The 126,326-nt window shown below is 39.0% G+C and overlaps 4 protein-coding genes and 2 long non-coding RNA genes across 24 annotated transcripts; 3 read left to right on the forward strand and 3 right to left on the reverse strand.

Annotated features, from left to right (window-relative positions):
• Positions 1-3,344: 3,344 nt before the first annotated feature.
• On the reverse strand, positions 3,345-16,950 carry LOC127619113 (specifically androgen-regulated gene protein). 2 transcript variants are annotated; one of them, XM_052091873.1, is made up of 4 exons: positions 16,807-16,950; positions 8,748-8,920; positions 7,339-7,525; positions 3,345-7,171 (listed from the first exon to the last, which is right to left on the reverse strand). In XM_052091873.1, the coding sequence occupies exons 2-4, from the start codon at positions 8,850-8,852 to the stop codon at positions 5,427-5,429; spliced, it is 2,037 nt and encodes a 678-aa protein (XP_051947833.1). In that variant the 5' UTR covers positions 8,853-8,920; positions 16,807-16,950; the 3' UTR covers positions 3,345-5,426. The 2 variants fall into 2 exon arrangements, with proteins under 2 accessions (XP_051947833.1, XP_051947834.1); XM_052091874.1 differs by lacking the exon at positions 16,807-16,950 and adding an exon at positions 9,245-9,645.
• A 6,128-nt stretch (positions 16,951-23,078) lies between these two features.
• On the reverse strand, positions 23,079-26,533 carry LOC127619119 (uncharacterized). 2 transcript variants are annotated; one of them, XR_007967527.1, is made up of 4 exons: positions 26,466-26,533; positions 26,107-26,283; positions 24,762-24,972; positions 23,079-23,597 (listed from the first exon to the last, which is right to left on the reverse strand). It is a non-coding gene; the product is annotated as an uncharacterized LOC127619119 (long non-coding RNA). The 2 variants fall into 2 exon arrangements; XR_007967526.1 differs by having other exon boundaries at positions 26,107-26,509.
• Positions 26,534-33,643: 7,110 nt separating this feature from the next.
• LOC127619117 (uncharacterized) lies at positions 33,644-60,314 on the forward strand. 2 transcript variants are annotated; one of them, XM_052091881.1, is made up of 12 exons: positions 33,644-34,080; positions 36,843-36,991; positions 37,107-37,182; positions 38,321-38,430; positions 38,548-38,639; positions 38,742-38,894; positions 39,110-39,204; positions 41,969-42,117; positions 42,233-42,308; positions 42,689-42,798; positions 42,916-43,007; positions 56,868-60,314. In XM_052091881.1, exons 1-12 carry the CDS (start codon positions 33,925-33,927, stop codon positions 57,071-57,073), a joined length of 1,464 nt encoding a protein of 487 aa, XP_051947841.1. In that variant the 5' UTR covers positions 33,644-33,924; the 3' UTR covers positions 57,074-60,314. The 2 variants fall into 2 exon arrangements, with proteins under 2 accessions (XP_051947841.1, XP_051947840.1); XM_052091880.1 differs by lacking the exon at positions 56,868-60,314 and adding an exon at positions 43,110-44,554.
• Positions 60,315-63,112: 2,798 nt separating this feature from the next.
• LOC127618509 (uncharacterized) lies at positions 63,113-70,590 on the forward strand. Of its 15 annotated transcripts, none has more exons than XR_007967443.1 (4): positions 63,113-69,265; positions 69,299-69,364; positions 70,003-70,057; positions 70,135-70,590. It is a non-coding gene; the product is annotated as an uncharacterized LOC127618509 (long non-coding RNA). The 15 variants fall into 15 exon arrangements; XR_007967445.1 differs by having other exon boundaries at positions 63,113-69,078; positions 69,211-69,265; positions 70,003-70,590; XR_007967451.1 differs by having other exon boundaries at positions 63,113-68,726; positions 69,211-69,265; positions 70,003-70,590.
• A 1,412-nt stretch (positions 70,591-72,002) lies between these two features.
• On the reverse strand, positions 72,003-99,286 carry stk35 (serine/threonine kinase 35). Of its 2 annotated transcripts, none has more exons than XM_052090998.1 (3): positions 98,596-99,286; positions 94,426-95,168; positions 72,003-72,519 (listed from the first exon to the last, which is right to left on the reverse strand). In XM_052090998.1, exons 1-2 carry the CDS (start codon positions 99,116-99,118, stop codon positions 94,453-94,455), a joined length of 1,239 nt encoding a protein of 412 aa, XP_051946958.1. In that variant the 5' UTR covers positions 99,119-99,286; the 3' UTR covers positions 72,003-72,519; positions 94,426-94,452. The 2 variants fall into 2 exon arrangements, with proteins under 2 accessions (XP_051946958.1, XP_051946957.1); XM_052090997.1 differs by lacking the exon at positions 72,003-72,519 and adding an exon at positions 83,324-86,523.
• A 22,097-nt stretch (positions 99,287-121,383) lies between these two features.
• pdyn (prodynorphin) lies at positions 121,384-124,225 on the forward strand. The gene is made up of 3 exons (XM_052092132.1): positions 121,384-121,488; positions 121,707-121,844; positions 123,334-124,225. The coding sequence occupies exons 2-3, from the start codon at positions 121,719-121,721 to the stop codon at positions 123,967-123,969; spliced, it is 762 nt and encodes a 253-aa protein (XP_051948092.1). The 5' UTR covers positions 121,384-121,488; positions 121,707-121,718; the 3' UTR covers positions 123,970-124,225.
• Positions 124,226-126,326: the final 2,101 nt, after the last annotated feature.

Raw genomic sequence — 126,326 nt, forward strand, 5'->3', positions numbered from 1 at the left:
TTGTGGAGTTTTGGGTTCCTCGTCACAGTCACTTTTGTCTTGCTCACTGTAATAGATACTGTAAAAAGACTAGTATCACTACGTTATTTATACTGTATAATATATACACTCAGAGGAACAGCTGTACACCTACTACTAGATACTGGTGAGGAGCTTCAGTTAATGTTCACTTCAACCATCAGAATGGGGACAAAATGGGATATCAGTGATTTCAACAGTGGCATGATTTTTGGTGCCAGACGAGCTGGATTGAGTAGGTCTTTAACTGCTGATGTCCTTGGATTTACTGGTAGAGTTTACTCAGAATGGTGCCAAAAACAAAAAACACCCTGTGAGCGGCAGTTCTGCAGACGGGAATGCCTTGTTGATGAAAGAGGTCAACGGAGAATGGCCAGACTGGTTCATGCTGACAGAAAAGCTATGGTAACTCAGATAACCACTCTGTAGAAGACACGTTGGGAACTTATAAACTATATATAAATGAATATTAACATATGTTAATATGTTAGTATCTTGATACCGAAGTACCTGTACTTTTGTCATCTCTATAAGGGGACTTTACTAAAAACATTTGGGGCTTAAGCCCAAGTAGCCCACCCCTTGTTTGGAACAAGATGAGGGGGAGTAAATGATGACCCAATTAAAGAGACTGGATGATGTTGTCCTAAAGCAGCGCGGACCCCTAGAAAGAGACCATATGGGCCTCCTGCAGGTTAACTAATTACTACTCACTCGTTTAGCTGAAGCTTTTATCCAAAATGACTTCCAGTACACTAATTACAAGGACAAACCCCTTTGCAGTAAGTTAAATGACTTGCTCAAGGGCAAAGCTATGACAGTTCATCAATCCTAAGGAGGTTTGAACCTACCACCTCTTGGTTAACAGCACAGTTCTATAACCATTAGGTATATCACCCCAATCAAGGGCACATTGGTGTTATTGATGATCTGATTTACATGCCACACTGGGCCTGCTGCCTGATTAATAATGGCAATGGAATAGCATACTCATACTCATACCTATACTGTGGGTCAAGTATGACATTTCTCTGAATGCATGCAATACCTCAATACTACATTTGCCAAAAAATATCAGTATGCAAAGCATACTGCATGGAGTTCTGTATCCAACAACCTTCTATTTCTACAGCTGTGATTTTTCGCATCTTGGCTTTAATTCATTATTTGATCGGACTGCCAAAGTTTGAGACATTTTTACATAAGCTTAGATCAAAATGCAAAATAACAGTGTTTAGGAGTGGTGGTGGCGAAGTGGGCTAAAGAACATAAATGTTACTCAGAAGGTCACTGGTTCAATCCCCAGAGCCACCACCATTGTGACCTTGAACAAGGCACTTAACTCCAGGTTGCTCCAGGAGGATTGTCCCTGTAATAAGGGCACTGTAAGTCACTTTGGATAAAAGCGTCTGCCAAATGCATAAATGTAAATGTTATTCCCCATTCTGCAAAAAGGCACTGAATTAAGCTTGCATTGTGTTAAAGTCACGTGACAAACAAAAATGGCCAAGAAAGGTTACAATAATATAGCGTGCTACAGCCTACAGTTTCACTTACCATTTTGAATGAACAGCATACTACTCTTACGACTTCTACCATATACTATTTCTCCTGTACATAGATATGACTGAAATAGTAAAGAGCAGTATGGCAGCACGCTATTCAGAACTTCGCCTTTTTACGTTGCAAGTGAATGAATCTACAATCATCTATACAATGGACTTACAAAGGGGTCAATTTGAATCGTTTTCAATACTTTAGGCACCATCCAAGGTTACTTCACAGATGTTTCCACTAGAGGGCGTCCTGAATGCAGGAAACTGCAATTGGGTATTTTGCCTCCTTAGAAATCTCAGCCACAAGCCCGGATCCATCCAGCACATCCTTAGTGCTGGAAGTTTACAGAAATGTTGCCACGATCGCATGGGAACTTAAGGTGCCTTCCAATATCTCTAGCGGAGCACTCCCAAAACTGAATATTCTGCAATGATTTATTCACCCACATGATGTTACTCCCCACCCCAGTGGAACACTTTTGAATGGCACAAGGGTGAGTAAATAATGAGAGCATTTGTTTTTTTTAAGTGAACTATTTCTCTAAGTAATCAAATCCATTATTAAGTACGAGTTGAAGCTGTAAGAAACCAAAGCAATAAGAGAACTGTTGAAAATTCATATCTGTGGTCTGACATACCTTTTGATTTTTGATGAGTCAAAACATTTGTCATTGTGCAATCTGGTCTTAAAAGGAAAAGGCATCATTATTCACCCCCCTCGTGTTGTTTAAACAATGTATGACTTTCTTCTGTGTAACACAAAATTTGATATTAAGCAGAATGTTAACCTTAATCACCATTCCCTTTCATTGTAAGGGAAAAAACATGCAATGAACGGGAATAGTGACTAACATCTGTTTTTATGTTCCACAGAAGAAACTAATTCCAATGTGTTTGGAACAACGTGAGGCTTTAAAAAAAAAAAAAGCTTATGAGGGTGAGATATCCCCTTCTATACACTGTATTGTGTTGTGCTATAGTGTATCTATTGTGCAAGACTATTTGTCTATTCCGCTTATTGTCCAATTGGACGTTCCCTAATACTTTGTTTTAAAACAGACAACTACTATACAACCTCTAAATGCACCTGTTCAAATGCAAAATGATATTCTTTTAGTAACTAACAAAAGCAAGTCAGTGATCTGAAAACTCAATCTGACTGTCTGGCTCATTGTAAACAGACCAAGCATGTCATTAACCTCAGACCAGGTCTGACTAGTTCTGCCTCATCTGATATACACCGATGATGTTATGAAAGGAACTTTCAGAATGTCACCTCAGCAAGACTCTGTTGACAAGAAAAACATGGAATGGTGTTTGTGCGTCAGAGACAAGGACATCAAACACTGATTCAGAATGTTTCGTTTCACATGTGATTTTCGTGGATCTGCAGTAAATCCCATTATCATAGTAATATATTACAAAATATTCATATGTCAGTGGTTGATGCATAACATGTTCATAGACTATTGTTTTGTTATCAACATCATGTTGTTAGATTGACATTGATTTGAAGTATAATGGAAACTGTAAGGCCCTGTTGCTTTTGTCATTTCTTTTAAGTTTTTTCCACCATTTTTAATCACCTTTTGCCTTCATTAGTTCATTTTGAATGGTCCTGCAGAGAGGCAAATTATTTCTGACATATGATATTATAAAAGCATAATATTTCATGAAGTCTCAATGAATATGAGGTAGTAAAAGCTACTAATAATACAATATATTTGAATATAATATAATATAAAAAAACAGCAAAACTTGTAATTCGTAAAATGCTGTTTATTATCGAATGTCACACATCTAGGCATGCCAACTACCCATTTACCTCCCAAATCTAAAAGAGTGATTTTATCTTTACGTTCGTTTCTTTTTCCTCAGTATAGTCCAAATTTCTATTCTTTAAGAACCCCTCATAAATAATGCCACATTATTAAAATTGTAGAAGAGTAAAATTCTTGACTCATTATTCATCAATAGTCTGTTCATTTTCAAGATTAGCAGCTTTATTAAAAATGTTTATTTAATATGGTGTTTACAGCACCATTCAAAAATGATACACACCAGAGATGAGATTTGAGTGTTAAAGGGGCTGTAAGCGATTTTAGACCTAGAATTTCCACAAGCTGTCAAGATGAGCCGTTGGATTAGCCACGCTCACTTTTTTCCAAAATCCCATACTCCAAAGATACCAAATGAGCTTTAGTGAGACCGACACAAGCAAAAACGGTTGTCAAAAACAACAGCAGCAAAAGAGCGCACTTAACTGATAACTGGCATACCTGTCAACACTCTCATTTTTCCCGGGAGTCTCCCATATTTCACACCCATTTCCCGCCCCATAGTTCTAGCGGGAAGACCAGCAGGTGCACATCATCGCATCATTAGCTGGGTAACTCCTAGTCAATCGCACGTAAGCCAATGCTTTATAAGTCTGCTCACAACCTATCACATTGCTGTTTCGGTGTGCAACACTGCAACCTCCTCCACCCCACCACCACCAGTTGAGCCCTGTCCCGCAGGGGGGTAGGCTCCTCGCCCCTGCCTCCTATCTCCGGCAGGACATGATGGTTCCGGGTACAACTACCTCGGACTGCCGGACGGGGCCTATGCCAAAGAGAGAGACATCACCTCCCGTTTTACATCTATCAAATAAATGGCATCTCAAACTTCACTCAAGCCTGCATGTCTTCCCGATAGAACTTGTATGAAACGAATCCTACTCACACAATCGACACTTCCTAAAAATTCCAACCCATTTGTGACCTCAACCGGACAACCTACAGCCCAGTTGAGCTGTTGATATCTGCACTGGTAGTAGACGCGGGAAGTTGAATCAAGCATCACTGATAGATGGGAGAAGACTTAGGTAGTGCTCTGGCAAAAAAAACCTAAATATACATGTAAATATAACAACAGCTGAACGGAGGAATTTAATGTCATACCTCGAAGAAATATCGACAATGGCCACGCCTTTTGCAAAGTGTGTCGCACTAATTTTAATATCGGACACAGTGGGAAAAATGATGTTACTCAGCACATTAAATCACAACGTCACAATTTGTAAGTATTTAGCACAACCCCCCCAGAGGTCTCCCAGATTTTGTTACCCAAATGTTGACAGGTATGACAACTGGTCTGAGTAACATGGCATAAAAATGGCATTATGCCTCAATAATTAGCTGCAACTACAATACTATGAGAATGCGCAAAACGCTTTCCATGAAAAACAATCGCTTACAGCACACCTTTAACATTAACTGGCATTAAATTACTACATAAACTACTGGCAAGATTAAGAAAGGTCTATAACAACGCCTAAATAGCTATTTTGCGATTGGTCAACATTAACCAATAGCCTACATGACCGATGTGATGTCAACCAAAAATGAAAGACGATTCAGCGCTGGAGAACGTTATTACATTTTGTTTAAATATGATGAAGAAAGAATTTCTTTCTCATTTAAATAACATACATGGTTGAATTGTGCATAAGACCAGGGACATGCCTTCAGAAAGTGAATAAAGTCCATTTTGATTTCATTTTGATGCAATGATGTTTACATTAATTTCCTTACCTTTCTTACTAAAACAACTAGCTATGTTGTGATGATTATTTAAGCAGGTAGCATAGGGTGCAAATCAACCATCAAGATGAAACCAAAAGTGCCACTATTGCAGACGATCCAGAAATAAACTCCACTATAGCAGGTCCTTTCAATTATGTCTTAATGTCCATATTATGTCAAACCCAATTTAACATTCTGTTGTACAATGCTAACGATCCTTGTACCCAGAGTTGTGAATTCTGTACCCAGAAGTACAGAATTTAGAGAAAGGCAGATAGCAAAGTGTTTATTTCCTCAGTAATCCCAGTTTCTTCAAGGCATCTTGTCGGTTCTCGCCATTTTTACCATGTGGTGTAATCAGAACGCTTATTCCATTGGAGCGTGGCAACTTTTGGGAATTGTTACCTGGCTGTGAAGGCTGAACTGAAGCAGCATGAAGTGATTTGTTTGAATCATCAGCTGGATGGCCAATACCGAAGTCCTTTGCGCTTCCTGCAGAAGGAGGTTGACTTTGGTTCTTTCGTAACTGACCTGGCGAAAGCTCAACATTGGTTTTGTCTGGATTTGCTGCATGTAAGGTTGGTTTCATGGCGATGCTGTGCCGACCTACACCTGACTGCCGCTCAGTATTGGTCTTGTCTGTATTTGTTCCCTGTAGGGTCGGTTCAGCAATGATGCTGTTCCGACCTACACCTGATCGCCGCTCAATATTGGTCTTGTCTGAAGTTTTTGCCTGTGCGGTGGGTTCAATGACAATGCTGCTTAGACCGACACCTGATCGCTCCAGAGAAGCTGATTTGACCTCAAAGGGTATTGATGGTTGCTTCTTTATAGAACCTTCCCTACTTGCTGCGTCTATGAGTTTTGGCATGTCTATTTGTGACTGCACCACTCCTGGTATGGGACTTTCAGCTTGTCTAGAGTCCTGCACTGGTTCTGCCTTGGGTGCTCCCATGTAAATGCTTGGGTTATTGGAGGAAATTGGGGTATCTTTAGCTTTGAATGTTGGTAATCGATTAGAAGAGATATTGGGCACGGAAACGACTTCCTCACTCTTCAGCAGGCCTAATTTTCTTAATGCTTCCATTCGTGTCTTCTGTGGATCAAGCGGAGTACGGTCACTCTGTGGTAATAAAGAGTGTGCTGCACCTGTATCTTTGTGGCTTTTGAGAATGATATTAGACGGCAGTTTCTTGGGTTTGGGAGCCACAACTGGTGGGCTTTTGGGGTCACTGTACTCTTTTGGCACTCCAGGTACATGTTCTGAAGATGTTGAAGGTGTCATCGGTTTATCTGCGGAAGCATGTTGTCCTACCATTAACGGTGTCAAATGAGGCGCTTTCTTCATGGAGGCCTTCTTGCGCAAATTCTCAAGGTCATTGTGAAACAGTGGTCCTCTTGAGGTTTCTGGCTCAAAACTTTGGGATTTGCTCATCTCAGCAGGCTCATCTAGTCCAACACCAGGTTTTGGCTTTGTTTTTGGGAGTTCAGGAGTCCATTCTGGTGGCTCATCGAAAACGGGTGTTGGCAGTGGTGAATAATGTGTTGTGGCGCTCCTCTCTGCTGGTTCATCCGTGAAGTCTGACGGTGGTGGAATGAAACCCACCGGAATCTTTGAGGAAGCTTTCTGGGGCTTCTGTTGTGACTTGACATCCAAACTCTTTGGAGAACTCTCTTTCGAGTTTGAGTCACTGGGCAAATTTGTTCTAACTGGTGGTTCAGGTATGAAAGAAGGTGGCAAGTCAATCACATCACTCGATAATCCAATGCTTGGTTTAGCTGTAACTACGTTGGAAGAAGCAGTTCCTTCTGAAACTGCCTGTCCAGTTTGCTGATGGTAAGAGTGTGATCTGAACCCATCAGGTACATCAAGAATAGCCACAGGTTGTTCTTTGGGAGATGATTCAACAGGTCTACTGGTCAGTTTGTCATTACCACTGGCAAGGAGTAATGGAACTGGCACAAGGTACTTCTCAGATGGTTTGTGATCTCTTCCCATGACTTGGTTTGGGTCCTCATGGGCTAACAGCTCTGAAAGAGAACATTTATAAATCAATATACATTTTTTATTTTTCTTTAAAAGTACAAATCGGAGGGAAAATGACAACTATTATTTAACAAGGAGATCCTTGATGAATAGAGAGATACTTGCAAGTATAATACCATGTTTCAAAGACAGCGCTGGTATTACTGCTTACCCTCAGGTTTGCTGTGGTCGATGGAGGGTTGATTAATATTTTTTCCTGCCAGGTCATGAGATGAGCGATCAGGCTCATCGCTAGACAAACCGCTGTCATCTTCTACCTCCAGAGCCTCAATGGTCTCTTCTAGGTACATGAGGGTTGCTTTCTCCTCAGCGGAAAGGTGTCCAAAACTATCATCACTCTATCATACAAATAAAACATTGCTAAAGACCCTTCCAAATCTTTTGACATTTTTCAGATAGCTGCTGAACCACATGTTTCAAAATTTCATTTTTCCAACTCAGAGTGTATTTTTCCAATGTATTGTGGCTAGTGTTGGGGGAATGTTCATTTCTGAAATAACGTCTTAAATTATTAGGGTTTTGCTATCCTTTTTCTCACTGTAATTTGGCTGAAAGTAACACATTATCAAAATGATAATATAATCCAAATATTTTGATTATGGAACTTGTAAAGCATTCAACCAAACACTGGATAGAACCAGATAAATTTAAAGTGTAGAAATGCTCTGTTCTTGTTCTCGCTAAATACCATTTCCACCATTATACACAGAGGATCCTCATAGAACTTAAAATTGAAAGTGGTTTCTAAATGTTCAGATACCTTCCAGGGTAATTTATAACACAGTATTGTATAAATATAGTATTTGTCAACAGTTAAAAAATGCAATAATTAAAAATGTCTCTTTTACATATTTTTTATATGTGTTAAATGATGTTAGTAGGTATATAATGTTTAATGAAGTGTTACATAAAGTTCAACTTTAATTAGTGTTTAAGTTTTGTTCAATCAAGATAGTAAACATCACTACAACATGTTTCCTTGTTCCGCTTCTAAGCAGATAGTTGCATTGAGAAGACGTTAAACTGAGGTCCTGACTCTCTGTGGTCATTAAAAATCCCAGGACACTTCTCGTAAAGAGTAGGGGTGTAACCCCGGTGTCCTGGCCAGATTCCCCCCATTGGCCCCTATCTATCATGGCCTCGTTTTAATCTCCATCCCTGAATTGGCTACATCACTCTACTCTCTCCTCCCCACCAATAGCTGGTGTGTGGTGGGCGTTCTGGAGCACTATGGCTGCCGTCGCATCATCCCTATGCTATGTAAAGCGCTTTGAGTGCCTAGAAAAGTGCTATATAAATGTAAGGAAATTATTATTATTATTATTATTATAATCACAAATATCTGTTTTAGCAACTGCATGATGCAGAGAAGGCAATGTAATTTCTCACGTTTTCTTTTTTTTTTGTAATGGAAAGTTAACCTTCGTGTTACTGCACCCACAAAGCAGCCTGCCTTTATATAGAGTTTCTTTCATCATTCATATAGAGGATATCAGTAACATATTCTCATGTTTGACAAAAAGACAATAGTTGGTAAAGATGTTTAAGGCAAATACTTACAAAGCCAGAGTTGATGCTGACCATACTATCACGGCTACCAGCACTGTCCATACCGGTCACAGATTCCATGGCAATGCCCCCTGGCCAGGTGTCACTTTTTGGCATTGCACATTGGAAGAGCAAGGCACAGGACTTTAAAAGAGCCTCTTCTGATATTACAAAAGAGTGGCAATCTAAATACAAAATTAAATGCACAAGTTAAATAAGATCACAGTGTTGTATGAACTGAACATTTTGAATCAGTTTTCTAACAACATCTAGATATTCTGAAGAAAATGTATGTGGTGTTTTCCCATGCAAAACTTGCTAACACAACGCTAGGCTATTGTAGGTGGGTGCCAGATTGTTGCTATGTGGTTGCTGCAATGTTCAAGGGGGATACTAAGTGGTTGCGTACTGGCATCACCAGGTCAAAAAAAAAAACAATTTCTATTAAGAGAGATGCTCAATTTGGCCTTTATTAAAGTCTCTTTCGTCACAAAGGACTGAACATTTACCACATAGCTGGAGGTAAACTGCATCCACCCTGCAGATAACATCTCACGATCGCAAAAACATTATCTGTCCTTGATTGACTCGCCCTTTCAGGCAAGCTAATCAAAACAAAACACACATAATTACAGAAACACATGCACCTGAGATAGGCAACTCAAAGCCTACGCCCAGAGAACAAAATGTACCCAGATTGCAGAGGCATTTTTTGAAGATTTCAACAAATATTAACTCTTTCCCCGCCAGCGTTTTTAAAAAAAAGTTGCCAGCCACTGCCAGGGTTTTTGACGATTTTCGCTAAACTTTAATGGCCCGCAGAATATTTTCTTCCATGAATATATGAAGATGCTATATATCACAATAAAGATCTGGGCCTCTGCTTTTAGGCAAAAAAAACGATTATATTTTATCTTCATTTGTTCTTTTTTTATTGCGACTTGAACAGAGGTCGGTTTTGTCAAAAAACAACATTTCAGACAAAAAGCTGATAAAAAGGCATGTTTATGTCTGATATTTTGAGCTTCTCAATACTCCACTTCTTCATGTTTGAGACGATCGCAGTCTGTTTCTTTGATCAAAGAGTTGCGTACTCTTTCAAAACATGCGCAGGGGTCTTCCTTACCGTATAACACCTAAAACACGGAAACCCGGAAAATTCAGTGTTTGGCGGGGAAAGAGTTAATACTCTAAAAGCATTGTATTTCAGAGCAATGCAAACTGCTCAAGGTGAAATTTGAGCCTGTTTCCATTACGGTGTGCTTATGCATTCACCTGAATAAGATCCTTGAGAACAGTTGAGAAAGCACATCATGGCTCCCTTTCAAAACCTAGTGAGCTGCCACATACTCTCGACCCCAAGGCTGTTCCAAAAAGTAATTAGCCTGTTAATTATTTCGAAGACACCTTTTTGGGCCAAGGGTAAGGGAGCATCGCATGTATCCTTTGCTGAGAAAGCAATCCAATAATCTAGCCTATTGCGGCCAACTCAGTGAAAAACATTCCATCCAAGATGGCGTACAAAAGCAATGGAAATGTTTATTATATTAAACATGCAAGTATTGATAAAAAAAGTAGCTCAAACTCATTCAAATGGACTAATGTTCCCAATGTTAGTGAGTTAATGTGTATTTTTATGCTTATTAGAGTACCACAGCATTAACTTTGCAACATGCTAACATCAAACTCTTTCTAAATCAAATTGTGAATTAAGTTCCAGAGCAACATGATCACAGAAGAAATCGACATGTCACTTACGAATATTCATGTACCCTAAAATCGACCCCATTCTGCCAAATTACTGACATACCCACTTGACTTGACTTGACAATCGGCATCCAGCATTAGAAATTTGTGCATACATTCGAACAGGTTTACCTTTCTCTGTGATGCTACTGATTAGCAACCTCTGAGAACCTGGTTCTGATCCTGTGGGAACCAGGAAGTAATCAACGGTAAGTGCGATTCGGAGGTTGCATTTTTGCTAAAAAATTTAATTTGTGGAGTAAATTTTTACTCCACTGATGTTTAGGGTTGTGGTTTGGGTCAGGGTTTAGGATTAATAAAATATGCATTCCTGTTGACTGTTTTGACATCATTTACAACCTAAAATACAACTTGCTTTTGGTGCCCCTCTGAGCTCACACATGCCCATACATTCGAAAACACTTCCAGCTTTGGCCACCGGTTTTACATTTTGGTAAACACAGACCGAGTTTAGCTGAAAAACGTTTGACACATGCACACAACGACTGCTTTGTGATACTATTTTAGTACAGTCAATGCCAGGCGTTTGTGCAGACAACATGCACAGATGTGAATTGTCCATGTGTCTTAAAACTGGGCTGCATACAGACAATGCATATTGTTCTGATGCTAAAATCTGTGTCACGCGCACTGTGCTCGAGACGTAGCAGTGCACGGAAAACCCAAGTATACTGTGATAAATGGTCTGCACTTATGCAAGTGCGCTAGCCTGACATTAGGAGCACCTTGGGGTTCAATGTCTTGCCCAAGGGCATTTCGGCATGTGGAGTCATGTGGGCCGGGTATCGAACCGCCAACCCTGCAATTAGTGGCTGACCCGCTCTACCACCTGAGCCACACCTAGAGTGGCACAGCATTAACTAAGCAACATGCTAATGTCAAACTCAATTGCGAGTCGAGTCACCCAAGAGCTTCTTGTCGGAGCACTATTTGTATTACGTACAGAGTGGCTGCCTATGTACAGCGTTCCAAATCGGTTCCATCTCAGTAAGGATGCTGCCAATGTAGACAGCTCAATCAAATTTTATTTTATTTCTGCACAAAAATAACTACCTGAGAGGAGAACATGAAGTCAGCATACCCTCAAGAAATTGTACAAGTGTGAATTCCAGTCATTTTTAGCCAAAACGCTGAAAGGTTTTCAAGTTGTTCAGCATATTTCAGCCAATTCTGCCTTGTTGAGGTGAGATATGTGTGAAAGCACACACCTTGCTATGACAGAAACAACTAAATAGATGGGCGATGGCTTCAGCCAACACCTAAAAAGCTGAATTCACCCTGGAATGCCACTGTGCCTGCTCAGATCTGTACTTCTCATGCCGCAAATCCAGCTGCTTTTCTCCAAATGTATCCATGTCGGGGGGAAAAACACCTTGCCTTTTGGGTTTTCGGACATTTGTACAGCAGTTTGTTTAAGAGCTTTGTCCTGTGTATCTTTGACAATGATCTGAAGGCAAAGAAGTAAAATCAGATAGGTATTCATAAGACAATTGTGCTAAGTGAACCTTTCAAATAACCGGAAGAATTCAAGACATGCAACGTATTGTTGGGTTTGGCCTTGAGCCCACATACACTTTGTTTTCATATAAAACAAATAAAATGTCTTTGTGTTTTTTTTTTATTTGAGGGAGTGGCTGCTTAAAATAGAACTCTAAACGGAAAATTATAATAGTGCCAAAGAGGAACCTACAAATATTGGAGTGTTTTGTTTAAACTGGATTTAATGACAATGTTACTGTACAATAGAGAATATTGCATCAGCATTGGAAGTGAATGGCATACGCCAGAGAATGTGAAATTAAATACATTTACATTTATGCATTTGGCAGATGCTTTTATCCAAAGTGACTTACAGAGCCCTTGTTACAGGGACAATCCCACTGGAGCAACCTGGATTTAAGTGCCTTGCTCAAGGACACAATGGTGGTGGCTGTGGGGATCGAACCAGCAACCTTCTGATTACCCGTTTATTGCTTTAGGCCACTACGCCACCACCACTCCCAAATAAGGGTCAATGACGTAACATTCATGTCTAGGTCAAGATCTATTCATTTATTTAAAAAACTTCAATACACCTCTTCTATGATGAACATGCTTTCAATTTCTAAATTAAATTAAATTTGGATATATTTTTGTGGGGTTTAAAGGAATGTTCTGAGATTAATACAAGTTAAAATCAATCCACAGCAATTGTGGCAAAATGTTGATTACCACAAAACATAATTTTGTCTTACAACGAATGTGGCCAGACCATAAACGTGACAATACACACTGTTTTAAAAGTATAGCCACAAGACCTAACATTATACGATTTAACATGACTTAGCGTGATAAAGAGAGATATCCCGGCATTTACCAGATTACGGGGTTTATCCGAGTTACATCGGCATGACAACCAAATTCTAATTTACCAGATAAGCTTAATAAGCAATTATGTAACACTAAAACCATGTAAATGCATATAATCTTTACATTGTGCCGCTATACTTCAACATTATGCCACAAATTCAGACTAAGCTTAACCGGAATATTCCTTTTAAGTAGAAAATGTCTAGATGGTGTAACCAACGTAGTCTTATTAGGAATTCGTCCCAATACTACGGAGGCGAATTCGTACAACTTTATTCATATGACTTATCAACCAATCACATGAGCTTTACAAACCTGCATTCGGAACACGGAAGTCTTGCTTTCTTCCATATAACACATCAGGCCTTTTAACATTAATCATGGTTATGTATACGCTCAAGGTAGGGTAAAGTCCAAAGTATACTTCAGTCGGACACGAACGCTAGGTGTCTGGCGTACAGGACACGTGACACAAATTTCTTCATCAGCAGAGTGCTCGAGCTTTGAATGTATGTGGCCTGTTTTTTTTCCATGCATACTCTGAACGCGCAAAATACGCATGCTCCTTGAATTATCTGAGCTAATTAGTGGGCCAACAAGGTGACGATACTCACAGTTGAGCCAGTGCTGTCACGAAGAAGCACTAGAACAAGATTCTCTATTCACCGCTAAACAACAGGAGACAAATGTGGAAATAACAACAGTCGATGTCCACGTCAAGAGCGCGTGTGTGAGTAGGTCAGGAGATACCTGCATTTGTATAACTCGAGTCTGAAGGAATATAAAGACATCTTTATGGATCTAAACTCTTGAAGATAAATAGTCCAGTCTATCATAGCAGTCGTAGCACGAATGCACCAACAGTGTATGCACGTACAGTCAAATTATTATACTTCAAAAGGCTAGCGTTCCACTGTACACAGATGCTAAGGGTTGCTAGCTGATGCTAGCCAGACATCACTTCTGTCTTTTGACTTCAGAGGATGAACTGATGCCAACTCCAACTGAAAGACATTGGAAACTTCATATGCCACTGCCTGAACCTTGGACATAGGATGGACCACACCGAACAGCACCGAAATAACCTGCCAGTTGAACTGGGATGCACCTCATTGAACTCTGCCTGCATCATTTTTGTCTATTAATGGACTAAACTATTGAAATGGAAAACATAGACAATCATTTTAATTGCCAACAAAAGCCTTCATCAGCCAACTAACAAAGGACAATTCAACCCTAACCAAAACCTAACCCTACTAACCCTAAACCTAACCCAACTAACCCTAAATCTAAGCCTAACCTAACCCTACTAACCCAAAACCTAACCATACTAAACCTAACCCTAATAAACATAACCCTACTAACCCTAACCCTAATAAACATAACCCTACTAACCCAAAACCTAACCATACTAACCCTAAACCTAACCCAACTAACCCTAAATCTAAGCCTAACCTAACCCTACTAACCAAAAACCTAAACATACTAAACCTAACCCTAATAAACATAACCCTACTAACCCTAACCCTAATAAACATAACCCTACTAACCCTACTAAACATAACCCTACTAACCTTAATAAACATAACCCTACTAACCCTAACCCTAATAAACATAACCCTACTAACCCTAATAAACATAACCCTACTAACCCTAACCCTAATAAACATAACCCTACTAACCCTAATAAACATAACCCTACTAACCCTAACCCTAATAAACATAACCCTACTAACCCTAACCCTAATAAACATAACCCTACTAACCCTAACCCTAATAAACATAACCCTACTAACCCTACTAACCCTAACCCTAATAAACATTACCCTACTAACCCTAAACCTAACCCTAACCCTAACTCTAAGCCTAACCTAACCCTACTAACCCTAACCCTAATAAACCTAACCCTACTAACCCTAAACCTAACCCTACTCACCCTAATAACCCTACTCACCCTAACCCTACTCACCCTACTGAACTTAACACTAACCCTACTCACCATAACCCTTAACCTTACTCACCCTAACCCTACTTACCATAACCCTTAACCTTACTCACCCTAACCCTACTCACCATAAACCTTAACCCTACTGACCCTACTGAACCTAACCCTACTCACCCTACTGACCCTAACCTTAACTTCTGCAGTTAATCCAGGATGGACTTCAAAGACATTAGTCATTAATCTTAAAGTTCATAAAAATATATTTTTTCAACACTGGTCCTTAACGCTGACTTAATTTATAAAAAAAATATGACTTTCACTGCACACAATTAACTTATATTAGCATTATATTCATGCTGTTTAGCCAGAGGAGAACTGAACTGGCCCCCCACACGAGTCTGATTTCTCCCAAGGTTATATTTCTTCATTAACCAACATCTGATGAAGTTTTGTGTTCCCTGCCACAGTCGCCTTCAGCTTGCTCACTGGGGTTATAAATACAATGATTATTTAATTACTTATTTTTATACACAATTTACAGTCATATTTAACCAAACTACACAATGATGACTAAGACTTTACAGATATGACAGTTTCATTTTCTGTTAATGCATGATTTCCTGTAAAGCTGCTTTGAAACGATGAGTGTTGTGAAAAGCGCTATACAAATAAAAATGACTTGACTTGGTAGGTGTATAACTCAAAATTCAACACCTCGTACTATTGTGACGAATTATCATGAGATCGGGTTTGTGTAACCATCCTGAGATGCATAAAAAAAAAATATCTTTTTAAATACACTCTTTGCAAAAACAATTTTTCACTTGAAAAATATACTTGCAAACTATTTTTACCAAAATAACAAAAGTGTCAGAACAATTTGACTTTTTATTACATGGCTTACATTGGCTAATATTTGATTCTGATTGGTCAATAACTGCTATAACGACTGATAAACTGTGCAATTGAACACTGCCCCAGGCAACCAATTTCCTTCATAGCTATGCTAGTTTTATGTGTCTTTTATTACTCTGCACCCTCTACACCCCCCCTCATTCTGCCATAATGACCAACTAATCCCTCAATTACTTGGTTACACCACTTAACAAGTCACTAAATCAAAGTTGAAAATGGTATAGACATTTTTCGAAAATAAGTTTAATGTCACGTAAACTAGAAAAGAAATGTGAAATATTTGCCCTGTGACATGATGGTCCTAGCTGGCCAATCATTTACAGTGAATAAACACACACAGTCCAAGTCCACCTGCAAAGTACATATCCTCAGGAGCTCATCAGACCGCATAATTCGATATACTCTACTCACAACTCCATATCAAAATGACTATGTTTTGACTACATTTAAATTGATTATGGGTAGTTTACATAAAATACTGTTGGAAAGTTGACATGCCCTGCGGTGACATGCTATACGCAATCTAAAACTACTTCAAACGCCAATAATTTTATAATTACACATGCAGTTAACCTCTTTAAATGAAATTTCATGGAATACATTTATGTTTAATTTGAAGTACCATTCACAATGAACCAGTGAAGGTAAAAAGTGGCTAAAATGGTGAAAATCTGTCACAGAATCAACTATTCCCCTTATACCTTCTTTATACATTTGTACTTAAAATCCTGATTTTAAAAAAAGCTCATAAACATGATGTGCATCAACTACCCTTAAAGTAAAATAACATTTTTACCAAAAAACTTGTTAGTAAACAAATATGGGTGTTGTAAACTTTCAGCTTTTTTAAAAAAACAGGTTTGTGACCAAGGATTAAACTTAAGCTGTTGTACAATCCTAATGCTAATATATATATATATATATATATATATATATATATATTTTTTTTTAAATAAAACGTAGTTTGTTTAATTTTAGCGACGTTTTAATCTTTTATTGAATTATTAACGCATACATAAGTGCATATAAAACACTTTTACTCAACACTATAAGAGAGTAGAAAAAACAAAACATCAAAAGCCAGAAAAGTGTTACCTGTATTATTGCAGCACTAGATTCCAGTGAGTTCACCTGCGTGACTCCCAGCTGATGGAGTAAAACGGCGAGTGTGTCACGAGCTTCGCCGACGTAAAGCTGTAAGCCAATCAGAGCCCGCGTCACAAACAGAACCGCAGATGATTGGCTGGACGCCACAGGCGTCATCAAATGACAGTAAAGAGAGATCCATATCAGAGACTGAAGGGCAGAGACGGGCCACTTCAATTAAAATAAAGGGACGAAATTTGAACGGTCAACGGCAGCCACGCCTTAAAGGTAAAAAGAGCCAATCACATTTTAGATACAGACATCGCCTGTACCAGGGTTTTCATATTTTACCACTTATTTGGAAGAAGTTCTTTTTATCGTAATCTTGATCAAACGTTTAGGAGATTTCGGTGTTTTCCCATTCAAGTAGATAGGAGCTGCACTGGCTTGACTGGAAATAGCCCCACCCGAGAGCGTTCCAGTGATGGCCGACAGTGGACTGACTTGCAGGAGAATGGTTGGTTGTTTCTCGTTTCGAAGGCTGCGCGCTAGGTAGGACGTGTCCTTTGAAGGCTGCAGTATACCGAGCGTCCTCGTAGGACAAACGGAAACGGAACGTAACATGGTTTCTATGACAGCACGCCACTCTTTAACAAGCGCGAGCGCATTGAGTGAGAAGGGAACAAAGTCCCTCTATAAGGGAATCTATGAGGTGTATTTTAGGAGAGTTATAATGATGTAGAGAGAAAAGAAAATAGATTTTACAGGTGTCATTTTAATCTATAATTATTTATTTAAATTTTATATTACTATAATTATACATATAATATACTCTACACCCGTATACTGAGGTATTTCAACTTGGAAATTAACATTACATGCATTTGAACGTCATATTTCGAGAAAATTGGAGTCATTTATTTAGACAAATTATGTTAATTTCCGTTGAAGCATAGAATTGTAGGTTGTGAGTGTCCACAAAGGATACACCCAGGGATGGACTGGTAATCTGGCATACCGGGCATTTTCCCGGTGGGCCGACGCACTTTGGGGCCGATCGGGGTGGAGTGTCCATCGGGATAACCGAGCGGGCCGGTGGGTCGGACGTGAAATATCTGCTGAATGGGCCATGATAAGCTAAAATGAGCCACCGCGTTATGCATAACGGACAACAAAACAGCGCCGCGATATGCAGAAAAGGACAGCGAACCTTTGGCTGTTTCTCAATGTGCGTTCTTTTGTGTTCTTACGTTCTCGTGGACTCGTTCTACATCATCATCCAGTGCCGAACTTCGATTCCAGTCCTCAAGAACGCAATTACAGAGAATGCAGGAAATGACCCGGATGTATCCTTGAAATCGAGAATGCATCAGGCAAGCACTCGGAACTACGGTGGCAGACGAGGGACATTTATCGTTTCGTTTTTTTCTCCCCTCCATCCCCCCTGGAATCTACACCCCTGTACAACATACATAGAATGGTTGCCGATATACATAAATGAATATGATCAAAACAGCAAGCGCTAACAATTAGCTGTATTTAGAAAAGTGTCGTTCAATAATAAACTGTGCTTTCCTCCGCCATGTTGAAAGTTTAAGACTCCTCCCATCTCAGCAACTCTGGTATCATCTAGAATTCCGAGTTTCCCACTTGAACTCCCGAATTCGCGGTCATTCATGTGCTCGGAACTCGTAATTACGATTTGTCTGAGTCCACTTGAAGGACACATACGTCCTCCTATCCATCCGAGTTCGTTCTTTCAAGATAGCTTGGCAAGACTGGTCTTCATAGGAACACAAGTCCGTTCTCTGCGTTCTTACATGCGCCAGAGAAACTAGCACACAGACGTTTTGAACATTTTGTCTTTGAACTTCCGGTCTATATTAATGAGAAGTGGATTTACAGGTTTTAGAGTTGCCAAAAGTTATCATAAGTATTTTAATGTGTTCTGGCGATATCTTAATAACTGGAAGCAGTGGGAAGACATTTTGAAACAAGAGTACTCGATTCATAAATCTACAAGATTCACGCTGCGGATGTAATGATATGCCTCTGCGCTCACAAAACTCCAAGAGACAACAGTCATTAAAAATATCTCTGGCCATCTTCTCGTGTCATTCACCCATCATGTTATTCTTAAGGTGAGCAGAATTTTTGAGGAACTGTATTTACACACACACACACACACACACACACACACACACACACACACACACACACACACACACACACACACACACACACACACACACAACTACACACACACACACACCTACACCCACACACACACACTCACTCACTCACACGCACACTCTCTCTCACACACACACTCACACACACACTCACTCACACGCACACTCTCTCTCACACACACACTCACACACATACACACTCACTCTCACACACACTCTAACACACACACACACACTCACACACACATACACTCACTCACACGCACACTCTCTCACACACACACACTCACACACACACGCACTCTCACACACACTCTAACACACACACACACTCACACACACATACTCTCTCTCTCACACACACACACGCACGCACACACTCACACACACACACACACACACATACACTCTCACACACACACACACACACACACACACACACACACACACACACACACACACACACACACACACACACACACACACACACAAAGTGTGTAAGTTTTATTTTATATTCCATTTACAACCATTTTAATCATACTTAAGCTTTTTAAAAATGTGGGTTGCAAATAAATTTAAAAAGTACAAATGTAATTTAATTTAATTTTATGAACTTGCCGGAAACTTGCAACTTGCATATGAAATAATACACACTGTCACTGTTTTATAATGTCATTGCAACTACATATTTTACAGAAGTTGAAACCTAAAACATTAAGCAGAACTACACACATAACAATGAAATGCTTGTATCATGAATAAGTGCAGTGTGTCATAGCTGTCCGAATGTGATCTGCCAGGTACTCTACCTCCGTGGGTGTCAGAAAAATTGCAGACTCACACCATCAACTCTTAAAAGTCCCTTTCAAGGCAAGCCAGTCCACTCGATGGCCATCTTTGGGACGCTTCAGGGCAACTATTTTATATGGATATAAGCGGCATGAATGTACAGCTCCTATCTACTCGAATGGTGAAAGACCGAAATCTCCAATACAGTTGGTCAAGATTACGATCAAAAAACATATTTAGCAGTAAAATTCGACAACAATTGTATTATAAAATGTGCATCTTTACCTCGGATCACGCTAAAAGAATGCTATTTTTCATTCTGGTCCAGCTAATATGCATGCACAGTCTTGAGTTGACTGGCAGACAATTTCTGTGTCTGGCTCTTTTATCTGTAACTGCATATGATGAAGGATGCACTTATCTGCCGGCAAAATAGTACATTCTATTAGGTATGCATGTGAGTAGTGTGAATGCAATTTGGACATACTTCGTCCGGGGACGTTGGCGTCATCACATGACCCGAATATGATGTAATAACAACAACATCGAAAACTATCTGCTTTGGTTTTGTTAAACAAGCACCATGCATGAAAGAAGTTTGTTTCAAATCTTTGCAAATGTATAAAAAATAAAAAAATCACATGTACGTAAGTATTCACACCCTTTGCCATGAGACTCAAAATTGAGCTCAAGTGCATCCTGTTTCCACTGATCATCCTTGAGATGTTTCTACAACTTGATTGGAGTCCACCTGTGGCAAATTCAGTTGATTGGACCTGATTTGGAAAGGCACACACCTGTCTATATAAGGTCCCACAGTTTAACAGTGCATGTCAGAGCACAAACCAAGCCATGAAGTCCAAGGAATTGTCTGTAGACCTCTGAGACGGAATTGTATTAAGGCACAGATCTGGGGAAGGGTACAGAAAATGTCTGCAGCATTGAAGGTCCAAATGAGCACAGTGTCCTCTATCATCCGTAAATGGAAGAAGTTTGGAACCACCAGGACTCTTCCTAGAGCTGGCCGCCCGGCCAAACTGAGCGATTTGGGGAGAAGGGCCTTAGTCAGGGAGGTGACCAAGAACCCCGATGGTCACTCTGACAGAGCTCCAGTGTTTCTCTGTGGAGAGAGGAGAACCTTCCAGAAGAACAACCATCTCTGCAGCACTCCACCAATCAGGCCTGTATGGTAGAGTGGCCAGAAGTAAGCCATGCCTCAGTAAAAGGCACATAACAGCCTTGCTCACGGACACAATGGTGGTGGCTGTGGGGATTGAACCAACAACCTTTTGCTTAACAGTTTAGTGCTTTAGCCCACTACGCCACCACCACACCACTCTAATATTTCCAGGCATTGAACAAATGTGCTATCCTTTGAGGGCAATTGAAAATATGTCAGATATTTTGCAACTGCCCCTATTAGCAAAAGCACACAGAAGTCCAACTCTGAGATATCAGCTCATAGCTTTTTTTATTTTAACAGTGACATTCCATCTGGTCATTCATTGACTTAGTGACGCTTACCAATTTTATGGTATGCAATCAATGTAAACCTGCCTTGGGTAGGTTCTGGGTGCAGTCAGGTTATATTACTACTGAACATAGCCTGAGTAAAATAGCCTCTTAAAAATACAGGTTCCGATTAGACCTAACATTGTTTTACAGTCTGATGTAATAGGAGAACCTATTTAAGTTCCACATTTAAAAAAAAAATGTCTCTTGTAGTATGGAAAACCATCTATGTATTGTGTTTTAAAGAACCCAGAAACCAAAACGCAGACCTGAAGAACCTACACTGGTCAAAACATTATGACCACCTGCCTAATATGTTGTTGGTCCTCTGCGTGCCGCCAAATCAGTGCCTACCCGCCGAGGCGTGGACTCTTCAAGACCCCTGAAGGTGTCCTGTGGTATCTGGCACCAAGACATAGAAGCAGATCCTTCAAGTACTGTAAGTTGTAAGGTTGAACCGTGGTGTATCGGACATGTTGGTCCAGCACATCCCACAGATGCTCAATTGGGGAATTTGGAGTCCAGGGAAACACCTCAAACCATTCCTGAACAATGTGTGCAGAGTGGCAGGGCAATTTATCCTGCTGAAAGAGGCCACTGCCATCAGGGAATACCATTGCCATGAGGAGGTGTTTCTGGTTTACATCAATGTTTAGGTAGGTGACATATGTCAAATAGATGTCCACATGAATGGTCGGACACACTCCCTCCACCGGCTTGTCGTCTTCTCACAGTGCATCCTGGTGCCATCACTTCCCCAGGTAAACGGCACACACAAAAAACGGGACGCATCGGACCAGGCGACCTTCTTCCACTGCTCCAAGGTCCATTTCTGACACTCACATGCATGTTGTAGATGCTGTCAATGGTGGACACGGGTCATCATGGGCACTCTGACTGGTCTGTGGCTATACAGCCCCATATGCAGTAGGGTGCGATGCACTGTGTGTTGTAACACATTCCTATTTCCTACCGTAACCATCATTAAAATTATCTGTGACTTGTGCCACAGTAGATGTTATGTCGGTTCAGACCAGATGGGAGAGCCTTCATTTCCCTCGTTCATTGATGAGCCTTGGGCGCCCACCACCCTGTCACCCATTTGTGGTTTGTCCCTCCTCGATCACTGTCTGTAGGTACTCACCACTGCTGACCGGGAGCACCCCACAAGCCTTGCCATTTCAGAGATGCTCTGACCCAGTCGTCTGGCCATAACAATTTGGCCCTTGTCAAAATCGCTCAGGTCTTTACTCCTGCCCATTTCTCCTGCATTCAACACGTTGACTACGAGAACTGTTTGTTCGATTACCATCTAATCTAACCAGACCTTGTTAGGAGATGATCAACATTATTTGCTTCACCTGTGGGTGATCATAATGTTTTGGCTCATCCTGTATTATGACACATTAATTACTTCTTTTAAACTCCAAAATGACATAAATCCAACTCAAGAGCCCTGTTATTTTTAAGAGTCTGTCTCTGTTGTCAATGCTTACGTTTTGGATGTATTGGTCAATTATTTGTTTCTTATCAAAGTCAAATGTTTTAAAGCAACTTCACTCTCACTTTCATTACAAATGAAAAGGGAAAATCAAACACAATGAAGGGAGGTTCCTTTTAGAAGTCCTTTTGTACAATTGGACAACAAAACAAGAACTGGAAGCACTAATGGAAAAGATTGAAAACACAATGACGCAGAATCGAACCGTAAACGTGACGTAGAAATCTTCCTTTTTTTATTAACCAACATTCATGTGAATAACAAACCACATAAAAGCATGTGTTTTGACTGGGCTGCCCAAATGTACTGAAATAGTGTACGATTTGTGAGGTCCCTATTACTCATTGATCTTTCCCACTTTATGTGATTGACATGCTTTTGTCTGGCCCGTCGCAGCATAACTTCATCAAAGCCTAATTTATTGTTTGAAGAACAAAGGTTAGCCTGAATTAACCTCTCTGAATCCACATTAACCCATCACAGACATTTCATTTGTCGGATGCTGAAACGAGTGTTTTGAGAGTTTCCAGGGACTGGGCTGGTCTCTAACTATCAGAACCAACATCCTGAGTCAGGATCGCACAACTTGGCATAGATTAGAATTGCACTGCCAATCATTCTATTGCACTCAGTTTCTTTAGACATAAATGAGTATTTTAATATACAATAGTATTTTGGTATGTACACCAATATCAATTATGATGTTACTGGATTCTAGTTAAAAGGTCACATCAAACATCCCTGTTTTGGTTCATTTGAGAAATCAATTTATTTTCCTTCAATGTCCATGAGGCCGACAGTGACATCTAGAGGAAAGTGAAGAAAAGGAAAAAACTCAAAATTAGGCTCAGCATGAATATCACAGCATCTCTGTGGAAGTCTTTGTTTATTTGTTTGTTTCTCATTTATTTCTTTGTTACTGAAAGAAAACATATAGTTTGACTAAGTGATCCAATCAGTCATGTCCTCTATCAACATGCAAACGAACATAGCACTGATCAAATGCGTAATTTAAGATATATCAAAATATAATGCATTTAAAGTCAAAAATTTAATGACGTTAATGTGCAAATTTTACAATGTTAATTTCGATCTTTAATAACTTTATTCTCAGTTTAACGAGTTTATTCTCAATATTTTGTTTTTATTTTAAAAATATTTTTTATATTTTTATTTTCTTGAAATGTGAAGTTTTTCTTGAAACAGAACAACTTTATTCTCAAATCATGAGTTTATTCTCAAAATTTTATTTAATCTTTTGTCTTGAAATTTAACGAGTTTTTTTTCTTGAAATGCAACGACTTTATTCTATAATGAGTTCATTTTCAACATTTTATAATATTGAAATATAATGAGTTTAAAGTTGAAATTTAATTACTTTAATGTGCAAATGTTATTTTTCGATACTTAATTACTTTATTTCTCTAAATTTAACAAGTTTATTCTCAAGAAAAATATGCCTTTAATTTTTGAATTTTTTATTGAAACACCCGGGCCAATTTGGTTGCTTAGGAGACCTGACTGGAGTCACTCAGCACGCCCTGGATTCAAACTCACGACTCCAGGGGTGGTAGTCAGTGTCTTAAATTGCTGAGCTACCCTGGACCTTTTTTACATATTATTATTAATAATAATAATAATATAACAATTTATGTTTAACATTTATATGGTTGCATTGTAGGGGCTGTTACAGTGCCAAAATAAGTTCAGCTCTTAAAGTAAAGTAAAAAAAATAAAATAAAGAAAATTCTTGCACCATGACTCGCTTGAAATTTTAGCAAAATTTGATGTGGCCTAAAGTCTATAAAACACATTTGATTCATTTTCATTGTCAAGCCTCTGACCTTTCACCATGACGAATTATAATCAATGTGTCATTGTCAACGCAAGAGCCGAAATCTGTAGGTCATATCACCAAGCGTTTCACAAACGATATTTCAGAACTATTACATAAGCAACCAAAACATTACCTCATCAGCAGATTTTGTTTTGACCAGAGCATTCGATCAATTAGAGCCATTGCCAATTAATTCTGTGGTTGCTTTGGAAGCACATTGGAAATCCAGATGGCTTAAGAATGGAAAATCCAAATCATGACATCAGGGTGGGACCTGCTACAATCACAGAGGCTAAGATCACCCTTGACGACACATCTGGAACTGTTCTTGGACGTTTCTACACCTAAAACAAGAGCAGAGCCGTAGACAGTGAGAACATTCCAGTCTTTACAATAACATTCCAAATTGCACGTCTCTGGCATTCAAATGTATATACTAGAATAAAAGATGTGTTTTAATTACGTGAGCACTGTCATTTCAGGAGCATGTTTAGTGATTGACATGAAATGCACGTCTGCGAATGACATAGCAAAATGTAAAATCATTTATGGAATTATTTTATGATACACCTATATATAAGTATAATTTGTCATGTATAAAGGATGTTGGGTAAAGTACTCTCCACCCATGAGAAGCACTTTTATTAAATGACATCTTGGCATCCATAAATGGGGGATTCTTCAAAAAGGGGAACTTTTCTGTCCCGTAGGATGATTTTTAAAGATGTCAATTTTTTTCTCTCCAAAAAAAATAAAACAAAAACAACAACTATCATTCAAGTTGTAAGAGCTAGGTTATAATAGCTTATTTGTTTTTCCTATTTTTGAGATTGTTAAAAAATTAAATTTCAAACAGAATTTGTAAATGTTGGCCCCTACCCAGACTTTTAAACTTCCGATCTATAAAAGCTCTTAAAATCAGGAAAATTCAATTTTATTATTTGTAAATAAATAAAATATTTTTAAAAACGTTTTAATATACAGTTTAATGTATTTTCTATTTCTATTTTATTTTGAAATAAATATCATAATAATAGTAATTTATTATTAAATAACTATTTGTCTGGATGTAACTATGTTACTGGTACATACAGTGCAAAAACCTGGTAAAAAATCCAAAACAATAATAATTATATATAAATATTAAATCCCATTTTAATAGAATTAATCTTTAACAAAGTTACACTTTTAAATTAAAGTTTTATTCATTTAATTTTGTTAAAGATTATGCAATACATTTTGATGGAATTTTGTTATGAAATTGAAAACATACATTTGAAAAATAGGCCAAAATAACAACTTGGCACGTTGTACGTATCAAGGCATTTTCCTGGTGAACACTACTAAAACAATTTCTTTTTTGTTTTCATTTCACACAAATCCCACAAATGTCCTATGTCCTAAAACCACTGAAAGCATCACTGGAAATCACAGTCTGTTGAATGAAAAACATCTGGCCATTACCCTCAGACACTCACCCTACCCAGACTCCACCGGTCAATCTGCTCGACTTGCCATCCAGCCAGTTCCGGTTCACCGATCATCAGTCCATCCACTGTTTATTGTCAATAAACTGACCTGATCTTCACTTACCTGTTTGGGTCGTCTCTCATTTGTGAACCAGATCCTGACACGAAAGTGCAGTCTTGTACTATCTTAAAAAAAAGGTTAAATTCTAAGGCTACCAATATAAAAACCACATAGTTATATTATTATCAATACAAATTTAGACGACACATTAATATCCAAAACAGTCAGTAACTTTCTGGCATTTGAACCCCAAAATTTGGGTTGTAAGTTTGGACCTTTAACCACTAAAAACACAATTTTGAATTACAGGAAATCCATCACATGAAGAGTTTCCGAAAATCTTATCTGGTGTTTGAGATGAACTCCTATTGATTTGGTGAGGATGCGTATAAAAGAGTTAAGTGAAATAAATAAATAAAAAAAACAAATAGGTTCTAATCTAAAACAGATGAAAAAATACGTATTTTTGCATATCTTGCACAATACTATCATGTAAGTAACACATGTGCAGTGTTATGGTGTTTGGAGTTTGATGTGGAGTAGTCGGTTGCTATGCCTGAACATCTGGCTCCTGGATATGAAAATTGCAAAATGGAGCAGCAAAATGTACCACGCCTAACACAATCCCCTACAGCCTGAATGAAAACAAACCAGTTGAACACTAGAAGAATAGACTCTTCACATTCACTAAAGCAATGTAAACTTTGTAGTCTATAGAGAATTCGGGCTGTTAAGAAACAACCTAGCAAACATACTGAACACCCTAGCAACCACTAGTAACACCCAAAACAACCTATGAACCACCCAGAACACAATCACCCAAAATACCCTATCAATCACCCAAAACAACCTATGAACCACCCAGAACACAATCAACCAGAACACTCTAGCATCCACCCAGAACATCCTATTTATCACCCAGAACACCTTAGCAACCACCAGGAACACTCTATCAATCACCAGAACACCCTAGCAACCACCAGTAACTTTCTATCAATTACCTAGAACAACCTACGAACCACAGAGAACACAATCAAATATAAACCTAGCAACCACCCAGAACATAGTAGAAACCATGCAGTGCAGCCTAGCAACCATCCAGAACACCCTAAAAACCACCAGTAACACTCTATCAATCACCTAGAACAACCTATGAAATACCCAGAACGCAATCAACCAGAACACCCTAGCAACCAACAAGAACACAATCAACCAGAACACCCTAGAAACCCCCCAAAACATCCTCGTAATCACCCAGAACACCCTAGTAATCATTGGTAATACTCTATCAATAACCCAGAACACCCTAGTAAAACTTTATCAATAACCCAGAACAATCTATGAACCTGCCAGAACACAATCAACCAGAACACCCTAGCAACCATCCAGAAAGCCCTAGCAACCACCAGTAACACTCTATCAACCACTCAAAATAACCTATGAACCACTCAGAACACAGTCAACCAGAACACCCTAGCAACCACCTGGAACAGCTAGTAATCAACCAAAACACCCTTGCGATCTCCCATAACACTCTAGAAACCCCACAGAAAACCAAAGAAATAACCCCCAACACCCTATCAACTTCCCAGAACTGCCTCTAAATCACACAGAACACTACAGCAATCTCCCATTATTCACCCTAGCTACCCCACAGAAAACCATAGCAATGAAACACAACACCCTTGCACCTAGAATACCACCCAGAGTACCATAGCAACCACCAAGAACACAATCAGCCAGAACACCCTAGCAACCACACAGAACACCCTTGCGAGTACCCAGAACACCACTCAGAGTACCATAGCAACCACTAAGAACACAATCAGCTCAAACACCCTAGCAACCACCCAGAACACCCTAGCAACCACCCAGAAAACACTATCAATTGGAACACCCTCGCAACCACCCAGAACCGCCTAGCAACCATTCTGAATACCCTAGCAACACCACAGAACAACCTATCAATCACCCAGAACACCCTGGCAACCACACAGAAAACCAGAGCAATGACCCACAACACCCTAGCAACCACCTAGAAATCCATAGCACTCTCCCACAACCAGAGGTGGAAAGTAACGAATTACAACTACTCTCATTACAGTACTAATTTTAAGTATAAATAAATAAAACTTTAACTTGAGTTGATTAAGTATTCAACTTCGCTACAATTATTTTTCACCAGAATTACAAAGTACTAAAAAATGCATAATATTTCAGAAATTTTGGGAAGAAGAAATTTCTAAGCACTAAATCTGTTTATAAACTAAACATGCTGTGCTGACGGAAGCCCGCTGGGCACAGCATCATGAACACAGCAGCAGCTTGCAACAACTGCCGACAGTGCCTCTCTTCTCTAGCTTCTCCAAGATTTTCTGCCCTGTCACTATACAAGAACTGTAATACTGTGTAATTTTCTGCATATTTCATTTTATTCTGGAAAGGAGCCATTCATTCAGGTACAAGGAAACCGTCTCAACATGTTTAACCACTCATCAAACTTCAATTGTTTTCAAGGTAGGCAATGTTTTAACTGTGTCAAATATACAATGTAGTTTGACATATATGTGGGGATATCTTGTTTACTTGCTACTATATGTCTAAAACAAATTCTAAATACCTTTGAAAGATACAATGACATTTATGTCGGAAATTAATGGTGACTCAGGGCAAAAATGCCACTGAAATTGACAAAAATAGCCCAGAAATTCAAAACATGTTTTATTAATATTATCTGATATAGTTATATTTAAATACATTGCGATCTTCTTTTGACTATTCACTGAACATAATTATTTTCCCCACATCCGGTTCCTCGCACCATCACGTGCACAGATGGGCTCTCCACTTCTATCAATCCACATCAGTTCTGTATTGTACTCCCACGCTAAATTCCATAACCGTTTGCCCTTTTGTGCAAAGTGTGTAACACTCTCTCTCACACCGGTGTACTGTACTTCCTTACCCTGTGCTGCTGTTTATCCATCTGAAAAGCCTCACCGGTTAGAGTCCAAAAGTTCACAAGGTATGGATGTTATATAAAGAATATTTATTATGTAATATTAAATAATTATTTATTCTGTAGCAATACTTTTACTTAAGTAAAAACAATCAGTACTCTTTCCTCCTCTACCCATAACACCCTTGCAACCACCCAGAACACCCTAACATCCACCCACAACACACTGGCATCAACCAAGAACAACATATCAATCACCTAGAACACCCTAACAACCCCATAACACCTTAGCAACCACCCACAACACCTTAAAACCACCCAGAACACCCTAACAACCTCCCATAAAACCCTAACAACCACCCAGAACATCCTAGTAATCACCCAGAACACAATCAACCAGAACACCCTAGCAACCACCCAAAACCCCCTGGAAACCACATAGAACAATCTACCAATCATAAGAACATCCTAGCAACCACCCAAAACACCATAGCAATCACCCACAACACCCTAACAGCCTCACATAACACCCTAGCAACAACACAGAACACCATATGAATCACCCAGAACACCCGAACATCCACCCACAACACCCTGGCATCAACCAAGAACAACATATCAATCACTGAGAACACCCTAACAACCACCACCAATATGATAGCAATCATACAGAACACCCCATCAATCACCTAGAACACCCTAACAACCCCATAACACCTTAGCAAACACCCACAACACCTTAAAACCACTCAGAACACCCTAACAACCTCCCATAAAACCCTAACAATCATCCAGAACATCCTAGTAATCACCCAGAACACAATCAGCCAGAACACCCTAGCAACCACCAAAAAAACCCAGGCAACAACTTAGAACAACCTATCAATCATGAGAACATCCTAGCAACCACCCAGAACACCCTAACAACCCCACAGAACACCATAGCAATCACCCACAACACCCTAACAGCCTCCCATAACACCCTAGCAACAAACCAGAGCAACATATCAATCACCCAGAAAACCCTAGCAACTGCATAGCAATGTCTTGGAAACCACCTACAACACCCAAGCATCATGATATTTTCTTCAATAAGTGAAATAAATACATAAATAAATAGTTTTTACAATCTTTCCAAAAATTGTTATGGAGATCAGTGTGAGGCAAGCTTAAAATGTCCCATAGTTACAGGGCAAAGGGAATGGCTGAACTCAAACATGTTTAAATCATTCAGACTTTATCCTTCAAATCAAATAATCCTCTCTGTTACCAGCTCAGCTGTAATGAAGGCAAGAATTTTTGCTGGTGTCACATTTAATCAAACAGTTAACAGTTTGTTAACCTGCCGTTAGGCAGACATTTTCATGGAGCCTCCCATGTACAGGATAAGCGTTATGGTGAATCCTTTCTTGAGAGAGCCAAGCCTGGTACTGTATAGAGGAAATCATTTTTGTGACATGAGTACAGCACAGCTCCATGAAAAACAAGGGTAGATCGAATCAACTTACATCCACTGTTATCTCTGTCATTTCTCAACTAGATGTGTGTGCTATGACATGCCATACTGTATGACTAATACCCACTCATATCTCAAAGACTTAAAGTTTTAGTGTTGTTTATTCCGGAGGCACGTTTTTCTTGCATTCCAGTCAATTTCAAAACCCTTTCTTGAAACAAGATACATTTACTTGAGAAGCAAAGTAAGAATTGGTTTCAACAAGCTATCTTAAATTAAGGATATTTTTCTTACCCCACTGTGGCAAATTGTTTTTTCTTGTTTTAAGCATAAACTTCACAAACTATTTCTTTTTTGTTTTCATTTCACACAAATCACACAAATGTCCTTTTAATCCTATGTCCTAAAACCACTGAAAGCATCACTGGAAATCACAGATTGTTGAATAATTTGCTTTATATGGAAAAGCATCTGGCCATTACTGTCAGCCCCTCACCCGGCCCAGACCCCACCAAGCAATCCGCTCGATTTGCCATCCAGCCAGTTCCAGTTCACTGATCACCAGTCCATCCACTGTTTATGGTCAATAAACTGACCTGATCTTCACTTACCTGTTTGGGTCCTCTTTCATTTGTAACCAGATCTTGACACGAAAGTGCAGTTGTCCATGAACCATACTGAAATACTGTCTAAACAAAAGGTTAAATTCTAAGGCTACCAACATAAAACCCTATAGTGTTTTTTTTTTAACATGATTATATTATTTTACATGATTATATTTAAACCCAAAAACTTTCCGGTCTGTGGCTAAGCAGCCTTATACGCAGTAGTGTATGATGCACTGTGTGTTGTGACACATTCCTCCCTTAACTATCATTACAATTTTCTGTGACTTTTGCCATAGTAGAACTTCTGTCGGTTCGGACCAGACAGGATAGCCTTTGTTGCCCTCGAGCATCAGTGAGCATTAGGGCGCCCAACACCCTGTTGCCAGATTGTGGTTTGTCCCTCCTCAGAATGCTGTCAGTAGGTACTCACCACTGATGACTGGGAACACCCCACAAGCCTTGCCATTTCAGAGATGCTCTGACCCATTCGTCTGGCCATAACAAGTAGCTCAGATTTTTACCGCTGCCCATTTCTCCTGCATTCAACAAGTTTATGTCACGGGTATGAGAAGGAAGGCCTCGCAGGTGGCCACTGGACAAGGATCAGGTAGAGCAATGGTTGCTGGAGACTGGACAGTTTAGACAGCGGCCACTGGTGATGAGTCAGATAGAGCATTGGTGGCTGTTGAGATGGTAGATTGTACACCAGCAGCCTTCAAGGGAGCTGCAGCGCACACCGACCCCTTGTGGTGAACTGCAGTGGACTCTGACCCATCCAGAAACAATGCAGTGTGCTTGCACCATCCAGGAATGCTGCTGCGAGATCAGCCACTTCCTGGTGGTCAGCAGAGAACTGGACAGGTTTGTCGACGGCAGCGGGCTCCTCTGCCTCCTACATCGGCGAGATGCCCGAGAAGAGCCAGGGGAAGGACAGGGCATGGGCAGAGAGATGCGGTCAGGCTTGGAGTTCAATCACCTGAGCAGGACTTCCACCTCTGCAAACTGACAGAAGTGGTACACTAGGTCCCAATATGACCAAAAATCTCATCCAGCTACTCACCACTGAGCAGGTTGTCCAGGCCCGAAAGGAAGAGATGATTATGACGGGTCTCATCATACGACCACCTGTGGGGCTCATGGGCCAGCTCCCTGGCATAAATGCCAATTGGCCACCCATTCTGAAAGATTTTGCCCTGGGTGATGCCAAAAGAGACCAACATCTTCTGGACTGGAACTGGGTGGAGAAAATGCCCATCTTGCCTCCTCTGGGTCCAAGGTTGGCCAGATTGTTCTGTCACAGGTGTGAGAAGGGAAGGACCCAAATGCAGAGGTTTTATTACAAAATATAACAAAAAATAATAAACTCCCCCATGGGGGGAAAAACAGAAAACAGGATAAAACCGACCAAGGTATCAAGAACAGACAGGAACCAGTCAACAAGGAAAACCCAAAACAATCTGGCACAAGAGTGAACACGAGAGGAGCTTGTATAGGGAAGGGTAATAGGAGGCAGGTACTGCAGATTATGAGAATGGTGGATAAATGAGCTGTTGTCAGGGCAACAGAGCTAGAGTTCTCCACGTGGCACCCATGTGGCACCTGCAAGCACACACAAGAAACAAACAGGCAAAGGAGACTGTCATTATCCTACCACAGAATGAATAAACAAGACAAAAGTGCCAGGACCATGACAGTTGACTATGAGAACTGATTGTTCGCTTACCATCTGATCTACCCAGATTCTAGTACTCTGTACTAACATTAAAATACATACAATAAAATGTATTCATAGTGTAACAACATATTTTTCAGCAATATTCTTACAAAATTCACATTTTCTGCTATTGAGGTCGAGCAGCGGATAGGTGTAGGGTTAGGGGTAGGGTTATGTTTAGGGTAAGGGTTAAGTTTAGGTTTAGGGGTAAAGATAACAGTGTAACTACAGATGTAATTTAATGCTGGTACTTTAAATGTAAGTACAATGCAACAACACATATATTCATAATGAGAACAAGTACCAAGTAGTTTAAGACACCTAATATAAAGTGTGTCCTACAAATTAAAATAAAAGTGTGAAAAATATTTTAACAAGACTTTACTTTCTAGAAATCCACAGTGGTAAAAGTGCCCGATGTTGACAAAACACCCATAGTATTACAGATATTTATATACAATGCATAAATTTGCTTCTCAGGTAAATTTATCTTGTTTGGTGGATTTTTTTTATATTTTTACTCGAAAACAACAACAAAAATACTGATTAAGACATTTTTTGCAGTGTGTTGGATTGGGTCGGACAGCAGGCGATGAGTCAATGTCAAACTTTATAATGAGCTAAGCAAGTCATGTAATGTAAGGGAGTGAGCTGCTGGAGCATGTGTTTGTGTGCATGTGAGAGATTTGTAATATGACCTAAGGGTGGCTTGAAAGGGTGGGAGTTTCATTCTGGGGTGCTAAAAGGATCCTGCACATCTTGGGAAATTGAAGCAGCTTCTGAGACACTTTCTCAGTTTTTCTCTCCCTCTCTGTGTTTAACTTTCTCTCTCTGTCCTCAGGGAGATACTTGCATTAAATGCATTAAAAGGCCACTGACAAGACAAGACCTCTGGATAAGTAAGAGGACAAGACCACTGAGGAGAATCAGACAATTCAGGACTTTTATCTTTTATCTATCTACTTTTATCTTTTTATCCAACACTGGCTGCATATTTGTCCAGAGGAGGAGAGCTGTCACACAATCAGCATGCACCGGAATGTGGCCCTTCATTATGTCAGGCTTTGGGTTATTCTCAGTTTAGCGGACAGTCACCTGACTGAGGATCAGAAATCAACCATCGTGAACATGCACAACGAATTACGATCGAAGGTTCAGCCCAGCGCTGCCTTCATGCAGCGAGTGGTAAGAGATCCATGTGACTACGTATTTTATATACAATTGAAGCAAAGAATAGTTAAAGGAAAAGTTCACCCAAAAATTATGTAACCGTTTACTCATCGTCCCAAATAATCTGATGATACCTGAGCATTTTCAAGACGGTGCCACCAAGTGATCAGCTTTTTTGCTACTTTTCCAACACATGATCTTTACACCATACTGGACAACGGTTATGGCTTTTTTGTATTTTGTGTGTGTGTTTGTGGAAATATTACAGCTTTTTTCAATTGCTAACAAGCATTGTTCAATACTGAAGCCACATTTTCAAAACTCTTCACACATTCAGCGAAACAGAAGTCTATCCGGACCAAACTGTGAATCATTTTTCATTTCTTACAGATAAAATGCATTCAATGACCACATTTTTCAAAATCCACGAACACTTTTGTCATTCATACTACAGCAATTGTACACTGTACCCTTTGAGAGAAACAGTGAACGTGTAAAAGAACTCCGGTATCAGTACGTCCAGGTAAGATGTCTGTTCAGTAACCAATCAGGGTACATACACAGTTATGCATCATGTAAAACTGTCACTAATTTAGAGGGTAATGGAGATGGAAGCCAGCCGAACTCCACATACTTTTATCTTTGTGGATGAAGCTGGATTCAACCTGGCAAAAACACGGCGCAAGAGAAGAAATGTGATTAGACAAAGAGCAACCGTGGATGTCCCAGGCCAGAGAGGAGCTAAAACGTGTGCAGCACTGTCCAATGATGGTTCGCTGTTACACAAACCACTCATTGGCCCCTACAATCCAGAGAGGTTTTTTCTTTTCTGGATGACCTGCATAATGGACTTGTGCCAGCAGAGGATAGAAGGCGTGGGGCATCAAACTCCCCTACCTTCGTTGTTGTGTGGGATATTGTGGCCAGGATGTCAGTACTGTATTATTCCCGCCTCCATACTTTGCTTTCTTTAACCCCATAGAGGAGTATTTCTCTTCATGGAGGTAGAAAGTTTATGACCACCATCCACATGACCAGATAACTTGAAGAATGCCAGGGTTGGATTCGACATTCCAGAAGGCACTTTCCAAGATGAATTGCCAGAGAAGACATCGGATGTGATGTTGATGAGAACTTGTGGCCAAATGCAAGAGAGTGGGAGGACTAGAACCCTCACTGTACTTCACAATCAGTGATTAGACTACACATGTTGTTGATGTGTTGACTTTTTTTTTAATTATCATTACAGCACTAGAAAATAAAGTACTATGTACAAAGAAAACAAATTGCAGCATTTCTGGTTCATTCTTGTTACATACAGTATGCTTTAGTACAGTAAAAGGTGTTATTCTATAATGAAATGCTGATTTATGTGAACTTTAAAAATAAAAGTTAATCATTTATGTAATGCTCCCTGTTGTTAGTGTTTTTAGGTCAGTGTGATATGAATTAAATGTATGTTTTCTGAATGAGAATTGTTGCCAGTGTTATGGTGGAACAAGCTTATTTTGAGACCTATGTGAAGTGTTTTGTTTAGGGGCTTTTCCACTGCACGACTCAACTCGACTCTGCTCGCTTTTTGGGGGTTTTCCACTGTGGATAGTACCTGCTACCCTTTTTAGTACCACCTTGGTCGAGGTTCCAAGCGAGCCGAGCCGATACTAAATTTACATCAAAATCCTGCAGATCACTGATTGGTCAGGGAGAATCGTCACTACCAGCATCACTGGATTGCCGACACGCGACATCAACCCGCTAGTTTTAAAGTTAGCAACAGCGATAACAGTATCATTTGTTCACATGCCTTTCGAATTGTGGAAAAAGAAATGGCTGTGCGCAAAACCACGCCGTGGTCAATAAACAAGGTGCAGACGGTCCACTCGATAGCGATGAGCGAAACAATAAAGTCTCTCAGGAAGTGTCTCAGCTGTTGGCCACACGGCTACCACCGGACCTACCAACAGTGAAGGGAAAAGTGGAAGTGGTTCGACCAAATGGACACTCTCTAGACCGCTGAGCAATGGGAGGGAGAGTGCCCTGGACTGGCGTTGATCCATGATGGAGGATGGTACGTTTTGTTACCTTAACTCTATATTCTGCTTGAAAGCTTCACTTTATTTAGTTGATCAGCTACTGGAAGCTTCTAAAACAACCCGACCAATTTAACTGTTACACTTGTCAAACAACTGCTTTATGTAGCGCAGTAAGCTAGTAGTTAACAGCTAGCGGTTGTGTTATTGTTTTGGTCAGTTTGTGTCGTGTTTGAGATGATTTCACAGCAGTAGAAGCAGCACAACTGTGTTGTATAACTACTAGCCTATAATCCCACCCACGTTGAGGCGGCACTAAACTGCAGTGGAAATGCAAGCTCAGAAAAGTAAAGCTGAGTCGAGTTGAGTCGAACCGTAACGTGCCGTGGAAAAGTGCCATTTGTTTGAGTGAGATTTGGAGGTGAGATTACCTGTTTGGCCAAGATTCATGTTGGTCATGCAGACTGTATGAAGAGTTTTGGAAATGTGGCTTCAGTATTGAACAATGCTCGTTAGAAATTGACTGTAATAAACATTTCCAACATGATTGATGTGTTGTGTCTCAATTTAGTTGTGCTGCGTCTTCATTTATTGTGCTGTGGTTTTATTTCCATTGTGTTTCAACTTTTGTTTGCTTTGCTAATTTGGTTGTGTTGTGCATCCAAATCAAATTATTCTTCTGTCAAAAAAGTACCAACAACACAAGGAGGCCATTATTACAGCTGCTCTTCACTCTGTTTGATTAAGGTGTGGGACGAGGAACTACATTTGGTGGCGGAAACATATGCATCTAAATGTATCTGGAAGCACAACCCTGAACTTATAACCCTTTCTCTGGGAGAAAATCTCTTTGTCACCACTGGACCATTTAATGCAACCAAAGCAATGCTTGACTGGTATGACAATTGTCTTTATTAAAATATAAATGAGGATCATAGATGGAGGCTGATGATTTGAGATATCCAATAGCATTATACTGTAAGAATTTGAGACACATTTCTTTGCTTACAGGTTTGGAGAGCATGTGGATTATGGCTATGAAAATGATACCTGTCCTGAAAACAAAATGTGTGGCCATTACACTCAGGTAGGCAATTATATGCACTTTTTGTCACGGCATCACCGAAACTATTTCAGTTAAGTGTGTGTATGATTGTTTGTTATTATTTTTCAAAACTGCATGACTTTTACAGGGATCAACATTGAGGGAATTTCTATGGGCTAGATCCTCTTACAAAAACGAAGAGTTCTGACTAATTCACCGCTCATTATTTTCACATGTAAATGAGCTCTGCCACAAACTCTTCATTGTCGCCAAAGGTTTGCTGCAGGTTCACCACAACCTGTGAAGAGCTGCAAACCTTGTGAAAATAATGTGCGGCAAGTTTGCTACAAGTTTTTTTACAAAATAAAAAGTTACCAAATGAAGCAACAAAATCAACAATAAAAGAAAAACAGTGAAACCATGCAAGATTTTCTTTTTGATTGTTTTTTTTTTTTACATTTATTTACTTGTTGAATTTACTCAAATTAGCAAATAAATATGACATGGTTTTATATTGTAGGCAGGGCTGGCCCGTGGCCTAGGTAAAATGGGCAGTTGTTGACTAGTGCACAAAATGACAGAGAGGCTCTGCAGGAGAGTCGGATGTGCTCCCTCTCGTGAACACTGTGTGACCCTCTACTTATATATTGTGCACTAGTGCTACATGATTATATTATAATCGGATCCTTATCATATGTGCACAAAATGAGTGAAGAAATAACCAAATTATCAGGTGCACAAGGCAGAAAGTGGCATAAAGAAGAAAAGCAGAAAAAAAGAGCAATAAACATGGCTCGCAATACCCGGATGAGCGGTCTGATACGTGGATGTGCGGTTGTTCCTGAGAAATATCAGACCATTAGATGGCGCCATTGATCAACCAGAATTGAGTATTTATGTAATTATAATAATGTATAATAATAGTAATGAATAATCGATGTACTGTCCATTGCTGAACCTAATGGAAAACACTCTAGTGGTCTACTGTTGCTAAGGTATATTTACTGTCAGGTGAAAATATGCACTGTGAATAACTTTTAATCAATTTTGTGGGAACCGAAACATTGTTTGAACATGCTGTCAACACGGTCCATGTTATTTGTGTGGTCTTTTTTTGTGCAATAGGTCTGCCTCCGGTTTTTGTGGATGGTGATCATAGTTTTCTCTGTTGTTGTTCTAGATGGTGTGGGCAAACACCAATAAAGTTGGCTGTGCTACTTATTTATGTGACACTCTTGAGGGTCTGCCTTTTGAAAATAGCACTGTGCTTGTCTGCAATTACTCCCCCCAGTAAGTGTGTTTCAGTACTAAATATATTCAGTATTCAAGATTCAATAATGCATTAATATCTATCCATCCATCCATCCATCCGTCCATCCATCCATCCGTCCATCCGTCCATCCACAGAGGAAATGTTGAGGGACAAAGACCATATGAGTCTGGAGAACCTTGCTCAGAGTGTCCAGATAACTTACCATCATGTGAGGAGAACATCTGTGGTAATGCAGCCTTACATGATTCTATGAGTATCAAATCTACAAATATGTTAATCCATCTATATACAACAAATATTTGATCTTCAAACTCTCTCTGCCTCGCAGTGGTTGAAAACTTGTTTTCATCTGTGGAGCCATTGTCTGAGGACTCGACTATCGAACATTCGACTGTCTCACCTGAGGGTCCCCTCGCTAAAAAGGAGCACACCACTCTTCCTGAAGAACTCACAGAGGGACACAGGAGAATGAATGACGCAGGTTTGGAAAGATCTAGATCAGAGTTACAGAGCGCCTCTGCACCTCTGCTGCTGGTCGTCTGGCTGCTCTTATTTTGTGAGGGATTGGAATAAATGAAATCCCTCTGCACCTGATATTAAAAACACAGTGTTGTGACACACTTAAATCACATTTTAAAGGAGAAGTACACTTATGAGCCAAAACATTATGAATGTCTAATCTACCCACACCTAAAGGTCACCTGACTGAGGATCAGAAATCAACCATCGTGAACATGCACAACAAATTCCGATCGAAGGTTCAGCCCAGCGCTACCTTCATGCAGAGAGTGGTAAGAGATCCATGTGACTACGTATTTTATATACAATTGAAGCAAAGAATAGTTAAAGGAAAAGTTCACCCAAAAATTATTTAATCATTTATTCATCGTCCCAAATGATCTGATGATACCTGAGCATTTTCAAGACGGTGCCACCAAGTGATCAGCTTTTTTGCTACTTTTCCAACACGTGATCTTTACACCATACCGGACAACAGTTATTGCTTTTTTGTATTTTGTGTGTGTGTTTGTGGAAATATTACAGCTTTTTTCAATTGCTAACAAGCATTGTTCAATACTGAAGCCACATTTTCAAAACTCTTCACACATTCAGCGAAACAGAAGTCTATCCGGACCAAACTGTGAATCATTTTTCATTTCTTACAGACAAAATGCATTCAATGACCACATTTTTCAAAATCCACGAACACTTTTGTCATTCATACTACAGCAATTGTACACTGTACCCTTTGAGAGAAACAGTGAACGTGTAAAAGAACTCCGGTATCAGTACGTCCAGGTAAGATGTCTGTTCAGTAACCAATCAGGGTACATACACAGTTATGCATCATGTAAAACTGTCACTAATTTAGAGGGTAATGGAGATGGAAGCCAGCCGAACTCCACATACTTTTATCTTTGTGGATGAAGCTGGATTCAACCTGGCAAAAACACGGCGCAGGAGAAGAAATGTGATTAGACAAAGAGCAACCGTGGATGTCCCAGGCCAGAGAGGAGCTAAAACGTGTGCAGCACTGTCCAATGATGGTTTGCTGTTACACAAACCACTCATTGGCCCCTACAATCCAGAGAGGTTTTTTCTTTTCTGGATGACCTGCATAATGGACTTGTGCCAGCAGAGGATAGAAGGCGTGGGGCATCAAACTCCCCTACCTTCGTTGTTGTGTGGGATATTGTGGCCAGGATGTCAGTACTGTATTATTCCCGCCTCCATACTTCGCTTTCTTTAACCCCATAGAGGAGTATTTCTCTTCATGGAGGTAGAAAGTTTATGACCACCATCCACATGACCAGATAACTTGAAGAATGCCAGGGTTGGATTCGACATTCCAGAAGGCACTTTCCAAGATGACTTGCCAGAGAAGACATCGGATGTGATGTTGATGAGAACTTGTGGCCAAATGCAAGAGAGTGGGAGGACTAGAACCCTCACTGTACTTCACAATCAGTGATTAGACTACACATGTTGTTGATGTGTTGACTTTTTTTTTAATTATCATTACAGCACTAGAAAATAAAGTACTATATACAAAGAAAACAAATTGCAGCATTTCTGGTTCATTCTTGTTACATACAGTATGCTTTAGTACAGTAAAAAGGTGTTATTCTATAATGAAATGCTGATTTATGTGAACTTTAAAAATAAAAGTTAATCATTTATGTAATGCTCCCTGTTGTTAGTGTTTTTAGGTCAGTGTGATATGAATTAAATGTATGTTTTCTGAATGAGAATTGTTGCCAGTGTTATGGTGGAACAAGCTTATTTTGAGACCTATGTGAAGTGTTTTGTTTAGGGGCTTTTCCACTGCACGACTCAACTCGACTCTGCTCGCTTTTTGGGGGTTTTCCACTGTGGATAGTACCTGCTACCCTTTTTAGTACCACCTTGGTCGAGGTTCCAAGCTGAGCCGAGCCGATACTAAATTTACATCAAAATCCTGCAGATCACTGATTGGTCAGCGAGAATCGTCACTACCAGCATCACTGGATTGCCGACACGCGACATCAACCCGCTAGTTTTAAAGTTAGCAACAGCGATAACAGTATCATTTGTTCACATGCCTTTCGAATTGTGGAAAAGAAATGGCTGTGCGCAAAACCACGCCGTGGTCAATAAACAAGGTGCAGACGGTCCACTCGATAGCTGATGAGCTGAAACAATAAAGTATCTCAGGAAGTGTCTCAGCTGTTGGCCACACGGCTACCACCGGACCTACCAACAGTGAAGGGAAAAGTGGAAGTGGTTCGACCAAATGGACACTCTCTAGACCGCTGAGCAATGGGAGGGAGAGTGCCCTGGACTGGCGTTGATCCATGATGGAGGATGGTACGCTTTGTTACCTTAACTCTATATTCTGCTTGAAAGCTTCACTTTATTTAGTTGATCAGCTACTGGAAGCTTCTAAAACAACCCGACCAATTTAACTGTTACACTTGTCAAACAACTGCTTTATGTAGCGCAGTAAGCTAGTAGTTAACAGCTAGCGGTTGTGTTATTGTTTTGGTCAGTTTGTGTCGTGTTTGAGATGATTTCACAGCAGTAGAAGCAGCACAACTGTGTTGTATAACTACTAGCCTATAATCCCACCCACGTTGAGGCGGCACTAAACTGCAGTGGAAATGCAAGCTCAGAAAAGTAAAGCGAGTCGAGTTGAGTCGAACCGTAACGTGCCGTGGAAAAGTGCCATTTGTTTGAGTGAGATTTGGAGGTGAGATTACCTGTTTGGCCAAGATTCATGTTGGTCATGCAGACTGTATGAAGAGTTTTGGAAATGTGGCTTCAGTATTGAACAATGCTCGTTAGAAATTGACTGTAATAAACATTTCCAACATGATTGATGTGTTGTGTCTCAATTTAGTTGTGCTGCGTCTTCATTTATTGTGCTGTGGTTTTATTTCCATTGTGTTTCAACTTTTGTTTGCTTTGCTAATTTGGTTGTGTTGTGCATCCAAATCAAATTATTCTTCTGTCAAAAAAGTACCAACAACACAAGGAGGCCATTATTACAGCTGCTCTTCACTCTGTTTGATTAAGGTGTGGGACGAGGAACTACATTTGGTGGCGGAAACATATGCATCTAAATGTATCTGGAAGCACAACCCTGAACTTATAACCCTTTCTCTGGGAGAAAATCTCTTTGTCACCACTGGACCATTTAATGCAACCAAAGCAATGCTTGACTGGTATGACAATTGTCTTTATTAAAATATAAATGAGGATCATAGATGGAGGCTGATGTTTTGAGATATCCAATAGCATTATACTGTAAGAATTTAAGACACATTTCTTTGCTTACAGGTTTGGAGAGCATGTGGATTATGGCTATGAAAATGATACCTGTCCTGAAAACAAAATGTGTGGCCATTACACTCAGGTAGGCAATTATATGCACTTTTTGTGGATGTGCGGTTGTTCCTGAGAAATATCAGACCATTAGATGGCGCCATTGATCAACCAGAATTGAGTATTTATGTAATTATAATACTGTATAATAATAGTAATGAATAATCGATGTACTGTCCAGTGCTGAACCTAATGGAAAACACTCTAGTGGTCTACTGTTGCTAAGGTATATTTACTGTCAGGTGAAAATATGCACTGTGAATAACTTTTAATCAATTTTGTGGGAACTGAAACATTGTTTGAACATGCTGTCAACACGGTCCATGTTATTTGTGTGGTCTTTTTTTGTGCAATAGGTCTGCCTCCGGCTTTTGTGGATGGTGATCATAGTTTTCTCTGTTGTTGTTCTAGATGGTGTGGGCAAACACCAATAAAGTTGGCTGTGCTACTTATTTATGTGACACTCTTGAGGGTCTGCCTTTTGAAAATAGCACTGTGCTTGTCTGCAATTACTCCCCCCAGTAAGTGTGTTTCAGTACTAAATATATTCAGTATTCAAGATTCAATAATGCATTAATATCTATCCATCCATCCATCCATCCATCCATCCATCCATCCATCCATCCATCCATCTCCAGAGGAAATGTTGAGGGACAAAGACCATATGAGTCAGGAGAACCTTGCTCAGAGTGTCCAGATAACTTACCATCATGTGAGGAGAACATCTGTGGTAATGCAGCCTTACATAATTCTATGAGTATCAAATCTACAAATATGTTAATCCATCTATATACAACAAATATTTGATCTTCAAACTCTCTCTGCCTCGCAGTGAGTGAAAACTTGTTTTCATCTGTGGAGCCATTGTCTGAGGACTCAGAACATTCGACTGTCTCACCTGAGGGTCCCCTCGCTACAAAGGAACCCGCCACTCTTCCTGAAGAACTCACAGAGGGGCACAGGAGAATGAATGACGCAGGTTTGGAAAGATCTAGATCAGAGATACAGAGCGCCTCTGCACCTCTGCTGCTGGTCGTCTGGCTGCTCTTATTTTGTGAGGGATTGGAATAAATGAAATCCCTCTGCACCTGATATTCAAAACACAGTGTTGTGACACACTTAAATCACATTTTAAAGGAGAAGTACACTTATGAGCCAAAACATTATGACCACTCACAAGTGAAGCGAATGTCTAATCTAGCCACACCTAAAGGTCTGGGTCTCTTGCTAAATGTAATGGTGCCATATACCACAGGACACCTTCAGGGGTCTTGTAGAGTCCATGCTTTGCCAGGTCTGCGCTTTTTTGGCAGCATGCGGAGGACCAGTAACATACTAGGCGGGTGGTCATAATGTTTTGGCTATATATATATATGTATATATATATATATATATATAAACTGTATATAATCCCTCTGCACCTGACATTCAAAACTCAACGTTGTGACACACACTTAAACATGAGACAATCATACAAAGCTTCTTCAATGTTTATACCCAGTTTAAAGATTTTAAAGACACTATTGACTTCTACAAGGGTTTTTAAATAGGCTTAAAAGACAAATTAGAAAACAGATGGGCTCCTTAACAAGTTTTGGAGGTTTAGAGCCAATGGCAATGGATATTTTTGCCTCCAATAATACGTTCATGTGGTTAAGATTGTGTGTATTTGTGACATTGCTCATTAAAGACATTTGGAAGGTTTTTAAAGGGTGGGTGTTCTTCAGTGATGCACAACAGACCCTGAGATGAATTCATGTGTTTATGAAATTCAATTCTGTAAGGGTAATTATTTTTGCCTTATAATTTTCATGATTTGAATTTATACTGTTTGTGCATTTGATGCAGCAGCATAATGCTTATAGATTGATCATATTATAGCTTATAACTGAGTTAATTTGACATTTGTATAAAGCAAGATCAATTGTCTCTTTCAACAGTCTGATATACAGTATAATTACTTTATGTTTATTTTTCTATGTTTACTTTGTAAATGCCATTTATGTTGTGTTCACTGGCCTAAACATATGATTAAATGTCCACTGTTATCCTTATTTTATCTGTCAGAACATCTATGCAATTATGTTTTTTTATCATGTTTACACTTATGGTAGATCACTGATTGTTTATAACAATTGTGAATTCAACATACAATCACCACTAGATGGCAGTATGACGCAATTCAACTGTTTACGTCATTTACGTGGCTGGTTGAGCGTATCTGGGCAGTTTCCTGATAAAATGAACACTACCAAAACAATGACTTTTGCTCCCTTTCACACAAATGCCATTTTAATCCTAAATCTCTATAATCACTGGAAGCCTCACTGGACATAGACTGATACAGTTGCAAAAAAGAAAAGTATGTTTAATCAAATAATTTTTGGAATTATCTGGTTTTCTGCATAAATTGGTCATAAATAAAATGTGATCTCATTTACATCAAAGTCACTAGTATAGACAAGCACAGTGTGCTTAAGCTAACAACACACATACAATTATAATCTTTTATGTCTTTAATTGAACACATCTCATTAAGCAGTCACACTTTGTGGAAAAAGTAAGTGAACCCCAATATGCTAATGACATCAACACAAGCTATTTAGGGTCAGGAGTTGGCAAATGTTGCATCCAATTAATGAAACTAGATTGGAGGTACGGGTTAGAGATACTTTGACCAACAAAAAGCGCTCAAACATTTTGAGTTTGCTATTTACAAGATGCATCTGCTGATGTGGACCATTCACAAAAAAGACATATCAGAAGAGCTACGATCAATCGATTGCTGTTTTGCATAAGGCTGGAAAGGGTTACAGAGTTACCTAGAAGAGTTTAGATATTCAACTGTCCACTGTGAGACAAATGGTCTATAAATGGAGATGATTTAGTACTGTGGGTACTCTCCCTAGAAGTGGCTGTCCAGCCAAGATGACTCAAAAGGGCACATGCAGAATGATCAATGAAGTTAAATTGAACCCTAGAGTGACAGCTAAAGACTTTGGGATTGTTAGCATCTCTGTTCAAGAGTCTACTATACAGAAACATTAAACAGGCATGGTGTCCATGGCAGGACATCACGAAGGAAGCCGCTGCTTTCCAACAAAAACATTGCTGCATGCCTGAAGTTTCCCAAAAACCACTGCTACATGGATAAAATGTTGTGGACTGATAAAAATACGTTTACATTCTTGGGAAGAACATGCAGCACTACGTATGGCTTAAAAAGGGCACTTTATGAATCTGTAGCACCCCTGATGTCGTAGACGTAGCCAGAGTTTGTTTCTCCATGTTAAGCAAACAGACTCATGCACACATACCCATGCACACAGGCACACTCATCATGTTACTACAGAGACTATAATACTGTACAACATTTGGCATGACAAAAAATAGAGACAGGCATGAAGCCAATAATAACTAAACAAGGCAGTTTCGCTAGGCACGCAACATTTGTGCAGCCAAGACGGTGCTCGCTTCACGTTTTCATTGAGTCAAGTCACCCACATCACACTTGAAAATGTTAACCCCCGGTCATTTTAAACCCCTTTATCCTGTTTCATACTTTACCCTGGGTTAATAAGCAATCCTGGGTATTTGTGTTACAATGTTTCACACTGTACCTTCGTAAACCCCCGGTAAATGTTCTTATTTGCGGTGCTGATTTGGTCGATAACAAGGATTGGATGAATGCAGCTCTCGATGGACACTCAACCTGTCAATGGAGCTGGTTTTCTGTGGTAATGTTGCAAGCAAATCGTCTCTGTTCGTCTTTCGTCTTCTGAAATATGCCATGAAAACGTCTAGGTTACGTATGTAACCTCCATTAATGGACGGGGATACATAACCTAGACGTTCCCCGTCTGTCGGTCTCTCTTGAGCGCCCCTAGTGTCACTTGTTCGACACAACGTCGAGAGAGCGACAGACGGGGAACGTCTAGGTTACATATGTAACCGCCGTTCCCTGATGGAGGGAACGAGATGTTGTGTCGAAGAAGCGACACTAGGGGCGCTCAAGAGAGACCCCTAGTGTCGCTTCTTCGACAGACGGGGAACATAAAACACTGTCTTTTTGTCATGCCAGTTATCGCTTTTGTCATCACTGTTCGACACTTACTGGTTTCCCTCAGTGGAGAATGGAAACAGAGCATGAAAGATTCAGCGACATACAAAGTGTATGCATATTAATGAGGTAAGCACTGAGGAAATATATAATAATAATAATTCCTTTAATCCTACTCTTTACGAGAAGTGTCCTGGGATTTTTAATGACCACAGACAGGACCACATTCAGGACCTCGGTTTAACGTCTCATCTGAAAGACGTGATATGAAAGATATGGTTGGTTGTGTGTTGCTAAACAACTTTCTGAAATATTCTAACACCGCATCGTTTCACACAGTATAGCTTTGGCACCACAATGCTAAGTTATAACATTTATTAGGTTAAAAGATTATTTTGGAGTTTGAATTGGTCATCAAGAATGACCATTTATCAAAACAGTCCATATAAAATATTATTTTACGAGCACTCCTCATTGCTAAGTCTTCAAATTTATGCAGTGTAAGAATCTCGCATCATTGACATGAGAGGGATCCCTTCTAGACACGACCCTCTTGTGGTCCACTCAATGATTTCAGCTTGAACTGGTCCATAATAGCTGGATGAATTAGCTGTTAACCTTTTATATAGTCTAAAGCAGACTGCAACTCTTATAAGATAAAACAGCACCTATTTATTATTGATATGAAGTGTTGCTCTTTTACAGCATTTGTCCACCATTCACAAAATTCAACCATGCAAAATAATGTATTAGGATATGTTGGCCAAAAATTTGTATTTAAATTTTTATATATATATAATTTAATTATAGACTATTTGATGGCAGAGTTATTGTACAAAGCTAAAGTTCATGTAACAAGTTGAATTTGTATGTGTTGTACATTTATGCATTTGGCAGATAGTTTTTATCCAAAGCGACTTACAGTGCCCTTATTACAGGGACAATCCCCCCAGAGCAACCTGGAGTTAAGTGCTTGCTCAAGGACACAATGGTGGTGGCTGTGGGGATCAAACCAGCAACCTCTTGCTTACCAGTTCTGTGCTTTAGCCCAGTACGCCACCACCACTCCACTCTACGGCAATTTTCCCAAACCAGTTGGCAGATAGAGGCTAAGAAACTATTATTTCTTTAGATAGGGATCATTTGAGATAAAACTAAACTAAATTGAAAGGACAAATTGAAAAAGAAGTAGAAATAAAATCTACATTTACATTCAAAACAATAATAACAATAGTTGAAATGACTAACGCAGTTTTCACTATCTTTAGTCTGTGTTTGAGTGGAGGGGAAAATGCAACAAACGTTTAAATGTGTGTTGAAGGACAGTTTTGTCTTCATACACCTAAAGCGTATGCTTTCATTCTGAAACTAATCATAAAATATGAATATGAAATGCAACAGAGGTGTTTTTGTGGGGCAGCTGTGGCTCAGGTGGTAGAGTGGGTCGGCTGCCAATCGCAGAGTTGGTGGTTCGATACCAGGCCCACACGACTCCACATGCCAAAGTGTCCTTGGGCAAGACATTGAACCCCAAGTTGCTCCCAATGGCAGGCTAGTGCCTTGCATGGCAGCTCTGCCACTTTTGGTGTTTGTGTGATTGGGACACAGTGTAAAGCATTTTGGGAACCTCTAAGGTTAAAAACGTGCTATATAAGTGCAGACAATTTACCTTTTGAGTACGACTCGTCCTCTTTTGGACTCTATTGTTTGAAGTCTCTGACTCGTCTAAGGTGGACTCGAACCCAACACTAGTTTTTACAGTCTTTCCCTAAATTGTTATCAAGATAGCAAGGCAAGCTTAAAATGTACCATAGTTACAGGGCAAAGGGAACGGCTGAGCTCAAACATGTTTAAATCATTCAGACCTTATCCTTCAAATCAAATAATCCTCTCTGTTACCAGCTCGGCTGTAATGCAGGCTAGGAATGTTGCTGGCGTCACTTACAGTTATTGACAGTTTGTTTCGTGTAACCTGCCATTAGGCAGACCCTCTTTAGGAAGCATCCTGCAAACAGGATAAGCGTTAGGGTGAATCCACATTGGAGAGAGATGAGCCTGGTACTGTAGAGAGGAAATGAGTTTAGTAACATGAGTACAGCACAGCTCCATGAAAAACAAGGGTAGATCGAATCAACTTACATCCACTGTTATCTCTGTCATTTCTCAACTAGATGTGTGTGCTATGACATGCCATACTGTATGACTAATGCCCTCTCATATCTCAAAGACTTAAAGTTAAATGTTGCTTGTACCACACAAACCCACTTTCGTAATCAGCATTTTGCCTTGCTTTTCATCTACTTCGGGCACTTTGTCCCGTTGGTCGATTGTTATTAAAAACAGACAGATTTCAACTTTTTTCTCTTAAACGAATGTTGTTAAACGTTTATCTCATCAAACCTTTTGGTACTTTTCAAATGCCTTTTATTTATAGATTTTACTGTTTTGTAGAGCATATTCAAGAATGCTTAAAGCAAATGGGAAAGGTCAAATCTTCATTAAGGCCTAAAGAAGACATGGACTTTAAGCAATGCATCCAATAAGCTTTTCGTTGTGGTAATTGTTTCTCTACATTCCCCAGTTCCTCTGCAGGAACTTTCTACCATTTCTATTCCAGTGTTACAACAGTAGTTAACTGTTTTATGTTGCGATTATGCTAATGGGAACATCTAGCGATTGGCGAAGTAATGTCTTGTCTTCTAATCGCCGATTTGTGTTTACTAAGACTTTTACTTTATTGTTCACAGATGTAGCCACTCTTGAAAGTATTCCCCTAATATGAACCGACAGTATATTTATACTGTTCTTCAAACTGCTCTGAATCATCCAACATAAATGGTGACCACCTCCTCTTTTTTATAGGAAGAGGATGTTTCTATCTAAAGAATTTCGAAAGACAATGGTGCTCATTTTTATGACATTAGTACATCAGGGAAATTAATCATGTTCTGATTGATTTTCCATGGAAAATGAAATAAATTCCAATCTTGAGTTTATGGTAATACAGGGAATAGAGGACATTAGCAATTGGCTAGACATTTCCATAAGCATAATCATGAACTAAAACAGTTAAGTTGTATTGGAACAGAAAAGGTCAAAATGTCCTGAAGAAGGAATGTAGAGAAAACATTACCACAATGAGAAGCTTAATGGATGTATAGCTTGAAGTCCATGTCTCCATTAGACCTTAATGATGATTTTGACTTTTCCTCTTTTCTTTTAAGCATTCTTGAATATGTTCAAGCCCATACTCTAAAGCAAAATTAAATATTTTCTACTTGATTGTAGGTGGGTTGATTTATAAACATCATCATATACTTTTGGTTAAATATACTGTTAGAAATATAAATGTGTATGCTACTTAAGTGTTTCTGAATGTGGTCTAGTCTATGTGGAGAAAATGAAATGGGTTTATAACATATATGATTGCATTGACTTGCTTTTAATCCTGTTCGTTGAACTTTTTATTTGACTGTAGGTGGTGATATGGACTTATGAGCAGCACTAGCTGCCTGAAGTGACAGATTAACTCATATGTTAATGAAGAGCATGCTTGAGATGAAATATGAACCAAGTGATGCTTGAAGAAAACAATGAAAAATCAAGCACATATCATTATTGAGCAGAATATACACTGATGAGCCAAACCATTAAGACCACTCACAGGTTAACGTTGATTATCTTTAGGCGTCAAGGTCTGGGTAGATGTTAAGCAAACAAACAGTTCTCGTAGTCAACATGTTGCATGCAGGAGTAAAGACCTGAGAGCCAAATTGTTATGACCAGATCAGATGACTGCTTGTGGGATGCTCCCGGTCAGCAGTGGTGAGTACCTACAGACAGTGATCTGAGGAGGGACAAGTCACAAACCGGTGACAGGGTGTTGGGCGCCCAAGGCTCATCGATGCATGAGGGCAACAGAGGCTATGCCATTTGGTCCAAAATGTACAGAAGGTCTGCTCTGGCACAAGTCACCGAAAATGTTAATGATAGTTACGGCAGGAATGTGTCACAAAAAGCACCTACAATAGGCATGTGAACGTCAAACCTGGATGTTGGAGCCTGGTGCAATGAGTCCCGTTTTCTTTTACATCACATGGACGGCCGTGTATGTGTGAGCCGATTACCTGGGGAAGTGATGGCACCAGGACGACAATCCGGTGGAGGGAGTGTGATGCTCTGGGCACTGTTCTGCTGGGAAACCCATTCATGTGGACGTCAATTTGACACGTGCCTCCTACCTAAACATAGTTGCAGACCAGGTACACCCCTTAATGGCAATGGTATTCCCTGATGGCCGTGGCCTCTTTCAGCAGGATAATGCGCCCTGCCACACTGCACACATTGTTCGGGAATAGTTTGAGGAATGTAATGAATGTGAGGAATGCAATGAAGAGATCAAGTGAGTATTTAGGAATTATCCTTAGCAAGACAAAGGAGTCAGACATAATTTTTTTTTTAAAGTTTCAAATATAATTTCCATCAGCGTCTTTCCACCACAAAATTATTTTTAACACAAAACACAATTTGAGATTTTGTGGAAATGATACATTGGTAAATATATATATTTTTAAATCATGTGGAATATCTACATACACTTTTGAATTGACAAACTGGCCCCACTTTACATTAGGTGTCTTTATCTACTGTACTAACATTGAAATACATGCATTATAATGTATTTATTGTACAACTACTTATATTTCATTTTTCATTTTTAAGGATGTTTGGATATTTTTACTGGAAAACAACTAACTCAAAATAATGGTTAAGACATTTTTTTGCGTGTTGAATCTTGTTTTGTTGGATCAAGTCGGACAGCAGGCGATGAGTCAATGTCAAACTTCTAGCTGCTGGAGCATGTGTTTGTGTGCATGTGAGAGATTTGTAATATGACCTAAGGGCGGCTTGACGACAGGACAGAAAGGGTGGGCATTTCATTCTGGGGTGCTAAAACGGTCCTGCACTTTTTGGGAAACTAAAGCAGCGATTGAGACACATTCTCTATTATTTATTCTCCCCTTCTTTCTGCCTAACATTCTCTCTCTCTCTCTCTCTCTCTCTGTTTTGAGGGATACACTTTTACGTACTTTAAAAGACAACTGACAAGACAAGACCTCTGGATAAGTAAGAGGACAAGACCACTGAGGAGAATCAGACAATTGAGGACTTTTATCTAAACACTGGCTGCATATTTGGGAGGAGAGCTGTCACACAATCAGCATGCACCGGAATGTGGCCCTTCAGTGTGTCGGGCTTTGGGTTATTCTCAGTTTAGCGGACGGTCACCTGACTGAGGATCAGAAATCAACCATCGTGAACATGCACAACGAATTACGATCGAAGGTTCAGCCCAGCGCTGCCTTCATGCAGAGAGTGGTAAGAGATCCACGTGACTACGTATTTTATATACAATTGAAGCAAAGAATAGTTAGAACCATATAGTTAAAGGAAAAGTTATAAATATATATTTGGAGCTGGCGTTTTACATTCAACGAAAACAAAGGAAATTTAAGTTGTTATTCACCAAAAATCTTGGACATCAGTACAGCTCTTAAATCTCATTCATGTTTACTCACATCACGACCGGATTGACGTCAATCATGCTAAACTCCATCGGTTTAAAATGTATCATAATTTATCGTGAACAGCCAAGCTTGAATACGCAGAAACTTGAATGAGATTTGATGATTTTTACTGAACATCGACATTTAAGTCGGTTCCTCAAACTAAGCTATTATATGGCTAGGACTGATTTCTACCAAAAAATCGAATTGCGATTATTGAGATTTGAACTATTAATTGTTGTTTTTATTAGTTTAGTATTATTATTATTATTATTATTATTATGTAATATTTTCTTAACCTGCATGCGGCATGGATAAACAGACTTTTATTTTGGCGAGCGTATACCTCTGTTGAGTTCGCTTGTCAACTGATACTCGGTTGATTTGCGCTATGGCAGTGACAAGCAATAGAGACTCAGCTTGTGCATGTTTAAAGTGACTATGAGCGCGCACAAACTGCTATCAACACGCGCTTTTTATCCGTTTGCCATTTCTTTCCCTCTATAATGGTTCAGCAGTTATATATATATATATACACATACATATACAGAGAATTACTGTAAATGCTCTAAAAACTGTACACCTCAAAATTCATACATATTCATAATTTTATGTGATGACAACATCACTCGGGCAACAATAATATGGTTTGAGGCAGCCTGTTGAATACCATAGCTGTAGATTTAAACAGTAACTTTTAACGGCTAAGCATACATGTAGTTTCACAAATGTGCAGTTAGTGAATCTAGAGCACTGTAAAGTTGAATAAATAAATGGTGCAGACTAACTCAGCATATCTCAGCAACACTTTGTCCTATTGAAACGAAATTTGGTGTGCATCATTGCAACTATGATTTGAGTACTCATGCCAAGTTTGGTGACAGTGCCACACACTGGTCAAGAAATCCCCAAAATGTACCTTTTTGCTCACGACTTTTGAATAAATTGTCCGAAAATCGTGATAAAGCTCTGTTTGGATTCTTTTCTTTCTTTCGTATCTGTTAAATGCATTGACATATCAAATCAAAACTTGGTGTGCAGTATTAATATCCTGTTCTGATGGTACCTGAGCATTTTCAAGATGGTGCCGCCAAGTGATCAGCTAATGCACAGATTTGTTTTTGCTACTTCTCCAACAAATGTTGTCCAATTCTCAACAAATTTGACTCACATGATGTTTACACCATACCGGACAACAGTTATCACTTTTTTGTATTTGAAACCCTTTGGCGACATCATTTCCTCCACTATAGTGACTGGGTTAGGCTTAGCATGTTTCTTTAGCATCAACTAACAATGAAATCATCTAGCCTATTTTTACATTTAATAACAAAATTCCATTACATTATTGTGTGTAACGTTAAAAAAATAAAACGTAAAATATTTTTTACATAGAATTTTTTATTATTATTGTTATTATTATTATTTAAAGATTACTCAATTAAATTTGATGGAGTTGTTATCAAATTGAAATGCGTACAACATATATTTATTTAAAAAATCGCCTCAATCCGGGTGGTGGAGGACAAGTCTCAGTTGCCTCCGCTTCTGAGACCGTCAAGCCGCGCATCTTATCATGTGGCTCGTTGTGCATGACACCGCGGAGACTCACAGCATGTGGAGGCTCATGCTACTCTCCGTGATCCACGCACAACTCACCACACGCCCCATTGAGAGCGAGAACCACTTATCACGGCCATGAGGAGATTACCCCATGTTACTCCACCCTCCCTAGCAACTGGGCCAATTTGGTTGCTTAGGAGACCTGACTGGAGTCACTCAGCACACGCTGGATTCAAACTTGCGACTCCAGGGGTGGTAGTCATTTTCAATCCTTGCTGAGCTACTCAGGCCCCCAGTCTTACAAATTAAAATTTTGGGATAATCTATTTCTTCAAGACCAAATAAACATTGTAGGTCTAGAAGCCATAAGCTTTACTGAAAACAGAAAACAACTTTCCGAGGCACGTCTGTGTTACGTCTCAGTCTGATTTCTCATCTCTTGGGGACTGTGCTAATGTTTTTATCCTCAGCATTGGCCTAGAGTTCTGTGTTTGTGTATCGCATATAAATCTGTTGCCCCTCTTCAGTCTATATGAAGAATTCCTTTATGAGGTCATTACAGATAATTATCTGCCATCAATCACAGGAATTACTTTTCTGCTGCCTCATTACATCTGTAAACAACAATTATCCAATTAATACGTTGGTAATGGAGTCCTCGTTGCATTTTCATGGGCGCAATTAACTAGACTTTCTCAAAACACAAGGGAGCCTAAATAATACCGTAAATGTGATTAAAAGTACAACATGAAAACTTAACAGAAAAACAATTATATAGCACTCACCATGTGGCTGTGCATACAACATACCACAATTTTAGCATGTGAGTTAGTCGAATGTGATGCCATTTAACATTAAGTGCAGAACAAAGCTTGTATTATAAGACATAATATCATCCTTTATATGACATTGATTTTGATTCTGTGGGTGTGTGGATACAGAGAATTGAATTGCGCAATGTGTTCGTCTTGCTGAGGAATGTGAATGATATATGAGACCACTGGAGCACAGCACTGTGTGTGTGTGTGTGTGTGTGTGTGTGTGTGTGTGTGTGTGTGTGTGTGTGTGTGTGTGTTTAATAAAACCCCCATGTGGCCTTCCCGTCTAACTTTCTTGTGTATGCGTTGTGGGTAAAATGTGGGAAATGCCCTGGAATTTAATCCAAATACCAGTTGAACTGTTGCCAGATCTCACAAGAGAATTAAGCAACCTGGTCTGGAAGAACAAGCCCAAAATAAGCCACTTGCCTCAGCAAAATATGTGGACAAAAAAGCTATTAAATTATTTCTGTTGTGGTGGATCTATCAGCATAGAAATCATAAGCATACAGTTACTTATACAGTAACAGTTAAGTATAATGTTTATTACAGAGCTGCTTCTGAGTCAAAAACCGACAGCATTAAATTTGTATTAATGCAACATATCGAACAATAATACACTGAAGACTTGGAAACAACTGAGAAATGTACTTTTACCTCGAATAATGTTGTGGCAGGGCAGAGGGCGGGGCCGGGTTGTGATCATACACACCTGGTCCCGTATTAGGCTAATCAAGTCTCTGAGGTTTAAAGGCCGACTGCAGAGTATCGGGAGAGAGAGATCGTCAGCGGACATGTGATCTCTCTCTCCCGCACGCAGTCGGCCTTTAAACCTCAGAGGCTTGATTAGCCTAATACGGGACCGGGTGCGTAGGATCACGACCCGGCCCCGCCCTCCGCCCTGCCACAAATGTTTTCCTTGTATCTGGATTAGCAGTGCATGTACATGTAGTCTTTATACATAATTGTTAAAAAAGTCTTCATTCAGAGATACGACATTCACAATGGACAATTAGGCCAAGAAATTTGTGATGCAAATGTGATGCAAATGTTCCTTGTATGTTTTGTTTTGGTAAATGTTCATCAACATTTTCAACATGATCATCGAGTTGTGTCCTAATGTAGTTGTGCTGTAGTTTTTCTGTTGCTTTAAAAAAAAAATTTGCTTTGCTAATTTGGTTGTGTGTCCCTAGGCCCAAATCAAATTGTTCTTCTGTCCCAAATGTACCAACAACACAATACCGTTAATTACATCTGCTCTTGTCTCTGTTTGATTGAGGTGTGGGACGAGAATCTGCATTCTCAGGCGGAAGCATATGCATCAAAATGTACCTTGCGAACCAACCCGAAAAATAAAGAGCTTTATATTGGACAAAGTCTCTTTGTCAGCGATAAACCATTTAATGCAACTGAAACAATGCTGGAATGGTATGACAATTTTCTTAATATAAATGAGAATAGATGGATGCCAATGATTTGTGATATCCAGTATCATTATTACTCAGTAAGAAATTGCTTTCCAGAGATAACTTTTTCTCTTTTTCTTTTTTTACATACAGGTTTGGTGAGCGTGTGGATTATGACTATAAAAACAATGCCTGTTCTGAAAACCCAATGTGTCCCCTCTACACTCAGGTGAGCAATTGCCTGCATTGAACCTTAACTAAACGTACTATTTTTAAGAAATGTAATGTCTCTCTTTGGCGTAAGCCCCGTCTGGCGGTCCGAAGAAGTTGTACTCGGAACTGTCATATCCTGCTGGAGATAGGAGGTGGGGGTGAGGAGCCTACCCCCGTGCAGGACGGGACTCAACAGGTGGTGGTGGGGTGGTGGAGGTTTCCATGTTAGCACACTGAAACAGCAATGTGATTGTGAGCAGACTTATAAAGCAATGGCTTACATGTGATTGGCTAGGGGTTACCTAGCTAGTGGTGCGATGACGTACAGCTGCTAGTCTTCCCTCTAGAACTAAAATAGAATAAAATTGGGAATAAATAAATTAGGAAATAAATACATGTGGAAAAAATTAACGTTAAAATATGACAGAACCATAGAAGGCTCTAAAAGCCTAGGTGTCCTGCAGCTGCGAAAAGCTCATGGTCTGCCTCCGCTTTTGCGGATGGTGATGATAATTTTCTCTGTTGTTGTTCTAGATGGTGTGGGCAAACAGCAATAAAGTTGGCTGTGCTACTTATTTATGTGACACTGTTGAGGGTCTGGGTATTGAAAATAGCACTGTGCTTGTCTGCAATTACTCCCCCCAGTAAGTGTGTTTCAGTACTAAATATATTCAGTATTAAAGATTCAATAATGCATTAATATCTATCCATCCATCCATCCATCCGTCCATCCATCCATCCATCCATCCATCCATCCATCCATCTCCAGAGGAAATGTTAAGGGACAAAGACCATATGAGTCTGGAGAACCTTGCTCAGAGTGTCCAGATAACTTACCATCATGTGAGGAGAACATCTGTGGTAATGCAGCCTTACATGATTCTATGAGTATCAAATCTACAAATATGTTAATCCATCTATATACAACAAATATTTGATCTTCAAACTCTCTCTGCCTCGCAGTGAGTGAAAACTTGTTTTCATCTGTGGAGCCATTGCCTGAGGACTCGACTATCTCACCTGAGGAACCCACCACTCTTCCTGAAGAACTCACAGAGGGGCACAGGAGAATGAATGACACAGGATTGGAAAGATCTAGATCAGAGATACAGAGCGCCTCTGCACCTCTGCTGCTGGTCGTCTGGCTGCTGGCAGCTCTTATTTTGTAGAGTCCATGCCTCGGCTGGTCTGGCGGCATGCGGAGGACCAGCAACATACTAGGTGGGAGGTCATAATGTTTTGGCTCATCAGTGTGTGTGTGTGTGTGTGTGTGTGTGTGTGTGTGTGTGTGTATATATATATATATATATATATATATATATATATATATATATACATACTGTATATAATCCCTCTGCACCTGACATTCAAAACACAATGTTGTTGACACACACTTAAACATGAAACAATCATACAAAGCTTCTTCAATGTTTATTCCCAGTTTAAAGATGAAGTATGTATTTTCTGGACCACTTTCGTCACCAAATGGGAATAAAACAGACTGTTTTCAAAAAGGTTTCCCCAACACTTTCCCCATATACAATTGGACAAAGTTAGTTTTGCCCCAAACTCACTCCATTCAGCCATATTGTTATGTCGAGCTGGTTGAGATGCTCAAACAAATGATTAAAGAATTAAATGTTTTGACAGCATCAGAGAGACACTGTATTTGGGGAAGTAAACCTAAAAATGGTTTTAACTGCTGTATAGTTGACATTAAGCTAGTCACCTTTAATATGACTGCACTAATTTTTTTGTTTGAGATGACAAAATGCCAATAAGAAAAAATTATTGTATTATATGATTTGTTTTGTAACTGCATTTGCATAAGCAGCAAAACAACACTATTGACAAGGGTTTCAAAAAAACAAGGGTTTTTAAAAAGGCTTAAAAGACGAAATAGAAAACTGATGGGCTCCTTAACAAGTTTTGGAGGTTTTTGCCTCCAATAATACATTCATGTGGTTATGATTGCGTATATTAATTGACATTGCTCATTAAAGACATTTGGAAGGTTTTTAAAGGGTGGGTGTTCTTCAGTGATGCACAACAGACCCTGAGATGAATTCATCTGTTTATGAAATTCAGTTCTGTATTTTTGCCTTATTATTTTCATGACTTGAATTTATACTGTTTGTGCATTTGATGCAGCAGCATAATGCTTATAGATTGATCATATTATAGCTTATAACTGAGTTAATTTGACATTTGTATAAAGCAAGATCAATTGTCTCTTTCAACAGTCTGATATACAGTATAATTACTTTATGTTTATTTTTCTATGTTTACTTTGTAAATGCCATTTGTGTTCATGTGTTCATGTTGTGAAGGGAAAAACAGGAATGGAAAAGTGTAATCGAACTGGAATGTTTCCCCTCATATTCTCCAGGTTTATTTAAGGATTTATTAATTTGAATAACTGACCTGATAGTTTATATTTCATTTTTATTTCATGTACTTGTCCCTGTATTTGTCACTGGCCTAAATATATGATTAAATGTCCACTGTTATCCTTATTTTGTCTGTCAGAACATCTATGTAGGGTGACCTTACGTCCTCTTTTTCGGACCTTAAAAAAGCGTTCGGCCGGGATTTCTAAATTTGCGAAAATGTCCGGGATTCGACTTTAGTTGCATTATGATGTGCATCTGGTCTAATACTTAATTATGTGTGTATGCTTATTTGCATTGCTTTAACCCCTCTTTGTAAGTACCGCCTTCTTGCACACCAATTGGTCGATTATAAGAGGCTTGCAGCAACTATTGGCCAAATTCCAGTGTGTCAATCTCTCCGCGAATGTGTGAAGCGCTGTTGTGTTCGGCATCAAACTGTTGTTTGACAGTAGCAGCAAATGACAGCTAAGTCCTTGACATGGACCATATGCCCAAAATTTATGATAATGGCAAGATTCTGTGTGAATCTCATATTCAAATTAAAGATATCTTTGAGGCGATTTACAAATTGAAACTAAATAAATCTCCTGGAAATTATGGTCTGACCATAGATTTTTATTAGAAATATTCAAATGATCTTTCTCCATTTCTCCTCAGTTTCTTTAGAAAGTCTTCATAAGGGCACTCTCCCACCCTCTATGACTCAGGGCATTAAAAATTTGATCTCTAAACCTCAAACCTCAAAAGGACCATGCACAAGAAGAAAATTGGCGACCTATAAGCCTCCTAAGTACAGACTACAAAATATTAGCCATCATTTTTGCTAAAAAGTTTAAAAGTGTTCTAGATTATATAATTGATGAATATCAGTCAGGTTTCATGAGAGAAAGACTTATTTCAAACAATGTTAGTCTTATTATTGATACTTTAGATTACTCAGATTTGATCCCTGATGACAGTTTCTTGCTTTTTATAAAGCTTTTGATTCTGTTGAGTTCCCTTTTATTCTCAAGCCCTGAATATTTCTGGTTTTGGCCCCAATTTTATTAGTGCAATTCAAACTTTGTATAATAACATCAATGCTTCAATCAAATTACAACACGATACTACCCATAAGTTTAATTTAGTTTAATTAAGAGAGATATCTGTCAAGGCTGTACAATCTCACCATATCTTTTTCTGCTTCCGATGCAATTATTAGCCACCCACATTCATAATAGTCATTTGAAAGTTATCTCTGTGGCAATATTAATACACAACTCTATTTTTGAAAAATAAAGTTCAAGTTTTTTTAGCTTTAGACATACTTATTTTTTTTTCATCTACTTCTGGTTTAGATCTTAATATCCACAAATGTGAACTTTATTCGGTAAAACATTCCACTGATGTTAATATTTGTGACATCCCAGTCAAATCTGAAGTAAAATACTTAGGTATAATTAATTATATGTAAAGATCAGAAAAAGAGATCAGAACTTAAATGTGTACATCTTATTAAACTCCTGATTGCAGCATGATCTGTCCAAAGCAGATGGATTATCTTGGGTTATCTATCCCGCAGTGGCACTGGATGTACCTGTGGAGATTTGTGGAAAATTGGACAAAATTATAGTAGTTATTTGGAATTCTAAAACCCAGTTAATAAATAAAGTGTTATGATAGCTGATCGGGCTATGGGGGGGTTTGAGTTAGTGGACTTTTCCACTCGTCCTTTGGAATGTCATTCCAAATCATATTTTCAGTTCAGTTTAAACTATGACATCTCTAAAATACCTTTAACTTTATCTTGTTTTCATAAACAATAATATAACAATTATATAAATTATAGTGTTTCTCCACAAAGTTATTTTATCTGGAACAACAAAAATATTAGATATAAAAATATATTAAAACAAATATAAAAAATATATATATATTTTTTACGACAAACATTTTTGTTATTTCTAAGAAGATAACAACTTTGTAATCTCTATTAAAATTATACATAATTGCTACCCAGTACACTATAAACTTTTTTTGGGAGTATTTTGGTTTGATTTTTGGTGAATCTCTGAATTTAGACCCTTCTCATTTAAATGTTATAATTAATCTATTACTTTTTCTTGACAAATTTTACTTTCATAAGTGTACATTTTCAAAGCAAACTTATTTTCATGAAAGATATTCTAAAATAATTCTCTAAGGAATTCAAAAAATTCTATTGCATGAATTCTCTTTTAAGGTGTAATGATTATAAGCTTTGTCATAAAGTAATGTAACCCTCTTTGTTCATTGTTTTTTTTTTTTGTCTCTGTATTTGTAATTGTTATTTTAATATTGAAAAGAAATAAAAAAAATAAAATACAAAAAAAGACAGCTGAGTGGAAACAATGCCCAAACAAATGTGCAAATTTACAGAAGATTTGCATTAATAATTGCCACGCTTTCTTCCAGGTCGAGATCCGTGGGAAGCAGAATGTTTGACATGTAAAGCTGGCACTTATGTGTCAGTTGCTAATAAAGGTGCAAGTGATTTAGAAGCACACATTAGCTCTGCGAAGCATAAAGGGTCAGCAAAAGGTGAAAGTTCATCAGGTAAATTAACGGACTACTTTTTGCGACCAGGTAAAATTGTAATCACATTGCTTCGTTTTCCATGGCCATTCAAAATAATAGTCATAGTAAATGAAGCAGAATGACTCATGGCATCAAATATTTTATTTCAGTACATGAACATTCAAAAGAATGTCGGACATTTTTATTTATTTATATATATTCATGTTATTCTAATAGTGTCTTTTTCACTGTATTATAATTTGCATTCATAGTAAAACTGTTTTGAACCCTATTATTTCTCCCCACCCCAAGAGGTGTCCCCTTTTTGGAAAACCAGAATATGGTCACCCTAATCTATGCAATTATGTTTTTTATCATGTTTACACTTACGATAGATTACTGAGCGTTAATAACAATTATTGATCATTTCCATAATTTTATGTTCTATAAAATCGTCCGCTAAATGAATAAATGTCCATCAATAAACATTCACAAATAATTTTTGGTGCTTCTTACAACGATTTTGGATTGTGAACTCAACATGCAATCACCACTAGATGGCAGAATGACTCAATTCAACTGTTTTAGTATAAAATGGACTCAAATGTAAGTGTGAATTGTTTCTACAGAGTACATTTTTACATTTACATTTACATTTATTCATTTGGCAGACGCTTTTATCCAAAGAGACTTACAAAAGAGGAAGAACATCAGCGAATAATCTTAGGGAGACAGTGGTACAAAAAAGTGCCATATTACAAAGTTTCACTATCATCAGAATAGTATACAAAACAGATTTTGTACAGATCCACATTAAATCAAAAATTTAGCTTTGTGTTTGTGTGTGTTTGTGTGTGTGTGTGTGTGTGTCTGTGTGTGCCTTTAATACATATATATTAGCTGGTATTCCATCTATATGTAGGTTGAAAACAAAATACAAATGCTAATTTGTGTTTGTGTGATGTAACGGATCGAATGAACTCTTAACTCATATGGACTCTTAGCAAATTGAAAAGAAAGACAAGCATTAATCCTTGTGGCATGGGGGCGTGGTCATGTGTTGGTCTGCAGGAGAGAGAGAGCTGTAAGCCTCGTCACCTGGTTCACAACTATCCCTAACACCTCTTGTTATAGTGGTGCGGAGAGAGGGAAAGTCCAACACGGAGCGGCAATGTACTCGCCGGTTCTCCGATACACCGTATCTTGGCCTTCGGCCACTCCTCTAACCTCTTATGGACAACAGCCATGCCTCCCCAGACGGATCGGAGGCAGACCTCCGGCCCATGGCGGACAGAATACCCCGCTGCATTTTTGGTGGACGGTAGGGGTCTCCCCCGCCCCTGGCAGCGGTAACCGCTCCAGTAGGTTGATTGCGAGCCCCTTGCGAGCCGGTTGGAAGTTTTCCTAAAGGTTTGTCCAGGCGAACTTATACGATCCACCAAAACAAATATACAAACACCTTCTTTTGGCAATTTTTCCGAGACTTATTCCCATGCAAATGGCTCTTATGAACCGGTTCTTTTAAATCTATACCACATACAATGTGATAAGTATAGTCTGATTCCTGAACAAATTACTATTTTTGAGTGGATTCTTTTGAATCTAAACTGCACAGCATACAGAGCTTTCTACCAAATGAATCACTCTTCATAGCCGGGTTTTCTTCGTGAAGCCGCGATGGGAGAAATGTGCCTTGGGTTGTTCCTGGCAGGGTACTTGGACTAACAGCCTTTTTTTTTTGACGATGATGATAATGATACTATTTCTTCTTCCCTGATATAAGAACAATAAAATTATGCATTTCTTTTGGGATTTTCTGCTATTTTTTATCTTATTTACATTTCTAAATTTTACAATTAATTTGCATATAATAATAAGCAAATTAAAAAAATTACAAAATTCTGAACCTACATTTATATAAGTTGAAACATGAAGAAAATATGAGAGTATGACATAAATTGGAGGCCAATGGCTGCTATCAGGTGAACAAAATATAAATAACATGACTTGAAAATCATGTCATGCCATAAACAGCCAGTATATGACTGTAGCCACCTAATGTGTTCTCGGATGGCTTATGGTAACCTAATTATATATTTTATCACAAGATAGGCATTTGGATATGTATTTAGACATGATCAAACTATTATTTGTCAAAGTTTAGCATTACAAATTGATTTTAAGTGTCAGTTTTTGCATTAAATGTCATTTTGCTTGCAATCAAACCTGACCATGGTGTTACAAAGAGAAAACATGGAATAAGCCTTTATCTACCAATTATTTATTTCAAACATAACAATTTAATAACTCAAAATAAATGCATAATAATATCAAGAAAATGAACATCAAGAAACAGAAACTGCAATATTCAGAAAATTCAATTAGAGTACAAAATAGAAGAATCAAAGTAAACATTTTGCAATTTCAAACTTTCTAAAGTAAAAATGTATTTTGCACTGAGGATGTTTTAGAGTCTCACCATGTCATTTCTGTCTGTTTTTCTGCATTATGGCTGATTCATTGATTATAGTTGACAGATAAAAAAAAAAATGCAGTATTTTGGTCTTTCCCATTCATTTTTAATGGTCGGTCAATTTTGACCGCGAATACCAAAGGTGTTGCTTTTTTTAAGACTTATCGTAAAAAATAAAAAATAATATTATGTTCAGATGGCAAATAGAGGATAAGTCTTGTATTGCTCAGATAAAGGAAACCATTTTTATTAAATGAGGAAAATTATTATTTCGGTAAAAAATTACAGAATACCATAGGAGGGTTAATTAAAAGGTCTGTGCAAACAAATGTGCAAGGATCTGTTCTATTAAAACATGAATTGATCTCATAATTTGGTAACATGTCAGTCAGATTTTAGAAACAGAAATATCTGTAAAACACATGTTTTGAAATGTCTTAAATTATTTAGTATTATTTCAGACATTAATCATGTAAGAATTAAGACATAATTTTGTATAAATTCCTTTATCAATCTTTTCTCTTTTCACACACACACACACACACACACACACACACACACACACACACACACACACACACACACACATGTTGTGTTTCCATGTTTTATGGGGACTTTCCATAGACATAATGGTTTTTATACTGTACAAACTTTATATTCTATCCTCTAAACCTAACCCTACCCCTAAACCTAACCCTCACAGAAAACTTTCTGCATTTTTACATTTTCAAAAAACATAATTTAGTATGATTTATAAGCTGTTTTCCTCATGGGGACCGACAAAATGTCCCCACAAGGTCAAAAATTTCGGGTTTTACTATCCTTATGGAGACATTTGGTCCCCACAAAGTGATAAATACACGCTCTCACACACACACACACACACACACACACACACACATTGTTGAACTAAATAAACCAGTAGTTCCTCCACTGGTCTCTTCAGACCCAGATGTTCAGATTTATGGCCCTTGTCAAGTCTTGGCCTAAAATGGCCAGTCTATTCAATTTCACTGGGCCAAAGAGTTTTATTTCATCTCCGCAAAACAACACATCAGTCATGACCATAAGCCTGGTTCATAAGCTGACACAAACCCACACACATAACAAGCTCACTACATCGCATTTGTGGTATATAACACACTAGTAAATGAAGACGGAGAACTCGTCAAACCTGGAAATGTAACAAGAAATCAAGCAGAGCGATGTTAAAGCCAACAGAACGAGAAATGGCATTTAGGTGCATGTTCAGTAAAGTCATCTTTATTTTCAAAGCTCGAATGGTCATTCCTAGCCATTCAAAGACAAGATAACAGAAAAAGATAGAAAGGTCTATTTTCAAGAGAGCAAAATCGACTCGTTTCCACGCTTCATAGGTAGAATGAATTTCACTGTGATAAAGGTACGTTTCTAGTTTGAACATTATTTGCACGTCAGACCTTTGTTTTGGTGGACAAGAAAAACTAGCTTCATACAAAATGGCTCTCATTTGGTTTTCGACCATTACAAAATGAATAAAATGTTAAAATATTTGGATGAAGCCGCATTGAGAGCCTCATATCTCTGGGATTGTACCATATAGGGCTTTTAAAATTAAGATACAAAAAGGAAAGTTGGCTCTAAACCAGAATATAAAATGACATTAAGAAATCTTGAATACTTTGGGACTTATAGGCACTTCAACTTTGGAAAAAAAAGGTGGACAGGTAGACAAGTATCTATATCCACAGTAAAACGAATCCTATATCGACTGCTCAGCAAGGAAGAATCCACTGCTCCAAAACTGCCATAAAAAAGCCAGACTACAGTTTGCAATTGCACATGGGGACAAAGATCTTACTTTTTGAAGAAATGCCCTTCAAAGATGTCTTTCATCATCATTTAAGTAAATTTTTCAAAGAAAAGGGGGGCCTTTGGTTTAGTTGACATAGAATGACCCTTAAATAAAATGATTACAAAATAACACTTTCCGAAGTCTCCCAAGAACGCCTCATACCATTAGTTACAAGTAAGATGTCGCGCAGAGTAAATGGTCTGCACTTATATAGCGCCTTTTTAACCTAAGCAGTATTCAAAGCGCTTTACGTTGTGACCATTCAGACATCAATAATGGCAGAGCTGCCATGCAAGGAGCTAGCCTGCCATTGGGAGCAACTTGGGGTTCAGTGTCTTGCCCAAGGAGACTTCAGCATATGGAGTCATGTGGGCCGCAATTCGAACCACCAGCCCTGCGAATAGTGACCGACCCGCTGTACCACCTGAGCAACAGCCGCCCCTAAAGTGTGAATACATCAAACCCTTACAATCTAAACGAAACAGATCCATTGTGACGCCTCATGGTTATACAGTCACACACTTTGTATAAGACGACACCATTAAAAATGTTAGACATTAAGTGCAAAATTTGTCACTTTTGAAGCCCATCTTTGAAGACTTCGATTCAAATGTTGTAAAGGTCCACGTTTGATCAACGGTACAATCCAAACAGCTTTCGCTGAAGACAACTTGACTCCGTTATTTCTTTGAAAACCTTGTTCATAGCCATTGCTCTAATCTTATACAGTATCTTGAGTGATATTTCCCCAGGCTGACCCTGAGAAGTGTTTTAAGGGCGTGTGTCTTATAGTGATGCACGAAACTCTTGTGATTTGTTAATTCATGTTTTCGTGATACTCTTGACTCATCACCAAAGAAAGGAATTAGGAATGCAGTGGCTTTAATAACCACGCAAAATACGGCAAAGACACGAAGAGCATACGAAGGACACGTGAACACACATTCAGGGCCTCATTTCTAGATGTTTTTTGATCTTTTATAAATGAAGGTCTTAAGTATGACGTCATCTGTTACTCAAAACACATGTTTGTTTACAGCAAATCCTTCATTTTGAGTTGGGAACGTGCACATTCTCCAGAGTTTCACTTTTTGTGTTCCAGACAAAAATAACAGCATACTGGTTTGGAACGACATGAGGATGAGTAAATAATGACATCATTGTATTTTTTGCGGTGAGCTATTGCTTTAATAAGTGAGACACTAAGTAATCTTTTCAGCCATTCTCAGAAAAAAAGGATAAACATCTCACAATCCTGCATCTTATTTGAGAAATAAACAACATCACCCCACGGAGCGACTATGAGAGCTACAGCCCTCGAGGGCTGAAGATATCCATGTTTCATTTCCACAGACGGCGACAGATATTAAAGATATTATCGAGAGGTCTTAAACTACTCAAGACAAATGTTAACATTACTTTAGTGGAAAACAAATACACTTTATGGATCAGGCGATGGTGGCAACAGATACAAACATTTTATTCTGTCGTAAAAATGACCTTGTATTTTCTCCTCCGGTCGTTTCCACATAGAATTAACTCTAATCCGACATCATGGATTGAAACAGCAGCTGGGCTAAAACCAACCCAGTTTGGGTTATTTTAACACCACATTTTTTTGAATGTACATTAGGAGACAGGTACAAATTAGGTAGAAATCAGGTACAAATCAGATACAAATCAGGTACAAATCAGATACAAATCAGGTTGAAATCAGGGAGAGATCAGGTACAAATCAGGTACAAATCAGGTAGAGATCAGGTACAAATCAGATAGAGATCAGGTAGAGATCAGGTACAAATAAGGTACAAATCAGGTAGAGATCAGGTACAAATCAGGTAGAGATCAGGTACAAATCAGGTAGAAATCAGATACAAATCAGGTTGAAATAAGGTAGAGATCAGGTACAAATCAGATACAAATCAGGTAGAGATCAGGTACAAATCAGGTAGAGATCAGGTACAAATCAGGTAGAGATCAGGTACAAATCAGGTACAAATCAGATACAAATCAGGTAGAAATCAGGTACAAATCAGGTAGAGATCAGGTACAAACCAGGTAGATATCAGGTACAAATCAGGTAGAGATCAGGTACAAACCAGGTAGATATCAGGTACAAATCAGGTAGAGATCAGGTACAAATCAGGTAGAGATCAGGTACAAATCAGATACAAATCAGGTTGAAATCAGGTAGAGATCAGGTACAAATCAGGTTGAAATCAGGGAGAGATCAGGTACAAATCACGTAGAGATCAGGTACAAATCAGATAGAGATCAGGTACAAATCAGGTTGAAATCAGGTACAAATCAGGTAGAGATCAGGTACAAATCAGACACAAATCAAGTTGAAATCAGGTAGAGATCAGGTACAAATCAGGTAGAGATCAGGTAGAAATCAGGTAGAAATCAGGCACAAATCAGATACAAATCAGGTTGAAATAAGGTAGAGATCAGGTACAAATAAGATACAAATCAGGTTGAAATCAGGTTGAAATCAGGTAGAGATCAGGTACAAATCAGGTACAAATCAGGTAGAGATCAGGTACAAATCATGTACAAATCCGGTAGAGATCAGGTACAAATCAGGTACAAATCAGGTAGATATCAGGTACAAATCAGGTACAAATCCGGAAGAGATCAGTTAAAAATCAGGTACAAATCAGGTAGAGATCAGGTACAAATCAGATACAAATCAGGTAGAGATCAGGTACAAATCAGGTAGAGATCAAATAGAGATCTGGTAGAAATCAGGTAGAGATCAGATACAAATCAGGTAGAGATCAGGTAGAAATCAGGTACAAATCACGTACAAATCCGGTAGAGATCAGGTAAAAATCAGATACAAATCAGGTACAAATCCGGTAGAGATCAGGTACAAATCAGGTAGATATCAGGTACAAATCCAGTAGAGATCAGGTACAAATCAGATACAAATCAGGTAGAGATCAGGTACAAATTTGGTAGAAATCAGGTTGAAATCAGACACAAATCAGATACAAATCAGGTAGAGATCAGATACAAATTAGGTTGAAATCAGGTACAAATCAGGTAGAGATCAGGTAGATATCAGGAACAAATCAGGTAGAGATCAGGTACAAATAAGGTACAAATCAGTTAGAGATCAGGTACAAATCACGTACAAATCCGGTAGAGATCAGGTACAAATCAGATACAGATCAGGTAGATATCAGGTACAAATCAGGTACAAATCCGGTAGAGATCAGTTAAAAATCAGGTACAAATCAGGTAGAGATCAGGTACAAATCAGATACAAATCAGGTAGAAATCAAGTAGATATCAGGTACAAATCCGGTAGAGATCAGTTAAAAATCAGGTAGAGATCAGGTATAAATCGGACACAAATCAGACACAAATCAGGTACAAATAATTTACATTTATGCATTTGGCAGACGCTTTTATCCAAAGTGACTTACAGTGCACTTATTACAGGCACAATCCCCCCTGTAAGTTAAGTGCCTTGCTCAAGGGCCCAACAGTGGCATCTTAGTGGTGCTGGGGCTTGAACCCCCGACCTTCTGGTCAGTAACCCTGAGCCTCAACCACTGAGCCACCACTGCACAAATCAGGTAGAGATCAGGTAAAAATCAGGTAGAGATCAGGTACAAATCAGGTAGAGATCAGGTACAAACCAGGTAGAGATCAGGTACAAATCAGGTTGAAATCAGATAGAGATCAGGTACAAATCAGGTAGAGATCAGGTACAAATCAGACACAAATAATTTACATTTATGCATTTGGCAGACGCTTTTATCCAAAGCGACTTACAGTGCACTTATTACAGGCACAATCCCCCCTGTAAGTTAAGTGCCTTGCTCAAGGGCCCAACAGTGGCATCTTAGTGGTGCTGGGGCTTGAACCCCCGACCTTCTGGTCAGTAACCCTGAGCCTCAACCACTGAGCCACCACTGCACAAATCAGGTAGAGATCAGGTAAAAATCAGGTAGAGATCAGGTACAAATCAGGTAGAGATCAGGTACAAACCAGGTAGAGATCAGGTACAAATCAGATACAAATCAGGTAGAAATCAGGTAGAGATCAGGTACAAATCAGGTAGAGATCAGGTAAAAATCAGGTAGAGATCAGGTACAAACCAGGTAGAGATCAGGTACAAACCAGGTAGAGATCAGGTACAAATCAGATACAAATCAGGTACAAATCAGGTAGAGATCAGGTACAAATCAGGTAGAGATCAGGTACAAATCAGGTAGAGATCAGGTAGAGATCAGGTACAAATCAGGTAGAGATCAGGTACAAATCAGACACAGATCAGGTAGAAATCAGGTAGAGATCAGGTACAAATCAGGTAGAGATCATGTACAAACCAGGTAGATATCAGGTACAAATCAAGTAGAGATCAGGTACAAATCATGTTGAAATCAGGTAGAGATCAGGTACAAATCAGGTAGAGATCAGGTACAAATCAGAAACAAATCAGGTTGAAATCAGGGAGAGATCAGGTACAAATCAGGTAGAGATCAGGTACAAATCAGATAGAGATCAGGTACAAATCAGGTAGAGATCAGGTACAAATCAGGTAAAAATCAGGTAGAGATCAGGTACAAATCAGACACAAATAATTTACATTTATGCATTTGGCAGACGCTTTTATCCAAAGCGACTTACAGTGCACTTATTACAGGCACAATCCCCCCTGTAAGTTAAGTGCCTTGCTCAAGGTCCCAACAGTGGCATCTTAGTGGTGCTGGGGCTTGAACCCCCGACCTTCTAGTCAGTAACCCTGAGCCTCAACCACTGAGCCACCACTGCACAAATCAGGTAGAGATCAGGTAAAAATCAGGTAGAGATCAGGTACAAATCAGGTAGAGATCAGGTACAAACCAGGTAGAGATCAGGTACAAATCAGATACAAATCAGGTAGAAATCAGGTAGAGATCAGGTACAAATCAGGTAGAGATCAGGTACAAATCAGGTAGAGATCAGGTACAAATCAGATAGAGATCAGGTACAAATCAGGTAGAAATCAGGTAGAGATCAGGTACAAATCAGGTAGAGATCAGGTACAAATCAGGTAGAGATCAGATACAAATCAGGTAGAAATCAGGTACAAATCAGACACAAATCAGGTAGAAATCAGGTAGAGATCAGGTACAAATCAGGTAGAGATCATGTACAAACCAGGTAGATATCAGGTACAAATCAAGTAGAGATCAGGTACAAATCAGGTTGAAATCAGGTAGAGATCAGGTACAAATCAGGTAGAGATCAGGTACAAATCAGGTACAAATTAGATACAAATCAGGTACAAATCAGATACAAATCAGGTTGAAATCAGGGAGAGATCAGGTACAAATCAGGTAGAGATCAGGTACAAATCAGATAGAGATCAGGTACAAATCAGGTACAAATTAGGTAGAGATCAGGTACAAATCAGGTAGAAATCAGGTAGAAATCAGGTACAAATCAGATACAAATCAGGTTGAAATAAGGTAGAGATCAGGTACAAATCAGATACAAATCACGTACAAATCCGGTAGAGATCAGGTACAAATCACGTACAAATCCGGTAGATATCAGGTACAAATCCGGTAGAGATCAGGTACAAATCAGGTAGAGATCAGGTACAAATCAGGTAGAGATCAAATAGAGATCAGGTACAAATCAGGTAGAAATCAGGTACAAATCAGATACAAATCAGGTAGAGATCAGGTACAAATCAGGTACAAATCCGGTAGAGATCAGTTAAAAATCAGGTACAAATCAGGTAGAGATCAGGTACAAATCAGATACAAATCAGGTAGAGATCAGGTACAAATCAGGTACAAATCCGGTAGAGATCAGTTAAAAATCAGGTACAAATCAGGTTGAAATCAGACACAAATCAGATACAAATCAGGTAGAGATCAGATACAAATTAGGTTGAAATCAGGTACAAATCAGGTAGAGATCATGTAGAGATCAGGTACAAATCAGGTAGATATCAGGTACAAATCAGGTAGAGATCAGGTACAAATAAGATACAGATCAGGTACAAATCAGGTACAAATCAGGTAGAGATCAGGTACAAATCACGTACAAACCAGGTAGAGATCAGGTACAAACCAGGTAGAGATCAGGTACAAATCAGGTAGAGATCAGGTACAAATCAGGTACAAACCAGGTAGAGATCAGGTACAAATCCGGTAGAGATCAGTTAAAAATCAGGTACAAATCAGGTTGAAATCAGACACAAATCAGATACAAATCAGGTAGAGATCAGATACAAATTAGGTTGAAATCAGGTACAAATCAGGTAGAGATCATGTAGAGATCAGGTACAAATCAGGTAGATATCAGGTACAAATCAGGTAGATATCAGGTACAAATAAGGTAGAGATCAGGTACAAATAAGGTACAAATCAGGTACAGATCAGGTACAAATCAGGTACAAATCAGGTAGAGATCAGGTACAAATCACGTACAAACCAGGTAGAGATCAGGTACAAACCAGGTAGAGATCAGGTACAAATCAGGTAGAAATCAGGTACAAATCAGATACAAATCAGGTTGAAATCAGGTAGAGATCAGGTACAAATCAGATACAAATCAGGTAGAGCTCAGGTACAAATCAGACACAAATCAAGTTGAAATCAGGTAGAGATCAGGTACAAATCAGGTAGAGCTCAGGTACAAATCAGACACAAATCAAGTTGAAATCAGGTAGAGATCAGGTACAAATCAGGTAGAGATCAGGTACAAATCAGGTAGAGATCAGGTACAAATCACGTACAAACCAGGTAGAGATCAGGTACAAACCAGGTAGAGATCAGGTACAAACCAGGTAGAGATCAGGTACAAATCAGGTAGAAATCAGGTAGAAATCAGGTACAAATCAGATACAAATCAGGTTGAAATCAGGTAGAGATCAGGTACAAATCAGGTAGAGCTCAGGTACAAATCAGGTAGAAATGGCTCCTTCAGATAACAATTAAAGGTTACCACTTTTTATAGTGCAAATAGTTAATATGGGGCATGTTGTCACAAGTTAGTATTTTGTTGATGTTGAGTATTGCCTTACTTATAATGGTGGAATTAACTTCAAATGCCAATTCTGAAAAATGTTCACCGGAGTAAAAAGAGACAACTCTACCTGATTTTAAATAGTTTACAACTCATTATGTCAATGTTAAACCAAAGTGAACTTTGTCTAGAAAGATATATAGACTATATTTATGTTTCTGTGAGCAAACTGTTGAAGAAAACACAAAGTCCTACATAAAATCTTTGCCCTCTGGTCATTACAGTGTGTGTTGGTCATCTGAAGAAAAAGACGTCTCTTCAGGATGTCTACCGCTGAGTGCGCTTGTGTGTCTTTTTCGGTAGTTCACTGAGTCAGGGTCAAATCGTGCTCCACTTCTTTCACTGAAAGGCAAGTTGGAAAACAGATGACATGAAGTTCAGTTGCAAAAAGTTTTTTCTTCTTCCTCATTTGGTTTATATTCCTGGGACCCAGAAAATAAATTTTTGGCATTTTGTTCTGCATATATACATATTATATTATATTACACTTTTGGGTGCAAAAAAATAAATAAAATGTATGTAGAAAATAAAATGGTTTTTGTATTGTTTTTCTTTTTTTCTTTGTAAAACATGTTTTATTCATATTTAAATATATTATATCAAAAACACTTGGCAACTACAAAAAGGTGCAAAAGTAATTCTACAATATATATATATATACTATATACATCTGAAATGTTTCTCATGATCTTAAAAATCTTTTGATCTGAAGGCGTTTGCGTACATGTTTGAAATTTGTTTTGTAGACAAAAATATAATTGTGCCACCATATTAATTTATTTCATTAGAAAAAAATAATGTTTTTGATATTGATGACTTGGACTGAATAATTAAGAAAAGCAGCTAATAAGTGCCCAACATAGATGGGAACTCCTTCAATACTGTTTAAAAAGCATCCCAGAGTGATTCCTCAAGAAGGAATATATTACAAAAACATCTGGCGATAACACAAATACAGTTTTTGGCATCCACAAAGTGCAAGAGAAACTTTAAATAAATAATATGTACATAATTATATAATTTATTTATTAAAACTATAGTTTGCTAATATTAAATCTGTGGAGTGGTTAAAAAAGTTTTTTTTAGGTTGAAGTCATTAAAACGAATTTTTTAACCACTCCACAGATTTAAAATGAGCAAACTATAGTTTTGGCAAGTCGTTTAGGACATCTACTTTGTGCATAACACAAGTAATTTTTCCAACAATGGTTTACAGACAGTTTGTTTCACTTTTAATTGACTATCACAATTCCAGTGGATCAGAAGTTTACATACACTAAGTTAACTGTGCATTTAAGCAGCTTGGAAAATTCCAGAAAATGATGTCAAGCCTTTAGACAGTTAGCCAATTAGCTTCTGATAGGAGGTGTCCTGAATTGGAAGTGTACCTGTGGATGTATTTTAAGGTCTATCTTCAAACTCAGTCCCTCTTTGCTTGGCATCATGGGAAAATCAAACAAAATCAGCCAAGACATCAGAAAAACAATTGTGGATATCCACAGATCCGGTTCATCCTTAGGAGCAATTTCCAAACACCTGAAGGTGCCTTACTCATCTGTTCAAGCAAGAGTACGCAAGTATAAACCCCATGGGACCACGCAGACATCATACCGATCATGGAGGAGACGCATTCTGTCTGCTAGAGATGGGCTGGTTTGAGTATTTCTGGGATTTTCACACACAACAGTTTCTAGAATTGACTCAGAATGGAGCCAAAAACAAACAAAAAAAACATCCAGTGAGCGGCAGTTCTGCGGACGGAAAAACCTTGTTAATGAGAGTGGTCAACAGAGAATGGCCAGACTGGTTCAAACTCACAAAGTCTACAGTAACTCAGATAACCACTCTGTACAATTGTGCTGAGAAGAAAATATCAGAATGCTGTTCTGAGATGCGGGTTGGCGCTGTTGTGGTGGCACAAGGAGGACCTACACAATATTAGGCAGGTGGTTTTAATGTTGTGGCTGATCGGTGTGTGTGTGTATATATATATATGTACAGTACTGTGCAAAAGTCTTAGGCACATACGATGCATCACAAAAGCATTTGTCTTAAGATGGTTATTTATATCTTCAGCTTTAGTGTGTCAATAGGAAATATACATTTTAGACTCCCAAACATTCCTTTTACAAATAGAAAAGATTAGAATAGAAGAACAGGCAGCCCTGCAACAGATGGCATGTCCCCCACAGACCCCCCACTGAACATTGAGTGACAGAAGCAATTGAGACAGCCGAAACAGATAGAAGAACTGTACATGACCACATTCTCTCCTCCTACAGTGTCTGTAACATGCTCAAGTCCCTAACAGCGCTGAACACGGATGCTCTCATGACAGAGCAGAGAGGGATGGAGAGATGCCCTCTGTGATGACTCGAGTGGGTGGCAGTGTGTTCACAGCCGATGTGTGTTCGTGCCACTGGCACAAAAACCTGCGCAGAGTGGAAACAACTCCCACATCTGAACACAACACCTTGAAGGCGCTCCGTCATCATATAGCGTCAACCATGCCTCTGTCTCCTACAGTGATGATCAGTTTTGGGTAGGTTACTCTAAAAAAGTACGTAATTACATCTTCAACAGTGTAATTAGATTACTGTATTAATTACTGTCTGAAAAGTAATTGATTACTCATAACTAATTACTTTTGAAAACCCGTATCAACCTCGACCAGATGAAAAATACAAGGACAGACATGAAACTGTTCTTTTAATTATTTCAAATAAATCATATAAAAACAATTAATTATTCATGATCTGGCCACAGAATTTAAAGGGGCAGCGTTAAATTAGAAAACATACTTTTTAACATTAGATGTGTAGTGTAATTAAATTACTGAAAAATTAAGAGTAATCCCTTACTTTACTTTTCAAAATGAAAAAGTAGTTTAATTACAGTAATTCATTACTTGGTAATGCATTTTGCCCCCATAATAATGCTCTTGGTTTCTGATACAGAAGTTATAATAAAAGTTCTGCATAAGTGCGTCAATCCAAGCAACAACAAACAGTTGGCGCGCGAAGGGAAAGCTATTTTATGAGACACAAATATATCTGTGTTTATGAAAATAATTTGACAGCATGTTTTCATGAGATTTCTGATTATTCTGTCGTTTTAATGTCAAAACGTAAACAGTCAATACGTGACAATACAATCGCCTTGACCCCATTTAAAAGTAAACTCAAAAATGGCTCTGAAACGTTTGTCCCTTTGTGTGCAGATGCCACTTAATTGCTTGAATGTTGTTTTATCTAATGCAATGAAATTCCTGCGTTTATACATATACGTATATAGTGTCCCTTTAAAACCTCTGTACACTGAGCTTCTACAACATTGATTGAAAACAACTATTTAGTATTCTCATTTTCATTTATGCAGCATCACTTACCTCTGGGTCAAGGACAGATTAACCCCATCCAGGACCTGAAAGAAAACGATCAGAAGGGCCAGTCAATGGGATACCTTGACATGGATCCTGAGCTGTAAGGTCATCATCATTTACTGGGACAAACTGCTGTGCGTTCAATGCATTGAGATTACTTTAATTTTGTTTTCACCCCAAATGTAAGACTGTGTGAAAGTTGACAATTTTAGTTTTTAAAGTAAAACTGTCAAACAGTTACTTGCAAGTCTTTTGACCTTTATTTTGTGTGTGAACTGCTTTATAATGCTTACACTTCATCCATCACACACATAAACACACAGACAGACAGACAGACAGACAGACACACACACACACACACACACACACACACACACACACACACACACACACACACACAAACACACAAACAGACACACACACACACACACACACACACACACACATAAACACACAGACAGACAGACACACACACACAGACAGACAGACACACACACACACTCACACAGACACACAATCACATAAACACACACAGAGACACACACAAACATGCACACGGACACACACACACACACAGACAGACACACACACACACACACAAACACATAAACACAGACAGACACACACACACACATAAACACACAGACAGACACACACACTCACACAGACACACACACATAAACACACACACAAACACGCACACACACACATAAACACACACAGACACACACAGACAGACAGACAGACACACACAGACTGACACACACACTCACACAGACACACACACACATAAACACACACAGACACACACAGAAAAACACTATAAATAAATTGATCTTGCTTTATGGATTTTATTTATATTTTTACAGAAAAATAATATTTCAATTCTCATTAAGAATAAGATCTTTGCAGTACATCTTTGCTCTAATATCAAAGGTCTTACTAGAGAAAACCAAAGTGATGCTCCAGCGTGCATTTCCTCATAGATACATTGGTTGTAGCTTTACATTAATAGAAATTCCTCAATGATGTCATATCCACCTTTTCACCCACAACAGTGTGAACTCATATGAATCATCACATCATAAGAAAGTGTTTCACCGCTGTTCGAACGCTCCTCGGATCAAATCAATTATATGCAGAAATGTTTTCCAACTGAATAGTCAAAACAATAAATGAAACAAATGACAATAAAACGCAAAGTAATCTCTTCAGTAATCAAAATACTTTTTGAATGTAACTGTATTCTAATTAACATTGATTTAAATTGTAACTGTAGTGGAATACAGTTACTTATATTTTGTATTTTAAATATGTAATCCCGTTACATGTATTCCGTTACTCCCCAACCCTGAACATTATTTATGATTGTTTGCTTAGATATCAATCCTTTACCTTTACAAACATTTTCCTTTCGAAGCTCCTAGCATACTCCGCGCTTGAATAATTAATGAGATTGGTTTCATTGTTTGCCAGTTTTATACAAATTATTGATCTTGTTAACATGTTTGGTAACTTGTTTTATTAAGTCCAAAATGTCAACTCGTTCATGATCAAAGAATTTTCTTGATTGCGAAAAGTTGGTATGTTACATGTTTTTTTAGGGCACTTATTATTATGTGCACGTTTCTATAGGTGTAGGCATAGGCGGAAATCGCGGGGGGTCGGGGGGGTCAGGACCCCCCTATCTGAGGGTTGTCCCCCCTAAAATATCATTAAAATATGTGTATTGTAAATAATATAATGATATATTCTAAAATAATTGTTTATGAAATAAAATAATACAAATGCAAACGGGGCAACAACAAAAAAAAACTTTGGTGTCCCCTTCAAAAATTGCTCTTGAGAATTGTTATGTTTATTGTCCCCCCCAAAATTTTGATGCAATTTTCGCCCCTGGGTGTAGGCACTTTGCGTGAGCTATTAGAAGGACAACAATGACCAATCAATCAATCAATCATATATGATGTTCACTTTAACTAAGTCATTTGAAGTACCATTAAGTCAGATTGTTAAAAAAGTAACTAAATAAAATTAAGGAATATTGGGGCACTTACAGTACAATGGAAGCAAATGGATCCAATGTGTACATTAAAATAAACAGTTTCAAATGTATAGCCACAAGACATTAACATTATAACATGCTTTTAGTGTGTTAAAATCATTTACTAACCTTTTCTGTTCAAAGTTATATCCAATTTTACTACTTTGTTGCCACGACAACGCAATGCTATAAACCCTGTAATCCACTGTAAAGGGCGATTTAAACAACTTTAGAAATTGATGAATCGATTTGTCATTTCTTTACATTTATGCATTTGGCAGATGCTTTTATCCAAAGCGACTTACAGTGCACTTATTACAGGGACAATCCCCCCGGAGCAACCTGGAGTTAAGTGCCTTGCTCAAGGACACAATGGTGGTGGCTGTGGGGCTCAAACCAGCAACCTTCTGATTACAAGTTCAGCGCTTTAGCCCACTATGCCACCACCACTCCGATTTCTTTAAGGAATCCATTCGTAGGATGTTGCCTGAAGTTCTCCCAGAAAATATGGCCTCTATTTTATGTCCAAAATGTCCTGAATTCAGTGTTTGAAGATGCTCGATGAGTAGTGTACTAGCTAGGAACATTTTGGGGGCGAGGACTTGCTTGCATGGAGTCCTGTAGGGTTCATTTAGGGTTCAGATTCTCTGTATGTGTCATATATACTCGTATGACCTTCAAAACGTGTGTTGAAATTTAAAAGCATCATGCATTAGTCGCTGCATGAATCCCAACGTATCATATTAAATTATCTACACATCGGCGTACAAGTAAAAGTTCGACTTTTTAATGGATCCTAGTGTCAGATTCTTTTATTACATTGTTTACCCAGCCTTCGTCATGTGTGCCAGAGCGGGCTGACTCAGAACACTGTGTGAAAAGAGTGCAGACAATAAAGTTTCATCCATTAGTTTTTTACCTTTTCAGCTCTTCACACTTCTTCCGGTCCTCAAAGTCGGTTGTTTTGTGATCGCCACGGTGGCTCAATGCACGATGAGTTTGTAAGATCAAGACAGATGCACGCCACTGAAATGTGCGCCATGTTCTATAAAAAAATGAAAAGGGTCGGTGGACTAATGTTTCTATTGTCCACTTGAAGCCATGTCTGCCTATAAGGGAGATCAATACAGTTCCTTTTAGTTTCTGGACAGAATGTCCTTAATGCGTTAATGGAGACTTTGGTGAAAGGTGACTTTTTTCTCACTCTCTTCATCTCTTTCTGCTGCCACCTCATCCAAAACCTTTCATATCTCTGTCAGGTTCTGAACTCACAATGGGATGAAAATGAAACATCTAATACAAAAGTTATCCCAAGGTTTCCATGCAGTACTTATTGGACTCAATGAATGGCTGATTCACTCTTTGATGATTTCTCCTGCTCTTAGTAATGGTTCAGATGGACCTTTGGAATCTCGAATGAGCTCCAATTAATTTGATATTTACCCAAGGTAATGAAGACATGTCGGTTTACCATGGAGGTAATTTGGCTGAAAACAGGTGGTACTTCAAACTTGGGTTTCTCTGATGGTAGGAATATTCTTGATTATGGTGCTGCTTTTAACTTGTTAATCGCACTAAATTATTGCGTAATATCAGCAGCCCTAAAAACAAACATGTGACTCCATACTGCAAATACATTAGTCACGATGACCGTCTTTTGACAGTGCAGCACCTGTCAAAGTGTATGGAGTGTGTAGATGACATGATCGATGGCCCAAGGTTAGTAACAATGATATCTTTAACTACTTTGTGTTATTATGACAACTGCACAAGTTGAGTTTGAAACTCACTTTTACTCCAGCTAACACTTAAAATGGTAATTGTTCTCCGACTGAAGTTATTCCAGTGCTTGTAAAAGAGAAAACAGCGGCTATCAGAGTCATCGTGACATCGTCGCCACCACCAAAACAGTAGATAAATGAAAGACTTAACATAATGGAGGTACCTGTATTGTCATCGTTATTGGCGATGTTGGTCTTTACTACAGGGATGGACTACCGACCGGGCCAATGGGGCCAGTGCCCAGGGACCCTTGACTGCCCGGGGGGTTCCTGGGCTTTAAGGTTGAGCGATCCAGTTTGGCAATCCCCCCCCTCTCAAAATTTGAAAAACTTTGGAAACGTCAGTGTGAACAGAGAGCATTTCGATAACGAAAACACCATTTTCAAATGTATCCGGAATCTGAACGTAGCCTGAATAGTGTTCCTAATAAAGTGCCCGACATGGGCTTATGCTGTTGTACCCTATCCGCCTCAAGGTTCGACATGTCGTGCATTCTGAGGGGCTATTCTGCTCACTACAGTTGAACAGAGTCGTTATTTGAGTTACCGTAACCCTTCTGTCAGCTCAAACCAGTCAGGCCATTCTCCATTGACCTCTCTCATCAAGGTGTTTCCATCTGCAGAACTGCCACTCAATGGATGTTTTTGGCACCATTCGGAGTAAATTCTAGAGACTGTCAACAATCATGCCATGGCCTTAATCATGTCGCTCTTAAAAAAGCCAATAATTATGCTTTAACACTTCCTGTCCTTGTCGATTAGGGCACATTGAATGTTAAAAACCACAAAAAAGTCCCAGCTTCCTCCTTCGGCAGGCATGCAAAAGTGTTTACCTGCCTTAGTTCCTGCACATCCTCTACCAAACCACGGCCATTTGAACATTTCAGAGCATTTTAAAAGTTTCAGACTCAAAACAGACACTATTAGGCTACTATATGAAATAAAACTATAACTTTTCTGTCCTTAGTTGATTTTATTGAGAAGTTGTTGGTGTGAAAATCAATATCTGTGAAAACAGCCCACTGGGATATTACAATGGGCTATTAAAGGGGTTGTGTGTCACTCTTTTGGTGTTAAAATAATTTCTCGTACGTGTCCAGGATGTAGATGTGGCATATTTTTGTATACCTATGTTTAGAGATTATGACTTTTATACTTTGAGATATCTATCAACTCCTACTTCTTGTGTTAGTGGGTGAGGCAGTGTATATATTCATGTATAGTATGTGAGTAAACGGTCTGCACTTATATAGCGCCATTTTAACCTTAGCGGTATTCAAAGCACATCTCTTTCACCCATTCATACACACATTCATACACCAATGGTGGCAGAGCTGCCATGCAAGGCGCTAGCCTGCCATTGGGAGCAACTTGGGGTTCAGTGTCTTGTGGAGTCGTGTGGGCCGGGAATCGAACCACTAACCCTGCTGCCCCGACCTGTGTGTGTGTTTGCTTGCATGGTTCTATAGATATATTTACATCTCTTCTGCTTTTTATACACTGTATGATTAAGTATACGCTGTGTCCTGACCGACTTACTCTATAGGAGCTGATTCCTGTTCTTTCTCTCCTAAATAAGAATCCTAATTATCATTTATTGATGTTATATAAAGTAATGAAACCATTATAATTTTAATTTTAATATATACATACACATATACAGTATATGTAATAAAGTTACTTCCTCTGTACAGATATAAAACTAAAAATAAATTATAATCATAAGATTTATGCGGTTCATTTCAGAACAAAATGTAATCTTTAACAACACAAAAAAAAAAACTTTTTGTTAAAAATACTTTTATATATTTGATGAAATTTTTGTATAAAATTGAAATGTTTAAATCTTAAAAAATAGGCTAAAATATATCGTTTTAATGTATATACATTATATATAAAATGGTGGTATCTTGGTGGTGATATGGCCGAAACGTATAATATATAATTATAAAAATGTATTCATATTTTGATTAATATTATTTCATAGGCATTTGAAAAGTGTGTGTGTGGTCATTTGTTGGTGACATGATGGAAACCTGTCAGCCTACTTTATTGCATAACTACCATGTGCTTGACCGGTTAATTAAAGACTGATTATAATTGGTATGAACCGCACAACTGACCTCCTTTAACAAACCCTTTTCCAGACCGTCGACCACTCCTGTTGCTGACAGCATGAGTGTTTGTAGCTTGCTAGCCTGCTTTGCATTGCTTATTCTTATTCTCATACATTCATCATTTTATTTCCACTTTTTTACTGTTTCTTCTGTGTGTATTTTACCACGTACACCCCTTTCTTTTTTGCACTTTTCTACAGCTCACGTGTCGACTGCATGCATTTGTTTTTCTCGACTGTGTTTTACACATATTATTTCATCAATCTCAAACATCTGCTGATTAGGAACCACATCGATCTCAAACCCTCACCACTCAAGAACAACCTCAAAAACATCACAAAAACAAATTGCGGTAAGTCACGGTATCCATTAATGTTATTGCTTCCTACATTACATGCCACATGTTTACTATAGCTTCTTCCATCAGCAGTGAGGGGTTTACATGTGATAAATGTACGGAGTTAATCAGACGAATGGAAAAAGTTCATGAATTAGAGACACGCATCAAAATGCTAGTGGAGGTCAGTGAGAAAGAGATTAATATCCCGAGGTAACCAGAGACGTCCAGATCCAGCTCCATTCCTACTTGCTGTCAGACTCCACTGCTAAGTGTCACTGAAAGATGACTACAAACTACAGCCGGTGCCAGCCAGACATCACTTCAGTCTTATAACTTCAGAGGATTAACTGATGCAAACTCCAACTTTAAGACATTGGATACCTCATATGCCACTGCATGAACCTTGGATTTAGGATGGACCACACAGAACCTCACCGAAATAACCAGCCAGTTGAACTGCAATGCACCTCATTGATCTCTGCCTGCATCACCTCAGCCGAATGATGGACAACACTCTCGAAATGGAATACATAGACTATCAGTTAACTGGCAACAAAAGCCTTCATCAGCCAATTAACAAGGACAATTGCATCTATGTGAACTTCTGCAGTTAATCCAGGATGCACTTCAAAGACATTAGTCATTAATCTTCATTATTCATTAATGGACCTTAACGCTTACTTAATTAAAACATTTTAAACCATGACTTGCACTGCACACACTTAACTAATATTGCCATTATATTCATGATGTTAGTCAGAGGGGAACTGGCCCCGACAGCGAGTCTGGTTTCACCCAAGGTTATTTTTCTCCATTAACCATCATCTTATGGACTTTTGCCACAGTCACCTTCCAAGTGCTATACAAATAAAAATGACTTGATTTGACTAGGCTGGCCTTTCTCTAAGCACTCATTATGTTTTCTTCGAAAATGAAGTTTCATGTGCGTCATATCAGCACGTATTAAATAGAAGCTCACCACAAAGTCACGTCGAGTTGTGTAAGTATTTGCGTAGATAATTAAGCATGTTTACACGGGCCAATGGTGAAGAACATAAGTGGGAATGTTTGACAAACATCTCCTGACATCTTTACGTGACTTCAAGTGAACCATAAATCCATGATCAATTATGTTATCTAAATATTTATGAATAAGACGAGTGTAGATTTTATTTTAAAGGGATTGATCCCCACAAAAAATCTAGTTCTGCCACTTTTGCTACGTTGTTTCAAACATGAGAATAAAATGAGATGTTAGGCAAAATGTTAGCCTCAGTCACTATTCACGGACTATGGACTAGTATGGACAAAAAGATGCAATGAAAGTGAAAAGTGACTCATGTCCCCTTTTTGGGTTCCATGGAGGAAAGAAAGTGTGTGGGGGGTGAACTATCCCTTAAATATATTTAATTAATCTTAGCTGATATTCTACAGTAAAAGTATACCCATTACACCAAAAACCAATAATATATAATAATCAGAAATCTTTGTTTTTATTCATTTATTTCACAAAAAAACAAGGTGCTACATACTTTTAAGAAAGATTGCTTTGCAAAAACATCAAATGGCTCATAAATTCATAATCAAACCCAGTTCAATGTCAACAGTAAGACACCTATGTACACTATAAAATATCCATACTCTGAATAATCTGTGAAACAAGACCAAATCACCACAAGGATAGAAAGAAAAACGGTTCAGTAGAAAGATAACGGTTTACTTTCCGCATTTGTAGTGATTACTGAATGTGCGTACACCACTTTCTCTAGTTTTATTCTTTCTTTTTTGCACTTTTTGACATCATGTGTCGACTGCATGCATTTGTTTTTCTCGACTGCGTTTTATACAGATTATTTCATCAATTGCAAACATCTGCTGATTAGGAACCACATCGATCTCAAACCCTCACCACTCAAGAACAACCTCAAAAACATCAACAAACTATTGCGTTATCATTCACGTTATTGCTTCCTGCATTGAATGTGCACATTTATTTGTCGGCTAGTATTACAACGGAGCTATTAGTACAAAAAAAGGTTATTGTATTTGTTTGACCCTGCAAACATTTTACAGTGGACCAGTAGAAGAGAAAGTACCTGAGGGACAAGAAAAACGTCATTACTGTGAGTCTATGAGGTTTTTTGGTGTTTTCAAGGTGAGAAACACTACATGAACAATCCACAATTCTTGTGAAAGATGAGTGGAATAGAAACAACTTTAAACATTAAACAGGCTCTATTATAATTCTCTTGTGCATAAAATGGCAGTAAGCCTTAATAATTTGCATCAACTACACCACTGTGAGAATGAGCAAAATGATTGCGCCAATGTCTGCGGACACATTTCTGTTCGCTGTTTACGAAGTCTACAGCTGTCACAGAGACCGATGAGATATCTCACAACACCTATTATATTAATATCTTTAAGAGAGTAGGAACATTGTTTGCACATCCTTCCATGAAAAAATTGCTTATAGCACTTTTAACTTCCTGTCCGACTATCACTATTCTCAGAACTGCAGATTGTGTCTTTAAAAGAACTGCTAGCAGTTCCCTAAGAGATAAGAAACGAGTAATACGTTTACGAAACAGTTTGAAAGGAGGCATTTGAACCACTGAATGTGCGATTAAGTCTTTGTTTTACTGTAACAAATGAAGATAAACTAGACAAAAGTTCTTGTACAAATATTATTATTATGTCTTTTTTACAAAAACTGAAATGCAAAGTCGGTCTAATAGTAACGGAATTGCCACTGAACATATGCAAACGCAATTCCTGTAAAGACTAAACTAAATGCAAAACACGTTAGCAAGGAAAAGTGACATCATACGTTGTAAAAGTGAGGTAGAAACACTGAATATGTAAACCAGAACACTGAATACAAGTCATTTCTAAATAACAGAAGGAAAACTAGTTTTGACTGACATTTTCAGCCTGAACTCGTGAAAATTACGTGAATGTGGCGTCATTTTTTCGAAATGGTTTTCCGTGGTTCTATACGCGTATCGCGGCAGTCTCAATGTGACATTTCCACTCGGTGGCGCTAACAGAGAGCTACATTTTCTCCCAAGCAGATGAGGTTTTTAATGCGCACGACCTCCCTAACCTAAACCTTAAACGATATTGTCATAAAAGCAAACGCGAGATGAAGAACGCAACTGCTGAAGTGACCGCATCATTCCACGTCAACCGTGTGACATTCCAGAATTCAAAGCCGTCCAATTTCCAGACTGTGAGATAAAGTACAATGTGAATGTCACATCTATTTTGAGGCCTTATTTGATGTCTCGAGTGAAAAGGACAAAGTTCTTCAGATAGATGAAAACCAACTTATCACAATAGTTTAAAATTGTTTAACAGCCACCAAAATTGTTTTATCCCTTACCAAATCATTATTTACAACGTCAACTTTCGGGTCAACGTAGAAAATAACATAAAAATCTCGTTAAACAAAATTTCCACAGAAAATAGTCATAATATTTTTAATACCTGATCTCGATCTTAACTTGCGTGTCTGAAAACTGACCGTTTGAAAAGAATAAAACAACTTTCTAAATTTACATTTGACAAAAGTGCATCTGAACAGCAACTATTGTCGGGGTCAGGGCTGGACTGGTAATCTGGCATATCGGGCATTTTCCCAGTGGGCCGACGCACTTTGGGGCCGATCATGGGAGGACTGGCCATCGGGAGAACCGAGCTGGCCGGTGGGTCAGCTGCGAAATGTGCCGAATGGGCCGGGCCGATTCATCTTCCCAGTCCAGCCCTGCTGTTGTTTAATTCATTTTGTTTTTGTCAAACTAATTCAACACAAATTAAACTTTAATAAATCTTGCGTATGACTTTCCAAATGCTTTGGTTCAAGAACTCTGACAGTGTCTTTTAAAACGTGGAAAAACACACAACCACGAAAATAAAACATGTGGATATTTTAGATCAAACTAAATTATGAAAAAAATGAAAACCATCCAACTGTTTCCACTTTCTTTTAAAAAACTAAATAAGGCACAAAGGTGATAGTTTTTTTGAAAAAGGGTGCTGTTGCTTGGGTCAGAAACAGCCATGTATATGACAGACATCAGGGTCACCATGTACCCAAATATTCACATTATATAGATCACAGTATGCCTTCATTGTTGTGAGTTTTAGAACAATCTCCTTCTCTGGAACATTCCAGAACATCCGATATCTCCTAAAACGGCATTATCTACTGTACAACTAGCTATTCACATGTATACTGTCTGGTAAACCCTTTTGAGAGAAAAGGGTGAGAAGGTAGTTTTCACGGAGGTGCAGACAGGATATGTTTGAGTACATAGTGCAACGTGTCTTTAAATCTACTCCGAAACAACAGCATGCGGTCACACCAGAGAACAAGAGGGACATAAAGTCATTGTTGGCAAGACTTGAGCATGAAAAGAGGTTTTACGCCCGTGTGTGGAGTTCCTTTGGTGAATTCGGTAATCAAATGAATTGGATCCCAAAGTAGAAAATAGCCCATTTATAAATATGTCTGCATAGCTTTTCCATGTGATGGGTTTGTAATACAGCTACGAAGTCTTTTCATTTCAACTCCGCTATTTGGAAGCAATCACGAAAACACAAATTCACAGTTTCAAGATCTGCGGCCCCCTTTTTATTTTCCAATGGCATATAATTCCATGTTTAAATACTCTGCAAACCTGTAGAGAAAGCAAAACAGAAAACAATTAGTCAAAATGTACATATCCACATTTACGCATTTCTTTTTCACTGCAAATGATTGCTGAACGCGACTTAATACAATACCAGGGTGTTGCTATGCAGTTGCGAAGATGTTTTGAGTGTTTTATCGTACATTGCTATTTACTAGGGTGTTGTGTCAAAAGAGTCCACTCCCAAGTCTATATGATATTCTGGTCTCTAGATATGCCCCGATTCCCTCCTTCATATACAGTTGAAGTCAGAAGTTTACATACACCGTAGCCAAATATAATTAAACTTCCTGACATTTAATTGTAGGAAACATTCCCTGTCTTAGGTCAGATAGTATCACTACTTTATATAAGAATGTGAAATGTCAGAATAATAGTCGAGAGAATTATTTCTTTCATCACATTCCCAGTGTGTCAGAAGTTTACATACACTTTGTTAGCATTTGGTATTATTGCCTTTAAACTTTTTAACTTGGGTCAAACGTTTTGGGTATTCTTCCACAAGCTTCTCACAATAAGTTGCTGGAATTTTGGCCCATTCCTCCAGACTAGGGATGTAACTAACGATGTAATCATACCATCGAAATCTTCTCATTGACGGTATTGCACGAAGATTACAAATTATTACAATTCAATTTCATAAATCATAAAAACAATAACAAAATATGTTTAGTTATAATCATATGAATACTGAACATGTTGCCAAAATGTTTTTTTATTAATGTTTAGATTTGTTATTTATTATTTATAAGAGAGTGTCCTGAAGTTCAAGATCAAAAGTTAAAGGATTAAAGTTGAAGAAATCCAAAAAAAAGTTCGAGAATTGGTTATAATGGAAATATTTATCGGTGTGTTTATAAGAAATAGTCAAAATATTGAACTGCTTTTAATATTATCAAATGCACCCGTGAAACCGTAACACCGTGGAAGTTTTTGTGACTGTTATCACACCATGAAAATGATGGTCCCATGGTGTTTATACTTGCGTATCTTGCTTGAACAGATGAATAAGGTACAGTCAGGCATTTGGAAATTGCTCCCAAGGATGAAACAGAATTGTGGCGGTCTAAATCTTGGCTGATTTCTTTTGATTTTCCCATGATGTCAAGCAAAGAGGAACAGAGTTTGAAGGTAGGCCTTAAAATACATCCACAGGTACACCTCCAATTGACTCCAATTAGCCAACTGGCCTATCAGAAGCTAATTGGCTAATTATCTAAAGGCTTGACTTCACTTTTGGGAATTTTCCAAGCTGCTTAATGGCACAGTTAACTTAGTGTCTGTAAACTTCTGATCCACTGGATTTGTGATATAGTCAATTAAAATGAAACAATCGGTCTGTAAACCATTGTTGGAAAAATTACTTGTCATGCACAAAGTAGATGATTGAAAAAATTAGTTTTAATGACTTCAACTTAAGTGTATGTAAACTTCTGACTTCAGCTGTATGTCGACGGGATTTATCCATCCATTTTATCATCCACCAGTTAATTGCATGTATGATCACATAGAAAAGTAATGGAACATCTCTCCTCAACAAACCATTTGATTTGAGGTATTATTTGTGTCTGTAGCATAAACAGCACGGGACGAGTAATGAGTTAAATGTAATACTTACTGTGGTGAATTTTACCACGCGGTGTTGAAACCGCAGCCAAAGCAGAAACCTGTTGTATAACTGTGAATGTGTGATTTTGCTTTGAACAAAATAATGTGTAAACTCGTTCTTGTTTATCACACATGTGAATGTTTTATGAGGGGAAACAACATTATTAATCTATTTTTCCAACTGAAAAAATCTCTTTTAGTGGTTGAACAGATCTGTTTTTTATCTAAACTTATTTGACACTTACAATCCACACAAAATTTAGTAAAAACAGAGAACCTGCATGAACTATTGACAAGGCTGTCAGTACAATTAGGATATTACACTACATGGAATAACTACTTCCCTTAATTGTCCAATCAGGCAGGGTCATGGCGATAATTCCAAAATAGCCAAATATTTTACATTTTCGTCAGCCTGATCAATATATTTGTCCATCACCATTCCAACCCATTCTCATAAAAAGTCATAATAATAGCACAAGATGGCAAAATCATGAGAAATCGACTTTTACTGCCATAAGGAAAAATATACGAATTAACAAACTGTTATTACAATTTTTCCTAAACTTAACCCCCTACTTCTCTTAATTGGCCAATCAGGCAGATTGATGGCAATAATCCCAAAATAGCTGTTATCAGCCTGATCAATATATTAGTACATCAACAGTCCAACCCAGTCTCATAAAAAGTCCTAATAACAGTCCCAGATCCTTTTTGTACAAAAACCATAGAGAAAAAATAAACAAATCAACAAATGATGTTACTACAATTTTTCCTAAGCTTAAGCCCTAACCCAAAACTAAACCTCACCATAAAGTGGAACCCTTTACCCAAACTTAACCATGATTTTAGTAAGAATATAACTTTTGTGTCCCATTGAACAAAGAAAATGTCAGTGTTTGGAACGAGATGAGGAAAGTCATTTTTATTGCATAAAACAATAAGGAATGAGTAACCAATTTTGTTCATTGATATTTATTATTATTTATTTTATAAAATATTAGAACAGGAATATATGGGAATAAAAGTCATACCTTTTCATTCAAGCCGAAAACGAGTTTTCATGAGACCATGTTGCCCTATATTTGGAATGGTTTTTAATTTGTGCTTCCGACGCTTTGTTTCTAATCTGAGGAGCGGGTGTTCTGACAGCTGGTGAGTACCATGATTTACGGTTAAAACATGATGTCATCTGAGCTGTAGATCCATTTCTCCACCAGATCGGATTTCATCCTCAGCCAACCGTGCTTGCAAGCACATGGATGGGGAATCCAATAATGCCGTCAGTCCAAATGAGATTATTTTTCTAAATTTGACCACACAACATTTACTATACAGATATTCAAAACACTTATCCAGAACTGAAATGTGCTAATTAAAGACCATTTTTAAGACATTGGCCTGCTATTCTGGGGCACACATGACATGTCGACATTCCGGATAATAGTTTCAGTCCTAAATTCCAAAGATTTTTATGACTTCATAATGTCTGAAACAAAGGGATTTGCCAACACAATGTGAAGTTGGTTCATAAATGATAAACAGTTGACAAGTAACAGCCACAAAAGTGTCCTCCGATTGGACTGATTTTAGGTTATATGTTATTTCTTGTTAAATAAGATGGGTTGTTGGGGTGGTAATATAAGACACAAGTGTTCATGAACACACCCCTCTTGCCAACCCCCATCTTTCAAAAAATGCTCATAAAATTGCATATTTCAAAAAGCCTCAACAACATACGTGATTTGACAAGAAACAAATGCTCCATTAAGGGATTACTCGATAATGACATTAGTTGCATGTTTGAGCATGTTTTTCTAATTGATATTGGTGAATTCTAGGGGCTTTGTTCTATCATTTTTCTTTTTTAATCAATGCAAATAATATTTCAAATATAAATGAACACGTGTTTTCGTCACTTTTGTGATCCAGAAGCGGTGGTGTTGATAAACACTTTATCAACACCACCTCTGTGTACAGAGACACGCCTACTACATAAAGAACACACTGTACCATCCATAACATCTGCTCTCAGCCCTGTGCACTCAGTGAACCACTGTGAGGTCTGCCTTATATAAGGACTATAATCACAGAAACAACAGCCACAGCAAGACAAACTAGATTCACTTGTTTAGATGAGCGCTCCTAGATGGCAAATCTTCTAATTTTTTCAAACACAGAAATACAACAATAGTTGTGCATATGAATATTATACAAATCGAAGTAATAATAATAATATTTTTTTTAAATGGGAACAAATATAATTTACCTATTGTCTTAAGACAATAGATATACAAGGGTGATTTTCAAGTAAAACAATTTATATATATATATATACACACAAAGCTATAATTCCACTATTACTACAATTATTTTATCATAATTATTATTATAAATATATATATATTTTTTTTTCATAATTTCTTAAGAAAGTGTCTTATGCATGTGTTAGCTTTAATATATTAAATATTTTTTAATAATAAAAAAATTATACATAAAACACGCAAAAGAATCTATAATTCCAATATAACTATTATTATTATTATTATAATAATAAAAGGAAGCACATATATTTACATAATGTCTTAAGAAAGCATCTTAAGAAAGTTTTAGTTTCAAGATATCATTAATTTTACATTTTTAATATATAAAAAAGAAAAACAAAGCTATAATTCCAATATTACCATAATTATTGTATTTATAAAAGAAAACAAATGTATTTACATTGTGTCTTAGGAACGTGTTAGCTTTAAGAGATATATATATATTTATTATATCAGATATAATAATAATTTTAAACATGATAAACATAACTATAATTCCAATATTACCGATTCAGCAAATTTGCGATCTATCAATGCCATTTACCATAATGAACCATGAAGAATAAGCCAAAGCAAGTGTAGGGGCACATAGGTTGGCGGCAAAGAACAAAATGTTCTGAACGTGAGTGGCTTCAGCCTATCACAGCATGAGAGTCTACAGACACCATACTGTCTAGCGAGCTGCCACAGAGTGGGGTGGATGGAGGTAGGGAGGGATGATTTGGCTGGGGAGCTTCTGTGTGCAGCTGCAATCGGCGCCTTGTCCCTGGTGAGCCGATAATCCGAGGGCATGGAAAATGCTCTGGTGGCAAAATCTCTAAAATATCCCCCTCTGATAAAAACACCCCGACTTGGGTCTCTCTACCAGGCCTTGCTTGCTTTGATGGATAGCCCATTCAGAACATGTGGTGGGGTGGGGGGTTGCATAACTGCTCTACATGCTCACAGCTCACTGGAAGAACAAGGCCATAAACCCTTAATGCATGAGTCACGTACACATCCATCCACCACATTGGATTTAAACATATTGTAAGGAAGGTCAAACACAGGTTTTCTTCATATTGAGAATAGCGATGGGCATAATATAGAATATTCACTTTATATGTGTGACAGTATTTGTCTAGTATTGCTTTATCTTTGTCAATACGGTTTTATATAGAGATTCATTGGACTAGTTTTGCGAACTTTCCTTGTCTGGCGACTGCGAGGCTAGGGTATACTTATGGCACTCGTTTTTCCGAGAGCCATTCCATCTCACGCGCAGTCGAGTGCTCGACCTTTCAAAGTATACTCAACCACGAGCCTGTTATGGTTGCAAGCACAGTACGACTGCTTTGTAATACTCTTTAGGACTGTCGACGGCAGGCACATGCGCGGACGACGTGCAGAGACCAGGACTGTCAGCAAGTCCAAGAAACTTTGGGCTGCGTGTGGACGGTATGCGCAGACTGTGCGCATGACACAACCAAAGTATACTTTGGCTTATATATATATATATATATATATATATATGTTTTAATAGCATCTCCATTTAAACTACAGTAGCTGTTCATTTTAATGAGTCTATTCAAAACTGATATGTTTTAATTCTTACATTAAAGGATTTATTATGTGCAACTTGGCAACAGTGCTGTTTGGTTCCTCTGACCGAAAAAAATAGAATAAAAAAAATTTAATAAGTAGCTTCAGAGAAAATATAGAAATACAGAAATGAATAATCAATTGGTGTCAAACGACCGAAAATGAAATAAGATAGTATTTTTAAGCTATAATGCCCAGCCCTAATAGGGAAGAAAGATTAAAGTTTGCTGTTCTGTGGAGATGCGTGCTAGCCTGTAGCTCTCAAAATCAAAGTTACACTGGAATTCTGCTATCGTTTCTAGCCTTGGGAAACAAAACAGAGATTTCTGATTAAAATTGTGCTCTAAAGTGGGTTGAAAATGCCCTTTAATTTCCTCTAGCCTTTACAAAATACGTCAAAAAATGCAATAAACTTTGAGAGTACTGCCCCAACAGAAAGCCATTCCAGCTGCTGTGGAGTGTTGAGAGAAATGGTTTTACTGCCGTTGGTGTACAACTTTTGGCTCCTACCCACAACACAGAGCACCTGGGAGTGTGCCGCATATTAAACTTTGATGCTATCACCTCAGGCCATTTGCAATCTGCTGGTAAAAGGTGGCAGATCTTGTTAATCAAATGACTCGTAAAGGAGTTCAGGGTGTGGCATGGGTTAACAAAAACCAAACAAGCCAACAAGAAGAGCGAACGGTAGAGACAGGCAGCCACGCAGGGTACATGTTGCCCCTCAGGCCATATACGCCGGTTTGACTAGGGAAATAGAAAGCAGCAAGATGGACAAGAAATAGACAAAGAACTCGAAGTAAACAAATTAAATTACTGGCAACTTGTACAGACTAGCTTACGTATTCAACATCAATTTGGCACACAAGAGTAGTTTTTATGACATGGTCTGAATTTACGTAACTGTCAGTTATGTGAAGACTGCCTATTCCCATATGTTGAAAAACGTATTAGGCATCCAAGAGGTCTTTGTGTTTAGGTCTCTGTCTAAACTAGTGTCATCTAAATTAATCGCATAATTGTTTTGTAGTTAATCGTGATTAAATCGCAGATTTTGAAAGTGCTCAAATTTGACACCATATATATTCCTTTTCCAGTCAAAATAAAGCGTTTGCAGACAAAAACGTCTCATTCTGCGCTTAGGTAATACTTGAAGCTTGACGTGCTTCTGTGCTAATTAAAATGCACCTTATAGACGACTCAACTGGGCTTGTTTTGTACATCTAATAGTGTTAAGACCTTCTTTCCCCATCGTTTGATTACTGACTCGAAGCAATGTTGTGTGTTTGTGTAGTGAAGTGTGCATCAACGTAATGACTTAGGACGGACACATTGCAAAGGTTCCGCCCTTCAAACCAATGTTTATGCTGGTTTATGCTGTATTAAGGGTAAATGCGTTAATCGTGCTAAAAAAAAAATAATGTGTTAAACTTTTTAATAATTCACATGCATTAACACATGCTGACAGCTCTAGTTTAGACACAAGTACATACAGTATGTTGGTTTTAAAGGTGAACTGTGTAATTTTTTACAGAATTGCAAAAATAATAACATAAGTCTTCAAACAGGTTTGCCGAACAACGACCCATCTCCCATTGGTCAAACAAACAGATAGTCTCGTCCCAAACTCACATGATTGGTTGAGCCAATGTTGCAGTGTCGGACTGGATGGGATGCTAAAAAAAAACAAAAAACACTATTGGGGGGAATTAACTATGAATGACTGAAGGCTAGTGTAGACTTTATATTCCAACGTGCTGTTAAGTCTCGCCTGAATCGTTCACGTACGGATGTGTTTGCTGTAGAGATGCATGTGCAGAGGACATGCACAAAATGCGGACTGTCCGCGTGTCTAGAAAAACTGTCCGGCACGCAGACAACCCAAGTACACTTTGGCCTTTACTTATAGTTGACTCGGCACACACTAGAGAAAGCTCAGACGGAGCATTTGATGGAGAGGAATGCGAAAGCTGAGATTGGAGGGAGTGGAAAAAGCAGCAAATACAGCAAATTGGAATTCTGAAAGCATAAATGGACCTGCCTCTCTGAGATTTTCAATGATCAACGGATGCCTTCATCATAGTGTGTTGTGGAAAAAGAAGAAATGTTCTCAACTTCTGGTTGCATGCTGGAACGTCACTATAACAAACTCAAATTGTGTTTTCCCCTCTCCATACTTCTGACGCACCATCACCATTAAAGATGTTCTCATGTTCTCGAACACAGCGTAAACTCTAGAATGTAGGCACCCTTAGGCTGTTGCAGTCTTGTCAAGGACAAACAATATGGTGTTGAGATACATTTTTAGATGAGACATAGCCTGACATTCTGTTTTGTTCTGAATGTTGTTTTTCAAAATAGAACCACGAGTACGCACCTGAAAAATGTTGCATATCGGGTCGGCTTACGCCGCATATGTCACTTGGTCCATTCTAACTTCCAACTGAAATGCGTCGGGCCGGTCCTGTGGGTTTACTGCTAGCATGTCCAGCAGAAGTCGCTTTACGCCCTCTGACATGATGCTACGGGTCTTCTGCGGGATGTGCAGGACCATCTTCGGATTCTCCAACAAGGCTTCGCCAACTGGGACAATCTCGTTTCCCTGACGAATGTACGTGCCGAGGAGTTCTCGCTTGGACTCAGCGTCGATAAACGTGATCCTTTCGATCATGGCCCAGATTATGATCCCGAGTGCAAAAATGTCCGCCTTGGCAGTGTAGTGGCCCTCCCAAACCTCAGGAGCCATGTAGAAGTCAGAGCCGCATGCTGACGAAAGCCAGAATTTGTTAACGTTCACAATCTTGTTTGCCTGGTCGTCGCCTTCGTCCTCCATGCAGCTCAGTCCCGCGCACACCTTGCTGAGGCCAAAGTCAGCGACCTTGATTACGGGACTCCCTGATTTCTGTGAGATGAGAATGTTGTCTGGTTTTAGGTCCCGGTGGACGATGTTGTTCTTATGTAGGAAGGCTACAGCGCTGGTCAACTGCATCATAAAACTCCGGTTGGTCTGTGGGTCAGGTCGCCGAGAGAGGATGTACTGGTTAAGGTCTCCACCATCACAGAACTCCATTACAAACCAAAGATAACACGGTGCCTCTGGGTAACCCAAGATACGCTCACCTGGAAAGATAGTGGATTGTGTCAGTAACCGTAATTGCAATGGCTTAAGTTTGAGAGACCTCAAAGTCAACATGAAACGACATTCACATGCGGTTATATTTCTGTACTGTGGGGTATTTCCAAATGAAATGAGAAATATTCAAAAAGATATAACGTAGTGAGAGACTTGATTTTACCCAACACAAATTGTGTATCTTTGGAATAAAGCACACTGATGAATCATTCACAGTAACACCAGCAAAGCATAAAGAAAGCAATCTGTCAATTTTGACTTCATGTTGGAGCTCTTGGTCTAAGATTTGAATTGAAAGATTTCAAAACGCATCTAAACGATGTGCTCCTAGTGGCCTCCTGTTATCAAAAGAAGCTCAGATAAACCCAATCTAGTTTTTGGGATTATGGAAAACACTTTAGAATGGTGGTAATTCAAACATACTCCAAAACTGAATCATGTGTTCAGGGCAGCAATTTCTGCTGAGTCAGGCATACATTTTCTGTAATGAATGCTTCCGATAAGGGATAAGCCACTGTCTCGGAAACATTTGCAAACAGAGGTATATCTGTTTGATTCTACCATGCCTTGCTCAGAATTGTGGTAGCTTTACAGTTCATACCCAAAGCCTTAATCAAAGAGTGTTACGGGAGCTAGAACTAAAGTGTTGCTTTAGTAAACTCAGACTGGCTAGCAAATCACCAAGCAGCCTCTAGCTCAGCACAGATTTAGTTAGAACAGCACGTTTGGACTCCTTCCAAAGAACACAGTACATACATGTCTAAGTGCTGATAATCTGTCTGTGCTCTACAATAGCTGGCCAAGATAAACTTGAGGAAATAAGGGTTGGGAAATAAATGGAGAATAAATAGAAAAATCAGGAGGACTCTAAAGTGTGGAAGCACTATAAGAACTTCTAATCCTTGGGAATACATTTCCCTAATTTTCCTGAAACTGCAGGTCATCTCAAAGTAAGGGGCAATTAGTAAAATGTTCCAATTTGACCCATTCAAATGGATAACCCGTACTGCAGGTAGAATAATTAACTGTATAACTAGGTGGAAGAATTGTTCATTTTATTAGCCTATTATTAATAATAAATTTAACTGCATTATAAACATTTGTGTCTTTTAAAAAAGGTGAATCCTGGTGCAAACTTTACAATTTTTATGATCTTTTACGAATAATGCTTGTCAGATTGTATGAAACAATCCCAGTCGGATCTTGGGTAAAAGTCATAGCACACTGTGCAACATTATGTCACATTGTAGCCAAGACTTTGGTTGCAATCGTCCCGATTGACAGAGTCAACTGGATGTTTTACGCCATCTGGCCGTTGCATACAGCACGACTGCGACGCACAATTTCAGACGCTGCCAGAACTTCGTTAGAGGCTAAGGACCAAAACATACTGTACGCAAGTATGTGAACGCAGACACATCTTGCAATGCAAGCTGGATTTCATGTGTCATTGCGTTTTGAAATGTGTCAGACCGCAATTCATAACTTATCACAACTACACGTTGCATTCTCAACGATGTTGCAAGGGGTGCTATAGCAAGAGTAGTTTGAACTGTCCACTTCTACAGTGAGTTTTTTCTTTCAACTCAACTATTGTCATGGTGAAGCAACAGTTTTAGAGAATATTGCCGAGCAAGTAGGTTTAAGTCAATATATTTATAGCAACTTACCTGAATAATAACATACAGTTTTATGGCACAGACGTATGAAGTAGTGGTCGACCGATATATCGCAGGGGCCAATAAATCATCAGTCTTTGATCGGTTAGTGTGACATGCACACCGTTGGCCAATTAACTGCATTAGTGATGAGTCTTTAGGCTGAAACATACTCCACTCAAGTATGTGAATGCAGATGCCAGCGCTTGGCCACCGCATTTCCAATATTTCCATTTCATACATGCTTAACGCGCATTCTTGCATAATGGCGGCGGCAACTAACCTCAGTACGCAAGGGGGTGATAGAGTTACCTTCATACATCAGTGCCATAAAACTGTATTCAGGTAAGTTGGTATAAAAATACTAACTTAAACTTACTTGCTCAGCAATAAAATGTAAAACTGTTGCTTCAGCATGACAGTAGTTGAGTGCGAATCTCCCAAAACAAAAGGAGATGTGCTTTTTAGACCTTCAATGTTTTGGCCACCATAAAAATAGACCTTCTAAAAATCTTTGCTTGTGTTCAGCAGAAGAAAGTAAGTCATGCACTGCTGGTATGGCATAAAGGCGAGCAGGGCTGGACTGGGAAGACAAATCGGCCCGGGATTTTACATGGCAACTGGCCCAAAACTTGTTGGGGGTTCGCGGCCCTTTTCTGCCTATCGCGGCGGCGTTTTGTTGTTCGTTATGCATAAAGCAGTGGCTCATTTTAGCTTATCGCGGCCCATTTGGCACATTTCGCAGCCAACCCACCGGCCCGCTCAGTTCTCCCGATGGGCAACATATAAAGGCACACACCTGCAGAATAATATTAATTAAACCACAATCCATTTGCAATGTTTTTTATATATTCGACTCACTTTTAAAAATACAAAGCCTTTTAAAGTCAGGAGGATTATTTAATTTTTTTCTTTATGGAAGAGGCCACTGAATGGTGACACTTACATAACACCAGTCAGTGCTAAATAGATCTCCCAACTGCTCAGCACATTCACAAATAGCATTCACACTTAAACACACACACACACACACACACACACACACACACACCCCGGCACAACCACACAACTTATTGCAAGACCAAGCACACACAAAACTCAAAATGCCAATAAAAGCCACTGGACATGTAACTTTCTTTAAATACAATATTGCTGTATCGCCTTTTAATTTGATGCTACTGACTGTGTTTCAATGGCTTAGTGCTTGTAATCTACACAACAAAGTTGAAAGAATCTGAGCTAATCTTCACAATAGACAATATTATTCATATTGAGTCAGATTTGGAAAAATACCTGGAAAAGTCAAATCTGTACACACAATGATCAATGCATTCAAGCAGAAGTGTGTGGCAAGTGGCCTTTCTGGAAGTGAAGTGGTTAATGTTTCATGAATCTTGGAACATAATGTTCCCTCATGCTCAAGCTGGCTTCTGTCTTTCTAATTAATAGTAATAATAATAATAGTAATAATAATATGCATGGTTTTTAATACAGTTGCTTGCATTAAATGTGTTGCATAAACTATAAGTGTGCAATTTAAACCACTATAACATACTAAAGCACATTGCATTTGGATTGCAAAGCAAAACAATGTGACAAGTTTGACCTTCTTGTGTTAAAATGACCCTTTATGCAAATAAATCAACTTTAAAATCAAACAATCAGGATTTAATTTATATTCTATCATACTATGCATTTTAGGTGGATTTGATGTTACACTGCAACTGCTTTGCACGTGTATTGAAAAGTGATTTACCTTTCAAAGAAGTTTCCACTAATCTTAAATACTGTTTGGATCGCTTGTTCCCGTGGCTCATTTTCTGCGCCATTCCGTTTCTTTGCAGCACACATTCCTCGAGTTGCACCACATTTTCGTGTTTCTTCACCAGGCTCGCCAGGGCCCAGAACTCCGCCAGCGCCAGTTCGACTTTCTCGGGCGCGTCGCAGCGGAGCTTTTTCACGGCCACCCGGGCGCCTGACCTGCGGGCGATGGCCTCGTACACCACGCCGTAGCTCCCGCGACCCACCTCCCGTATCAAACTGTACCGGGGCGCCTTGAAGAGCGTCGCTGGTAAGAGGTTGGCGTTGTTGAGGAAGCCCGTGGAGAAACATTGTTCTTCCTCCATGGGCTCATCTTCATCATCATCGTTGTTCTCCACAGGCAGCGGGCGCAGAACTTTACTAACATCCAACCTCAGATTCGCGATGGGCGGTTTGGCTCTCTTGCAGCCCCGCTGGAGGCTTGTTATTCTCCCCTGTGTCGCTTTGCGCAGTTCCATGAGTTTTTCACCCCCTGTGTGAACAACACATGCTTCGAGGTAATAATACTCCTATTTTTCATAGCGTCCCTATTTAGGGAACTGCGGGCTGTAAGTTGTCGTTTTGATGGGGAGACTCGACGGTTTGTTTGGGTTTTTTGTTTTTGTTTTTAAATCACTTCATCGCCATCAAAGTCTGTCGAATATAAACAATAATAACATCATTGTCAACAGGAGAATTTCGAGGGGGCGTGGCTTTATCGGACTGTTCCAATTTCATTCGAAAGGAAGGTGGGAGTGTGTCATAAAGATTACATATTTCAGAGGTTTTGTGCATTTAGAGCTCACTTTTAGTGAATTTAAGTGAACACGATTATATTTTAAATATAAAATGTAAAAATAATTGAATAACATGTTTAAAACTGGCGTTACTAATACATTTGTAGTACATCGACACACATAGAGCCTTGCGGTAATGGAATCTCATTAATTAATATGCAAATTAGGGAGAGCCCACTTCTCAGTACGGGGTGGAGAAAAGCGTTGACATTTATTTTTGGTTAATTTTATATGAAGGACGTTAAAATTCAGACACACATACATTGGTGTAAAAAATTAAACGTGTATCATGTGAAATTACGCAATGTTTATCTGTTTTACGTGTTGAACGGTTTTTGTTTTCTCACGGTTGCTAGATGGGAGATTATGTGCGGTGGTCCGTCCTTGGAATACATGGAATTTCACGTGAGGGGAGTGAGCACGTGCGGTACAACTTTTTTTTCTTTTTTTTTGTAATGCTTTATTTGAACATTCAGTTTACATACACAACATTAAGTATTAATCATAACAGCAATATAAAGAATAGTTTAAAAAAAAACACTTTACCAACACCATAGGTCAAAACAGAAACAAAAATATACAGTAACTAAACTAATAAACGAGAAAGAAAGAAAGAAAGAAAGAAAGAAAGAAAGAAAGAAAGAAAAAGGGCATTGTTTAAGTTAATAGAAAATTACACATTCATTAAAGTAATAAGTTTACGTGCGGTACAGCATGTACCCACGCAGTGACCGACCATTACGTCATCACAGAGGTGTTTTGTTCATCTGCCTGTGTGTTGTTTTGTTTTTGTTGTACATGCTTTTAACAGTTCTTTTAAGAAACGTTTATGTTCAATACAATTCTCTCTCAGATACATAAAACAAAATATATATGCCATGGTCATTTGCATAGGTTTTATAATATTATATATATATTATATATATATATATATTACATACTATGTTTTAAGGTGTCTTTGATCATGTGGAGTAATTGTTTTCATATCTAGTTTTCAGATTTTATGCTAAAGGGGAGTTTGTAGTGATAACCTCCAAATCTTAATTATTCTTATAATTATATTTAATGATACAAAACAATTATTAATTTAAAAAACAAGTAGGTTTACAAAGTATGCATATGATAATTGTGTAAATATGTATGCAACTGTATCATTTCTGACCCATGTGCATTCTAGGGGACAATAAACAAAAGGTTTTGTTTTTGTTGTTATTAATAAAATGTTGATTCAAGTTGCTTTGCAATTAACAGCATGCACAGATATGGTTAATCCACTTTTGCATGTCAGTCATTAAAATAATCAGTGTGTAAAATCACCCTCCACTTACTGTTTAAATGTAAAGTATACTGTGTAAATATAATATGTTTAAGTATATAAATGGGGTTCAATTAATATGTGTAAAAACAGTTAAAAATACTGCAATATTTCCATTAAACAATACAAATAAACATCAAATTAATGCATTGGATATGTTACTAAAGTTGGTGTAAGACAAGTTATTTTGAAAATAGTAGATTTTTCAAATGGCAACATGTTTTTATGTTGTTTTCATGTCATAAAATAAAGGTTTAAGTAATTATTGCAGCAAAAATGGTGACTTTTGATCAAGTGAATCATAAACTAAAACACATTTTAGTCACAGTTTCAAAGCCGATTGGTTAAAGAAAGACTGAAACATGATTTGAGATTTTATACCAGTATTGATAGCTTCTAAAAAAGGAAATCGAATTTGCCCAATATCAAAGCACACATTGTGACATCACACTGTAATCCCTCATGTTGTTATTACTGGGACTTAATTAAACATTACTTGAAATGTCAATGTGTGTTTATGTTGTCTTTTAAGTTTACTATTAAAATATGATTTACATCGTCAAGCCGGTTCTCGCCTCCTCCTTTCCATTGATCCCTTTACACTGGTGCCGAAGCCCGGAAAGGAGGCGGCGAGAACCGGCTTGACGATGTAAATCATATTTTAATAGTAAACTTAAAAGACAACATAAACACACACGACGGACATGTCCGTAAACTCTCTCTCTCTCCCGCACAATCCTCCGCAGTCGACCTTTAACCCTCACGGAGGCATAATTAGCCAAATACGGGACCGGGTGTGTAGAATCACGACCCGGCCCTGCCCTCCGCCCTGCCACACTGACCTAGGATAACATTTAATCTTCTTTTTAAGATGAGCTTTTGCATGCCCTAAATGTTAGTCCAAATTAAAATTATTAAATTGAATCAACAACATTTAAATAGCAAATCTGAGTTAGGTGTACTTGCATCTAATTACCTTAAAGGATTGGTTCACCCAAAAACGAAAATTCAGTCATTGTTTACTCACCCTACTTTACTTTCTTCCCTTTTTTAAGACAAAGGGAGAAATTGTGAAACAATGTTGTGCTCAGTGATGTCATACAATGGCAGTTTATGGTGACCACCTCGTCAAGCTTCAAAATAATGCAAAATATAATTCAGAAGTCTAATAAATTATACCATGAGACTCATGATTGTTGTGAAAGCATACGATAAGATTCAATGAGAAATTAATCCAAATCGAATGTATTATTTATTGAAACTGTTCACTGAACGTTGATCTCCTGTGTGTGTGTGGCATGAGAGCAACAGTTCACCAGTGCCCTCGTGACATTGTGGCGCTCAAGTGAAAAAACGTTTTGTTCAGCTAAAAACAGGTCTGCTACAGCGATAGCAACAACAGACACAAAAAATGTATGCATTTCTATGCCCAGCCTTATTTTTTAGAATGTTTTTGGACTGTTGCCAGTTCATAGTGGACAGATTTATCCACACAATGCCAAAAATAGAAAACAAGCTATAGAAAATTGTATGTACTGTTGCTTGTCATTGCTGGTTAGGACAAAATCTCTGAATACCATAGAAAATAAACCTTTTATCGTGTGTCGTTTGCTGTCAGGTTAGGACACGGTGTGACTGTGGCTGCCTGTAGCCTGCTCTATGATTCTGTGTGGAGCGGAGGGGGGCGGGGCCGGGTCAGAATATCGCGCGTCCGGTCCCCAATCGGCCTGATGAGGCGCGCGAGGGATAAAGGCGGCCGGTGACGACGGTTCGAGAGAGAGAGAGAGGAGAGAGAGAAAAAGCTCACTCACCGGTTCTCTGATGTACCGTCGCGTGGTCCTCGAACACTCCTCCAAACTCAGGCGGATGACAGCCGCTCCAACCCCGGGCGAACCAGAGTCAAACCTTCGACCCCCAGTGGGTAGAACACCCCTCCGCTTTTCTGGCAGCAAATGGGGGACACTCCTCCGCCCCTGGCAGTGGCTCTACCACTCCGGACGGTCAGAGAGTTTCTTCCCTCCTCCCCTCGCGGACGGCGGTCTCCCTTGTCCCCTCCGCGTCTCTGGGGACGTCTCCCTCGCTCCAAGCGGTCGGGGTATCAAGTCCCCACTTGCCCCGTGGACGGCAGCCGTTCCCCGCATCCGGGCGGTCGGGCTACTTCCTCACCTGGCAGATGGCAGCGACGCTCCCCTGGGTGGACGGCAGTGTCAAGGACTCTGCCACGGGCATCCCTTCTCCTTCCCGGGTTTCGGCACCAATGTAACACTGTTAAAGGATGGGCAAGGAGGAGGCGAGAACCGGCTTGTCAACATAAATAACATTTAATGAAAACTTAAACCAAAAGTACACAAACATAAACACACATGACGGACATGCCCGTAATTCTCTCTCTCTCTCGAACCATCGTCACCGGCCGCCTTTATCCCTCGCGCGCCTCATCAGGCTGATTGGGGACTATTCATCAGGCTATTCCGACCCGGCCCAGCCCCCCTCTGCACCACATTCTGTTTGATTGCCGAGTACTCTGTTAAAAAAAATACAGCTGGGCATTGCTAACCAAAAACAATTACTCACCATTTCATGGCATAACTTGATATTATGAACTGTGCAACATTGTTTCCTCTCCATGTGATCATAAATGAAATAACCCGTCAAACATCATAATATCTCCATCGCTTGATTTTACCCCTACTGCGCTTTTTTCTACACTGTTTACAGTGTCCTCACAAGGTCCTTAAATGCTCGAATGTATCTTTTTAGAAATGCAAGTACTGAAATACATGGAAAATCACCTTGTTTTGATGAAAAGTGCTTGAGGTTAAAACGGATCGTTTCCTCCGTGTAATGTGTGTCCATCAAAGATGAGGCACACTCCACTTTCATTGAATAATGTGTCTTAATATCCCTTCTGTTCTTTACAGTCAGATAAAAAAAAAAGGAAAAATAAATATTAATTTGAATCTCACACAGCATAAATGCGCCAAAGAAACCGGGAGATTCTCATTGATGTTCGCTGAACCGGAACACTGTGAGCCGCTTGTTGAACTCTTAAAGTGACAGTAACCTTTTTAGCATTTCTAATACAAATGAATGTAATCTTAATGTTATTACTTGTAAATTGTACACATTATTTCAAACAGTGATAGCTCATATCATTATTATATGTATATAATATGAATTCATAGAATGTACAATTTTTAAGATAAAATGTGATTATATGTATAATAATGACAAACAAATTATTAAAACCCGAGAAGCCTGAATGTACCCCACTATTTGATATAGAAAGGTATATGAGCAACTCTTATTATTTAAACTTTGAGCATTTATATTGTGTATTAAATAACTTTATTTGAATGAGAAATGATAATGTGTGTTTTGCTCAAGATTTTTGTCAGTAAATAAATGTCATATTTTGTCATTTAAGTGTTATTACATCGAATCGAGATCACATCGAATCGTGAACCATGGGACCATATCGTCCCATTACTTCAAACCAGTGCACTGCCCCTTCAGAAAGAATAAAATGCCTATCAAAAAATAACTACATGGTATTTAATTGAATTCAAAACACCAAGTGGGCTCTGAGGAGAGTTCCTGCCCAAGAGTTTAAGGATTTAATTGCAGTCCACTCAAAAGTATGAGTTTCAGGCTAAAAGGGCGCTTGGAGACGTGACAAATGAAGTGGGTTGCGATCAAATCATACAGCTGTGCTGATTTCACTTAATTCAATTCTGCCTCACATTCAGTGCTCACCCCTCCTCCTGTTTATAAATGACACTGATGTGCTTCTGAGGATAGACAATAGAAGAAAAATAGCTTTCTTGTTATTCTGGAGGCATTTGAGCCGTTTCATTACATTTTACTTGCTATAGTTTGTGACTCACCAGCTAGTTAACCGAGGACGAATACTGGCCCCCGGATGTTAAGAAATGCATTTAAATAATTGTTGCAGCCTCTCAGAACGAACAGCTGAATGTTTTTACATTCTTTCTATTCCAGTATTGAACAAGCTCACTTTACCTAGTCTGTTGTTTTTTTTTAGGTCATTCTTTATTAGTGTTTTGACCCCATCATGCTTTCTTTCTTTCTTTACTGCAGGCAGTTTTTTTCTCGCAACTTTCAGGGTCGCAATATTGCGTTACTCACATACGCTTCTCCCTGTCTTTCTCTTTCCATCTTTCTTCTCTTTGTCTGTTATTCTCTTACTTTTAGACGCCACGCAATGTCTGATGTCACTTGCGTTGCCATGACAACATGAAGGCCAACATATTTGTTTTAAGGAAGTTTAATGAAAAAGCACAAACGCAGCTGTACAATAACATAAAAATATACCTGATATATTGATTAGTGAAAACAGAGAACACGCACCATTCAAGGGAAACAAACAGTTTTTTTCTAGGGCTGTCAGTTGAAATAATTACATTATATAAATCAGAGAAATAACAGTAATTCAAAAGAGATAGTTCACCCAAAAATTAATATTCTCACATCATTTACTCATCCCAGATGTGTATGATTTACTTTCTTCTGCTGAACTCAAATTAAGATTTTTAGAAGAATATCTCAGCTCTGTAGGTCCATTCAATGCAAGTGAATGGGTACCAAACTTTCGAAGCTCCAAAAAGCACACAAAGGCAGCATAAAAGTAGTCCATATGACTCCAGTGGCTAAATCCATGTCTTTAGTAGTGATATGATAGGTGTGGGTGAGAAACAGATAAATATTTTAGTCTTTTTGTACTATTATCCTCCCTGCCCAGTAGGTGGCGATATGCACAAAGAATGCGAATCGCCAAAAACAAAAGAAGAATGTGAACATGGGGATTTATAGTAAAAAAAGGACTTTGCCCGCGACTATGCTCGCGCATCACTTAACAGATGTGACTCTTTCCCCATTCATCTCAATCGGGAAGTCACTCACAGAACAGCATGTCCCTGCTGTCTGCGAGCAGTCATGCATAAGCACAATAAGCGCGCTCGCACATTCTGTTCAGCCCGCTGTGTACGGCAATCAGGGCGACTCGGCCATTCACCCTCTAGCATTACGCTTCAAAGCGTGGGAAGCTATCCCAGGGATATGCAAATGGGTGTTAAGCACAATAAAACAGGGCTATTTGCTACAGTTCGATCGCCGCCCTCCCGCTTCAGGGCGTGCTCGAAACTACTGTGAACACGGAAGCAGCCTGCATGCTTCGTTCAGAAATAGCAAACCTTCTGTGCAAAAGGGCCATAGAGAGAGTGCCGCCTACACTGAGCGAGTCGGAGTTTTACAGCCGTTATTTTCTTGTCCCCAAGAAAGACGGCGGCCTCAGACCAATATTAGATCTCAGGGTTTTGCAAGGTGCTTGCAAAAAGACCGTTCAAAATGCTTACAATCAGGAAACTCCTCGCGCATGTGCGCCAGGGGGACTGGTTTATTTCTCTCGATCTGAAAGATGCCTATTTTCAGATTCAGATAAATCCCCGTCACAGGCCATTCTTGAGATTCGCCTTCGACGATCAGGTTTATCAATACACTGTCCTTCCGTTCGGCCTGTCCTTAGCACCCCGTACTTTCACGAAGTGCATGGATGCGGCGCTCGCACCCCTGCGGAGTCAGGGCTTGCGAATTCTGAACTATTTGGACGATTGGCTGATTTTGGCACAGTCACATACGGAGCTTCTGTCTCACAGGACAGTTCTCCTCAGTCATCTGAACAGTCTGGGTCTTGCAGTCAATTGGACCAAGAGCTCACTACAGCCCAGTCAGGCAATTTCCTTCCTTGGAATAGAACTAGACTCTGTGGCAATGACGGCTCGCTTATCTACACGGCGACTAGCCGCGTCTTTTCAGATGAACAGCCTCACGCCTCTGAAAACATTTCAGAGAGTGTTAGGTTACATGGCCTCAGCAGTACTTCAGCTGGGTTTACTGTGCATGCGCCCGCTTCAGCATTGGCTAAACACCCGCGCGTCTCGCCGGGCGTGGGCCACAGGCCGCCAGCCGATCAGAGTGACTCAGACCTGTATATCAGCTCTGCAGCCTTGGACGGTGGCCGAATGGTATTAGCGGGGAGTGACGATGGGAGCTGTATCTCGCCGAAAAGTCATCTCGACAGACGCGTCCAACACGGGTTGGAGCGCGGTCTCGCGAGGGCTCGCCGGTTTTCGGCCTATGGTCAGTTCAGGAAAAGCTCCTTCACATAAATTGTCTGGAAATGATAGCGGTCGAGTACACGCTCGTGCGCTTCCTCCCGGTCATTCAGGGTCACCACGTCCTGGTCCGTTCGGACAACAGATCTGTGGTATCCTATCTAAACCGTCAGGGCGGTGTCAGATCCAGGAACCTCTTCCATCTGACAAAACGCATACTAAGTTGGTCCCAGGGCCACCTGCGCTCGCTGAGGGCGACACACGTGCCAGGCCACCTGAACGACGGCCCAGACAGACTGTCCAGAGACAATGTTCCCCCAGGTGAATGGTCCCTGCACGCTCAAACAGTCCAGAAATTATGGCAAATATTCGGCAGAGCAGAGATAGACCTCTTCGCGTCAGAAGAGAACTCTCACTGCCCAGTATTTTTCTCGAAAAGCGAGGACGCGCTGGCCCAGGACTGGCCCAACCGCCCGCTTTACGCCTTCCCTCCCGCCTCGCTATTGCCACAGGTAATACAGAGGATCAGGAAACGCGTCACTCGGTGCTCCTCATAGCCCCGCTGGGAGAATCAGACATGGTTCCCGGAGCTTACGCAGCTGTCACTGACAGCCCCGTGGCCCATCCCAGTGAGAGCAGATCTCCTCTCTCAAGCTCGCGGCACGATCTGGCATCCCCACCCAAAGCTGGGCGCTGCACGCGTGGGTGATTAACGACTACCCGTCGCTTTGCCAGAAGGAGTAATGAACACTATCATACACGCTAGAGCCCCTTCCACGAGAAGACTCTATGCGTCCAAATGGTCGGTGTTTTCAAAATGGTGCACCGACAGAGACCTGGACCCACGGACATGTGGGGTGTCGTCACTGCTCGTGTTTTTACAAGAGCTGTTGGATAAGGGCAGATCCCCATCCACGCTCAAAGTGTACGTGGCGGCCGTCGCGGCGTTCGCCGAACCCCTGCACGGCCAGTCACGGGAAAAAACGAGCTGGTCATCCGCTTCCTCAGGGGAGCTAGAAGGATGAAACCCCGCGCCCCCATCGGTTCCTATCTGGGATCTTTCTGTAGTTCTCGAAGCTATGAAAGCCCCCTTTCGAACCGCTTGAATCCGTGGATTTGAAATACCTTTCACTCAAAACCGTTTTCTGACTGCCCTGTCATCAGTTAAACGTGTGGGAGACCTTCACGCTGTCTGTCAGCGCTGCGTGTATGGAGTTTGGACCAAGTGACTCCAAGGTCATTTTAAAGCCTAGACATGGCTATGTCCCCAAGGTGATCGGTACTCCTTTCAGAGCACAGATTATTTCCCTATCGGCTCTGCCAGCATCCGATAGCGAACGCGACACAAATCTCCTTTGCCCAGTCAGAGCACTGAGATTGTATACTGCGCGCTCCGCCTCTTTCAGACGCGCTGAGCAGCTTTTCGTTTCGTTCGGAGGGCGCACCAAGGGTCTCGCCACCTCAAAACAGACACTGTCTAGATGGATAGTGGACGCTATTGCTGCCGCGTACACGTCGAAAGACCTGCAATGCCCGTTAGGCATTAGGGCTCACTCCACCAGAGGCATGGCCTCCTCGTGGGCATGGTCCAGCGGGATTTCCATTCAGGACATATGTGTGGCAGCGGGCTGGGCTTCCCCCTCCACCTTCCCCCTCCACCTTCCCTCTCCACCGCTCGCTAGCTAGCCCGCTCAAGGTCTGCAGTTGCTGCACTGCGTTGACAAATGATACAAAATTAAGTATAATTTTTTGGCTTCAATATCTCAGAAAAGATGAATCTTTCCCGTAGCGTTAGCTAGCTTACGCAATACTCGTTCCCTCATCTAGAGAGAACCGAGGTTACTTAGGTAACCGAAACGTTTTTTGACACTTTCAGTTATTTGTCATGTAGCAATAATTCAAAGCTCATCTTTTTACTCAATGACGTGTTTGATGATTGTCACCATCTTTGTGATTTGTGTGTAAAGCGAGTCTGAATATGATCGCATTGATCTCAGATCACCAAATGGCCTTATACCATTATATGGCAGCTTATTTGACCTCTGACAATGGGATAGCCCTATCTACTTCTATGAAAACCAATAATATCAAATGATAATATAAGTAGTTCAACTTGTATTCAGTTTGAATTGATGTAGAATAAAGTTGATTGAACTGAGAAAGTCAAGTTTAGCTTTATGTTCTGATTCAACAACTTTCCCTCTAGAGTTGACTCAACTTATCATTTTCAGGCAGCATGCACACTTTTTTAATTATTTGTTTTTTTAGTGTGCACTGTAAAATGAATCCAGACTAATCAATGTATTATCTGGTTTACAGGTGAATACGATTATCTGTTGACATATATGCTATTCTAAACGGAGACATGTTGAATAGATGTTCTGTTGATGAATACTGTGTTCGTTCTTGAAGTATCGGTGAGTGGTGCGAGCTTCCCCTTCTGTCTGTAAACAGAAAAACATGTTAAACCGACGGATGAGAAGATCTACCAAGAGGCAGTGAGAGGTGTAAACTGTGTGTGTGTACTAGAACTATGCTGCTCACGATTTCATCCTACTTTGAGCAGATTCCAGACTTTTTTATGCATGACGTCAAAACAACACAGTAGAACTCAACAGTCTGGTTTATGCCTTTGTTGAAGCCATCAGTCCGTGCTACTTCAACTTCATTGTTCGTGGTACACAACTAAACTACACTCGCTCCAGTGGAGAAAGATCCACCAATCACAGAACCTTGGACAACAAAGCCCGCGGAATAGCGTGCTGTGAACGACACGATTGAGTCGTCTCATCCTCCCTTAAACTATATATATATTTGCGCATATCGGAATATTTTGCAGTAAACTTAAAATATATGTATGATCAACAACTTAAAATCAATAATTGTAAATATTTCTATAATTCTTTATCAAATTGCTCACAATAATTCACAATGCTTCATGGGATTGTAGATCGCACCCTCATGAAAGACGAGTCTTTGTCTTTTTGTCCGATTTTTTTGCTTCAAATCAAAGTTTAAAGCCACATACTTTTATAAACAAAACACTGGGCCAAAACACTAGCTCAGCGAGTATTGCCGTTGACTGCCATACCTGGAATCGCGAGTTTGAATACAGGGAGTGCTGAGTGACTCCAGTCAGGTCTCCTGAGTAACCAAATTGGCCCGGTTGCTAGGGAGGGTAGAGTCACATGGGGTAACCTCCTCGTGGTCACTATAATGGGGTTCTCGCTCTCGGTGGGGCGCGCGGCGAGTTGTGCGTGGAAGCCGCAGAGAACAGCGTGAAGCCTCCACATGCGCTACGTCTCTGCGGTAATGTGCTCAACAAGCCACTTGATAAGATGCATGGACTGACGGTCTCAGATGTTAAGGCAACTGAGATTCGTCCTCCATCACCCGGATTGAGGCAAGTCGCTATGCCACCATGAGCACTTAGAGTGCATTGGGAATTGGGCATTCCAAAATGGGGATAAAACAGGATGGGAAAAATAAACACTGCAGCTTCAATCTTTTAAGCATGAGGTATGAAGGAGTGTATCTTCAAGTAATGTGTACCGACCTTGTTTTACTCATAAATCCAAATCTTTTATTCGAAAAAAAATCCATAGGAAATTCCTGGCGAATTAGCCATCCGATTTCACCTGCAAATTGACTTCATGTCTTCAAACAGCTCTATGGCCAGAACGTCTCGAGAAACTATTTTTTATAGTTCTGACGTGTGATGATATAGTGTCAAATTAGAGAATGTGATTACATGCATCTAAGATGACCCACAATGGAACGCAGGGGTCTCGAGAAGCTTTTTGAAAGGTACTTGAATAAATTTTTTCATTGGCCCACCAAACAAACAATGACCCTACAACCTCACAGATAGCACTGAAATAAGTGTTGAGAATTCACACATCACTGTGACAGTCCTAGGCAAAAAGGAGACTGGGAAGCGACCCGTGCTGTTTTAGCCAATCAGAAATCCGTTAAAACATTGTCAAGGCAACGATGGTGTGAAATTGGATATAACATTACACAGGAAAGGTTAGTAAGTGATTTTGTCAAACTAAAATCATATTAACATGCATATTGTTTATGTCTTGTGGCTATACATTTGAAACAGTGAGTATTTTAACGTTTACAGATTGACCCCCATTCACGTCCATTGTAAGTGCTTAACTCTAATCCATATTCTTCTTTATTTTAAAGAAAATGAGGGACTAGTCAAAATGCATTTTTGTGATAATCCACATTATGCCACAAATGCTGTCGAATGATCTTAACTTGAACCCGGAATATTCCATTATGATTCAGAATTTCTCCTTGTGGTAACAGCTTTTTGCCACACGAATATGGGATGCTTGAGCCTTTTTAGCACTTCAATATGGGACAGGGGCACTAAAATACAGAATGTTTTCATGTCTGGCAAAATACATAATGACTCAGTTGGCAACCCTCAGTTCCACAGAAAAATAACAGTACAAGTGTTTGGAATGACTTCACTGAAATTTCATATTGGTGGTAAGCTATTTCCGTAATTACTGCAGTGAATTCACAGCTTGAAATTCCTTTCTCTGGCTTCAGGATAAAATATTAGATTGTTGTGCCATTAGGACATGCATCAAAAGGGCCTTGACTATGAAGAACATCAAACAGTGAAAGGAAATGATAAAGTGAGTCATAATGTTGATGAATGGTAATTGAAGCATAGCAGCGATGCAGGACATAATCGTACACCAATTTGCCACAAAAAATCACTTGCCTAATATTGTGTAGGTCCCCCTCGTGCCACCAAAACAGTGTACACCCACATCTCAGCATTCTGAGATGATATTGTTCTCACCATGATTGTACAGAGTGGTTATCCGAGTTACCTTGTCAGTTCGAACCAGTCTGGCCAATCTCTGTTGACCTCTCTCATTAACAAGGTGTTTCCATCCGCAGAACTGCCGCTCACGGGATGTTTTTTGTTTTTGGCACCATTCTGAGAAAATTCCAGTAGATCAGCTGTTACAGAAATACTTACTTTTCAATGCCTACAGGCCTTAAAGTATGGCTTTGCTCCAGCGTAATTTCCTTTGTTATTCTGAGAAATGTAAACTAAGTACAAAGAAGTGTGCAAGTCATTGTCCCCATGTCACATTATCCAATCATGCTGTGTCGGAACGGAACACTTTTGTAGTCTATCCGGAAACGCAGAAAAGCTTTCAGCCTCCAAACCGTGTACACAGGCTCCATGCTGGTTATGAGACGCACAGAGCTCTGTCTTTAAACCCTGCTCTGAGATCAGAACAATTGTTTGTATCTGTACATTCAGCATGTCTGGGGACATCCTAGAAGCTGATTTGAGATCAGGACTGTAAAGTGGAATAGTGGGAGGATAAGCAGCTGACTCCAATCTGAATTATTTCTCAGTAGTTTTTCTCAAACAAACAGAAAGGAAAGAGCATCTATCTCTCTTTAAATAAAGATGAAGAGAGCCAACAGCATCCAATATACACTGCAAACAAGAGGGGTCGATGTTTTTCAAATCACCCCGTTCAACAGGAGGTTGCTATTGCTATTGATCATACTTAGGGATTGGGATGTTAACAAACCCCTAACTCTGAGTATCAAACTTTGGTGCATAACTTAAAGGAGAGACTCAAGCCATCTCTACAGTAGAAATGTACTCAGTATAGCTTAGCAACCATATAGTAATGCCCTGGTAGCCAATCAGAACTCCTTAGCGTCTGAATGGCAACCACCCAGAACACCCTACCAACTGCATAGCAACACTCTATAATCCTCTCAGAACACATTAGAAAACACATAGTAATGCCCCTAGGAACAACTCAGAATGCCTTAGCAACTGTATGACAACCATCCACAACACCATAGCAACTGCATAGCAACACTCTACAAAACACTCAGAATGCATTAGCAACTGCATATTAATGCCTTGGTAACTACTCAGAACAACTTAGCGACTGTATAACAACACCCTGGCAACCACCCAGAACACCCAAACAACTGCATAGCAATACTCTACAAAACACTCAGAACACCTTAGCAACTGCATAGTTATGCCCTGGAAACCACCCAGAAACATCATAACTAAATGCAGAAAACAGCTCAGAATACATTAGCAACAATGTATTAATGCCTTTGAATGGAAACCACCCAGAACACCCTAGCAACTGCATTGCAACACTCTATAAACTACCCAGAACACATTAGCAACCGCATAGTAATGTCCTTTTAACCACTCAGAACACCTTATGGCGCTTTTCCACTACACAGTACCAGTTCGCCTCGGCTCAACTTGACTCGGCTTTGTTTGGTTTTCCACTGTGTAAAAGTTGTACCTGTACCTGCTTTCGGGTACTTTTTTTCGTACCACCTCCGGCGAGGTTTTGAGCGGGCTGAGGCGATACTAAAATGTGACGTAAAAACAATGCCGACTGCTGACTGGTCAGAGAGAATCGTCACTATTCACTGCGTCATCATTGCGCGCGCCAGACGGAGTATCCAGAATAACTCCGCCATTTTTAAATAGTTTGCACAGATATAGCCTACAAAACTATTATTATGGCACAGCGGGAGCGACATTTACAGATGGCACTCGATGATGCAGCACATGCCCGAGAACTCGAGCGGCTTTAAGGAGAGAGGAGATTGCTGCAATGTCGTCCTTCAACCAGGCCTTTCTGGGAACCCTGAGCCAGCTTGTCCAGGCACTGAACCGGCGGGATGCTGTTCCACCGCCCCTGGACTGAAACCCCTTTGTTTATTTTAATTAAATGTTTGCACTACATGTAACATATGTATATAGTTGGATGTGTGAATTTATATTAATATTATATTTTTTCTATTTGTATGCGTGTTTAAATAAAACCTTTTTGAAACTTATTACAAACAGTGTCTTTTTTTGATGGTTTGCTTTTTTACAAGGGTTTGAACAAGTATTTTCAGATTGTATACTGTGATAACCTTTAATGAAAAACAGCAGAGACAACATATTTAATGATAATGTATTTATTTAGCAATTAAAATAACGCATCAGACCCTCTCAGTACATCTCTGCCCTCCTCCTCAACACCCTGTGCCACTGCCACCACAGGCTCTGCTGCTGCAGGTGCATCCCAGTCATTGTCATAGTCCTCTCCGTGACTCTCACAAAGGTTATGCAAAGCACAGCAAGTAAGAATCATAGATTTCACAATTATAACATCACAGTCATTTCTTTTCATGAGGCAACGCCACCTTCCCTTCAGTCTACCAAAAGCGTTTTCAAACACTACCCGTGCTCGACATATTTTCTTGTTGTAGATCTGCTGTTCTACTATCAGCCGTCCAGTGTCAGTGAATCGGTAGCTCGGTTGAAAGCCCAAACAGACGGTCTGTCAGCGGCGACTTTGCAAAGCTAAACAGATCTGAAACACATAAACCATGCACATTTTAGTACGTAATACTGGTAGCTATAAAGTTGATTAAATACTTTGCATATAGTATAGTATTTACACATATGCAAACGTTAGCTATGTTAGCATAACTTAACCTCTTAGCGTCGGCTGTGAACAACCGGATTCGGTCTCGTAGTCTGAACTCTGTAGTAATTCCCAAACTCTCCTGTTTTTTTCAGCAGTATTTCGTTTTGCTGCCCTCAGCCTCTCATGAAACAACGTTTGTCTTCTTGCTGTGAGAAACAGCCACATCCCGAGGATCAAAAACAGCATACACTCGATTTCCTCCATTGTCCTGTGTGTGTGGGTAGAGGATGTGTGTCGCGTATAAGATTACGTCACGGCAGTTTCCTGCGGTGTCGCTATGACGACCGGGTATTATTTGTGGCGGTACTGTCTGCGATGGAAAACGGAGCGAAAAGCGAGCCGAGTCGAGGCAAGCCGAGGCGAGCTGGTACTGGTAATGGAAAAGCGCCATTAGTGACTTTATGGTAACCACCCAGGACACCATGGCAACCACACAGCAACACGCTAAAACACTCAGAACATATTAGAAAACCACATTGTAATGCCCCAATAACCATTCAGAACACCTAAGCAACTGTATGGCAACCACCCAGAACACCCTAGCAACTGCAGAGCAACACTATACAAAACAACTAAAACACCTTAACAACCACATTGTGATGCCCATGTCGCCCATGCCTAAATCCGCCCCTGATGATAGGGCACGAGAGCAACAGTTCACGCAGCACCCTCGCTACATTGGGGTGTTCAAGTGAAAACTCGTTTATCTTTGTTCTCTGTTTTGTGTGCAGCTGTGTTGTGTTCTGTTGTCACCATCGCTGTGGCAGACCTGTTTTAGTTAAACAGTAATTGTATGACATCACTGAACACAAATTATTTATTTTTTTTCACAATTTCTCCCTTTGTGTTAAGAACGTCAAAACAACACAGGGGTGATTAAACAAAGACTGAATTTTCATTTTTGGGTGATCTGGCCCTTTAATTATTGTAAGCCCATATTGCCCATATTTAAATTAAATATCTCCTTTCTCTCCAAACACTGATTTTCTAACATTTGACTTTTAATATATTAAAAAGTGTAAATTAGTCTCAACAGGTCTTAACAAAGTTTCTATCATATCTGTTTTGAGTCAGTGATGCAATAATGTAGTCTCAGCACTTTACCGTGTTCCTGTTTTCTTTGATAAAGGACCACAGCTGTGCAGAAATAAAGCAAATGCAGAACATTAGGACAAAAAATTGTTCCATTTATCTGCTAATTCAAAAGCATGGTGAGATTGATTAGAACAAGGCATAAGGCATTTGAAAGAGCTTTTATATGTTTCAAGTTGCAAAATGAATCACGGCAAACATTTTCGTCACGTCTCTCTGAGCTTTTGAAAAAAAATTAAAAATACCTAATGCAGTACGTCATGCGTGCGTTCTATTTACCGAGTTGTGAGAAAGCACGCAAGCACACGTTTTCCCCCTTCACCTGTTAATGCTTCTTCATGCTTGTCGGTTCTTGAGGATGAGTCGAGGGTTATGGGATATAATGAGAAGGTAAAAGTTGCAACTCCCACTGTAATTATTTATGGCCTCTGCTGCTATGGTTACGTTCACACCACATGCAGGAGAAATTTCAGGTGATGTTCAATCTCAATGGACTAAATGTATCTCCCTCTTTCTCTTTATTTCAGGGACTCTCTGCTTTCAAAACACAGCATAGACAGCGATACTAATGCCTAAACCAGTAAGTATGGGGAGGAAAAACAAGTCTCTACTTTCGAAAAAGGCAGCTGCCTTCTAAACTGAAATGGAACCTCATTATGACTGATTTGGAACACTCTACGCAGGCAGCATCTTTGTGCATCATACAAATAGCTCCGCTCACGTGTAGCACAAGGGAGACGTGACTCACAATTGATTGTAATAGAGTTTGGTGTTAGCATGTTGCTAACGTAAAGAAGTGATACTCTAATCTGCAAAAAATGTTTTAAATAGTGCACACAAATATTGGGTAAAATTGTTTATTTTTTAATTAATTCACAATTTTTTTAATTTCTATATTTAAATGAATATTTTGGGTTCAATACCTACAATGGAAGTGAATGGGGCCAATCTGTAAACGTAAAAAAAAATCACTGTTTCAAATGTATAGCTACAGGTACATGATGTAAACAATATGCATGATAACATGATTTCAGTGTGATAAAATTGATCAAACCTTTTCTGTGTGAAGTTATATCCAATTTTACAACTTCGTTCCCATGATGATGTAATGCCTAAAATCCTTAACAACTTTAAAAATGTACCTTTTATTTTTTTTTAGCTTAAATAATACAGACAAATTAATGTAAGTGCATTTATAAAATTATAAGTTTTATATTTCTTGCTTTAAATCCTCCAAAAATTGGCCCCATTCACTTCCACTGTCAGCGTAACTACCATTTTAGCTTTTTTTTAACCTCATGTGACCCTGAGTACACATGCTTGGACGTTGTATTTTGGCTTCGCTATACGCAACGCATAATTTTTATGAATTTAAACCGACTGATCTCAGTTCAGGAGAATCTGTGCTGTCAGTAAAGGGTTACATGTAACAAAACAACATGGTGCTGACCACAGCGGAGTTTGTCTTTGGGAGAAACGCCAACAAAAGTACATCTGGTAAGAAACCTCATTAGGTTCTTACATAGAAACCTGTTTGAGTCAAAAGAGAAGAGTCTCTAGTTTCATCTGATATGCCATTTTATTTTAAATTTGAACGATTTATAGAAAAACGCCAAGCTGCTAAACACAATGTACACGAGTGTGTACTTTAGCAAAAATGTTTCTTGGAAATCCTATTTACTGCATTATCACACTGACAATCAATGTGTTTATCATAAAGCTGAAAAATGTTTCATTCAGAGGCTTTATACAGACTTTGTTTACATCTGACTTTGCTATTTGACGAAGAAGCAACGTGGAAATAAACTATAGAAAGTATAACACATGGACAGTGTTGCCATGCATTTAAGATTTAACTATTTTTGTTGATACTCTTCAGTATTTTTGTAATCAATATTTATCTCTGCTAAGATTTTAGTGAGGCATTCTCATAATTTACTATTGTTCCAAACCCCTATGACTTTCTTTCTTCCGTGGAAGAAAAAAGTCAAATGTTAATGGCTGACTGCCTCCATCATGCCTAACATCTCCTTTTGTGATCAATGGAAGAAATGTAACATAAAGGGTTCAGTAAATGATGACTGAGTTTTCATTATTTGGTGAACTATGCTTTCAAATATCAATTCTAGATGTAAAAGAGGATGTTTCCATCTAGAATGACTCAGGATTGAAATGCTTTCGTTTCCAGGTTACTGTAAACACTGTTGGTGGAACAGTAGAGTATATAAAAACAGTGCCACATAGAGAATTGAGTATTGTGTTTGAACAGGCCGCAGCATTGGATTAATGATTTATTTAGGACTTATTCCTCGCAACAGAACGGAGGGCTAGTACACAACACAGCTCCGTCCAGACCCCCCTCCTTCCTGATATGTGTGGAAGAATGTTCCGGCTTTTTGTCTTCATTTTGTAAATGTCTACAAGACGTAACATGACTTGATTAGCACAATCAGTAATGGTTTAATAGTTACATTTAGAGATCATATAGGCCGTGGCGATATATGTATCGCTAGTGATGCTTCAGTATGTGTGTAACTATGACAAAGGACAACCATTTAGGACGGGGGAAATTGTCATATGTGTTTTATTTAGCAATTAAATAGCCTATAGCGCATTGTCAATACAGATATTTGTGGATGATGGCTTTTTATAGAATTAAGATCATATTTCGTATTTCTTGTCAAAAACAGCAGGTTCCCATGTGCGACATATTACCCCATATAGTGTGACAACTATACCCAGATAGCACACGTATATCACAGAGATGTCTAAGAGCGTTTCATCTGGAAAGCACAATATCTGATAAACAACTTAATTTGCATACATTCCAGTCATGAATGTCTCTAAGACATATGATCAGTGTCCATTTAGCATGTACGTGTGCTATCAGGGATAGGGGCATGTCGTCACAAAAGGTCAAGAGCTATCTTTTCTTAAGTGATTTTCTTCATGTTGCATGACCAGTTGCACAAGTCATACTGCAAAATAGCCTCGTGCGGCGTTAAATACGTATAGATTTAGTTCATTTTCACCTCTCACACTTCATTGAACTTCTCCCGGGAGGAGTGGAGATTGATCCGTAAGTCCTGCGTAACGACCAAAACGAATTGTTTTTTCTGCGGCAACATGCAGGAAGATCAACAAGCTCAAGAGACTGAAATACACATAATACTCTTAGGTGAGGTTGCATAGAAACCACCATTTTTATATTGAAAACAGGGCTAGACTGGCAATCTGGCATTTTCCCGGTGGGCCGACGCAATTTGGGGCCTATCAGGGGTGGACTGGCCAGTTGGAGAACCGAGCGGGCTGGTGGGTCGGCCGCAAAACATGCCGAATGGGCCGCGATAAGCAAAAATGAGCCACCGCGTTATGCAGAAAAGGACAGCAAAATAAATAAATGCATAATTATTAACAGTAGTTTACAAGCACAGTTATATCTACTTCAGAAGTACAAAAAAGAAAGAACATATTTTATTTTTTTTAAACCAAACACACATCACAAATTAATACAATTCTGTGCAAATCAATAAGAAATAATGAATTTACAACAGATGATATTTTCACTTATTGTAAATAGTGGCATATGCAATTTACACTCTGGTGTGTAATTAAACCGTATATAATCTAACAACATACTGAGTGTATGTAGTATAAGTATTGTGACTGAACTTACCTACATCACTGGCAGTGGGAAGAAACGCACCTGATGTGTCACGTAATTGCCATTAGGGACCAATAGGCTGCACATACAAACCATTAAATTCAAATGGAATATGGCCCAAAACAAATGACAAATACATTTGTTAATTGTTTTAATGGTATCAGCTAATGGTTAATAATTGTAATAGTATTTGTAGTTTAAATCATTGGAATTTATTTTTAGCAGGGAATTTCTTCAATAAGATCAGCTTAAACCGTGTAACCTACACACTGCAGTCACAGTTTTTCAGATCATTAAATCCTGGACCCAACTAAAGAAGCCAAAAATGGGTATAAGTAGCCTACATTATTTTTTAAATCACTATGAATACGTTTTATCGCGTTACATGGAGGTAAATACACACTCGCCAACATACATTCACTGAGCACTTTATTGGGAACACCATGTCCTAATAAAGTGCCCGATGTGGTCTTCTGCTGTTATAGCCAATCTACCTCAAGGTTCGATGTGCTGTCCATTCTGAGATGCTATTCTGCTCACTACAATTGTACAGAGTGGTTATCCGAGTTACCGTAGCCCTTATGTCAGCTCGAAACAGTCTGGGCTGCGTTTCCCAAAAGCGTCCCAAGCTTAAGTTTGCTCCAATGGTTTCTATGATCTACTTAGGCTTACGGTGCTTTTGGGAAATGCTGCCCTGCCCATTCTCTGTTGACCTCTCTCATTAACAAGGCATTTCCGTCCACAGAACTGCCGCTCACTGGATGTTTTTAGCTCCATTTGGAGTAAATACTAGAGACTGTTGCATGTGAAAATCCCAGGAGATCAGCAGTTACAGACTGCCCATCTAGCACCAACACCCCACACTTGGGGTAAAAAATTGTGATATTGTGTAGATAGGAAAAAAAGTTATAGTAAAATATTTGTCAACAAATGCAAATACTTTTGAGGCAGCAAGATGCTTCTTTGACTAACAAATTAAGATAATGCTTACTCAAAATAACTACTTCATAATAGGGGGCACCGTGTGTTTTATGAGGGCCTTTAGCCCCTGCAATAGGGTTTTTTTTTACCCCCAAATACCATTATTTCACTTCTTGGGCAGTTATTAAAAACCTTTGTTTTTATTGACTTTTAACAAAACTGAAAATGATAAATAAGTATTTTATCTCCAAATAAATGTGTTCATTTCAGGGATTTTCATGAGCTACATAAATTTGCAACATTCTAAAAAATTTTTTAAATTAAATCAATTACCTCAAAATCAAACTTTAGACACACAGGTGTTTAGTGGTAGTTTTTGTTGCTATTTAGTGTTTGGGAGAAAATAAAATCAAAGGAGCCTTTTACCCCATTGTACCCTACGTGTACATGTGTTACCCCAAAAGACAACTTTTTGCCATGAAAATGTTCAAGGTTAAGAAGCAAAGGCTCCATTCCTGTCAGGGCCATTGCAAGTAATTCTGGGTCCTTTCCCTATTAAAATAATACAACTTTGAATTTGTCGTGGGCCCCCCTGGAACTTTGGGCCCATAGAATCATTACCACCTTTCACCCCACTTGCAATGGCCCTGATTTCCGTTATTGAATTTTAGGCATTGTTCACATCAGGTGAGCTAGTAGATATTAAGTGTGTTTTAGGAATTATCTCTGGCACTGCAAAAATGTTTTACGAAGGACATAGCCTGAAAGGTTCAAGTCCTAAAGAATTGACTGAATAGTAAATAAATGAGATGCATTCTTTGAAAGAGTCAAACAATCCTGCAGCCTTGAGCTAACTCGACCATTTAAGACCGCAATTTACCCATGGCACAACACTCCTCTTCGAAGTGGGAGTGTTTTAAATTTTATGAAAGGCTATCTGTATCCTTGGCATCAAAGTAGAGGTAAGAATGTAAACTCCAACTCTCACTTCTCTATTCTTGTGGGCCTACTAAACCTTGAAGACTCCCATTAGTAGGCTATTGAGTTGAAACCCAATATTTCGTACTTCAAGTCATTTTATTACTCTTTCAATGTTACTTTAACACCAGTAAATAAATGAAAGAAATAGGTCATCAACACTGAAACCTCTTTTCAGTTTTGTCGGGCAGCACCCTCGCGTGGGTGGGACCAATCAGTCCATCAATAAACTGGATATTTGTTCCCATTGGTTCGTTCGTTCAGATGACTGCGTGGGCTACGTGAATAAAAGAATGGAGAGTGCGCGGAATCGAAATAAGAGCAAACCGTGGATGGATAAAGAGTGATTCTATCAAAGAAATAAGTTTCAACCACTTTCCCCAAGTGATTGCCTTGGCGCTTGGAGAACAAGCAAGCTCTGTTCAAACAAGGTAATGGACTACATTTCGTGGTAAATTTCATACAAAAGCTTTTGGATGTTAGATTCCCAATTATAAATAAATAAGAATTGAAACAATGACTAAATCTGGATAAATAAGGCTATTTAAACCCTTAAACGTCATAAATGGATTGTTGGAGAACTTCAAACACACCAGGCAGTTCTGGCAATTCAAATGCACTGCTTGTTTGTATTCTTCTCTTGTACCAGGAATCACTGTAGATGATGGAGTGGTATGTTTTGGTGTTGACGCTGAGCTTGCCAACCTTGAGTCGGGCAGATTGCTCAGCGCGGTGTCTGAGATGCGCGCAACAGATCTCCGATCTGAACCCTGCAGTCAGCCACTTGGTAAGATTAATCGAAATTCTCGTCTTTTAAGCGTTTATATCATACTTTTTGTGAGCTTCACATTTTAGCCATGTTTTTCATTTTATTCTTCTCTTAATCGTATGTGATAAATAAGCAAGTGTTGTACAAATGAAAAAAAAAAAAAAAAAACATCTGCAAAAAAATAGAAATAATTCTCCTTCTGGAAAACGTTTTAAAACTTTAAAAATATCGTCGTGTTCGGTGCCATTTGTGAAGAAACTGCGCACATCTCTTTTCGCGCCGTTTCAGCACCACGGAGAGCGGGAAAATAGCGCGCTCATTTATAGATTGTTTAACATTTTCTATAGGCTAGTGAAAAATGTCAGAAATTCCCTTTAATACTAAAACAAAAGATCGACTGTGAATTAAGGTTCTTTGCAGCGCTTCAGATACCAAGAAAAACGTTTGCCCCCCCCAAAAAACCCTAAAAACTAAAGGGTGCGTTCTTGATTGAGGATTAGACAACATAGGCTACTGTAAACCCCAATGCTCAAAGTAATTAACTGTATTGAGTAGGGGGAAATTAAATCATTCAAATTTATTCAAATAAACGAATCTTGATGAGCATTTAGAACTTTTTCTTTTGAGTTCATGAAACTGACACCTTTTAAATAGGCTAACCTGAACTGTTTTATTGTTATGAGTTAAACTTAATTTTAGTTTGGTAAACTCAAATTGGGCAGGGGGTTTCTTGATTCTTGTTCGTGGGACTCGACAGGGAAAGTAAATGTTAAAATGATGTGTTATTTTATGTGTTTTTGCAATATGAATGCAAAGTGGTGAACTTGCGATTTGCCATTTAGAAGAGTTTCAGTTATGTTTGAGTTTTGGGTTTCCATTATGTTGAAGAGTGGAGCTTGAGCTATATGTTGAGGACCGATACAACTATGTATCTTACAGCTTTGTCCATTATTAAGCAAGTCACTAGACTTAACATGGGTGAATAAAGTGATGGAAATAACTGATTTAGTTTATTAAATAAATCTGGTGTTTTACTCAAAATTGAAAGTTTAGTGCCATCAAAATGTAGGAGTTAGCTTACTCAAATGTTCAAGTTAAGAGCAATTAGCATGCATAAGTAGTACAAAATCAAAACCTGACAGTTCCACTTAAATTTGGAGTTTATTAACTTCAAACATTTTGATGAAACTGATTACCAAAATCAGCTCTACTAACTTAGTCGGGTTTACAGTGAGGACTATAGATGACAATAAAAAGTTAGTTTTTCTAATGTAGCTACAGAATATATATATATATAATATATATATATATACACACACTACTATATACTATATATATATATATATAATATACTACTTTTGAATATATATATATATATATATATATATATATATATATATCTCCTAAAGAATTCAGGCTAAGAATCAGGTTGTTGTTGTTGTTGTTGTAATTAAAACCTTTATTTTTAAGAGTGGATTCAAGTTTAACCTACTTCCTTCTTTTTCAGACTTGTACCTTAGAATGTGAAGGAGCCGTCCCATCTACTAGTACACTAAAAAGATGTGAGAAGGCTCTACAGGACCTTTCAAATGAATTAGCGGACCTCAACGTCGATGTTGACGGAGAACGAAGCGCGTTAAAGACGGAGGAGCTCCAAGAGCCGGCGGCATCAAACCTGGTCAAACGATACGGGGGATTCATAAAGAGGATCGATAAAAATAAAAATAAATTATTCGCCTCGCCCTGGAAGGAGAACGCCGTACTAAAAGGATTCTTCGCGAAGAAATACGGAGAACCGCTCTCGAAACTGGGCGAGCGAGACGTCCCGTCGATGACGGAAGAGGATGAGGGGGACGATATTACGGATGAAAATGAAGCGGGAGTTTACGATGACGACCTTCCTTTAAACGAAGTCAAACGTTACGGAGGTTTCCTCCGTAAATTCGGCCCAAAGAAACGCGACTTCGTGGGTGAAAACAGCGGGCAATTGTTGCAGAAAAGATACGGTGGTTTCATGCGAAGAATTCGCCCGAAGTTGAGGTGGGACAACCAGAAGCAATATGGCGGCTTTTTACGTCGTCAATTTAAAATGTCAGTGCGCTCTGACGAAGAACCCTCATCATACGAGGACTACAGTTTATAGATTACTGTATCATTGATCATTCAATTACAACTCATTTCGCAGTATTTTTATCCTCACTAATGTCATTAATTCATTCGTGCTGTTCCAAACTGGCTACTAACCTCTGGAAGCCATCAGTCACAAATGTCAATCATGCGTCCAGGACGTTTTAACTGACCAACCACTTGCTGTTTCCCGTTAACGATACCACAGTGTAAACAAACAAAACACATTGCAGACAATGCTTGTTTAAAATGACAAATAAAGGGCAAGAACTTTACCAGCTAAAATTGCACTGGAAATATGTTTTGTGTGACTTTTCTTCTCCAAGTAGCTATTAAAATGGGACTTGTTGTGCATTTCAAAAACCATTCAAAGGGAATCCGTACATCTCCGATATGTCTGTTTTAGAGCTTTTCATCTGGAAAGCATCACAATCTAATTAACATCTGCTAAACATTTGAAATAGATCAGATTTACAAACATGCTAAATCATTAATGTCTCAAAGGCATCTGCTGAACGTCTTATTGACATCCGAGAGGAAACGTCTAATAGACGTATTGCAGATGAGCAAACAACCTAAAAATTGCATCTTCCAGATGTAAACACACACATGAAATACCCTGATAGCACACATACATCACCGAGACGTCTATTTGATGTGTGTGTTTACATCAGGAAGACGTGTTATTTTAGGTTTTTTGTTCATCTGCAATCCGTCTATAAGACATTTCCTCTCGGATGTCAATCAGACACTCAGCAGACGTCTTTAAGGAATGTATGATCTTTTTAAGATGTTTAGCAGATGTTAATTAGATTGTGATGCTTTCCAGATGAAAATATCTAAAACAGACATCTCAAATATGTATGTGTTCTTACTGGATAGATGTCTGTTTTAGATCTTTTAACCTGGAAAGCATCACAATCTAATTAACATCTGCTAAACATCTTAAAAACATAAGATTTACAAACATTACTAATCATAAACATCTCAAAGACATCTGCTGAATGTCTTATTGACATCCGAAAGGAAACGTCTTATAGACATATTGCAGATGAACAATCAACCTAAAAAATACGTCTTCCAGATGTACACACATCAAATAGACGTCTGGGTGATGTTTGTGTGCCATCAGGGTATTTTCAAGATTTCAACGAAGGAAAAATCGGATGCTAAAAAATATTCCTCAACTTTAAAACGATTCTACAAACGAACAATTACCCCAGATAGCATGTACATCTCCGAGATGTCTATTTTAGATATTTCCATCTGGAAAGCATCACAATCTAATTAGCATCTGCTAAACATCTTACAAACGTCTCAAAGACATCTGCTGAATGTCTTATTGACATCCGAGACGTCTTAGTGACGTATTGCAGATGAGCAAATAATGTAAACAAATAAATACGCCTTCCAGATGTAAACACACATCAAATTGCCATCGAAATGATGTAGGTCTACGTGATGCAATATGATCACACATGAAGTCGGCATGATGTTTCCGATAGTTTCGTTACCCTAGGAACGGCGACTGTATGCCAACGCGCTGACATGCAGCCTTCTTATCAGACATGTTTGCAGTGGTTTCAATGTATTTACATTTCCACATGGCACGATTGACAGCACGTTGCATCAGCTGCATTGGAGACAATGGTTCAAAGCCAGGCAGTAATCACGTTTGAATAATCCCTGATGAGCATGATTCAGAGGTTTCACTTTTCCCTCTAACATTACTTTTTTACTCCACTAATGGTTAAGGTCAGGTTTGGGGATAGAATCTATAAATATATCTTTTTATTGTATAATATTCTGCAAAGCTGAAAACTACTTGCTTCACTTCTAGCTTTTGGCGACCTCTCCTGGACATAAATGGAGCTCACACATGCCCATATGCCCTATAACACTAACCGCTTTGGCCACTGGGGGCAGTGTTTCTAAATTTCAGGAAACGTATACCGATTTTGACGAAAGAAAAGACGCAGATTTCAGATGTAAAAACCGACGTCAAAAAGACATCTGGGTGATGTACCCGTGCTATCAGGGTATGTTGGTGAACACAGATAAAACCCCCGATTTTTTTCATGTGCAAAAAATAATCCAACTCCCTGAAAGATATCACTGAACTAACTGCCCTGATATATCACACTGATCACTATGACAGTTATAGTCTCTGTAAAAAGTGTCCGTGGACATATTCGTTCTGCAGCCAATCAGACAGCGTCTGAGGTGCTTTCTGCCTGTCAATCATTTTGCGCGTTCTCAGTGTTGTCGTTGCAGCGAATTATTGAGGCTTGCTGCCATATTCTGAGTCATAATTTGTCAGTTGACGGCACCATTTTGCTACTCTTGTGTTTGACAAGCGTGGGAACATGCTGT

Source organism: Xyrauchen texanus, chromosome 25, assembly GCF_025860055.1.
Source record: "Xyrauchen texanus isolate HMW12.3.18 chromosome 25, RBS_HiC_50CHRs, whole genome shotgun sequence".
Classification (NCBI taxonomy): Eukaryota; Metazoa; Chordata; class Actinopteri; order Cypriniformes; family Catostomidae; genus Xyrauchen; species Xyrauchen texanus.

Excerpts from the sequence above, each read along its gene's own strand:
- LOC127619113 (XM_052091873.1), bottom strand. The coding sequence starts at position 8,852 with ATGCCAAAAAGTGACACCTGGCCAGGGGGCATTGCCATGGAATCTGTG. Across the intron at positions 7,526-8,747 it reads TCAGCATCAACTCTGGCTTT|AGTGATGATAGTTTTGGACA; the intron begins GTAAGTATTTGC and ends TTTGTATGATAG. Across the intron at positions 7,172-7,338 it reads CGACCACAGCAAACCTGAGG|AGCTGTTAGCCCATGAGGAC; the intron begins GTAAGCAGTAAT and ends GTTCTCTTTCAG.
- pdyn (XM_052092132.1), top strand. The coding sequence starts at position 121,719 with ATGATGGAGTGGTATGTTTTGGTGTTGACGCTGAGCTTGCCAACCTTG. Across the intron at positions 121,845-123,333 it reads ACCCTGCAGTCAGCCACTTG|ACTTGTACCTTAGAATGTGA; the intron begins GTAAGATTAATC and ends CTTCTTTTTCAG.
- stk35 (XM_052090998.1), bottom strand. The coding sequence starts at position 99,118 with ATGGAACTGCGCAAAGCGACACAGGGGAGAATAACAAGCCTCCAGCGG. Across the intron at positions 95,169-98,595 it reads AGTGGAAACTTCTTTGAAAG|GTGAGCGTATCTTGGGTTAC; the intron begins GTAAATCACTTT and ends CTATCTTTCCAG.
- LOC127619117 (XM_052091880.1), top strand. The coding sequence starts at position 33,925 with ATGCACCGGAATGTGGCCCTTCATTATGTCAGGCTTTGGGTTATTCTC. Across the intron at positions 36,992-37,106 it reads ACCAAAGCAATGCTTGACTG|GTTTGGAGAGCATGTGGATT; the intron begins GTATGACAATTG and ends CTTTGCTTACAG. Across the intron at positions 42,799-42,915 it reads GTCTGCAATTACTCCCCCCA|AGGAAATGTTGAGGGACAAA; the intron begins GTAAGTGTGTTT and ends ATCCATCTCCAG.